The 103,561-nt window shown below is 40.4% G+C and overlaps 2 protein-coding genes across 11 annotated transcripts; one reads left to right on the top strand and one right to left on the bottom strand.

Moving 5' to 3' along the window:
• Positions 1 to 1,072: 1,072 nt before the first annotated feature.
• PRCP (prolylcarboxypeptidase) lies at positions 1,073 to 69,952 on the bottom strand. 3 transcript variants are annotated; one of them, XM_059708322.1, is made up of 10 exons: positions 69,872 to 69,952; positions 68,475 to 68,654; positions 34,040 to 34,180; positions 30,388 to 30,489; positions 26,949 to 27,130; positions 26,322 to 26,479; positions 25,437 to 25,609; positions 11,259 to 11,423; positions 10,340 to 10,527; positions 1,073 to 1,821 (listed from the first exon to the last, which is right to left on the bottom strand). In XM_059708322.1, the coding sequence occupies exons 2-10, from the start codon at positions 68,637 to 68,639 to the stop codon at positions 1,605 to 1,607; spliced, it is 1,491 nt and encodes a 496-aa protein (XP_059564305.1). In that variant the 5' UTR covers positions 68,640 to 68,654; positions 69,872 to 69,952; the 3' UTR covers positions 1,073 to 1,604. The 3 variants fall into 3 exon arrangements, with proteins under 3 accessions (XP_059564305.1, XP_059564304.1, XP_059564306.1); XM_059708321.1 differs by having other exon boundaries at positions 69,838 to 69,932; XM_059708323.1 differs by lacking the exon at positions 69,872 to 69,952 and having other exon boundaries at positions 25,509 to 25,609; positions 68,475 to 68,989.
• A 24-nt stretch (positions 69,953 to 69,976) lies between these two features.
• Positions 69,977 to 102,673, top strand: DDIAS (DNA damage induced apoptosis suppressor). Of its 8 annotated transcripts, none has more exons than XM_059708313.1 (7): positions 69,977 to 70,089; positions 70,199 to 70,433; positions 75,154 to 75,248; positions 88,719 to 88,847; positions 94,198 to 94,359; positions 96,867 to 96,984; positions 98,139 to 102,669. In XM_059708313.1, exons 3-7 carry the CDS (start codon positions 75,229 to 75,231, stop codon positions 100,761 to 100,763), a joined length of 3,054 nt encoding a protein of 1,017 aa, XP_059564296.1. In that variant the 5' UTR covers positions 69,977 to 70,089; positions 70,199 to 70,433; positions 75,154 to 75,228; the 3' UTR covers positions 100,764 to 102,669. The 8 variants fall into 8 exon arrangements, with proteins under 8 accessions (XP_059564296.1, XP_059564301.1, XP_059564299.1 ...); XM_059708314.1 differs by having other exon boundaries at positions 70,004 to 70,089; positions 70,202 to 70,433; XM_059708318.1 differs by lacking the exon at positions 94,198 to 94,359 and having other exon boundaries at positions 98,139 to 102,672.
• Positions 102,674 to 103,561: the final 888 nt, after the last annotated feature.

Genomic DNA, 103,561 nt, shown 5'->3' with positions numbered 1-103,561 from the left:
GCCCATAAACCTTGCATTATATAACTTGTTGACAAAGAATAAAAACTAAAAACTAGTATTGTTTTGACTCTTAAATTCCCACATCAGCAGACTTTTCTCTGATGTTGAAATGAAAGTAGTGACCAAATGCTTTGATGGACAACTCATTACAATGAGAACTGAAGGCTTCTGAAACCAGACAAAGATTTTTCTGTATCTCCCGGATGCCAGGGAAAATAAGGGAAATATTTCAATCCCTCACCCAAGAATTAAACTTTATACATGCATTCTTTTAAAAAATAAGTACTTTAGAAATGATCAAGGCACAGTTTTTAAAAAGCAGAAAACGCTCTCAAGGCAAGGTAAAGAAAAAAATGTTTTGAGGAAAAATAAAAAGAAACAAGGGGGAAGAACTCTTTCAACAGAGTAGAAACTGTTAGTCTCTCTCTGTGTCCCTGAAAGGTTTTGATCCAACACTATTTGTTATCCTAGAAAAGCTCTTCTGAAGAAAGGTTTCAGTGTAAGAACTGCTTGAAAGAAGCCAACCCTTTGGAAGTAGTAACGGCTTGGCCATTTATTAATGTCAAATATGCTGCCCGCATGAATTAGTCAGCTTGTCTTTTGCATGCCATACAGAAAAGATCTCGTGCACCTGCCTCTTAGTGTCCTGACACTTCTGGCTTGAATGGCAGCTGCAACGACTACCAGAAAATACAATTTTAAAAAATGCTGAACATAACTACATTCTACCTTCTGAATAGCTGATTAATCAATTTTTAAAGGCTTCTTACTGAAGTATCATCAGTGACCATAGCATATAAAAGCTTGCTCTGATGTAAAATGAAGCAAAACAGAGTTATTTTCCTAAACTGGCAAAATGGAACCAAATTACCACAAAACTGACCTTAGGAATAAAGAGAAATGGAGCAGAAACAGGCCAGATTTCTTACTGGCAGTACCACAGTGGCAAATATCCCAGAACTAAGAAGAGCTGCCAAATGGAAAAGAGAAAATTAAAGGACTTTCCAAAAACAGCCAAGCCCAGTGCACACAGCATTCCCCACAGCTGGAATGAGCTTAAGGAGCAACACACAGGTCCAGCCTTATTCTTTATTTACAGCACAGTTCAAAGCCTGTAAATCAAGTACAAAAGAAACAGTTCCTATATCCTGGATTGGCATCGGACACCCTTCCTATCAGCTGCAATTACATCATTTTTATCTATTTTCTGCTTTTCCTTTTGGGAGGGCATGGGTGTGGAATAATAAATGAGCCAGAGACTTGTCTCAAAAGCAAAAGAAGTCCCTGCTTGCAGAGAAACAAAGGAACTGACTCTAACTCTTGTGAAAGGCAGTCAGGAACTCTGCTCCAGTTATGAGGGCCACTGATGGTGAGGGACAGCTGTCACAAAAAAATTCTTCCTGGAAGAGGTGAGGTGCAAAGATGGCTAGAACCTGGGGTGTGGGGTGGCTGCTGTCACCACCATCACCCTCTCTTCTATCTCAAATTTTTGCCCCTCCAAATCTAATGATAAAAAAGGGAAAGTAGATACGCGTAGAAAACCAAAGTGAATGGGAATGTGGGTGGAATGAACATAAAAGAAACTGAAAATGATCAAAAGTTGCTCAGTGCTTCTTCCTCGGAGAGGCATAGAAATCTCTAATCCACTGCTTCATGTATTTAACTTCCAAGGAGCGGGCTAATAGCACGGTCATAGGGTCAAAGGCATTGTTGGCTCGGAGATCTAGATGATGGGCCCCCTCTGGGATAATGATGGCAACCAAGGTGTTTGTGATGTTCTTGGTTACTCCACCTCCTGACCAGGGGTCTAGGTCACCATTGCTATGTGAGGGAAAGAAGAAAAAATAAGATTGTTAGTTTTTCATACCTATATCCAGATAAGATAGAAGAAACCTACTTTATGCACAATAACTAAAATTACAAGCTTATATATAAATGGGGGATTTGATCTGATTGAATCTGTCTGTAGAAATGTGATTCATACTGGAGTTCTACAATATTTCTAAAACCAAGTACAAGAAATAGGACCAGCCCAGCAGGCACGGCTTAGTAGTTGAGTGTCAACCTACGAACCAGGAGGTCATGGTTCGATTACTAGTCAAGGCATATGCCCAGGTTTCAGGCTCGATCCCCACTGGAGGATGTACAGGAGGCAGCCATCAAATATTCCAATGATTCTCTCTCATCATTGATGTTTCTATCTCTCTCTCCTCCCTTCCTCTCTGACATCAATTATTATATATATATATATATATATATATATATATATATATATATATATATATATATATATATATATATAATTTTTTAAGGAAAGAAATAGGACCAAAGAATGAAGGTGGTGCCCCATGAGTCAACCCAGATTGTACTGGAAAGTGGAATTTAAAAGCCTAAATTCCAATCCCAGCTTCATCACTCAAAAGCCATATGACCTTCCTCCTCTATAAAAGAGAGATAACAAGGCCGATCTCATAAGGTTGCTGTATGGGTTAAACAAGATAGTACTGTGGGTATATTTAATAAGCACAAGTGTCAGACACATTGCAGTTCCTCAATTAATGCCACTTTCCTAGGAGCCAACTATGAAAGTGATGAATAAAATCTCTCATATTTGAAATGATAATTATCTTTTAGCTCTTAAAAAAAAACAACAACCCTTCATTTTTCATACACTACTTTCTTTGTAATATAGTACTTTGGGAAATAGGGTGAATGAACTGAAAAATTTCCTCCAAATCTGAACCAGAAAATTTGGTCATTATTCAAAGACTCCCATTTTACATTACCTTTAAAGTTACAGAAATGCTACTAAGTTATTCATCTTGGCTGGTTCATACAACACTTTTCACTGTAAACAGGATCAATCCTTGAAGCAGGCTATTTAGTTTAGCTTAGTAAAAATCCAATACAATCACAGACAGCATCCCTAATAATATTTCACAGCTTTGTTGAGATATATTTCACCACAAGTTACCCATTTAAATGTAGAATTCAATGGGTTTTAGTATATTCAGAGTTTTGTAACCATTATCACAATTTTAGAACATTTTCATCCTGAAAAGAAACCCATTATTAGCTATTGGTAACTAATAATTCCCATTCCCCTCCCCCAAACTCCCTCACTCAGCTACAGGCAACCACTAACCTACTCTTTGTATCTATGGATTTGTCTAATATGGACATTTCATATACTAGTAAATGGAATTATATAATAGGTGATCTTTTATGATTGGCTTCTTTCACTGTGGCACAATGTTTTCAGGTTTCATCTATGTTGCAGTATGTATCAATACATTATTCCTTTTTATTGCCAAATAATATTCCATTGTATGAATATGCCACATTTTATTTATCCATTCATCGATGTAAATTTGTGTTGTTCCCACTTTTTTTTTCTATTGTGTATATTGTTCCAATGGACATTCATATACAAGTTTTTGCATGGATACATGTTTTCATTTCTCTTGGGTACAGACTGACCTAAGTATGGAATTTCTGGTATATACGGTGACTTAACCTTGTGAAGAACTGCCTAACTATTTTCCAAAGTGACTGCACCATTTTACATTTCCCATTAGCAACATATGAGGGTTCCAACTTTTTTATACCCTTGCCAACACTTATGTTTTTGTTTTATACTTTTTTAAATTTAAGTATAGTTGGTATACAATATTACATTAGTTATGTAAGTTTCAGGTGTACATATAGCAATTCAACATTCTATACCTTTCAAAGTGATCACCTCACTCATTCTGGTAATCACCTATCACCGTGCAAACTTATCACAATAGTTTTATTGACTATATTTCCCTTCACCTTTTTCACCTAACCCCTCATCCTCTAATTACTGCCATCTTATGTGAGTAGGAAATGAATCTTATTGTGGCTTTGATTTGTATTTCCCAATTTTTAAACTGGGTCATCAATTAAATCATTTGATCCATTTTGAGTTAATATTTTGATGGTACAAAATAGGGATCCAACTTCATTGTTTTGCATGTGAATACTCAGTTTTCCCAGCACCATTTCTTGAAAAGCCTATTCTTTCCCCAATGAACTATATTGGCATTCTCGTCTGAAAATCAAGTGACCATATATATAAAGGTTGACTTCTGGATTATCAATTATCTTCCACTGGTCTATATGTCTATCTTTATGCAAGTGTCACACTGTATTGATTATAGTAGCTTTATAACAACTTTGAAACCAGAAAGTATGAGTTCAAAACCAGAAAGTATGAGTTCAAAACCAGAAAGTATGAGTTCTTCATATTTGTTCTTCCTTTACAAGATTGTTTTGGCTATTCTAGGTCCCTTACATGTTTTATATGCATTTGAATGCAAGCTTGTCAATTTCTGAAAAAAGAAACAGCTGGGATCTTTGTAGGGATTACTGCATCTGTAGATCAGTTTGTGGAGTACTGACATCTTAGCAATATTACTTCTTCCATAAGTATATGAAATGGCTTTCCATTATTTAGACCTTTAATTTCTTCCAACAATGTTTTGTAGTTTTCAGTATATACATGTCACACTTTTTCTGTTAAGTTTATTCCTAAATATTTCATTCTTGACATTATTGTAAACCTAATTGTTCCCTGGTATTATTAACTCCACACATGTATAGACTGGTTTAGAGTTTACAAAGTCTTTCACATTTGACCCTTATAACAATCTTGTGAGGTAGGTTTAATGATAATTCTTTTATAGGTAAGAAAACTAACACCCAGCTCATTCAGCTAGCAATGGCAAATCTTTCATACAAGCATAGTTTTTATAGCCCCAGTCCAGTACTTGGTTTTATACTACATTACATTTCACGGACATGTGACTGCTGTTGGAAATCAGCAGCACATACCTTCTTGACTTGTGTGGTGCACAGTAAAAAGAGCATGAACTTTGGGATCAGACACACCTGGGTTCCAGTCCCAAGTCTGCCTCTCATCTTCCTAATCTCGTGGAAGCTTATTCTCAATATAAAATAGGGACCAAAATACCTGGATTTATGTATCTGGTCCATTGCATTGTAGGTATTAGATCACTTTCCCCTTATATGGCACCTCTTGGAAAATCTTTATCTCCCTATGACTTGAAATAACAGGATATTTTTATGTATGTTCTTTCATCTCTGTCAATGGCACCTTGTCCTAGTTGCTCAGGCCAAAAAAGTTGGTGTCACTCTTTAATCTATTTATTTCTCACCCAATCTGTCAACAAATCTTGTCAGCTATATATTCAAATATATCCAGAATTTCAACACCTCTCACCATATTCACTGCCACCACTCTGATCCAAGTCTCCATTACCTCTAGCCTGACTAGCCTTTTACTGACCTTTCTCACTACTCTTATCTCCCTACTATCAGTAGGGTAGGAAATGAATCTTATTGTGGCTTTGATCCTATTAAATTTGATCCTAATAAAACCTGAATCAAATTATGTCACTCCTTTGCTCAAAACAGTCCAAGTTTTCCCATCTCATTCAAAGTAAAAATCAAAGACCTTACTAGGACCTACAAGTCTCTCATTAACTACTCCAGCCACACTGACCTCCTTCCTGTCCCTGGAGGAGAACGTGCTGAGCACATTTACCTCTCAAGGCCTTTGCCCTTGCTAATTCCTCTTTGTGGAGTGTTCCTACCCCACCACACTCGTAGCTATCTAGGTACTCCTGCCAGATCGTTTTCCAAAAGTCACCCCTGGTGAAGTCTTCCTTGGTCATTCCCATCTAAAATTTCAAACCTGCCTCTCTTATACCCCCATTTCACAGCCCTCTTCCCTGGTTTATTTTTCCTCCTTAGCATATATCTCCTAACATACTTATAGGTGCTATTTTGTTTATTATCTATCTCTCAAACTAGAACTGCCCAAGGGCAGGAATTTTTGTCTGCTTTGTTTATTACAGTAGCTTCAGCATCTGGTACTCATAGGACCCATGCGAATGTTTACTGAATGAATGAAAAAAGAATGTGAATGTCTAGTTGTCTTTGGCCAGATACCAGATGCCCTAATCAAAAGAGATCTATAAATACATGTATACAAGGTCAGGAACATGTAAATCACTTCAGTACTTTTTACATGACAAAGCAGAGTTAATATAAGTGATTAATATAAATATAGAGACTGACTTCACCTGTGTGTAGCAGTGGAAATAATAATTAACTAAGTCAGCAGGTCTAAGTTTTTATACCCTTATTAGCTACATAATTTGGGGTGAGTCATCTGACCCCTATGACCCTCAATTCCAACATGCATTACCCCCCCCAAAAAAATTTTAAAGATAATGTCCCTCCCTCATAGAGATATTGTAGGGTCCAAGTTAAATATTATATATGAAAGTTATAAAATAGCACATAAATGTGCAGCATTATAATTATCATCATATTTTGTAGCCTGAGAAGCGTTACTACTTCTGAGAAGTATATGAATCATGAAAAGGAACGTGAAACTATTTCTCATAGAAATTGGGTCAGAAAACTAATGCAATCAGTTTTTTTCTAGGCAAATGTACAAATTAAATGAAAAATATGCAGTTAGGTACATTAAATATATATGTGTTTGAAATGCAACTTTAAATTCTCACCACAAATTTTCACTTTTCTTAAGAAAAAGAAATTTCAATTTCAACTTAATAACATCATGCTGGGGGGGGGGGGGGGAATTAATCCAAAAATGTAATTTTTTTGGTTTTATTAAAAACAAAAGGCAAAACTCACATGCAAAATAGGATCCTTAGTTTTCAACTACCAAATATATTTTTAAAGTAAACTACACAAGGGGTTAGATTCTCTTGAGTGAACAAATAGCCTTTATCATTATTTCAATTTGACAGGACCAACCCGATTAGGAAACTCTCCATTATTTGCAAAACAAAAAAGCCATCCTAACAGCCACATAATAAGCAAACTGCATTTGATTTAAAAGGTCATCTGAATCAGCCTAGTGACTTAGCAACAGTGTTTGGAGTTGCTGAGCGACCTAAGATGCACATGGACTTGAATTTCTTGGTCCTAGACATGAGAAAGCTAAACCAGTCACTGGGAAATTTACAAAGAAAAAAAAATAATAGCTTTCATGAGAAAATCTAATTGCCTGGATAAAATTTCCAACAGTGAGCCTCACTTAATTGCTAGCAACAATTAATTTGCCTGAAAAATTATGTTAAACTAATCAGCTTCTCAGGAATTCCCTTTCAGATTTATATTTAAATAACTGAGAATGACCATTGGGGTAACATAATTTCTTACCAGTTAAGGATGGGGGGAAAATTAATCCTTCCAACAAAACCACTATGGAAAAAAACTGCTGAAATGAAACCATTAATAGCTACTATTTCTTGAGTCTTCGTTCATTCAGCAAATGTTTATGGAGTGCCTACTCTGTGGCAGGCACTGACTGGGCATAGGGAATTCAGCAGTGAACAGACAAAAATCTCTGCCCTCACCGTGCCCCCTTCCATAACAGTCTACCTACTCCCTGAAATAAACCTGTCAGGAAGTCACTCTCTCTATATATAAAAGCCTAATATGCTAAGTGTCCGAATGATTGGTCAACCGGTCGGCTAACTGCTCGACCAGACACTATGACACATACTGACCACCAGAGGGCAGATGCTCCAACCGGTAGGTTAGCTTGCTGCTGGGGTCTGGCCGATCAGGACTGGGTAAGACGGGCTGGACACGCCCTGGAGCCCTCCTGTGGTCCCTCCCTGGCCTCCAAAATATTTCTTCTAATTAATTTCCTTTCAATGTGCACAAATTCATGCACCAGTTTTCTAATAATATAAATTGGCAATCTGCCTGAGGCTAGACAGCTAACTTGGTGAAAAAGGAAAAATAGCACCCAGGCCTCTCTGACTTCAAAGCCCAAGCTCTTAACCTGCAAATCATCAATCCAACAAATACAGACTGAACTTTCCAATCAGAGAAGTAGTCATGCTTGGATTTGTGTGAGGCAACCTGAGGAGAGAAGCATGAACATAAAGATATTTTCACATGGTTCCTTGGACATTTTCTCACTCATTGACCAGAAATGTTTCCTAGCTGGTAGCCACGAAGTACACAGAACAGAGACACCCAAGGCTGCTCCTTTACTTTGGGAATGTGCTTCCTTCAGAAAAACAGGAGAATTCTGAATTTTTAGATAACCTAAAATTTTTTGCACTGGATTTTTCACCTAGCAACATATGGAAAAATATTTCTTTTAAACGTAGACTTGCCATGGCAGAAAGATATACCAGCATCTTCACAAAGTCCTGCTTTTAAACTTGCACATGCCTCTGAAGCCTTCCTGAGCTCCATATGTCATTCCTCATCCTCATCAATACACTTATTGCACATTCATTATGTGCCAGTCCCTGTAGCGGGTGCTAAAGGCACAGAGATGATCAAGACAGTCTCTGCCATTAAGAAGTTCACAATCTCATGGGGGCAGAAAGTCTGTTTTTATAATGAACTGTTAGAAAGTCCTTTCTTATACTGAACTAAAAGTTTTATAATTTCCACCTATGTGTTTCACTTCTTTCGCCCAAATTTTCCTCACAAAAAATCTATCCCCCTCCCAGTGATGATGATGATGATTGTTATTTTGATGGCCTGAAGAAAATAATATAACAGGACAAATGGATAACTAAAATACATATCTGTAATAGTTGAACCCAATAAAGAAGAAAAATGTATTTGAACAAAACTCATATATTAAAATGTTCATACAGACTCCACTTTATAATTCAACTTGAACTTCAGCTTTGTAAGGTCAAAGCAAGGAAGGGTGACCTTGGAATGTTAGCATGCAAGAGAAATCCATGTAAATACTACATAGAGATTAGCTCCTAAAGAAAAACAAAAAAAATGACAAAGTACTTTCTCCTCTGAGGAACAAAGATAAGCTTGGAGACCCTAGGTTTGTACTTAAACTTTCTTCAGTCCTCTCAGTCCTTTTACATTTCCCTAATTTCAAACACCCAAATTTGGTACCATTTCCTTAAATGCTCTAAATAGTTTATTTGTACAAATGCCACTTTTATAAGGCTGAGCCTTAGACTATAGCTGTGAAGAATCCTATTGAGCACAAGGAACACGACTTAAGGAAATTAAACAAAAAGAATCTTTAAGTTTTCCATTAAAGTGTTTCACCTTTTATTTTGGGTAGGTACTCTGCTGGATCAGAAAATAGCATCAACCCAATAAACTAGATTGCAAAGTGAGCAGTGTTATGGGCCTAAACCCAAGCAGTGATCCTTTGGTCAAAACAGCACTCCTTATTCCTAAAAGCTATTGAGCATGTCCCAAAGATCAAATTTAACTCTGTCTATAAAAGCTTGTAAAAGAATGACATTTGTACTTATACAATAGCTCCAGGTTAAGAGATGTGTATAGGTATCTCTCTACTATTTCCATATAGATTTGGAAGTACATTTTTTTATTAACTAGTTGCTGTTCTTAATAGCTGTCAGCCTGATGTACAAGCCAAAACAAGGAAATTTTGAAGTGGCAATCAGATACACTCAGAGTCTACACAAATAACTCTGATGTGAACCAATACCACATATGTCACCATAAGAGCAGTACAATGTAGATGAACAAACGGGATTTTTGTGGTCAATAAGGCCAAGGTTGAAATCTGGTTTTATTAGTAACTAAAATAAAGCTGGATGAACTTTGGCAAGTGACTGAACACAGTGACCCTCACTTTCCTCCTCAGGAAAAAGGAACTATAACAACTACTTCACAAGATTGTTGTAAGGGTTCAAATTTTGGTAATTTATTTAAAGTTCCTGATATAGTTTCTGAAACAGAACAGATTGGGTGCTTCAAAAGTATTTGTTATATGGATACTAAAAAATTTTTATTACCATTAATAACAATAGTCACAAAAGTAAGGCAAATTGTGAACAAATGATGCTTCATTTTGTGCTGAGGAATTTTTAAGAATATTTTCATTTTCTTGCTGTGCTGTTTTTAAGCCTTTAACCATGGTGGTAATAGAGTGTAAAATCATATCTCTACTCTGTATCCTCTTTCTGTCTTCTTTTTCTTCTCCTTCTCCTTCTTCTCCTTCTTCTCCTCCTCCTCCTCCGCCTCCTCCTCCCCCTCCGCCTCCTCCTCTTCCTTTTTAGGGAAATTTTAGAAGAGTTTATTTGAGCCAAACTGATGACATGCCTGGAAGCAAGATCTCAAATGCTCCCAGCATCCTCTATCTTTCAAGTAATAGGTAAACAGGATACCATTGGTTGTATTCTATATTATTATATTGTCCAACATTTTTCCTGGCTCTATTTTCTCAGCTATTCTACAAATGTCTCTAACAACAAAGTTTTTCTTTGGAACAGCAATAACTCACCTGAAAATGATGTTCGTGTGGGAACTGATGTTTTTGCCTCCATACATAGAAGTGATCCAGGAGGGCCTTGGTTTCACACCCCACTGTTTAAAACATTCATCTGAAAATGTCTTCAAGTCCCACGGGTGAGGTTCAAACATGTCATCAATACCATTGGTACAAAAGGGCATGACGATTTCTGTGCAGGCCTGAGAAAGCAACCCATAAGAGTCTAGTGAAAAAATAAGGCACAAAGAAATTAAATAAATTTGTCCAAAGTCATACACTAGTAAGAAACAAAGCCAGAGTTTGAACTCAGGCAGTCTGGCTTCAGAGTTCCTGCTCTTTACCTCTCTGTGTCATACCACCTCTCATTGCTCCTGGAAAGGTTCAGTTGAGAAATCACAGAAGTTAGAGTTATATATTCCTTCTTTGTAAACTGGTTTGTTTGTTTTTTCACATCTATTATCATATTGAATCTTCAAAACAACTCTGGAAAGTATTCTTATTCTTATTATTCTCATTGTACAGATGAAAGAACAAAATCTCGGAGGAATCAAGCTAGACTCCCCTTCATTTATGTGTCCATAAAATGTTTCCTTTATAGGACTTACCAAGACCTATTTAATATTAGTTGCGCTTCTTTTTCAACAAGCTACATTTGATGGTAAGATCGATCATGTCTTACTTATCTTTGTATCTTTGGAGCCTAGAAGGGTGCCTAACCGATGATAAGTACGCAGAATATATTTGGCGATGATTAAATACATGAGTGAATGAATGAATGAATGAATGAATGAATGAATGAGGAAACTTATCATGGCTTCAGAGTGAGACCACACTGAGATCCAGGTTAGGTGATAAAATCTTGTGAACTCTGTTGCAGCCAGCCATTATCAATGAAAAGTAAGTTCTACTTGGAGAAATTATACACACTTACCTGATAGCTCCAACCCAGGGATCCAAGACTGCTAGTTGATGTCTCTGACATATTCAGGCATCTCGCCTGGCCTGAATAATTGTAATATACATTCAGAGCTTGGAAAATATTCTGCAGCAACTTTTTATCAGATAAATTGGGATTGTTCAAATACTGGCACACCACCTGTCATTTTAGAGAAATAAAAAGAAGAGTGAGAACATAAATATAAATCCTAATATATAAAAAGCCAGGGGCCATCACAACCAAAACAACCAGAGGGACAACCAAACAGCAGGCTGTGTGGGGTGGCAAGGCCGGCAGGGGGTTTAGTGAGGGACAACCAAACAAATGAATAGCAGGCTGTATGGGGCGATCAGGCCGGCAGGGGGTAGGGGAGGGTAGTTGGGGGTGACCAGACAGGCGGAGGGGTGACCAGGCTGCCAGGGGAGGCAGTAAGGAGCGACCAGGCAGGCAAGCGGGTGAGCAGTTAGGAGCCGGTGGTCCTGGATTGTGAGAGGGATGTCCCAGATTAGAGAGGGTATAGGCTGGGCTGAGGGGACCGCCCCCTCCCCCACACAAATTTCATGCACTGGGCCTCTAGTTATAGTATAATAAAACAAAAGACATAGGACTTTAATTTGATCATAAAAGGTAAGCATTTAACTACTAGACAATTTCTATCTTTTGAGTATAATCCCCTTAACAGATTAATAAACCTTTTAACTACTCCCTAAACTATAGAAGTAAACCAAAGTCATTTGCATAGCATGCAAAGTCCTCCCTACCTACCACTCTAGCTTTAACTCCTGCAACCTTTGCTGCAGCCTAGAAAAACCATTTCCAGCCCACTAAGCTCTTTCCTTCCTCTTTGCTTTTGCACATCCCTTCTCCCTCTCTCCAATTCACCTAAGCTGGCAAACACCAACTCATCTTCCACAATACTCAACTCAAGTATCACCTCCCCTATGAGGCCATCATTGCCTATGCCCCTCAAGTCAGGAGAACTAAGTCACTCCCTCCTTCATGCTTCACTATGCCCTGTGCCTTTTCTTATCAGAGCCCCTGTAATGCTGTACAGCACTCATTGATTCCAGAGTGTCTCCCTCACCACTTACTTAAGCAAGATAACTAGTAATGAAATGTTTGCTGAATGAATGACTACAATTTTATAAAAATACAAAATTTATAAAATTTTATATGGAAAAACTATACCATGAAAAACTATTCAATGTCTAGCAGCGGTTCTCAACCTGTGGGTCGTGAAAAATGAAAATACATCCTGCATATCAGATATTTACATTACGATTCATAATAGTAGTAAAATTACAGTTATGAAGTAGCAACAAAAATAATTTTATGGTTGGGGGTCACCACAACATGAGGAACTGTATTAAAGGGTAGCAGCATTAGGAAGGTTGAGAACCACACTTGTGTGATAAGCAGATCAGGAAGCTCCCCAGCTCCCAAATACTCCCATCACTGGACTATACTCAGTACCTGAAATTTAGTACTAAAAATCAAAGACAATTCTCAGGGTTGGAAATGAAGGCAGGGACTACCTAAGACAGGGGCATGGAAAACTTTCGAGGGCATGTAAATATTCCATATCTTCCTAGGGGTCTGGGTTACACAACAAACAGTAGACTTATAACTTGTACATTTTACTGTATGTAAATTTTACCTTAAAAAATCAAACAAATACTGAACTCTAGTTAATTACATTAAAGCTGATTTTAGGAAGTGTGTAAATGTCTTCAACTTAATTTCGAAATGAATTTAATAATAAGATGAAAAGAAGGATGATAGGTGAATCCATTTGATATAATATATCAATTAAAGCAAAATATTATTTATAGAACTTAGGTGGTAGGCTTATGGGTATTGACTGTCCAATTATTTCAACTTTACTGAATTTTTTTTCACAATAAAATGTTGGGGGGAAATCACAGGCAATGGAATCAAAGCTGAATAACAACAACAACAATTGCTACTGATTACTGAGCCCTAGTTTACAACCATTACATCACTTAAGCCTCAAACAATCCTATCAGATGTATTATTGTCCACTATTTTACATGAAGAAACTGATTCTTAGGTTAAATCACTTTATTCAAGGTTATCCAGCAAGTAAATGGTAGGACCTAGATTCAACACCAGATGTCTCTGGTCATAAAATATACATCTTACTATGTCACCCAGCTTAGGTTGTATCCCCTATAAAACTGCAAAGAGCCCCAAAGGCAAGGGAAACACATTACGTTTCCATCTTCTATTAATACCTTCACATGAATTTAGTGATCTGGTCCTTTCTCATTTCAGATGAAATATCTATATAATAGGCAAGTTCTGACAAAAAAAAAAAAAATAGATGAATCCAGAAAAGAAGAAGCCTGGAATAAAGGAACTCAGTTACCCCACTTTAGAGAGAGATTCTGGGCAGGAGGAGCCACCAGACCTGGTCTGGGCATATGCTCCCAGTCAGGAAAGGAGGACACTGAGAAAGGAGTAAGTGGCCACAAGCAAACACAGTCACTCAGCACAGTTCTGCCTACAACCAGATTCCAGTAACACTTGCCTGGAAAAAAGGGAAACTTGAGACAGAGAAAATGAATTACAGAAAAAATTAAATGCCTCTCCGCAAATGTATTCAGCACAACAATATTTCTATGCAATGTTAAATGATACTGTGTGAAATAAAAGGTTTTAGGAAATTTTAGGAAATGTATTAGCAAACATGAAGTTTTCTTGACTGGAGGATTTCTCTGAGTCTATAACATGCTTAATTACAATGTGACTTGCCAAAAGGGAGATAGAGTATGCATTTTCCCAGTAAGTTTTTGATAATATTGAGTGTGAGAAAAGTCATAAATTAAGATGTACAAATAACTGGACATACTGTACCTTAAAAAAGTAACTGTGAGGCCATACACCAAGGTTTAGGGCAGTGGTCGGCAAACTCATTAGTCAATAGAGCCAAATATCAACAGTACTTCTTCAAAACAGACTCGCCCAGGCCGAAAACCGACTTCTGCGCATAGGCCATGAAGTTTCAATCGCACTGTATGTGTGTGCCCGCACGTGGTATTTTGTGGAAGAGCCACACTCAAGGGGCCGAAGAGCCGCATGTGGCTCGCAAGCCGCAGTTTGCCGACCACGGGTTTAGGGCATACATAAAGAAATGAATTATGCTACACTGAGAGCCTCATAAAACTACTGAGCCTAAAGTAATAAGTAAATGCAAGTCAAAGAAAAAAAGGCAAAACAGTGTTTTACTATTCTGACAACTCTCAATTATTCATGGCAAGTAAAAAAAAAAAATACCTAATTGTATAGCATTTTTCTCAGAAAATGTTCCTAAGAAATATACCAATCAGAACTAACCAAGAAAATATGGAAATCAAGAACCAATCACAGAATTCATTAAACTACCTCTTTCCAACAGTTGATCAGCATTCTTTCCTATATGTGGACACCAAAGGTGGATTCAGCTCTTTCAAAATGCAGCACAAAACTACAGAGTAAACACATGGCACGCAGAGAAGAGCATTATGTTCAAGCACAGCATGGTAGATGAGGCAGGGTGACAATGCAAACTGGGCAGGGGAATGCGGTGCTGACGTGCAGCAATAAGTGGCCTCAAACTCTGGAAAAGAACAGTCGCAAGTGAGCGTGACTCACATGTTGACATCAGATCCCCTCTCAGCACTAGAACACTGGGCCTCTGTCAGGCGAAGAAAAGGAGTCCCCATGAATAGCCATCTCTACAAATAGCAGTTACTACCACTCCTTAAAAGACACAAGAAAGGCTGGGGACCGGCACCGCTTGACAATACTTAGGGTTTGGGCAGCTCCAGTTACACAAAGAGAAAGAAGATCATGGTCTTAAACTTGGCCTCTGATAGTAGAAATTCCATGTCCAGCTTGCTGTCCACTGTGAGGTCAGAGCACCATTAAACTATTCAGTCCGCTTCTGAGCACCACACTTTAAGAAGGACACTGACTAACATGAGAGTCCAGAGAGGAACAATCAGGATGGGGAGTTGAGGAAAATTAAAGAAACCCCACAATTGGTCATCTGTATCATTCTCAATCTTTGTTACAAATAAGCCTACAATAAACATACATGAGGATAAATGTTTATATATATCCTTAATTCTTTTCTTGAGAGAAAGTACTAGTTCAAAGGAAATAAACATCTTTAAGGCCTTTGCAACATCCTATCAAATTACTCTATAGAAAGTACCCATTTATAAGTCTACCAATGCCGAAGCCAATTCCAGCATGTCAGCAAGGGCTGAATCTGAAGTGGCTGAAGGGCATTTCCCCAAACCTGAAAAGGGATGATTGCTTGCTGCCAGACAGCTAAGGACATCTCAATCTGCATGTTATTGCCTCCTACTGGCCTAACACCTCAACAGCCGCAGGCAAATTCCCCCATTCTGACAATGCTTGTGTATACGGAAACCTTACCCTTTGATGTGTATATCTCTGCCTGGCTTTTTAGGACAATTTGTGTTAATAAAAAGCAAGGGGTCCTGAGATGAGGAGAACTTAGTTCCTTTAGCTAAGTCTTCTCTGACTCCCCATAATGCCTTTCAAAATTATGTTACGTCTCTGGACTCTTTATTAAGTTACACACAGTGCCTTCTCCAGATTGCTGAACTCTTCTAGATGCTGGAACAAGAACCCCGGCATACTAATATGCTAGTAGAAGCCAAAATAATATCACTTAAAATTTTTTTGGAAAAAATTGGCAAATTCACTAAGGGAATGTTATTATTTTAAGTGGTTCAAAAAAGTTACTTTCTATCTCAAAGAGACTGTAAGTTCAAGCATTATTCTCTAGCATAAAAACAAACAGAATATCTACATATCTCTATGCCTTTCCTTAACAATTTTGGTAGCAAAAAGTAAATAAAACTTTCAAAAAAATACTGAAGTCATACCGGAAAAACCTCAACATTAGTCCCATATTTAGTCAAAGACTGTAGTAATTCAAAAAGAGATATTCATATACTTTTATTTTATTAAAGACTTATAGAGGGGGAAACCAAGATGGCGGCATAGGTTAACGCCGGAGATTGCTGCCCTCGAACAACCACTTCAGAGATATAACTAAAGGACAGAATGGACATCATCCAGAACCACAGAAAGGCTGGCTGAGTGGAAATTCTACAACTAGGAGGAAAGAGAATATCATACCCAGTCTCAGAGGAGGTGCAGTGCTGAAGTGAAATACTCAGGTGTGGAGTGCGCGCGCAGAGCGGGCTGGCGGTGGAGGGCGCGGTTGTTGTTTTCAATGGGGAGGGAGTTTCAGACTCTGAGCTCCAGATCCGGGCGAGTCTCTGGGGACCAAGACTCAAATGGGAGAAGCGGGACTGTCTGGCTTCGGTCAGAACTCGAAGGCAGCTTTCTCTCAGAGGTTTGCAGCCATTGCTGGGACTCTGAGAGGCAGAGCCCCTGGGGAAGGAACTGAGAGCAGCCATAACTGCTTGCTCCGCCTGCCCGGTAGATCCCCGGGGACCCGCCCCGCCCAAGCCCTGCACAGAACCATTTGCCGGATAGCCTCAGGCAAACATTAGATTAGCACTGCCCTAGAAATCCAGCACAGAAGCCCTCCCACTGCAGACACAGTGGACTCTCATAGCCAGTTAGCCTGGAGGTCAAATCACCCCCAGTATTGCCGACATCAATCAAGGCTTAAAGGCAACAAGACTGTGCACAAAGACCACTAGGGGGTGTACCAAGAAAGCATAAAAAATGCGGAGACAAAGAAACAGGACAAAACTGTCAATGGAGGATATTGAGTTCAGAACCACACTTTTAAGATCTCTTAAGAACTGTCTAGAAGCTGCCGATAAACTTAGTAAGGCCTTCGAAAAGACTGGTGAGACCACCGATAAATGTAGTGAGATCCTCAAGAAATCTAATGGGACCCTCGATGTTGTGATAAAGAACCAACTAGAAATTAAGCATACACTGACTGAAATAAAGAATATTATACAGACACCCAACAGCAGACCAGAGGAGTGCAAGAATCAAGTCAAAGATTCGAAATGCGAAGAAGCAAAAAACACCCAACTGGAAAAGCAAAATGAAAAAAGAATCCGAAAATACGAAGATAGTGTAAGGAGCCTCTGGGACAGCTTCAAGCGCACCAACATCAGAATTATAGGGGTGCCAGAAGATGAGAGAGAGCAAGATATTGAAAACCTATTTAAAGAAATAATGACAGAAAACTTCCCCTACCTGGTGAAAGAAATAGACCTACAGGTCCAGGAAGCGCAGAGAACCCCAAACAAAAGGAATCCAAAGAGGACCACACCAAGACACATCATAATTAAAATGCCAAGAGCAAAAGACAAAGAGAGAATCTTAAAAGCAGCAAGAGAAAGAAACTCAGTTACCTACAAGGGAATACCCATACGACTGTCAGCTGATTTCTCAACAGAAACTTTGCAGGCCAGAAGGGAATGGCAAGAAATATTCAAAGTGATGAATACCAAGAACCTACAACCAAGATTACTTTATCCAGCAAAGCTATCATTCAGAACGGAAGGTCAGATAAAGAGCTTCACAGATAAGGAAAAGCTAAAGGAGTTCATCACCACCAAACCAGTATTATATGAAATGCTGAAAGGTATCCTTTAAGAAGAGGAAGAAGAAAAAAAAGGTAAAGATACAAATTATGAACAACAAATATACATCTATCAACAAGTGAATCTAAGAATCAAGTGAATAAACAATCTGGTGATCATAATAGAATCAGGGATATAGAAAAGGAATGGACTGACTATTCTTCGGGGGGAAAGGGGTGTGGGAGATGCGGAAAGAGACTGGACAAAAATCGTGCACCTATGGATGAGTGGGTGGGGAGTGAGGGCGGAGGGTGGGGCGGGAGCTGGGAGGAGGGGAGTTATGGGGGGGAAAAAAGAGGAACAAATGTAATAATCTGAACAATAAAGATTTAATTTTTAAAAAAAGACATAGAATGCACAAAGCATTATGTGAAGGTTGAACCCTATGAAATTACCATGTTAATAAGTCAAACACAGTCAAATATTGGCATATTTGGTTCAATTTCATGTAAGACTTTAACTTAAGCGTGATAATTTGTAGATATTACTCACTTGATAAGGGCAAGCACTTAGTCTGTGGATTGTTGACTTGAAGGCTGTGATCTAATCAGACAATAAGGACAGAGTCGCTGCCAACCACTTCCATCCAAAATACTCAACACCAATATAGCCCCTGTACCATATTTCCTATTTATTTTATGGACACTAACAAATATCATCTTCTGAACAATTTCTACATGAGACACTGCATAAGGCCATAAACTCATTTATATGGGGGCAACTGAGGCTGAGGCTGCTAGTATAACTACTGAATGTTTCTTGAGGTCAGTACTTTCCCTACAATTGCTGGGGTCCAACCCCAGCAGGTCCAGGGGTTCCCAAAGGCGTAGACGGAGTCGGTGAAGAAGGAAGGACACGGAGACAGCGTTCAGTTGATCAGCAGCCTAGCCAGGATCTCTAGCCCGGATCTCCAGCCAAGTTCTGGTCTGGATCTCCAGAGAGGTTCTGCTTCAGATCTCCAGCCAGGTTCAGTCACCAGGTTCTAGTCAGGTTCTCTTGCCAGGTTCTATAGTCAGGTTCAGTCCAGGATCTATTGCCATGTTCTCTCCAGCGAAGTTCTTCTGTCTCCAGGCTCCGTGTAGGTTCTGTCTTCTGAATTGTCTGTTGTTGTCTTGTTGCATCTGTATTTATACCAGTTGATTCCAATCCTATCAATCTCTATTCCAAAGGTTAGGGCGTTTCTTATCTCCATTCCAGGGAGTAAAGATTATGTAGCTTAAGCATGATTGTTCATAGTTAAAGTGATTAATTACCCGCCTGGCACTTAGCTGAGGGGTTTTATTCCCTCCCTAACTTCAGGGGAAAATCCCTACCTGGGGATTCAACCTTTCTCGGAGAGGTGACCTTGGTTAAAACACAGCGCCAAGAAGGTGAGCAAACATATTAAGAACCGTATGCCATATATGCCAGGTCCCTTGAAACAGCAAGGATGGACCGGCTCCCAGCATATAATGACCCAGGAAGAAACATATAATGACAGTCTTCAGGAAGAAACAAGCTCACAATTTAAAAATCAGTTCTGGCTATGGCTGGTTTGGCTCAGTGGATAGAGGGTCAGCCTGCAGACTAAATGGTCCCAGGTTCGATTCCAGTCAAGGGCACATGCCTGGGTTGTGGCTCACTCCCCACTGGGGAGCGCGCAGGAAGCAGCCCATCAATAATTCTCTCTCATCGTTGATGTTCCTATCTCTCTATCCCTCTCCCTTCCTCTCTGAAAACAACTAAAAAATGTATTTTTTAAAAAATCAATTCTGAACCCAGGCTTTGGCCACAACATCCTGGTATAACAATCCGTCTCCCTGATATTATATAGTAATAAAAATAGTTGTTCCTTTGCACTAGCATTGACTTAGTGCTTACTATACCCCTGGTCCTATTCTTCATAATGACGCTAAGAAGCATTACAATGACTATTATCCCCAGTTCACAGATAAAGAAACTAAAACACACATGGTTTACGAGAATTGCTCAGATCAGACAAGAAGAAATAAAAGGCATCCAAATTGGAAAAGAAGAAGTAAAAAGTCATTATTTGCAGATGACATGATTTTATACATAGAAAGCCCTAAAGACTCCATAAAAAACTACTAGATTTAATAAATGAATTTGGCAATGTAGCAGGATACAAAATTAACACCCAGAAGTCTATGGCTTCTTTATACACCAATAATGAACTCACAGAAAGAGAAACAACAAAAACAATCCCATTTACCATTGCACACACACAAAAAATTAAGATACCTAGAAATAAACTTAACTAAGGAGATAAAAGACCTGTACTCAAAAACTATAGGACACTGAAAACAGAGATAGAGGAAGATATAAACAAATGGAAGAATTAGCGTGTTCATGGATTGGTAGAATCAATAGCATTTAAATGTCCATACTACCCAAAGCAATCTATAGATTTAATGCAATCCCCATTAAAATACCAACACCATATTTCACAAACCTAGAACAAACTCTCCAAAAATTCATATGAAATAAAAAAAAGATCTCAAATAGCCTGGGCAAGGGCGGAGCCTGCAACCGCGGGGAGCTGGGGGTCCCCTGCCCAGGCCTGACACCTCTGCCAGAGGCCTCAGGCCTGGTCAAGGGGCCGATCCGGTGATTGGTGATCGGAGGGTGATGAGGGTCAACTCCTCTGGCCGAGGCATCAGGCCTGGGTGGGGGGTGGAGCCAGGGATTGGGGGGATATGATGGTCCCCTTGCCCAGGCCTGAAGCCTGGGTCAGAGGCGTCAGGCTTGGGCGGGGGGTGGAGCAAGCGATCAGAGGGAGATGGGGGTCCCCTGCCCAGGCATGATTCCTGGGCCAGAGGCCTCAGGCCTGGGCGGGGGCCAGAGCCAGTGATCAGGGGGAGATGGGGGTCCCCTGTCCAAGCCTGACACCTCTGGCAGAGGCGTCAGGCCTGGGCAAGGGGCCGATCAGGCGATCGGAGGGTGATGGGGGTCTACGCCTCTGGCCGAGGCATCAGGCCTGGGCAAGGGGCCGATCCTGCGATTGGAGGGTGATGGGGGTCAATGCCTGAGGGCTCCCAGTATGTGAGAGGGGGCAGGCTGGGCTGAGGGACACTCCCCACCCCCCCCCCCCCCACACACACACACACACACACAGTGCACGAATTTCGTGCACCGGGCCCCTAGTACTTATATAATTTAGGAATTGATTTCCCCCAGTAAGTCTTGTACCCCTGGCACCATACATAGTTATTACATTATTGATTCTATTCCCTAGGCTGTACTTTACATCCCCATGACTATTTTCACACTTAATTTTTGAACAAATTTCTTTGATTCTTAGACTATATTTTTCTAAGTTTATTTGTTTTCAGTAAACACTTAGAAGGGATTCTGTGTCACTATAAAATCATAAGACTTTTTTATTATGCTACAGTAAGAAGAAAACTGTAAAACAATGTGAGGCTCAAGAATCACATGAAATGAACAAACTAAATTCATTTTCTGTTTTCTAAAACAAAGGTAAACATTCAGGAAAAACTTTAAAAGTGCATTAGAAATCCATTTTAATACGTGTGGTTTTTAAGAGTGGAGATGATAGAACATTCTACCCTCAGTACCATACTAATCAGCTCTGCACCCAAATATTAGGTTCTGTCCTTTGAGCCTGTGAACACCCAAGAAAGATAACGATTTGCTCAGAAGCTTTAAGTGTCCCCATCTCTGAGGGTAAGCATTTGAATATGAAAAAAAAGGGGGGCAAGGAACATTTTTTAAAAGAGGAAGGAAAGAAGATAGGTTTAAAAAAAAAAAAAGACGAATCTCCTCTCAGAGAGTATGGTCCATCCACATTAGAGAAAGGATTAAGCAGATACATTCAGCTTTTCTAACAGATTTTTATTCTCTAAGGTTTCAATACCCCTCTCACACTCACTCAGTTAATCACATTAGTTTTGTCATTAAAAGCTCCCTTTTCATTGAATGCACCTAAACTGGCTTAAACCACCCAGAGAAGTCGAATACATTACCAAACACTAAGACAAACGGAAGAGATTTTCTATTTTATGTCTTATTATTTCACAATCTCTATCTGCATGCTCAGAAGGCTAAGCTAAAAGATTTGGTAAGTTATCAGCTAAAAAACATTTCCAAAATAAACAAACTCTGCTGCACCCTGTAAAACTGCTCTTTAAACTGAGATGAGAGCTAGTTTGATGCTGACAGAACAGTCAAGTGACAGAGGGGTTTTCTAATTCCCTTTTCTCTTCTTCCTGGTGTCCTATTGGCCAAGTCCATGATTATTTCTGCATAAATGTTGCAGCTTCTGTTAGCAGTAAACAAATGGAATCTATATGTGCAAAGCCCAAAGACAAATTAAAAAGAGCGATTCTTGAGTTGAGACGAAAACTTGAATTCATTCGCTGCCTATGGATCCTTCAGAACTGTACATGGTCCAGACAGAAATGGAAATCACCTGCTTTTTTTCATAACTCAACTGTTATTATCTCACTATCCTAAGCCTGCATGGGATATAAAAATGAAACTCAGACACAGATAACAATATGAGGTGGTTATCAGAGGGAAGGGGGGGGGTGTTAATAAAGGGTAAAGGGGCTAAATATATGATGATGAAAGATTATTTGACTTTGGGTGGTTGGCACATAATGCAATATACAGGTAATGTACCATAGAAATGTACACTAGAAACCACATAATCTTATTAATCAGTGTCACTCCTATAAATTTAATTTAAAAAATGAAACGGACGCTTTAAAGGAAAAAAGAAAAGAAAAGGATGGCTGTTTGTCAGCCCTTTAAAAAGGAGGAAGTGTATCAGAGGGAGGAGGAGTCCTAGTTAAATGGAACTATCCAAGTGAAAGAGCCGTCTCCTACTGGGTAATGTTCCAGGGATTAATGGATGGGAAGAACAGAGAGGGGGGTCAAGAAAGGAGAAATAGAATGAACAGTGAAAGAAAGTGATCTGAAGCTAAAAGTTTGGGAGGAAGACAAGTAGTGGAAAAATTCTGAAATCAGGATGAAACCGAAGACAGATGTAGTCAATCAAAGTTTCTCAAGCAAGAAACAGAGAGAAGTTTATTTTAGGTGCAGTTCAGACAAGAAACAGAATCATAAATGTATCATAAGCAATCAAAAAATTCTTAATATGCCAAAAGAAGGATAAAGTCAGTAAGAAATAATTGAAGAAAATTACAAGAACTAGTCCTGGATAAAAAAAATAAAAATAAAAGATGATTTGGGACAGACACAAAGCTATTTTGCCCTAAAAAATAAATTTTTATACTGTATATATACAAAAGATAAAAGAAGGATTGTGCTAAATCAAAAACAGATGACAAAACATTTGAGATATATTCCATTAAGTTTGAGTGATTATTTAAGAGAGAGAAAAAAAGGAATATTTATTTACATTTAAGACTCAATAGAAAGATATCTCAAAAAGAACATTAAAGAAATGGGGAGAAAACCAAAGTTAGACTATTCACTGTTCCAAATCATAAACAAACAAAAGAAGTGTATCATACCTTTTTTCTAAATCAGATTGTCAAACTACAGCCCCCAGGCCAAATCCAGCCCAATTCCTGTTTTATAAATACTAAGTAATATTGAAACACAATCATCATAATTCATTTACATAGGTGTATGGCTACTTTCTGCTACTTTCTTGCTACACCTGTGACAGAAACCATATGGCCCACAAAACCTAAAATATTTACTAGATATAACAAGATATAACAAGAGAATTCCCCATGTTCTAACCATCTAACAATTCATTTGTTCTTCAGGTGGGTGTAAAGATGCAGATGTAATTCTTACTTTGTATACAGAATACAGAATTAAATCTGATAGCTGTCACACTATGGCCAGCAACCAACCCAACCAAACCTTTAGTCAAGTCTTCTACTCCAGTACAATGTGCTAGAAGATTAGATCCTAGGCTTTGAACAATGAGAGACCTGAGTTCAAATCCCACATCCACCACCCTCTTTGATGAGCTTAAATTTCCTCTCCATAAAACTGGGATTATACCTCTTTTTCTCACAGTATTTTTGTGAGGAATAAATGAGATAGTGTATATGAAAGTGCTTTATAAACAGTAAAATGATAAGGCATTATTACCACATAGACATAGTATATGGAGACTGGTTCAGATTTAGTTTTTCTCATTATTTTGATTCAGGAGAGAGATCTCCTCTTTTAAATAATTTTGTATTATCAAAATTCAATTTAATTCTGTACACATTCACCTCTGGCCTGCTATGTGTAAGACACCCACTAATCACTCCACTTTTTATTATTTATTTACTTATTTATTGATTTATCATTATTCAACTTTGTAGATAAAGATAAATATCTCTAATAGCAAATGACCTTGTTCCATTTAAGTTACAAAGTTTTAAGCAAGGTGTACATTTAATAGCTTAAAGGGACAGTTATATTAAAAGTGCTTTGAAACCTGGTTCTCATATTACCAATTCTATTCACATTTCCAGCACTCATTCTGGCTGTAGAGTCAGCCATATTCTCTATACTTAATAACCATCAAGTTGGCCGCCCTTTGCTTTTGAAACTAAGAGGAATGTTCTTTACAAATGAATGTTTTAAAAAGAACACATACAGCCCTAGCTGGTTTGGCTCAGTGGATAGAGCGTCGGCCTGCGGACTGAAGGGTCCCAGGTTCGATTCCGGCCAAGGGCACATGCCTGGGTTGTGGGCTTGATCCCCAGTAGGGGATGTGCAGGAGGCAACTGATCGATGATTCTCTCTCATCATTGATGTTTCTTTCTCTCTCTCCCTCTCCCTTCCTCTCTGAAATCAATAAAAATAAATTTTTTTAAAAAAAGAACACATACAATGATGAATTTTGGTATACAAGAACCCTAAAATATATTACACTTTCCAGAGTGTTTTCACATCCAGTATTTTATCTGATCCTCAGCACAGTCCCATGGAGAATGTAAGTTCCATTATTCCGTTCTGCAGAGGAAGACATGGAGGCTTGGAAGAAGAGAGCCTTGCCCAAGAGCTGCTATGTGGTAGTTCTGGATCAAAGATCCAGTCAGTGTTTTTTCCACTCTACCTTGCTGCATGTGGATCACCCCTTTATGATGTATGTAGCACTTAGAATACATAAGTAGTCAACTGAATCATAGTTTGTTATGAGAGCAGCTTCCACTCATTAAACACTGACCATATATTATATAGCTCTATGTGTCTCACATACATCACAAAGATTAAATAAATTGACTATGCTAAGTGCATAGCACAGGACTTGACACATGATAATTATCCTATTAACAGCAACTATTGGTCTCATTTCTAATTTGTATAACTCTGTAATCTTTGCATTTTATCTCTATTATCCATATGAAGAAACTGAGGTTCCAAAAAGTTCAGTCACATGTCCAAGGTTGAGTAACCGGAATGTGACAGAAGCCAGGATTCCTGCCCAGATTTGAGTACTCCAGAGTCCCTTTGTCACTGAGATTTCCATTGATACTGGACGTCAGGGAATGCACACACACACAAATGGAAAAGTATGTTATTGAAAGTGATTGAGGAAAGGACATTTTCCTGTTACCTTGATTGGCCAAGCAGGCAAAGGCTGTAAAAAGTTAGATTCGTAAGGGTAGTCCACCATTGCCAGGTTTACCCAGGTGTCAGAGATCCAATCTTTCAAATGCTGAACATCCTGAGCATTTTTTAACGGTGTACATAAGTGAAGGGCTTCAGAAAGCCAATCCATGCCAGTACCTGCGAATGGTGAAACATACGAAGCACTGCTCAACATAAGGTTTTATAGATTCTTCATTTGATATTTTAGAAAACTCAACCTTCTACACCACTTCTCCAAGAATATTTTTTCAACATCCATAAGATGTTTTTAGAGCAACTGCATAATCCCAGATAGACAAGTTGCCAATCCTCTGGAGTTTACCAGAATGCATACTTTTAATTAGTCCCTATTTTAAAGATACTATGGAAATGAATAAAAAATCAAGTGTAACTTTTCTATAGTATAGAGCAATGAAAAGGCACAAACTACAACTAAATAAAAGGATGTGTCTGACAAATAAAGCATTGACAAAAGACAGCACACACACACAAAAAGACATACTATGCAATTCCAATGACTAAAAAATTCAAGAGCAAGCAAAATCAAGTTATGGTTTTAGAAGTCAGGATAGTGATTAGCCTGGGAAATGCCAAGATAGTGACTAGAAAGGGCACAAGAGGACTTCTGAGAGGATTTCTTGATCTAGATGCTAATTATACAACGTATTTGCTTTGTGAAAATTCATTAAGCAATGTATTTTGATTTGTGTGCTTTTCAGAATGTTATATTTAAATATGTATGTTATACTTAAAAGTTTCTAGAAAATGTGTGAAATGTGGAATTTAACAAGTGAAAGGAAAACAAAACAAAAAAACACCACATTATTTTATTCTCTTAATTAAAGCTTACCATTTCTTGTGAGTCGATTAATGGCATCCCAGGAACTTTGGATGCTCTCTGAACAATTTGGGCCACTTCTCTTAAAATCCGTAGTTACAATTTTCATAAATACACCACAAGGTACTATATCTTCAAACTGCCAGATAGGGGCAGAGGCTGCAAGAGCTCTAAATGGTAATAAAATAATGAAAGAGAAAAGACGGGAAAAAGAAACTCATCAAATTCAAGTTTTTGTTGGTTAATTTTGTTTTAATTCTCACCTGAAGACATGTTTAGAGAGAGGAAGGGAGACAGGGAGGAAAAGAGAAATACTGATCTGTGATGTTACCTTCCCTATGGTCCCTGACTGGGAATCAAACCCCAAACTCAGGTATGTGCCCTGATCAGGAACCAAACTGGCAACCTTTCGGTGCATGGGAGGATGCTCGCCCAACTGAGCCACTCCTGCCAGGCCAAATTCAAGTTTTAAATTTGAAACTGATTCTGAACAAAAATAAGAAAAAATAACAGTTGTAAATGAGAAAGAAACTAGGAATCTCAGTACAATAGAATGGTACATGTTTTACCCAAAACAAATCTCTAAGTTTGCCTTGACAACCATTAAGAAGTACTCATGTCCAACATAAATGCATTTACCCAACCACGATATGAGGATATTTCATCCTGAACCAGGCTGCAAGCATGCCACCATAAGAGCCCCCCAGGGCAATGAAAGGTTGATTTTCAGCTCCTGGAATTGTCCTTTTCAAGTGTTTGATTAACTCTGCAAAATCAGCTAGAGCTTGTTCCGATGTCAGAAAATTCAAGTGTCTGGAATCCTAAAGAAAAATAACAAAGAACATGGGTATAAATGTGCACATAATAGCAGCTTAGGCATAGCACAGATCCAGTAAAAAGCCAGAGTCAGATAAGCTTTTCTCCAAATAGAATTTCTAGGCAGTTGAGTTAAAATGCATAGTCAAAGTCATAGCAATGCTGATGTAAAGTAATTTTAAGTTTGTGGCAAGAACATAATGTATTTGCATTCAAATATAATTTCCACTAAATGCTGTTTACCAAAGACCTAGTTGAGGTAGTAGAAACAATAGAAATAAACTGCAAATAATGTTTAACAACAAATATAATAAAATACAATACTAAACTTAAGGCAACTGCCGTATTACAATTTTATTTTGAATCTTCAAACATTTACAACAGGCAAAGGTAAACTAAATCCTGTGGAAAACTAAAGAATCATTAGTAAAAATAAAATCCATCCTTCTTTATCAGAAAAATTATTTGTTTGTTTGTTTACTGTATTTTTATTGATTTCAGAGAAGAAGGGAGAAGGAGAGAGAGATTGAAACATCAATGATGAGAGAGAATCATTGATCAGTTGCCTCCTGCATGCCCCCTACTGGAGATAAAGCTCATAACCTGGGCATGTGCCCTGACCCAGAATTGAACCATGACCATGTGGTTCATAGATCAATGCTCAACCACTGAGCCACATCAGCCGGGCTGTTTGCTGTTTTGTTAATCCTCACTTGAGGATATTTTTCTATTGCTTTTCAGGGAGAGAGAAAGAGAGACACATTGACTGCCTGCTTCCCACACGCACCCTGACCAGGAGTGGGAAGTGAACCTGCAACCCAAGTATGTACCCTTGACTGCAATTGAACCCGAGACCCTTCCATGCATAGGCCAACACTCTAACAACTCAGCAATACTGGCCAGGGAAGAAAAGTTATTATTATTATGTCTATTATACCAACAACTGAAACAAATTAGTTTGCCTGATCTAAATAACATAAAATTAGAGTTAAAAAACAACAATTATGGAGCAACTATTTTCAGGCATTGGAAAACAGAAACACAAGACCTTGATACCTCAGAAAAGGATATTCATAAAGGAAGTGCCATAATCATCTAGCTCTCTGCCTAGAGTCTTATTACACTAGGGCAGTGGTCGGCAAACTCATTAGTCAACAGAGCCAAATATCAACAGTACAACGATTGAAATTTCTTTTGAGAGCCAAATTTTTTAAACTTAAACTATATAGGTAGGTACATTGTTATTAACTTAATAAGGGTACTCCTAAGGCTTAGGAAGAGCCACACTCAAGGGGCCAAAGAGCCGCATGTGGCTCGAGAGCCACAGTTTGCCGACCACGGCACTAGGGAAACTAATGAGATATCTCCCTTTAAAAGCTCAACACTAATTCCTCTCCCTTTGAACTTGGGCTGAACTTAGTGACTTGCTTCAAAGAAACAGATTGTGATAGAAGTGATATGTGACTTCCAATGTTAGGTCAGAAAAAGCACTGTAAGTTTCACCTTGCTCTCTTGGATTGTAAACTTTGAGGGAAGCTAGTCGCCATGTCATGAAGCCACTCAAGTAGGCCTTGAGTGAGCCACTCAAGATAAACTGAGGCCTCTTGCTAACATCCAGTACCAGGGTTGACACTAATGTGATCCTCCATAAGTGGAGAGGGACCTCCAACCCCAGTCAAGCCTTCGGGTGACTAACGTACCAGCTGCCATCTTAACTTCACAAGACCCCCTGAAACAGAACCACCTACCTGAGTCACTCTTAATTCCTTACCCATAGGAACTGTGAGATAATGTTTATTGTTGTTTTAAGCCACTAAGGTTTGAGGTACATTGGTACATAGCAAAAGATAACTGATACAGCTGTATACCTATATTAGGCTATTTGACCCTCATACTCTGACTCCTTCCATCATTTGGTACATTTGGAATCACATAGTTCCCATCTTTCCTATGTATGTCACCTACTCCTTTAGCCTTCTGACTTCTTACCTCCCCTCTCATTGCCTATCACTATTCTTTACGTGTTTTCACAGAATTATATATATTTGTATGACATTTTTTTCCAATCCTTGCATAATATTTGTAATATCCTACAGGCAATTGACAAATTCTGTGAGCACACGAAAAGAAAAAAATTATTAAAGAGAGCTCTTAGCTCCATTTAACTAACAAAGTATAAACCATAGGGTCCTAAGAGAGGAGGTTATGTTTCTATCTGCAACAAGCTGACTACTTCCCAATGATTTCAGGAACTGTCAACTCCCTTAATCAGATAATTATGCAAAATAATAAGCTAAAATATATAGTTTCCCATGCAAACCAACAAATACCAACAAACTGTTCTGCTTTTCATTTATAACATGAAGACGTTTTGTTTATTTATAATACAAGGTAATAAAACCTCTAAGAACAAAATTAAAATACTCCTTTCAAAACAGGCAGCTGAGAAAAATAATTGACCCCAAGTTCTTCTAACTCAGAGTTCCTCAAAAGCATGGTATGTGTATACTGTTGGTATGTATGATGATCTTAGGGATTACACAAACACTTTAAATTTAATACTTGTTTTAATATAATTTAGAAAAAAATAACTGGTACATAAAACCCTTGTTAAGTTAGTGTTAACTTTGAAAAGTGAGTTGTTTAAAGAAAAATATGAAATAAATAATAGTGCACATGGCAAAATAATAAAGCCAGAATCACAGGATATTACAGGAATGACTCAGTTGAGGAAAAGGGGTCCTGGTTTATTAGGTGTAGAGTCTATGGCCAAGGCCAAAGCTCCTTATGAGAACAGGAAAGGTCAAAAGGGAATCCAAGTGGCCAAGTGGCCACATTGAATCATAGAGATTGTTTGTCCTTATTTTACTGAAAAACACCTTATTAAGCAAACATTTCAGTTCCCATTATATTTTTTCCAATGGTAGACCCAATATTTTAAGTGTATAATTTGCTGACATTTTTGAAACAATGAAAAGTTCCCTCCACAGTCACTGGAGCCATAGATTAAGGTTTGCCTGAGGAAGGCTAGCCTCATCACACTGAGTTAAAAGCTGATCAACATTAGAAATGATGATAATATGGTTTTAAAGTCTCAATCTGTTCAAACTGCATATAAAAGTGAAAGATTAAGTATAAATTATTGAAATTTTAGGTAGTTCAAGTTAAAGCTGTCATTTCTTTCTTACAGTGGTATTGTCATTAGAAAAACGTTCTAAAATTTTAAAAACTTTTAAACTTAAAAGTAAAAAAGCATACTTACCCGGAATGAGTCGGCACCAAAGGGTAGAGACTGTCCATAGTACCTATGTTCAGCAAACACCAACATAGCTTTCAGTTCCTCAGCCACATCCCACATGAACCCCTAGAAAGAATTTACAAATTCAGAGGATAATATCAGGATATGAAAAAAGTTATTAAAACCTTTTTGCAACTCATATGAAACCGATGTTAAATAGACCAAAAAGAGCTCTCTGAGAACCACATAATTTACGTTTGTTCTACAAATAAATGATATCATTGCTGTTTCACTGTTGCACAACAATCTCACTGTATTAAAGTAAAACAATTAAAAATAAGCCAAAGTTGCTCAACCACGACTCATTCCAACTCTCTTTATTCTGACACTCTAGTCATAGAATCAACATTATGTCTAAAATAGTCTTCAAGTTGTACTGTGTGCCAAATAGTCTAAGAAAGAGCTGAGGATGTCTCATTCCACGGCCTACTCATCTACACTAATAAAAGAGAAAAATGGTAATTGGCGTGCGACGATACCCTTTTCATCGGCTAATCAGGGCTATATGCAAATTAACTGCCAACTATGATTGGCAGTTAACTGCCAACTAAGATTGGCAGTTAACTGCCAACAAGATGGCGGTTAATTTGCATATGTAGGCACAATGCAGGGAGGCGAAAGGGAAAGCAGGAAGAAGCCCCCTGCCACTGACAGTGATCGGAAACCCAGGGGGGAGCTAAGAGCTGGGGGGCAGGGCCCCCCAGCCATGATCGGAGAATCAGGCGCCTTTGCCGCCCTGGCCAGTGATAGCAGGAAGTAGGGGTGGAGCCAGCAATGGGAGCTGGACATGGTCGAAGCTGGCAGTCCCGGGAGCTAGGGGTCCCTTGCCTGGGCCTAAAGCGGAGCCCACGATCGCGGCGCCCCCCGCTGCCACTGCAGGTCCCCGCTGCCTGGGCCAGATGCCTCAGCCAGAGGCGTTAGGCCTGGGCAGGGGTGGAGCCTGCAACCGCGGGGAGCTGGGGGTCCCCTGCCCAGGCCTGACACCTCTGCCGGAGGCCTCAGGCCTGGTCAAGGGGCCGATCTGGTGATTGGTGATCAGAGGGTGATGAGGGTCAACTCCTCTGGCCGAGGCATCAGGCCTGGGCAAGGGGCTGATCCTGCGATTGGAGGGTGATGGGGGTCAACGCCTGAGGGCTTCCAGTATGTGAGAGGGGGCAGGCTGGGCTGAGGGACACTCCCCCACACACACACACCCAGTGCACGAATTTCGTGCACCGGGCCCCTAGTTTACAACATAAAAGAGAAAAGAGTACAAATAAGCATACTGGACTCATTTGCACTTTATATTAATCTTATTTACTTGAAAATAAATAGTAACTAGTTCAGGAGTAATGGGGGATAAGGACACATATGTAATACCTTAATCAATAAAGAAATTTTAAAAAAATAAATAATAGTAACTAGCAATAGCTAATATTAATTGAGTGCTTACAATGTGTCAGGCACTGTTCTGAACACTTTATATGTATCAATTCACTCAATTTGCACAACAATCTAGAGCAGTGGTTCTCAACTTTCTGGCCCTTTAAATACAGTTCCTCATGTTGGGACCCAACCATAAAATTATTTTCGTTGCTACTTCATAACTGTAATGTTGCTACTGTTATGAATCGTAATGTCAATATCTGATATGCAGGATGGTCTTAGGCGACCCCTATGAAAGGGTCGTTCCAACGCCAAAGGGGTCGCAACCCACAGGTTGAAGAACCGCTGATCTAGAGATATGCATTTTGATTATTGCCATTTTACAGACAAGGTCACTGAGGCACAAGAGTTTAAATAACCTGGGTTGCAATATCTGCTTATATGTGTGTCTTACCCTACCAGCCTATGAGCTGCTTAAGGGTAAGGGCCATCCATCAAAACAGCCGGACCCTCTGTGGAGTTAACCCCAAGCTTTGCAAAGAAACAATTTAATTGGACTGATTCACACTGTAATAAGTGATTAATTCACCTTAACTTCAGGGGTATTTTTATTTTTCAAAAGAGGTCTATGTAATATGGTAACATTTAATAAAATTATGTGGCAGCATTGCTCTAAGTACCTGATTCTTATTTAATTCTCACAATAACTCTACAGACGTTATTACCATACCCATTTAACAGACGAGAAAACGGAGGCACAGAATAAGAAACTGGCCCAACGTCACACAAGATAGTGGCAAAATCAAAATTCAAGCCTTATCAGTCTGGCTGAAGTCTTCATTCTTGGGTACCATGATATACTGTCTCTCAATAAATGAATTACCAGACTATGTGAATATGCAACTGGAACATTTTAGTAAGTAAAGGACCCAGAAACTATCTTTCTAGGATCTGGCTCTAGTCAGTTCTCTGAAACTGTTCCTATACTATCTATTCCTTTCTACCACTTCTGAGGTCAGAGATTCTCCAGCAAGCCTTCAATCATACCACAGTGTCAGTGAGGGCAGTGGTGGCCTTGGCATAAAATGGAAGTCACACAGGAAAAAGAAAGGGCTACAAGGCAGACTCGGTTGTTTCACAGAAAACCAGAGCAGGAATCTGACAGAAAATAAGTTCTGATTTCATTTGTCTCCGATCTAAGAGAAACAGACATCCTAGCATCTCATTTCTCAGAGAATTATTTTATTTTCAAGTAACATATTTAGACTCTTAACATTCCTAAGGAAATTATCATAAATGTGGTGTGCAAATAACACAGTATGATTGGGTTCATACCTTTGCTTTCAATTCAGTTCAGTTCAACATTTACTGAGACCTCCTGAATACCAGGCACCATGCCAGACAACAGCAGTGGAGAAAACATGATTTCATCCCCACTTTAAGGTAATTCACAGATTAGGTTTTGGGTAGAAAGTTGACATATTCTTGTCATAGCTCTGGCACATTATAAAGGAAAATTTCATGTGTCCTAAATTAAGTTTTGTTAATGGACTTAAGTATTATTATAAAAGATAATATAAAACATACAAAGGAAAGCAAGCTAACAACTATACCATTTTGACCCTCATAAACATAAGAAAAATGGTAAAACAGTGAAGCTAAATTAAAATATAGCTATAACTTTACCTTTGTCCATTCCTATTTGACATTAAACTTGTATTTTTATTTGCTTTGATCAGGTTTTATTCATTCACTCATTTAACAAATATTTATTGAGCACCTACCATATACCTAGCAGTCCTGGACTCTGAGAATATAATACTGAATATACAAAAATATGTGCCTTTGTATTTACATTCCAGAGACCATAATAAAAGTAAAATAACTGTATGCCATAACATTCCTGTTCCCATTTTCTTAATATTTTTGTTCATTCAAAAAAGAAGGTAGGGTTTCAAAAACAATTTTTTTTAATTCAACTGTCTAAATATAGTATTTCATTATTTCATGTGAAATTCTTTAAGGCAAAACATGCAGGCTTAGTGGACATCAGTATTTATTCTTTTGTGAACTGCCTATTCATTGTATTTTGGGTTTCTTTTCTATTTTTTTCTATTGAGTTTATCTTCTTGTTATTTTTTTAAAGAGCTTCACAATTAAGGACAATAATACTTGGTCATATATGCTGCAAAATACTTTTCCAGTTTATCATGATAAATAGAGCATAGGAACTTCACAAATCTGCACATACCGTATTGTTGCAAAACCAGATAATGTCCCCTTCGTTACCAGTGTAGAAAAGTATTGATCCACCCTCTTTCCTCCAGTGTTGATCAGCTATTAGGTACCGCTGATTAAAAGTTTTATCATTCTTAAATCCAAAATGATCAATCTATGACAAAAACAAAAACAGACAAGACACATATTTCAAAGAAAAGTAATTAAATGAGATAAACAAAAAAATAATTAAATGTATTTTTCTATTAAAATCAACCTACGGTACAAAAATTATACTTCATTTGATTTTACTATTAGTAGTAATATTGATAGTTATTTTTTATATTGTAAGATGAAACAAATTATTTTCTTTATATTGCAAGATAGCAATGTTGTTGGTGGTCAAGATTTTCAGTATAAGAGAAAAGATACAATTATAAAATCAAATAGCTACTTTAAAACACATTGATGTTAAAATTAAATTGGAAATACTGATGTGAACTCATTTTTTCTAAATTTTTATTGGGGTGGTATTGGTTATAAAATTATATAGGTTTCAAGTATACAATTCTATATTACATCATCTCCCAAAGTTAAGTCTCCGATCTCCATTTATCCCCCTTTACCTTCTCCCCCTTACTTTCCCTCTAGTAATCACCATACTGTTGTTTGTGTATATGAGTTGTTGTTTCCCACCCAGCCCCTTAATCCCTTCACCTTTTTCATCCAAACCCCCAAACCCTACCCCTCTGACTGTTGTCGGTCTGTTTTTGTATTTATGAGTCAGTTTCTATTTTGTGAGCCCATTAATTTTTAAAATCTCATTATCCAAACTTTCAAAATATCAAAATTCAAAAACGAAATAGACCACTGAAAAGTCTATAAACATTGTCACCCCAGTAACACTTGACATTTCAAGGGCCACGATTTTAGTGTCTAATACCATTCCCCACTAAAAGGAACTAGGGCTTGTTATTGATGTGTCTGACTAACATTTGGGTCAAGGAAGCTAGTAGATGAAGCTATGTCTCTTGCTGTTCAAGGAAGCAAGGAAGTGCTCAAAAATTAATGGAGTTATGTCTAACAGGCATAGGAACAAACTACAAAAGATTATCACTGGGTAAAGTTTTAACAAATTGAATATAAAACAAACTGAGCATAAAGAGAATAGTAGTAGTTGATCAAAATATTCAATTCATGAAAATTCATTAGTCCATAAGGGTATCAAAGAAGAGAAAGCAAGAAAAATATGCATTTGTTACCATTTAAGGTGTCTATTAAACCAACTCCTTTGAAATTGGAATACAAAAGAGTAAAGAACTCAACATTTAACCTACCTTTTCCAAAGAATTATATTTCAGTGTACCAAACAGTCCCAGTTGATGAAAAAGAACTCTGTTCAATCAAATGTCAGCCATTGCAGAAGCAATGACAGAAATAGAAAAATCATAGTTTTGCAATCCCTAATGAAGTTACTGACTCAGGTAAAAATTACGAAATGGTGCTAAAAGCATTAGGAGAGTGAATGATAGAGGAATGAAGATTCATATTAGTGCCAAAGTAATATCATAGAGAATACTGCACTTTCACAAAGGGAAAATGTAACTTCACAATGGAAGAATCAGGTTAGCATCACCTTAATCTAGTTATCAAAGTGAGTGAGCATCACTAACAGTGAGATAGGCAGGGGTTCTGTATCTCTTCCCATGGTACAACACAAAGCACGAATCACCTATGATGAATTCTTTTTTGTTTTTTCTGCTAAATTGCCCTTCAAAAGACTTTATCAATTTACATTTCTACTAACAGTCTATGAGTGCCTGCTTCCCTTCATCTTCATCAACGCTAGATAACATTAGTCTTTAAAGGACTTGTATGCATGCATATAAGCATAACCAATGGACATAAGACACTGGGGGATAGGGGAGGCTAGGAGACTGTCTAGGGCGGGGGGATAAAATGGACACATATATAATACCCTTTGTAATACTTTAAGCAATAAAAAAAATATACCAAAAAATAAAAAAGATTTTTGCCAATCTGAAGGGCGTAAAAACATTTTAAAAAGCAAATTCTTGATAAATTACTTAGTCTGAACATTTTTCCAGATGTTTACTTGCAATTAATATTCCCTCTTTTGTGAATTGCTTATTTGTAGCCTTTGTCCACTTCTCAATTGGAATATTGGTGTTTTAATTTATCAGTTTGCAGGTGTTCTTTTTTTTTTTTTTAAATCCTCACCCAAGGATATTTTTCCATTGATCTTTTAGAGACAGAGTAAGAGAGAAGGAAAGACAGAGAGAAACACATTGATTGGTTGCCTCCGCATGAGTCCTGACTGGGGCCCAGGTGGGGTGGAGCCTGCAACACAGGTACCTGCCCTTGACCGGAATTGAAGCTGGGACCCTTGGGTCTGTAGGCCAACCTCTATCCACTGAGCCAAACTGACTAGAGCTGCAGGTGTTCTTTATAGAAACTATGGATATTAAGTCTATGGCTGTTTTTGCTTGCCTCAACTTTATTTAAAGTATTATTTGCTGTGTGAAGTATTGGAGGAGGGCCACCTTTCTATCAAGCATTATGTTCCTGTGTGGAAAGAGGTCTACCTTCCCATGTGGAAGGTTCCTGGCCTCTTACCCCACCTTCTAGGTTTTCCTCAAGGGAAGGAGAACAACTCGACTTGTTGAAAACTTTGGCGAAAACGCTCAGCTCAGATCCATCCTCTGTCCTCTCTGTGAAAACGCACTCATCCTTCTCTGTTCCTCCATAACATGAGTATTACAGGGGCAAGCCCTCACAGGCTGACCTCAGGGGTGAAATATCAGCAAACCTGCTTCCCTAGCAGACCCCAGCCATGTGGTCCAGTATCAGTTGTGGTGGTAATAAGAGTAATATTTATATTTCCATCTGCCACACTCCTGTGTCTATCTCTTAATAAGTTCTTGTGTCAGTTATAGTCCAAACAGAAAACAGAAGGCACATTCAAATTAGAATAATTCAGGAGACTTAATAAAGGGACTATTTACGAAGGTGTGGGCAGAGAATAGGGGAGATAAGCAGGATAGTGCAGCAACCTATGTGTAGTACAGCAGAGCTTTTACCACTCCTAGGCCTAAAAGGAATGGGATGGGGGCATGGCTACTGAAATCCAGAAGAGGATCCTGTAGAGCTAGCTGCCCTCAGATGAGGGACACAGGCAGCTTGAGTCAGCGTGCAGGGAGGAAGCCAGAGAAACAAATACCCTGACGGTTCTCTTCTTCCCCTCTGTCACCAAGAATATAAACTTCAAGCTACGTAAACATAGTTTCTTTCCAAAACCTAATGGCTTAGAATACTAGGGGCATTGTGCCCTCTGCTGTTGAAAATTGGGACCTACATGCCACTTCCAACTCTGCCTCCTAAAGAGTTTTATAAATCACATGAAAGGGGACAAGGGCCTTCGAAACTATTTGATCTGTGTTGTTCAGCTGAAGAAACTAGGCTCAAAGGTCAAGTGACTTTGTCACAAGTCAGAAGCAGAGCTGTAACTTTTAATTATTTGTGTAATTTGGTTTAGGTGGTCTAAGAAATTTTAAAGAGATGCTTCCATCCTTCACCTTGCAGAGGAAAGATCCATGAGATGAGCAAGCAAGGTACAAAAAGAACATTCTTTAAATAAAGTTTATTGTGACAAAAATAATGATATGGACTTGAGAATTCAAAAATGAAGTCTACATACAGAAAAGCCTATGAGAACATTACATCTGGTAGACACAGTTTTAGTGGCAATTTCGGAACAACAGGGGTAAGGGGGACAGAGTATCTATTATGTGCCTGGCACCATGCTGGTGCTTTCCACAGATCACTCTCATCCTCCCAGTCACCCTCTGGGGCACTTTTCATTATGCCAGTATTACAATAAGGATGTTGAAGCTCAAAGAGGTCAGATAACTAGACCAAGATAACATCCTATATAATAAAAGGGTAATATGCAAATCAACCAAACAGCAGAAGGACCAGTCACTATGATGTGCACTGACCAACAGGGGGCAGATGCTCAACGCAGGAGCTGCCGCTCAGCCACAAGCCATGCTGATGGCTGGCGAGCACAGCGGCGGTGGCAGGAGCCTCTCCAGCCTCCTGCAGCACTAAGGGTGTCCCACGAGGGATCCCAGACTGCTAAAGGGCACAGGCCAGGCTGAGGAGACCCCCCCTGCCCGCCCCCGCCCCCCCGCCAAGTGCATGCATGCTGTGCACTAGGCCTCTAGTAACTAATAAATAAAAGTCAAATACAATTATTTTTCATGTGCTTTTATCCCCTAACCAATCCTACCTCCAACAAAAGCCTGCTTTTGTCAGTATTACACTATTGTAGACAGGGGCTGAGTACAAAGTTCAAACTTTGTTAGGGGACACTAGGGTATCTGTCTCCTAAATCTGCAAAATGAAGAACATATCCCCCAGCCATTTACTAATGGCTACACTGAAGAATATGTAGGATATCAGTGTTTTCAGTGACCTCAGTAATTGTTACTATACTGCTACTTTTAACTCATTTAATTAGGCCACTGATAAGAAACAGAATCACACTGACTCTCACTCAGTAGCCTTTAGTTTTAGAAACTCAGTATACAGTTGCCTTTATCTATGGACACAGATATATGATAACAGCTAAGTGAAATTTTACTAAAGATATGAAAAGTATACTCAGAGATATACAGGACAAAAAAAATGAACTCACTCCTCCAATAAATCAAAGCACCTTGAAGGAGGGCACTCTGGTTTCCAATTCTAATCTAGAAATGCGAAAATGAAATAAGGCCCTTTTTTTCCATTTGATATGTGTCCTATATTAATTCTGGAACTGTGGCATTACATTTAGAGTTCCTAAATGTAGAGAATGATACCATTTCTGGGTAAGCTTGATCTCCTCTTCAAGGAGAGGGAAGGGCACAATTTTCAAAGAAGGAACCACAACCTGGAAGGAAGGTGAGATTTAGGTAGGTCCTAACCCAGTGATGGCAAACCTTTTGAGCTCGGCGTGTCAGCATTTTGAAAAACCCTAACTTAACTCTGGTGCTGTGTCACATATGGAAATTTTTTGATATTTGCAACTATAGTAAAACAAAGATTTATATTTTTGATATGTATTTTATATATTTAAATGCCATTTAACAAAGAAAAATCAACCAAAAAAATGAGTTCACGTGTCACCTCTGATACGCATGTCATAGGTTCGCCATCACTGCCCTAGCTTATAGCTCAGTGGTTCTCAACCTTCCTAATGCTGCGACCCTTTAATACAGTTCCTCATGTTGTGGTGACCCCCAATTTCATTGTTACAAATTGAATGTAATTAAAGCAGTGATTAATCACAAAAACAATATGTAATTATATATGTGTTTTCCAATGGTCTTAGGCGACCCACAGGTTGAGAACTACTGCAGCTGGAGAGGGGTAGATATCTACAAGTGGAATCCTACTAAGTTAAGTTGTCCCTTACAGAGTAGTAGCCCCAGAGCTGGGACAAAATGGGAGAGCAAGTCATATCTTAGGAGTCAGGTCATGGATGACTCCCATTAATTTCCACCTCATATGTCAGGGCCATTAAAAAGTCCTGCTTAAGTGTTTACCTTTGTTCATCTGTACTATGAAGATATCAGGAAGAACTGGAAACTTTTAAAGAACTAAAAGGAAGATAGTATTCCTTGAGGACAGTGTAATGGTGACAAGGGAAATGGTCCCAAGTCCCTCTAAGACAACAGTGAGTATAAAAAGAATTGCCCTTCCCCTCCCACGGAGAAGCTCTCTCCATTGCCAATCTTAACAGGTCTAGTTTCCATTTTCACAAAGAAGGTGAGAGTTTCTTCAGATATCACCTTCAAATAAAGCCATTGTTCCATGTAGTAAGACACTGCTCTTCTTTTCACACACCTTATGTTCATATTAACCAGGAGAATGATATTCCCTCCTTCTATACTTTCTTGATAACCTTCCCCTAACTTTAAAAAGAAGGCTCTTATTTAAAGAGAAATGACCAGGGGAAAGGAAGAAAAGGAGAGGCTTGGGGGAGTCCACCATGGAAAATTTTGGCTAAGTGTAGCCTCCTATACTTATAAACGGATAGTTAGAAAGGCAAGAACGCAATAGCTACCACAGTGCTTCTGTACAAGACAGATACTTTATAAGTAATTATTAGATAAGTGCAGTTCAAATCTTCCAAATCAGTAATTCCCCACATTTCTTGTTATATTAAAATTTTCATAGACATGTTCTATCTTAGTACCTGGTGCTTGAGAGAATATATTAGAAGCTATTATAAATTCAATAGTAGTATAAATTAATATCATACAACAAAATCAAATTATATTTTTAAAATGTACTTGGCAGGAAATGGATTCAAACACCTGTTCCAATAGCTGATCAGTACTCACTAACCCCCTTTTCCCTCACCAAGGACTGTGGGTTCCAAACAGGGAGTCACATTCTAATTTACCAAAATTCTATGAAAACAAAATACTGTCCACTCTACTGCTACAGCAGAGGTGGAGATACCCTGCCTTCGAGAACACTGAAATGTTCCAGTAAATCAAGAAACAACATGTTTTGTCAAACAAGAGTTGAGTGTTTCATCAGATAAAGATTCCAGTATCACCTGCTGACTAAACAACTCCAGAAAGCACCACATGATCAAAAATTTCCGACTTTTGTGCCACTATAATTACCTGGTTACAACATAACCTTCCAAATTAGAGATAAAGTGCTGCTGTGATTATGAAACACATAAATATTACATCATAAAAGTGTGGCCATCAGAGGGCGCTGTAGTATAAGAAATAAAGTAGGAGAGACCATGAAGGTTTAGATAGATTCATAATATTTTAGGACAGGAAGGGAACTTAGATATTCAGTCCAAACTCTTAAGTGAAAAAACTGAGATCCAGAAATGCCAATTATTTTAAAACTTTCTTTTTAAAATAAAGATATATTCACATCATTCAAATATGGCTTTCATCATCATTTTTAAAGTCAGGGATTAAAATTTACCCTGTTAGAAGTCAGGTAGTGGTTATCCTTGCAGGGGGAAAGTGACTCTAAGAAAAAAAATGAAGAGATTCTGTAGTAAGATAGTGCATTTTTCAATATGTATAATAAGATAATTAACAAATAGCTTTGTTACTACTTAAGCTTTCCTTTAAGATATATTTTATATTTTAAGATTTCTTTTATAATGTACACATGGTGTTTACATTTGTATTTCACTATAGTCAACTGTAAATTATATTGCAGCAAGTCACATCTATATTAAATGTTTCTTTCATTTAAAAATATGTGTTGAGTACTCTTAAGTGACAGACATTAAGGAAAGAGAACTGAGTAAGATACAATTCCATCTCTCAAGTTTTGAATCTAACAAAAGGAATGAACATACTAATAGACAACTGCATGATGGTGTGATTAGGTTCTATATACAAAGTGCTGTGGAAGCTCAGTAGAGGAGGTTAACATCCTGCCTGAGAAAATCATGGAATGCTATACCAAGGAGGTGACATCTGAGCTGAACCCTGATAAGAAACAAGATTTTTTTGCAGCCCTAACTGGTTTGGCTCAGTGGACAGAATGTCGGCCTGCAGACTAAAGGGTCCCAGGTTCAATTCTGGTTAAGGGCATGCACCTTTGTTGTGGGCACATCCCGAGTAGGGGGTGTGCAGGAGGCAGCTGATGATGTTTCTCTTTTATCGATGTTCCTAACTCTCTATCCCTCTCCCTTCCTCTCTGTAAAAAATCAATAAATTTAAAAAAAATAAGATTTTTTCAGGTACAGAAGAGCACTTTAAGCAAAGGGAGCATGATGAATGGTGAAGAACAAAAATAGTCAGGAGCTGTTGTTGTTTAATGGCAGGAGGTATATACTAGTAGTTTATGAGGGTAAGATTAGATTCATCATGCTGCCACTAGATGTAGATATGAAAATTTTCCAATAAAGAGAACCCTAACTGAAATCTGAAATTGCCTCTCTAAATAAATCAGCAGTGAATAAAATCAGTCCACTAGAAACAGAGCCTAATGAGGCAGAGACTTTAGTCAGTTTTGTTAAGCCCCCAGGAGACTAGAATAATGTCTGGCAAATAGTAGATCAGTGAATATGTAGAGAATGAATGAATGCATGCATACATCTTAGCTCTGCAAAATTGGTATAAAAACAGACCAAACCCAGCTTCAAAGAACAGCATGATTCAAAATAATGAGAACGGAGATCAAAGTTCCGAAGATCAAGCCTGTGGGGTTCTTTTATTACATGGGTCTGTTACTGGCTGTGGAAGAGTTGCAGAATGCTGTAGTTGGATGTGCCTTTTGCCCAGTGACAAGTCACATGCCTAAGGGAGAATCCAAGCATAAAATCTAAAACTAGTTCATCACAGTTTGGCCTTATCCAGGCTGCTGAGGAAGCAGAAACTGCATGCCCTCTGCTGGAGGTAGAAATGAGAAGATAAATAACTACACATTAATATAGACAAAAGGCCAGAATCTGGGTGGAGAGTCAGGAAAGGGCTAATCAGCATTTTACTAAAGTATGTAACCTGAAGTATACCAGATCTTATGACAGAGTTACTCAGTTTTTAGGGTTAATAGGATTTAAGGCTGTGGCTCTCAGCCAGTGCACAGTTATTTAACCTGAATGACAGCTTCTTGTAAAATGTATATCCTAACGACCCATTCAGCAGCATCCTCGAGTTCAGTAAACCTAAATATGCTGCAAAATGTTGATTTGATCAATATGTAAAATACACTTTTTCAACAACTGAGTTTCATGAAAAAGGAAGAAACCTGAGAGGGGTATAATGTCCAAGGGCAATAAAGTACTAGAGGGAATAGCTGAGACTATAAGTGAGAGAGGGGTTCCAAGATGCAAAAAGATTATGAGGTGGCAGAAGGGAATGGGGTCCATAGCACAGATGGAGGGATTTGACTTGGACCGGCTGTTCTGTGGAAAACGACCTGGAGAAAGATGATAAAGAAAGGGAGAAAGTGTAAACAAAAGGCTACTAAAGGTTCAAGTGAGAGATGATGGCAAGACTAATAAATAAGCCAGATTTCAAACCCAAGTCTCTCTTCAATTGCTACATATATAACACATAAACAATGTTCACTTTCCAAAATTATACACTCTGGAAATACCACAATGAAAAAGGGCCCAATGTATGACATCGGCAGTATTCACATAATAGCAATCAACAAAAATAAGTCTTTTGAACAGCTGTAACCACCTCTACCACCCTTTTATAACTGATTCTGCACTGACACTGACTGTGGGCATTTCAAGAGAAAAAGCCCTACTAAACTGGTGAGAGAGTCCCAAGACCATTAGGTTCCCCCTAACATTTAATAGAAATTAACAAAGTAGATTCTATTTCCACTCTTTTCCTCCAGATACTATTTAAAGAAACTTTACAAAATGAGAATCTAATAGTTCTCAAACTTTAGTCCCTGCTTCCCTCTGGTGAGACAAGATATCAGGTTCACAATCTTGACCTAGTTCCCTCTGTTAAATTAATAAACTACTTTTTAAAAAAAAGTACTACAGCCGAAACCGGTTTTGCTCAGTGGATAGAGCATCAGCCTGCGGACTGAAGGGTCCCAGGTTCGATTCCTGTCAAGGGCATGTACCTTGGTTGCGTGCATATCCCCAGTAGGAGATGTGCAGGAGGCAGCTGATCGATGTTTCTCTCTCATCGATGTTTCTAACTCTCTATCTCTCTCCCTTCCTCTCTGTAAAAAAAAAAAAAAAAAAAAAAAAAAATCAATAAAATATATTTTTTAAAAAAAGTACTACATACAAACAAGATATTACAACATAATGCCAAAATGCATCTCCTCCTTTTGCACAGAGGGCCTGCTATGATTCACACTGGAAGAACCACTGGAAGAAACCTATAGCATTCTCTTTTTAGAGATTACTTTAAAAATAATGATTCTTATTACAATGACTAACAACTGATTTTAGGAGCTTTAAGCATCTGAAACATTAAATTTTACAAAACCCCCATATGAAGAGTATCCACAAAAGGAAGCAACTGAAAAAAGTAGCTGCCTAAGCTTTTTCCTCTTGGGGAACTCCAACATCAAATGTTTGGTCATGGTTTCACTATACAATGGCCTCTGGAGAATTTTTATCATCAACTCTATAGACTACTCATTGTTTTCAGCATTTATCCGGTCTGAATTATAGGGCACCTTAAAAAAGATAAAGGAAGGGAAAAGGATATCCTCAGCTAAAACCAAAAAGCTCAGAACAATAGCAGCAAGTTCAAACAGGACCAAGTTGCCTCTTTGATTACTTTCAGGTGCTTTTGCCACCACGTCACCATCCTGTGTAGCAACTTCCCAGAGCTAATAGGATGTAGAGAAATGAAAGTCAGTGATTAAAGTCATTCATTCATTCAAATATTTCTTGAGTGCCTACCTTGGGATAAATGCTAGAAATACAACAGTGAACAAACTGAATATGGTCACTGCCCTCCTAGCACTATCTTCTATATATATAAAAGCGTAAGTGTCTGTCCGACTGTCTGACCAGTAGCTATGATGGGCACTGACCACCAGGGAGCAGACGCTCAACGCAGAAGCTGCCATGACGCGCACTGGACATTTAAAAAGAAACGGCACCACGGACCTGGCACCAACAAACCAACACTCGGCTTCCCCCAAGTGAGACGCAGGCCCCACCACCACCCTGGAGCAACAGCGCACCAAATCGCAGCCAATATTGCAAGGACCCCATGCTGCAAAATACAGCCCACAGCCCAGCCCAGCCCAGCAATGGTTGCTGTGGGCGCCGGGTAATTACGTCACATAGCAACGCCCGGCCTTTTCTCCCTAGTGACTAGCCTCCTTGGAGTATCTTCAGCCCAGGAACACAACTTGCTTTATAGCCAGGTGCAAATATTATACACTTTAACCAAATGTCTGTGAAGCATTTTCCTGTGCCTCATCTCATTTGATCCTCACAGAAGTCCTGGAGTAGATAGATAGGAGACTCGGTGGAATCCTATTTTCTTTTCATTAGCCAGAAAAAGGAGATTTAGAAAGTTTAGAAACTTGACCCGACTTAAAGAAAGTAAGAAATGATGGACGTTGAAAATGACTTCAGGTTTTCTCACTGCACAGAATATAGTCAAACAATGCTGCAGTTAAATATTTCACCCTTTGTTCTCCCTGCGTGATCTACAATCATAATCTGCTTCATATTGATATTTACTGCTGTGTTGCTGACATTACCTGAAAGAGAAGTTGGGGTGCTTCACTGGGCTGGAAAAAGTTTACCTAAATCAGAAAGCAGGTCAAATTAAGCAAGTTTATTTATATACCAAGTGTACCAGTTAATAATGCAGACTTTGTAATCAAAGAAAACATGATAATTTCAAGAGAAACATCAGAAGTGCTTTATTCAAAGTAATGACCATCACCAGCTACACATTTCCCCCATCTTTCAGGTAATTTGTGGATATCGTTCCAATAGAACTTTTCTTGTTTTGAGGCAAACCATTCAGAGACCAAATTTTCCACTTCATCGTATGTTTTGAAGTGCTGTTCAGAAAATGCATGTGCCATCGATCAGACCAAATGGTAATCTGAAGGAGCAAGATCTGGTGAATACGGCGGGTGGGTTAATACTTCCCAGGCAAGATCTTTTAAGGTGTCTTTAACTGGTTTTGAAGTGTGTGACAGTGCATCATCATGAAGCAAAATTACTTTGCCATGTCTTCTGGCACATTCTGGTCATTTCACGATCAAAGCGTGGTTCAAATTGATTATTTGTTGTCTGCAGCAATCAGTATTAATGGTTTCACCTGGTTTTAGAAGCTCATAATACACCACACCTTCCTGATCCCACCGAACACAGAACATTGTCTTCTTTCCGAAGCAATTTGGCCTTGCAGTCGATGTTGATGGTTGAACTGGATCAACCCATGATTTTGTGCATATGGGATTCTCAAAACAAATCCACTTTTCATCGCCAGTCACAATTCAATGCAAAAAAGACTTTCTTTCGTGCCATTGAAACAACATTTTACTGATGACTTTTCGGTTTTCCATTTGTCTTTCGTTCAGTTGATGTGGCACCCATTTTCCTTCCTTTAAAATCTTTCCCATTGCTTGTAAAGGATCGGAAATAGTTTGCTGAACAACGTTTAATCTTTCTGCAAGTTGGTTTTGAGTTTGACACACATTTCATCCAATAATGCTTGTAATTGTTGGTCTTTAGACTTTCTCGGTTAACCTGGACCTTCTTTGTCTTTCACATCGAAATCATCACTTTTAAAGCGTTTAAACCATCATTCACAAGTATCTTGAGATGGAGTATGTTCACCATAAGCTTCCCAAAGTATTCAGCAGCACTTTTTTTCAAAATAAAGTAATGAATTAAAACTTCCCACAAATGCTCTTTTTTTGGCACAAAACTTGACATTGTTAAGCATAAAAATATCTATGATGTTAACACCTTCAGAAAATTTGACATATGAAGTTCTGAAGCTTGTTGTCAATACAACAAAATAGCATACATATCAAATTGCATATATATCAACATATGTGTAACTCCACCTATTGAAAAAAATCTGGCCCTTGCTGGTTTGGCTCAATGGATAGAGTGTCAGCCTGAGAACTGAAGGGTCCCAGGTTCGATTCCCGCCAAGGGCACATGCATGGGTTGCAGGCTCAATCCCCAGTAGGGGGGCATGCAGGAGGCAGCCAATCAATGATTATCTCTCACCATTGATGTTTCTATCTCTCTCTTCCTCTCCCTTCCTCTCTAAAATCAATAAAATATATTAAAAATATATTTTTAAAAATCCACATTATTAACGGTACACCTAGTATATAAAGCTCTCACTGGCACCAACTGCATGCATGTGCTTCCATCTGTCATTGTCGATTGTGAATTTGGTTGACACTTCTATTATAGAGAAAGGGTGAATAGCGATATTAAAATATTTCTTCTAATTAATTTCCTTTCAATGTGCACAAATCCGTGCACTGGGATACTAGTAGTCTAATAAAGAAACAGACAACAAACAAGCAAATCTATATATATAAAAGCCTAAGCAACTGTTATGACTGAACAACCAGAATGATCAGTCGACCAGTCACTCTGATGCACCAGACCACCAGGGGGCAGATGCTCAATGCAGGAGCTGCCCCCTGGTGGTCAGTGCGCTCCCACAGCCAACCTTCCACAGCCCCTCCCCCTGGCCTGCCACCCCGATCAGCCCCAATTGGGGGGACCAGCTGACCAACCTCCCGCGGCCCCTCCCCCTGGCTGGCCCTGATAGGCCTCGATCGCTGGCCAGGCCAAGGGACCCCACTCATGCACAAATTTATGCACTGGGCCTCTAGTACACAAATAAAGAAACACTTAGAAACTGTAATTGTGCAGCTTTGACTCTGACAGAGAATAACAGAGGTAGACTTAATTAGGCCTTTAATCTCCACAGCCTTCTAGTTAGGTACGCCAACTGTGTGAAAAGGTCCAGTGGATATTATTCAATGCCACTTCTTACAGGAAGCATTCCTAGGCCTTTCTGCCTTCTTTGTGCTCCACAGTAATTTTAGTTCTATTATAGTGCTTTTTAACTGGTGGGGCAAAAGTAAGGCTTACAGTTAGGAGTACATGAAACAGTTTATTTTTGTATTATTGTTTAATTATTGTATTATTTTCCATACAAACTACATAAACATACTTTTGCCCACCCAGTATAGCTTTGCACTAGTTATCTATATACATATAGTGTATCTGGTATACTATTATAAACCCCAATACTAATAACCCCATAAAAGATGCTAGAATCTATTTATCAAACTATGTGTATTATTCCCACCTGCCTCCCTGAATAATTCAAGGGCTGCACTAAGGACTGTAAATGTACAGTCCCTCATTTGCTCTTCAGAGAAACCCTATGAAGTGGAGAGGCTGCATTTTTCCCACCATGCCAGCTGCCTCCCCTTTCTTGTTCATATCTGAATCCCACAGCCCAAAGCACAATGGGCACAGGACTTGTTCCATCAGAGTTGAGTTGAGTTGAGTTGAGTTGAAGAGGTGAGAAGTATAGTATGACACCAATGAAACTCTTACTTTTCTACCAGGTGTTTAAACCTCAGAAAATGTAAACATATCCTAAAATTATCAACTTAAATCCAACTCAACATTGAAATGGTAGAAGAGTGGTAAACACATAGATGACTATGATTATTGATTCTCCTTAGCAAGGACAAGGCCCTTTCATACTCACCATTTCTCAAGGCCTAATGCATGTGACTGGATACAAGGATAAAATTCACAGTCTTTGTTCTCAAAGAGACCACAGTCTAGTGGAGACAAGCAAGCAAAGAAACTATTTCCACACAAAGCATGCACATTGTGGATGTGGGTAAGCACAGGGTGTTTGCTATGGCAGCAAAGAAGAGATGTAACCCAATTAATTGCTGGTACAGGAGGCTGCAGTGAAGGCAAACTCGGAGGAGCTAGTAATGCTATACAAGGACCCTGCCCACCTCTTCCAACCTCATCTTCTACCACTTGCCCCTCTCCTACTTCATAATTCAGAAATCCTCTGGACATAATATGCTTGCTCAAGTCCCCAGGCTGGTGCCCTTGAATTTCCCCCTGCCTATAATATCCTCCTCCCATGTCATTACGGAAAACTCCTACTTCACCCTCCATCCAGCCAAGTGTTCACTCAAGCACTGCCCCCTCAGTAAAGCTTTCGAGGACAAGCCCAGGTCCCGAGGGACGTGCTCCTTCTCCAGTGGAAATGCCCAGCTTTGTAGCCTGACAGTTCTAGGTTAAAATTCTGATCATGCTGCTTTCAAGTTAGTTAGGTGAACTCCAGCAATTTTTTCACATCTCTGATCCTCAGTTGAGTAACTGTAAATGGCTACTAATATCTTCCTTGATTCAAGGTAGTATGTGTACAAATCCCTGACCACAATAAAGGCTCAAAATTTATTATACCAAATAACCTCTGATGGTTGATCAATAATTTTATCTTGTGGTATTAAAAGCACACGCACAAAAGTGCATTACAACTATACGGATATTTTCACATTTGGCATCTGACCCTAGAGAACCTAAAACACAGTCTGATGATACATTTTACCCAGATACAATACTCTTTCCATTAAGGCAGTAAAAATAATGTAAGGTAGCCTTTATATAAAGGATCTTCTATAAAGGAAATGAGCCACCACAAAGAATGGAACCAAGAAGAGCTTTGTCTCAAAGGCTCATTTCACTTAAAAATTAAATTATTTTTTAAAAAATCAATGAAAAGTAAACATTCTGAGGAAAATTACTCAGGAGTAATAATAATCTGCCCTAATATTATATTGTATGTTACCGGTAATTGAAAAATAAAAAATAATTTAAAAAATAAGTTTGCCAACATTACTTATTACAGAATATTGCCTGACTTGAAAACTATAATCCAGGCAGCCTACAATGACAGGTATTTATAACTATTCACAAGTGATAATGTTTTCGTCCCATAGCTTAGTACCCCTTAGAGCTCCTCATTTTTAAAATAGTCCTTTTGCTCATCCCCCAAATAAATGAGTATTAAAGAAGAAATAAATTTTCTCCCTTACGGTATCCTGTTAGTGTATAGAAATACAATTGAAGTCAGAAAACCTCAACTACAAGCACTGCTATTACTATGAGCACATAAACACCAAGAAATAAAACAGTGAATAAAGAGAAAATGGATGTATATTATTCCCACCCGCCCTTATCATAAACAAACAAAAAAACTCTTTGAAATGATTTAACTATCAAGGGAAAATCTATGATTGTTAAGTGATACCCAAGTCCTTTCTTCCCCAAACAGAATCATCTTCCTACCCCTGTAGTAAAGATTTTTTTTAAATATATTTTATTGATTTTTTTACAGAGAGGAAGGGAGAGAGATGGAGAGTTAGAAACATCGATGAGAGAGAAACATCGACCAGCTGCCTCCTGTACACCCCCTACTGGGGATGTGCCTGTAACCAAGGTACATGCCCTTGACCGGAATCAAACCTGGGACCCTTCAGCCCACAGGCTGATGCTCTATCCACTGAGCTAAACCGGTTAGGGCTGTAGTAAAGATTTTTGCTTCCAAGCCTTACTTCTCCATTACAGGAGAAACTTTCATCTTTGTAAGGCCCGGATACTCTAGATTAATGTTATATAAATGGAGGTAGTGGGTTATAAACTAAGTTTATGGGTGGGTCATAGTATTTCTCTAACTACAAAGTTTAAAATTATGTCTATCAGGAAATTTAAAAAATCTAAACATCCTGAACCATAATCCCCTGTGGGTGTATTAATTCTGAAACACATATGCTTTCTACTTGAGGATAAGTGCCTGTGAAATCATACTAAGACATAATTACAGTTTGGGGAGCAAGAACCATTTCACAAAGCAGGGCACAGTTAACAGTCAAATGAATGCTACAGACAATAAGTACTAGGGGAGCTCAAAGGATAGCTCATGCTAGGCTGCGTCAGTGGGAAAAGTTTCCTGAGGAGGTGGGGTGTAAGCAGGACCCACTGAAGCCTGGATTGGAAAAAAGGAGAGGAAAAACATTGTGCCAGATGGCCTGGATGGAGGCTGAAAGAACAGAGGCAATGGAAGAGGTTATTGTAATAGTTTAGCTTGGAATTATATGGGCCTGTATTAGGTGGTAACCCAGGAATATAAAGGAAGGAATCCTGAAAAGGTCATGGTGATTAATTGAATTTGGGTGCAGAAGTAAAGGTGAGGAAATCAGATGATTCTAAAGTACCCTATCCTAGGTAACCAGGAGGAGATAGTGTCATTAACAGTTGTCAAGCGATAGTCATCGGTGCCAATCTAATGCCAACAGGAATCTCCAATTTGGGGTGTGGAGAAGGAAACTTTGTTCAGTGCAGACTGCTCAATTTAGATACAGCACAGCTCTGGGGAGGCCCTGAAGCAAGATCCCTCTCTGACAGTTCTGCTCTGCTCTGCTCTGCTCTGCTTGCTCTGCTACGTCCTACACCAGTCTGCTCCAGTGAGACATCTTCAGTGTTTCAGCTCCAGCTGAGGAAACACAGTGGAAAGGGAAAGTTGGCTTATATAGAAAGTCCCCACCCCTGGTCCGATTAGTGAGTCCATCCTCATGTAAATGAGAACTCCAAATCCTCCAAGTTTGATTAGTCCAAAAGGCACTGTCCTGATTGGCCAGAATGGAGCTGCTCTGGTCAGTGAAGATGCTGATGGGAATATAGTTGCATAGTTCTGATTAGATTGAGAAAAATCTCAGTCCTATGGGTTAAAATACAATTTCAGGAACTCCTTTTATGGGATGGCTCAGCTGTCAGGAATACAGTGCAAACAGGCAATTCAGTGAAGGCTTCTGCTTGAGGTTTGTGTGGAAAGCCCCTGATTAGAAACACCTGCTGGGTTTTGCTTTTAAATTTAAACCCAGTCAGTCAGTCACCAGGAGCTCTTCTTAGTAGGTTTCTTCTTTCTCAGGGACCACAGAGTAATGTGAAATAAATGAAGAGTTTTAGAAGGGAGTGTCATATGATAATATTTGTTATTAAAGTTTAACTTGCTTTGAACACTTATCCTCTGGGTTGCATTTAGGTATCCATATTAGGAATCCTAAGCAGTAAAAGCAGCATCCTATTCTTTTTTGTTGTTGTTAATCCTCACTCTAGGATATTTTTCCCATTGATTTTTAGAGAAAGTGAAAAGGCGAGAGGGGAAGAGAGAAGGAGAACTCGATCTGAGAGACACATCAATCTGTTGCCTCCTACATACTGCCCCAACTAGGGCCAGGGATTGAACCTGCAACCCAGGTATGTGCCCTTGACCAAGAATCGAAAACGCAACCTTTTGGTGTGCAGGCTGATGCTCTCACCCAGCCGTGGGCAAACTACGGCCCGCAGGCTGGATCCGGCCCGTTTGAAATGAATAAAACTAAAAAAAAACAAAACAAAACAAATATTTGACTGCAAAAAGCCCTTCTAGAAACCATAACCCATACTTTGTGGCAAATAACTCCCCTGGCATTTCAGCCAATATTCATTTCACCATGTTACACTCACGTTCTTCAGAGATGGACTAAAGCACTGGGAGCATATAAGTAACAGCAATAGGCGTTTGCACTTAACATTTGCGGTAAGACAGGACATGCATGATATGCAGTGCCATCCCCTCATCTCAGCTCCACATGTACAGAGCTTGGTGCTGTGGCCTCCCTCCACACATGAAACCCACGATTGCTGTCCTTGAGGAGATTACAGAGAAGTGCTTGGTAAATATGAATTCCTTCTCTTTTAAGGAGTGGTCATTTTCTGGGAACATCTGAGACCTTGCTCCCTGGCATATGTTGTCAGTTTGGCTTAAATAAACTCTTAAAATTTTTCAAAATATAAATAAAGTGTGGTCATTTTTTAGAAATTAGACTACATAAAAAGGCAAACAAAAGGTCTGTTTTGCTTTGTTGGGGCTGTACTGGTCATTGTCATTAAAGCAAACTGTTCAAGAGAAAGAAAACATCAAACACCAAAGTCATCACCACTGCTTTCCAAAGTTATTGTATGAGCTGCTCCCTTAAAGGAAAAGGCCATTAGTGCTCAGGAAGTGGCAGAGATTTCCGACAGTTTAAACAGACAGTGTCTGCAGTGTGACCCATGGCTCAAACTGCATAAAAATAAAAATTCACTGACAAATAATAACAAGTACTTCCTCACTTTCCTATCTGCTGAATCAGAGCCATTGTTTGGGCTGTAGTTCCTTGTTTAAATCACAAGGATACTGGCCAAACATGCTAGTTATACAGCATCAGGAAAACTGAACAAATGCAAATTGTGTCAAGGCTTAAATACACATATGCACACACACACACTAAAATTTAACCAGTACCAAGGGGGTCTTTCAAAAACTTTGGGGTTTTTTCCTCCTGAAAACGACAAACATTCTGTGATACAGTGAAAAGAGAAGGGTATTTGAAGAGAGATCTGAGTTTGAGTGTCCATTGTGTCATCGATTAGATCTATTTAAACTTGAACAAGTTACTTCATGTCTTTGGCTTGTTTTCTTGTATGTACAATGAAAACAGTAATAACTATCCCAGAGGGGTCTTGTGATGATGAAGTTGGATAATACATTTGTGCAAGTGTCCAGCAAGGGCCTGGAAGAGAAAGCTTGATATATTACTAATATATTTTTGAAGCATATTATAAGCATGCACCACAAGTGTGAAATCACTGCCAAACACACATGCAAGCATATACAATAATATTATATTTTAATATTGAAAAAAAATATGACATAAACTTTAACAATTTGCTCTGAATGTTCACTTAAAAAACCATGACCTTGCAAAGTAAAAAAAAGAAGAAAAAATTGCACCTATCTTGGAGCTGATGACAGGGCAGTGACTTGGTGACAGTGAGGACCTCTCTTACACACCCAATATGATGTGTCCTAGTATGTGATATGCTTTGCTTTTGACTTTCTGTCCAATTACCAATGCTGTGACAGTGCAATGTACTATTAATACAAATTCATCACTGTAGAAATTACGTAGCTCTGAGGAAAGGTACATATGGCAGAAATAAAACATGAGTGCTTTGGATATCCTATTTATAAAGATTTTTAAAACAATTTGTGATAACACTTTGATCACTTCATATGCTGAAGATTATAAATCCACATCTCAGGGACTACTTTTTTTTTCTCTTACATGGCAGAATAATATCATTACAATCATGGTTCAACAACCAGGTATCTCATCAAAGAAGTTAAAGAGATTAGCTGAAAATTTCAGTCTAATGTCCTTTAAAATGATAATACTTTATTAAACAGAAGAATAGTGCTATTATTCTATACATGGTATTAAAAGATGAGACCAGTATCCAGGCTCTTAAATGAAACAGAATATCTACACACAGTCAATTGGATTTGATTTACTAATCCAAGGAATGGTAGTCTTTCAAAAGCAGAGTGCCAAACAGGTGACCTCTGTCCCTTTGAATTACTGAACAGGAGGTGTGGTATGCAAGCACCTCTGTAAGTGGAATGAAAGATGAATATATGGCAGCATAGATTAGGGACATTTACATGAATTCTTATTTAACTTATTCTAGCCAATTGTTGTACACAGACTGTTGTACACAGGGAAAGCTTAAGATGAAGGATGTGCTAATGGAATTAAGGTAAACTACCCTGAGTAAGCTTAAGGGGACAAAGTTATAAAGTAGTGAAATCACTCCTGCCTCACCAATTTAGTCTCCTCCTTTATTCCCTTGGAGAGTGCCTTTTTGATCATCAATGGCGATCTCTTAACAACTTTTGCTCTACAATGTACAGAACCACCCCAAAATATCTCAGTCTGTTTTATCTGAGGTTTCATAGTCCCTTTTGACTGCTAACATAGTTGCCATTCATTAAAAGCTCTACTTTCCATAACACAAAGCTAAAATGAAAACAAAATTCTGTGTTTTTTAAACCTTTTTTTTCTCTCTCCAAAATTACCCAACCTGGTGTTAGAAAGACAATTGAGAATCCTCAACTGTATTATTGTCTAATCTGGATTTCCTTAATAAATGTGACTTCCACAACTATCTTAAAATCAGGACGTGAATTACAAAACTTCTGTCTATCCCAAATATATGGCTAGTACAGAGGCAACATGGAGCAAAAGCTCTAATGTCAACAGAGCTCTGTTTAAATCCTGGTGCTATCACCATCACTTATCAGCTATGTGATCATGGATATATGACTTCATCTCTGAGCCCTTTATCCCTCTATAAAACAACTAGAGGACCGATGCACGAAATTCATGCAAGGGGCTCAGCCCTCACAACCCCGGCTAGCCCTTGCAGCCCCTCACAGCCTCGGCCAGCCCTTGCCGGCCCTCACAGAACCGGCTTCGTCTGGAAGGTCATCCGGATGGTCGTTCTGCTGTTCGGTCTAATTAGCATATTAGCTCTTTATTATATAGGATGTAGTACCTCCCTGAAGAAAAAATTATATTAAGAGCACTTATGCAGTACCTGCCACAAGGTGAATGCATCTACTCTGCTCAACATGTGCAGCATGCTCTGCCCCACTAACCCATATGGGTACTTCAACACCAAGTTATGTTCTTAAAGTCAATGAATGCTTCAGAGAAGAATAGCCATACCACAAGTGTGCAAATGGAAAAAGTGACAATACTGACCTCAGTGTTGAGGGCTTCAGCCTCCTTCCTCATCTCTGGCCTGATGTCTCAGTCTTACTGATCTCCCTTCAGTTCCTCCAACATGACCTACTCTTTACTAACTCATGATCTTCTATATTATATACCCTCTACCTGGACAGAAATTTCAGTTATCTCCCTTCTTCTAGCTAACTCCTGCTCAGCTTTCTGGTTTCTGCTTTAACACCACTGCTGCCTAGCATATTCCCTAATACCCAAAACTGAGGACTCCACTGTAGATCCCACCACAAACTACTTCCTTAAAGCACATCATTCTTATAACTACTTGTCCCCATCCTCTTTCCCACTAAACTGTAACTTTCATGAAATCTGTCTTTGTTTTAACACAGCTATAAACACAATGTACAGCACATAGGAAGAGTTTGATAAATATTTATTAAATAAATATGTAACTATGCTGCTTTACTATATAAATGTATATCACATCTGCTGTAATAGAGTGATACTTCATTTTATTATATAACAAAATTACAGAACAGGTCAGAGAAAACTCCGAAAGAAATCTGACAAACAAATCTGCCTTTTACTAACCCATATGGATAGTTCTCACAATATGAGAAGCAAGAAAAAGACTTCTCCAGTTGCAGGACCACAGGGCAACTTGGAATTGCCGTGTACATAATAGAAAGTAAGGATTTACAAATATATGTAGTGAATTGGCCTCTGTTTGCGAATGAAAAACCAAAATCATAAAAACAACTGCCTTTACTTTTTCTCTCTAAAAAATATGGGCCGTACACAATTACCACAGAAGTAGCCTTTAAGGAGACATTTTTCCCAATGTGTTCATTCTTCACCCATCTCTTAACCCTCACTCATACACAAAACAAAACAAATAAACATAGGAACTGCTGCACTCCCTCCCATGACGCTTTCTCTGTAGATATTTGTGAGAAGAGTCAGCACAGACAAGTAGCCACAGCTTCCAGATCATCAAAATAAGAGAATGAAAACAAGCAGCACTATTTTTATTTACATGACATTCTGCTTTATTCCCCTAAAGGAATAAGATAGTTGGGAATCAAGTTTTTATATTCTTTCTTTACACATGCACCCTCCTTACCTCAATGTGTAGGGAAGCAGGAAAAGAGGGGAAGAGATATAGATTCAATAAACATTCATGAAGATGATACTGTTAAGTAAAACAATGTGCAGTATGCAATGGAGGAGTATGGATACTTACAAGACAGGGTTCCTGCTTTAAAAGGGGATTAAAACAAGGATACAAAAGGTTTTAACATAAAGCTAGAGTAAGAACTATGCCAAAAGGGAAGGACAAAGAAAGATCTTATCAATCACACACTTTCTAGGAGATTAAGAAAAGGCCCTAGGTGGGGAGCATTCGAGATCTTGCTCCCGAGAATATGTCATCAGTTTGGCTCAAATAAACTCATTAATAAAAAAAGAAAAAAGAAGTGGCCCCAGGAAGCAGTGTCTGAGATGGGATTAAGAAGGGAAGGGCATGAGAGAGTCATTCCAGGCAAAGGGAACAATGTGGGCTAAAGCATAGAAAAAACAAAGGAAGGGACATGTGTGCAGAATAGATTAGCAAACTAAAAAGGTGGGTTGGGGCTATAGGGTGGAAGGTCTTGAATGCTATAGGACTTTGTTCTCGTTTTTTTTCTTTCAGGGTTTTGTTCTTAATAAAGCAAACAATAAGGAACCATTGCAAGTTCTGAGCAGAAGAATGGTTTGCCTAGAGGAGAGCTGATTTGTGACCCATGGAGACTGCAGTGGAAGGAGAACTACAGGTACCAAGGAGGACCTGTTAAGACTCAGGAAAGCAGTAATAGAGATCACAATAAAGGTGAGGGTGGTCGAAGTGAAAATACTCTGAGGATGGAATCAACCCAACTTGATAATTACAAGAAATATGGCAGAAGTAAGAGCCAAAAATAACTGACATTTCAAGCTTTTTAGGAACTTTATACTTTCAAATCCTTCTCTGGTCCAGTGTCCCTCCCTGAGAGAAACCTTCCTAAGATAAAGCCTTTCCCATCCACTGGATACCATATTTACATGCACATATCACCTTGCTTATTTCCTTCAAGGCAATCATTCAAATTTAAAATTTGCTTATTTAATGTTTGTTTGCTTATTGTCTATTTATTTCCTAATCAGAAAATAAGCTCCACATGAGCAGTCCATCTATTGTCTCCAGTACCGTGCCTGGCATATATACAGGCCCTCAGTAAATATTTTTTAACTAGAGGCACAATGCACGAAATTCGTGGAAGGTGTTCAGCCCTCACAGCCCCGGCTGCCTTGACCAGCCCTCGCAGCATCGGCTGGCCCTCGCAGTCCCTCGCAGCATCGGCCGGCCCTCACAGCCTCAGCTGGCCCTGGCAGCCCCGGCTTCATCTGGAATGCCATCCGGACCATCATTGGGCTGTTCAGTCTAATTAGTATAGTAGCTCTTTATTATATAGGATAACAGTGTCACCAGGAGAAACTTGGAGCAAGTCATCATAAGTCTGGTTCTGAGTCAGACCTACAAAGCCTCCAAGAAAAAATATTAGGATGCAGACTGATAAAACTTGGTGCCTTGGTTTCCCCATCTATAAACTGGGGATAGCAGTACCAAGAGTTCATAAGGTCACTGTGAGAATTAATGAGCTAATAGGTGTGAAGAGTTTAGAACACTGCCTACTTCATAATAAGAGCTCAATAAATATTATTATTGTTATGATTAGTCTTAGAGAAATGGGTCAAAACACATGATATAGAGAGAAATCTAGAACTATGGTTTTGGGAATGATCTACAAAGTAGCCCTGAGAGGAACCATGAGCTCCTATCTGTGAAAAGCCGACAGGAGGGGTTGAAGACATATGAAAATACCCACCCTGGTCCTATTTAGGTAACCTTAATTCCTCCCCCTCTCTTTTACACAGGTACTGATACCTCTGGAAACTTTTTTTTTTTTTTTATTTCCTCTCCCCCTCTTCTCTCTTATCCAGTAAAACCTCAGGTTGAAATGAAGTAGAAAAAAAACAATGTCCTCTTTTCCTCTCCATCTCCACTCAAATGAGTTCTTCATCCTTGCCCCCAGTTGTGTACGGAAGACAAGGGTGTAAAATAATTAAGAAAAAGATGCAAAGCAGCCATGGCTAGGAAGCAAAAGAGGAACAAGCATAGTCCACATGTTTACCGAGAGTCATGGTGCTAAGTGATGCACAGTCTGGAGTCCAAAGGCCGGCTTCTAAACGCTGCCCATACTGCCTATGTGAGCCAGGAAAGGTCAAATGCTCCTTTAACAACACTTTTTAAAAAATGGATTATAAAATAATGTAGGTTCGTTATAGATAATTTGAAAAATACAGACGAGTATAAAGAATAAAATGAAACATCACCCAGTTAATATTTTAGTATATTTTCTTCCACTCTTTCTCTGTGCAGCTATAAACATATTTTTAAACATATTTGACTCTCAAGTGGTAGCTGATTTTTCTCTCTCAAACCTTTCCCACCACTGGGCCTGAAAGTGAGAATAGATTATTCTCCTTGTTCCTAATTCTTCCCACCTTTCCCTAACTCACTGCCTTTAAATATCCTATCCAATAATAGACAAACATGGCAATTGACCATACCTTCGCTACACCTCCCATTGACTAATCAGTGTGATATGCAAATTAACTGCCAACAAAGATGGCGGCTAATTTGCATACTGCAGGCAGGGCAGGCCAGCGTGAGCCACCATCTGGGCCCCCGTGTGCCACCTAAGCCCCGCCGCCAGCTGGGACCCCCACATGACGCCCTGGGCAGCAGGGCCCCCATGTGCGGCCCTGGGCAGGCGGGGCATGGTGGCAAGATTGGCCTGAAAAAGCCCTATTCTTGCAGGAATATTCCTGCAACGGGCTTCTAGTTATGCAATAAAACGGCACCACCCCACTACCCTTCTTGCTATAATCATCACCCGCCCCCCATTCACTTTCCCTCATTCCTTGAAGATTTTATCTCCTGTTCACTGTCACTCTAACATAAAGCCATTCAAAATTCTTAGTGATTTCAATTTCCTAGCCTCTTGGCTCCTTTTTATCCTCTGCTCCAATGACCTTCTCATGGTTAAATCCTAGATCTTGTCACTCCCAGTAACTGCAATCCCACCGTACACTTAATTGCAGACATTCTAGTACTTCCCCGTATCTTTTCACTTCACTCCCTCTACTACCATGATTCCTCAAATCCTCCCACCTCATATATTAGTACCAGTAACCCACCTTTTCCCTGTCCCTTATCTCATCCTCATACCCACTTTACTCAGCTTAAATTCCATGGTGCATGAGCCTAATCTTTCCCTTGCATATACCCCTAGGTCCCCATGTCTCTTTCTCATTTTTTTTTATATATTTTATTGATTTTTTACAGAGAGGAAGGAAGAGAGATAGAGTTAGAAACATCGATGAGAGAGAAACATCGATCAGCTGCCTCCTGCACATCTCCCACTGGGGATGTGCCCGCAACCCAGGTACATGCCCTTGACCAGAATCGAACCCGGGACCCTTCAGTCCGCAGGCCGACGCTCTATCCACCGAGCCAAACCGGTTTCGGCCTCTTTCTCATTTTGTTTTAGTCATTTTGTGAAACAAAGGGCAACACTGGTTAAAAAGAACTCCCCACCAACTTCATACCCATACCCAAGAAACTGAATATACCTAGAGAAACGTACAGCCATGTCAAGTGGTCTTACTAACTTTCATGAGACTTCAAGGCAGCTCTGCAATCAAATTCTATTTCCCTAGTCCACTTACATCCTTCTCTGATAGAGGAGTATTTACGCTCTCTCTCCTCCTCACTGTCCTCAGTCCCTACTACTCTCTCCTGTGGGTATGTCTCTCCAGTCATACTAACCTCCTTGAAGTTTCACCTGCCTAGCACACACCAACCTCAGGGTTTTTTTTTACTTGCTCTTCCTCATGCCTTAAATGCTCTTCCCCCAGTGCCTAGAATAGTGCATAGCACACAGTGGACACTTAATAAAAACTGAGTAAATGAGTTTGGAAACACATTGTTCAATCAATTTTCTATTTTGCTTTTTTCATTTACCACCAATTCATGACTATTCAACTCCATCCTTTTTATCAGACTAATATATTCCATTTTATAGATAGACCACAAATCATCTACAATCTAGAAATGAGAAATCAGAACATTTGCAAGTGGGAAATTTTGGATATTTCCTCCTTTGATCTTACTGAACCTCAGTAATTTCATCTCTAAAAATAAGGATAATATCAACCACACAGGAGCATTGTAGAGACTGAATATGTAATATAAGTACCGATTGCACCACTGGAGCTCCAGAATGTGTAATATAAATACATAGAGACATCAGTTTGTTACAACTACTTAGATGTCAATTGAATGAAATATCCTAGATTAAAATGGAACTCACAATATTGTCCTTAATGACTTGCTCAAAACACTTAATCTCTATTAACCTCAATTATAACATCTATTTTTAAAACATGATTGTGATAATTGAAAACAAATATGTAAAAGGGCTTAGCATAATATCTGGCCCAGATTAAAAAATCAATAAATGTTCATTTATTCACTGCTCATAAATAAGAACTAGGATTTTTCTTAAATTGTGAACCTTAAGAAGAAAAATTTTTATAAATCCCCCAATAATATATACATTACCAATGCAGAATTTGACTTTTTGATGAACAATTAATGAATACTTACAAAGCATGCTTGAGATTTTTTTATAAAAATCTCTAACAATTTTGTATCTTCTATTATTAAAAAAAGACAGGTAAAACAATTATTTTCAATTACTGAATAACAATATTAATAAATGAATTCATTTATTTGTCATGTGCTTCAATAAATATATATAGATACACACACACACATATATGTGTATATACAATATATATATACATACCATATGTATATCAGGTCAGTGAATTATGATAATGATAAGAGCAAGAAAACATTGAGTAGACCAGCCTCACTTCAGGAATATTCTTTGAAGAAATCTGTAAGTTGTTGCCATATACTAGTATATGCCTATACATTACAAATTTATCAGTGCTTTTCCATATTTTTCAGACACAAGTTTGAGTATATGCTACAGGAATGGTCAACAAATACAATGTAAGGTTCTCAAGATGTAATCAACCTGCCTTGTTATATAAGTCAGGATATGCTAAGACCTCTCTAAGAACTAGCCCAGTATCAGACATGTAAAAGGACTGGCTGAATCCTGTGTAGGTGGATAGGTGGATGAGGAAGTGACTAATTGAGTTGTTCCTTCTTGGCACTCCAAAGTCAATACTTTTTGTCTCCCACCCTGTGATTAGATGCAGTAATATAACCTGTTCTGGCCAATGAATTGTGAAAAGAAGTGACATGTGTCATTTTCACGCTGGAGCATTTATATGCTGGCACAAATTCTTCCAGGTTCTTTTTCTACGGCTACAATGATTATGAGAGCAAATATTGAGAAGAAGTTTCTATCAGTCCCTCAGTCTCCAAATGAATATAATAAGCAGAACCCACTGCTCATCCCAATGAAAAGACAGTATGAATCACATTTTTGTTGGGGTAATTCACGAAAATTTTGGAGTTTTGTTCAGCATTATAACCTACCCTGTTCTGACTTATGCAATAACCGAGGTAATGGTATTTTAGAACGAGAAATTTGTGGGAGTTTATTTTCAAAAAACCAAAACTGTACAGTTTAGCAATTTATCGTGAACATGTAAATTAATCTCTCTGTATGGTAGCTCTCTCACCTACAAAATCCTATATAATAAAGAGGTAATATGCAAATTGACCCTCACTCCATTACACCATCACAAGATGGCTACGCCCACAGCGGGAGGAGGGCCTCTCGTAACGAGCGATCAACAGGGACCTGAGACTGCGTGGAAACAGGCTGGGGGGCCTGAGCCTGTGCCCCCTGCCCCAGCACTGAGCCAGGAGACCTGAGGCTGTGCCCCCCGCCCAGTGGGGCTTGCCGGAGGACCTGAGGCTGGGCCCCCCCACCCAGCAGGCCTTGATGGGGGACCTGAGGCTGTGCCCCCTGCCGGGCGCTGTGCCCCCTGCCAGGTGTTGGGCCGGGGGACCTGAGGCTGCACCCCCTGCCTGATGGGGCTTGATGGGGGTGGGGCCAGCTGGGTCTGGATCTTGCCCAATGGGTGTGGGGCCAGCTGGGTCTGGGTCTTGCACGATTTCAAGGTGCACGCGGGTGGGCAGGGACTTGACTCTCGGTCCCATGGTATGCCCCAGACTCTGACAGGAGGAAGATTTTATATACATTTTACTAATTTTCTTTCATCTCTGATACTTCTATTATAGAAAAAGAGCAAATAGCAATATTAAAATATTTCCTCTAATTCCCTTTTAATGTGCATGAATTTCGTGCACCGGGCCACTAGTAGGACAATAATAGTATCTACCTCATAGAGCAGGTATAGGGATTAAATAAGTTAATGTCTATTAAGTATTTAGCAGAATACGTAGGACATATAAAGCTTTCAATAAATGGTAGCAGATTGTTATTATTAATACATTAGATATTTATGTACTGCATATTTCATTTTACTCTCCCACCTCTTACTCCTTATTCATTTTAATTTATAGCAAATTTTTTCTATTCAATAAACCTTTATTAAGAACTACTATGTAGAGGGCACTATGCAAAACATTAGGAATGAAGACAAGTAAGATAAGACATATCATCAGTAATTCTTCTTACCTATAATTCTTCTTTCTTCTCCAATTCACTCATAATCAAGCAAACTTTAAAATCATAAACATAAATACAATTTTCTGTGTTATAAATGGTGTCAGTGGCAGAGTTAATTTTAAAAAAAAACAACCAAACACTTAACATGATATGAGTCTAGATTTTATTCAATATGGAGATGGAAAAATTTGTTTAGGTCTTATTTACCAAAGGCAATCAATACTAGGGCAAAAAATAGACTTGTGCCCTCATCCCTAATACAGTGCCCTATAGACAAGAGGCCCACAATGAACAGAATTACTGGTATCGGAGATCAGCAAATCCAATCCTCTTTCCTTGTATGTTAGTACAGCGAGATCTAGAGTTAAGCAACTTGCCCAAAGTCATAACCTGAGCTCATACCAGAACCCAAACTTTGAAAATGCTTTAAGTGCCTAAAGCATAAAGTCCTATAATATGCTGAGAGAGAGAGATAAACATAACAATGCAAAACCTAAAATTAATTTTTACTGAAAGTGCATTTTAGCATTAACTGGTAAAATATTCAAAACTCAGATATCAAAAAGATAGTGTAATTAAGAAGAGAAGGTACCTGCAAAAACCTAAAAGAATACATTATCATATATTCTACTCTATAATCCAAATTCAAAATAACATAGAAAAAAAGTTTCGTATGCCTTTCTTTATGTATCAATCTTGTGAGTAAGAAAATTATTTTAAGCAAGGAAACATGTCAATTTCTATACCTTATTTACAAGTGTACTAAATTATATCCCACTGGTATGTACTATATTTTAACAGAAAAGAGTTCACACAGGGAGAACCAAGATGGCGGCATAGGTTAACGCCGGAGTTTGCTGCTTTGAACAACTACTTCAAAAGTGAAACCAAAAAACGGAAGGGACATCACCCAGAACCACAGGAACGCTGGCTGAGTGGAAGTCCTACAACTAGGAGGAAAGAGAAACGCATACGGACACTCAGAGGAGGCGCAGTGCTGAAGTCAAATTCTGAGGTGCGGAGTGCACGGAGCGGGCTGGCGGCGGAGGGCGCGGTTGTTGTTTTCAATCGGGAGGGAGTCGCAGACTCTGAGCACCAGATCCGGGCGAGCCTTTAGGGACCCAGACTCAAACGGGAGAAGCGGGACTGTCTGGCTTCGGTCAGAGCGAGTGCAGCTTTCTCTCCCAGCTTTGCAGCGGGTGCTGGGACTCAGAGAGGCAGAGCCCCTTGGGACAGGACTGAGAGCCGCCATAACTGCTCTCTCCGGCCCACCCTGTTGATCCTGTGCGACCCGCCCCGCCCAAGCCCTGCACAGAGGCATTTGCCGGATAGCCTCAGGCAAAGGCTAGATTAGCTCCTCCCTAGAGGACAGAAGTTCTCTCACTGCTGACACAGCTGATTCTCATAGCCACTTGGCCTGGAGGTCAAACCCTCCCTGGAATTAGCTACAACAATCAAGATTTATCTATAAGACTGCGAACAAAGACCACTAGGGGGTGCACCAAGGAAGCATAACAAAATGCGGAGACAAAGAAACAGGACAAAATTGTCAATGGAAGATATAGAGTTCAGAACCACACTTTTAAGGTCTCTCAAGAACTGTTTAGAAGCTGCCGATAAACTTAATGAGATCTACACGAAAACTAATAAGACCCTCGATCTTATATTGGGGAACCAACTAGAAATTAAGCACACACGGACTGAAATAACGAATATTATACAGACGCCCGACAGCAGACCAGAGGAGCGCAAGAATCAAGTCAATGATTTGAAATGCGAGGAAGCAAAAAACATCCAACCGGAAAAGCAAAATGAAAAAAGAATCCAAAAATGCGAGGATAGTGTAAGGAGCCTCTGGGACAGTTTCAAGCGTACCAACATCAGAATTATAGGGGTGCCAGAAGATGAGAGAGAGCAAGATATTGAAAACCTATTTGAAGAAATAATGACAGAAAACTTCCCCCACCTGGTGAAAGAAATGGACTTACAGGTCCAAGAAGCGCGGAGAACCCCAAACAAAAGGAATCCAAAGAGGACCACACCAAGACACATCATCATTAAAATGCCAAGAGCAAAAGATAAAGAGAGAATCTTAAAAACAGCAAGAGAAAGAAACTCAGTTACCTACAAGGGAATACCCATACGACTGTCAGCTGATTTCTCAACAGAAACTTTGCAGGCCAGAAGGGAGTGGCAAGAAATATTCAAAGTGATGAATACCAAGAACCTACAACCAAGATTACTTTATCCAGCAAAGCTATCATTCAGAATTGAAGGTCAGATAAAGAGCTTCATAGATAAGGAAAAGCTAAAGGAGTTCATCACCACCAAACCAGGATTATATGAAATGCTGAAAGGTATCCTTTAAGAAGAGGAAGAGGAAGAAAAAGGTAAAGATACAAATTATGAACAACAAATATGCATCTATCAACAAGTGAATCTAAGAATCAAGTGAATAAATAATCTGATGAACAGAATGAACTGGTGATTATAATAGAATCAGGGACATAGAAAGGGAATGGACTGACTATTCTTGGGGGGGAAAGGGGTGTGGGAGATGTGGGAAGAGACTGGACAAAAATCGTGCACCTATGGATGAGGACAGTGGGTGGGGAGTGAGGGCAGAGGGTGGGGCGGGAACTGGGAGGAGGGGAGTTATGGGGGGGGGGAAAGGAACAAATGTAATAATCTGAACAATAAAGATTTAATTTAAAAAAAAAAAAAAAAGAAAAGAGTTCACACAGATTTTCATATTTTTCAGAGTAACTATTTTAGATCATGAAAAGGGATGACTTAAATATTTTATTCTGAGTGGAGAGGAAGTAAGTTAAAGCCATGTACATTAAGAAACTACAAGATAGACCCTGGCTGGGTACCTCAGTTGGTTAGAGCATTGTCCCGATATGCCAAGGTTGTGGGTTTGATCCTGGTCAGGGCACATACAAGAATCAACCAATGAATGCATAAATAAGTGGCACAACAAAACTTTCTCTCTCTCTCTGTCTCTCTCAAGAAACAAACAAAAAACTTATGAGATAAAATAATATTTACCATTCATTGAGTGTTTATTAAATGACATAAACTGTGCTAAATAAGTACCTTACACGTACCAACTCATTTCACAACAAATGGGTACAATGGGTAATATAATTATCTCCATTTTGCTGATTATAAAAATGGAAGCTCAGAGTAATTTGTCTAAAGTTACTCAGGTAGTGATAACAGAATTCATTCTCAAACCGATATGGTATTCAAATTCTATCAAATACTGACCTTCAGTAATTTAGATCAAGGTCAATTCATCATTTCTAAGGGGTGGGCTACATGATCTCTATGACCCCTTCTGACAATGATTCTGTGAGCAAAAACAGAAATCAGTTCAGAATTCACATAATAACTGTGCCACTATACTCTAGGTCTAAGGAGAAGGCCATCAATAGATAAACCAATAATAAGACAAGAAGCAGGGAGGGGGGAATAAGAAGACAAGAGCAATAGGCTCTTCCAAGGGGCCTGACATAGACACATTTTACTAGCCACTGTGACAAGAGTAGGAAAGGGGAACTGCAATAGAAATTGAAAGGAGAACTGTATCAAGCCCACTGATACTGCCTCACAGCAGACAAGGAGGAAGCTGTGGAGAGGCCTACAAGAGTCAGTGGCCATGAGCTCAATGCTGGGCTAAGTTGAGCGTTCTAACATAAATACTGGTCAGTAGTTAAATAGGAACAATTGAGCATAGATGACTAACCACTAGGTTTCTAGAATAAGCATTTCCACAACTGGCACGCATTTGGATCGATCTGAAATGTGTAATACTATGCTTTCATGTGTTAAGTCTCACAACAACCTTGGTAGACGTGATGGTTAATTTTACATGTCAACTTGGCTGGGCCACAGTGTCAAACATTATTCTGGATGTTTCTATGAAGGTGTTTTTTTGTTTGGAATTAACATTTCAATCAGTGAAGCAGATTTTTGAGTAAAGCATATCTACCCTTCATGATACAAGTGGGACTCATCCAATCATGTAAAAGCCTAAATATCACAAAAACTGACCTGTTCTGAGCAAGAAGGAAGTCTCCAAGCATACTTCCTTTGGACTCAAACTGCAACTCTTCCTTGGCTCTCCCTGCAAATTTTGGACTTACCAAACCTCCATAATCATATGAGCCAACTGCTTAAAATAATCAATCTCTCTTTGTGGAGACACACAAACACATACACACACACACACACACACACACACACACTATTAGTTCTGTTTCTCTAGAGAACCCTGATTAATACAGTAGATATTGCTCTTTATGTCACCACTCATGAAAATGACAGTTTGAAAGAACCCATTCTCTCTTTTTTTAAAAAAATATATTTTTATTGATTTCAGAGAAGAAGGGTGAGGGAGAGAGAGAAACATCAATGATGAAAGAATCACTGATCAGCTGCCCCTGCACGACCCCTACTTGGGATCCAGCCACAAGCCGGGCACATGCCCTGACCAGGAATCCAACAGTGACCTCCTAGTTCACAGGTCAAAGCTCAACCACTGAGCCATGCCCACAAGGTGGACCGATTCTCTTTCCCCACAATATCACACAGTAAGATGCCCTCAGGACTCACAGTCCAGTCTGAGGGGCAAGCTAGGAGGTAGAAGGTAGTGAAAAGCAGGAAAGCCTTGCAACCACAAGCCACACATCCCAAGGAGTCTTTTACAAAACATATATCCTGGAGCCTTGATGTGCCCAAGTGATGAACTATTCTTTGTCTGGTCTCCTGATTCAGTTATTTTGAATAAAATAAATGAAAGAGCCCTCCTAGATCAACATTTGAAGACTTTGAAAGAAGAGGCTGGAGCTACATATATGTTCATTCCTACAGAGAATGGGGAAGATTAAAAACTCTTAATAAAAGGGCTACAAAATCAACTTTGAGCTGAGCATAGGATGACAAGCTGGTGTTTTAGGTTAAATATTAGATACTAGAGGCCCGATGCATGAAACTGGTGCAAGGGGCTCAGCCCTCGCAGTCCCGGCTTGGACTGGAAGGTCGTTCGGGAGGGTGGTTCTGCTGTTCTAATTAGCATATTAGCTCTTGATTATATAGGATCACCGAATAAGATATTGGAAGTTTATATCACAAGGGCAGCTTTGTGATAAAGGATGACTGCTACAGCGGAGTAGGGAGCAGAGTTGGCATTAAATAAGTTGGATTTGGCGGGAGGTCAAGGGAATTTGAATTAGAGCATCCTGAGAGAGCAGGACTCGAAGTGACTGTCCAGGTCAATTACAGAAGTGTATGGAGCCAGGACTAAGAGTAAATTCTTGGTACCGGGAGGAGAGATTGTAAACTGAACTGGGTTTGGGGCCACCCTCTAGAAAACGTGATCCAGAGATGGGACAAGTCATAGGCATTAGGGGCCTGAAATGCCGGGCGGGCTCCGGTGCCTGGGGTCCCATCGGTGGGGCGGGTGACCGCCAAGCCCCAGTCCTTTCCTAGCCCCTTACCCAGCCTTACCTTCTGCTCAATGTAGTGAATCGAGTACTTCATGACTACAGAGGGGCGGGATGTAAAGCTGGTGGACAAGTGCAGGTTGCTGAGGGCCTTTAGTGCTGGCGGCACGGGGATGGCGAGCCCGGGCATCAGGAAAGCCAGGAGTAGAAGCAGGACGAGGCGCCCCATGGCTCAGGCTGGCGGCTGCAGTGCGGGTGGGAGGTAGACCAGCAGATGCGCCCAGCCCGGGGCTCCGCCCACCACCCATTGGCTCCTCCCCCGGGAAACCCACAGTCGCCCGGCCCCTCCGCAGCCCGGCCCAATCCCCGATCACCGGGTCACCCCCGCCCCGGCCCCAGCCCCGCCCCAAGGGCGCCACCACATTTCATTTTCCCCTCTTGTGCCATCTCCACTTTAGAGTCCACCCTCCTTTCCGTGACTCCAAGTCTGCTTTCATCATCCCGGGCCCCCGGACCGACCGAGGACTCCCATCCTCACCGACATCGCCCCCTTTCCTCCTGCTCACCCTACATTCTCGCCTTTATCGTCACCTCCCATCCCTACCCTGTCCGTCTTCCACTGCCACACCGTTTGCCCTCCATAAATCCAATACAGTGGGGCCTTGACTTACGAGTTCAATTCGTTCCGAGACCGAACTCATTAAGGAGCTCGTTAACGCAAATTACTCTGTCAACTCAAAGCAAAAAATCCGCCGAGAGACAGCTGGTATCTCAAAAAACTCGTTAGTCGGGACACTCGTAAGTCAAGGCCCCACTGTACACTGGTAATAAGAACAGCTCCCGTGGCAACTTATGGATCGTTCACCACATGTCACTATGTCGCTGGGCATAACGCAGCGCACACATCATCTCCTCTCGCTCGCCTTTCACGGGAATCTTTCCGGGTGTGACTGCTGTTCCCATTATAGAAACCGGTCGGGACAGGTGCGGGGCTGCACTGGGTCACTCAGAAGTGGAGCGCTGCTCCGCAGAGCGCTCCGCCCGGCTCCCCGGCTCCACCCCAGTAAGTCCAACCCCCTCCTGCGGGGCCCTGTCCGTGGAGCAGCCCGACCCTCCGGGCAGCCCACACCACCCGTCCCTTCAGAGAGGTCGCGGGAGGCCCCCACGGCCCCCGAATCCCGCTCGGTCCCGGTCCCTTCTCCCGCCTCCCGCTGCCACCCGTTTCTGTCCCCATCCTCGGGCCGCGCCATCCCCTCGGGCAGAGCCCCCGCCGGACTTCGCGGCCCCACCCACCGCTTCTTCACCCAGCGGTCACCCTGCGCCAGTCACCTCGCCGAAGCCCCGTCCGAGGGGCGGCTGAACCCCTCCCCGCGGCACCCCTGGCCCAGCGGGCTCCGCGCCGCCCCACGGCCCCTAACAGGCAGTACCACTGCTCCGCCAGCCGGGAAAACCTCGTCACACCTGCCCCTACTCCCACTTTGACGAAAAGGTCGGTCCCAAACGTTCACAGCATATCCTGGTTAATCTCCACCCTCGGCGGCGCCGTCTGCTGATTGGCTCTCAGGAGCCACGGCCGGAGCGTCACTTCCGGCGGAAGGAGGCGCGGGAGGTTCGATCGGAGTCGGCTCTGCCTGCCGCCGGGAGTGTTGCCCGGGCAGGGTCCGCGTCCTCGGCCTGCGGTGAGTGGCTGCGGGGAGAGGGTCTCGGGGAGGGCGAGGCCCCGAAACTCCTAACGAACCCCTTAACCTCACTGAGTGAGACTCAGAGCATTCCTTGTTGTTTTCCCAGGAGTCCGCCTCTTCTTGAGAAGGGAGGTCATTTTCATTTTAGACCGTGCTCTTGCCGTCGCTGGGCCGGCGTTTATTGAGCATTTACTTACTGTGCTATCGATCTAGACACGGCTGAGCATCTGAAATGGACATACAGGAAGGACAATGGACACTGCGGCTTTGGAGGTGCTCAGGGATACATACGTGCTGCAAAGGGGTCTTGTCCAAACTGCTCTGATGGCCCAGAGGGAAAAGTGAGTAACTGAGCGGTGGGCTCAAACCAGAAACGTGCGAGTTTTCTAGCGTCCTTCCTATCGCTCACATCTAGCCAGTCGCTATGACCGGAGCCTCCCAGCTGGTTCTCCTTTCAATCTTGTTTCCTTCCAAGCCAGGCTCCACACTGCCAGGCGGGTAACGCCCAGATCTGGTCCGGGCCCGGCCCTTTTAAAACCTTTCCGTCGCTCGGATCTTTCCTCGGATGTAAATCTAAGCTCCTTAACAGGGCTTACGGGGCCCTTCTTGTCGGGCCTCTGCCCACCCCTCCAGCTTTGTTTTTCAGCACTCTAGCCTAGGTTCCAGCCATACAGGATGGCTTTTTGCGTTCTTCAGATGCACCATCTCCCTCACCTCCAGTTAGTTATTCATTCTGCGGATAATTTTTAAGTGATTCTCTCCTCTGTGCCAAGAACTGCGAGGTGCTGGGATTCCAGTGGTTAACAAGATAGATTCCTGCCCTCATGGAACTTAACCCTTCTATAGATGGACTTTAGAGGAATAACAGGGGAACCTATCTGAATCAGGTTGGTCTGGGAAGGCCTCTGAGAAGTTGACATTTACGTCGAGGCCTATGAGATGAGAATAATCTAGGCATTGAACAGGAAAGGAAGAACATTCCAGAGTGAATAGATTGTACAGCGGCCCTGAGGCCAAAAAGAGCCTGGCATCTTCATGTTCAAGACCCTAAGAAACGACCAATGTTGCTGGAATATATTCAGAAAGAAAGGTTGTATGAGATGAGTCTGGAGAGATTGGCAAAGATCAGACCACTTAGTTAGGACGTTAATGGAGCAACATAAGCCACAGATAATGGTGGTTTGCATTAAGGTGGTGGCAGCTTAAGGTGGGGTTGGGCAGGGGGGAGGGAGAAGTGAATGATGGTTTTTAGATAAGGAAATAGACTCAAGCATTTACCTGCGGGTTTATTGTGGGACTTGAGGCAAACAGGTTTGAAAGATGACTCCTAGGTATCTGGCCTGAGTTACTGATGGAGAGTAGTGCCGTTTACTGAAATGGAGAAAATTACAAGTAAAGAGGTTTGAGAGGAAACTAAGAATTCAGGTATTTTGCGTATTAAAACTTGAGATGTCTGTGAGACATCCAAATACTGTTGGCTCTCAGATAAGCAGTACAGATATGGAAGTCTGGAGCTTGCAAATATTGTGTGCACCTTTGTGTCACTTCATTGGCAATTATACATTGCCTTAGCCAATGGATTGTAAATTCCTTGAACACAAGCCTGTTTTTTCTGTCTGTCACCCTGTTCCCTTCCCTATCCCTAGAATAGTACTTTACCTGTTGTGGACGAAAAGGGGCCACTAGCTAACCTGACTGCATGGAAGCCTTGCAAACTCAGAGACCTAAAGTAACTACAAAGGATGGTCTGAAATTAAACCTTTTAAAATTAAAAAGCAGTTTATGGTGGGTACTCATAGCCTAGGCTGGTATCTTCCCTGACAAAGGTCAGTCTTTACCTTAACTGAGCCTACTGTCTTTTTGCATCTACAGTAACATATAGTTGGAATGTCAAAGTAATTTTCCTTTTTCCGGACCCCTCAAAGCACAGACACCACTCTGGAGAGACCACAAATCCCCTCGTTATTAATTGTTGACTGTTAACTATCCTGCTCTCACCTAAGTAAAAGGAGGTTGCGTCTTATCATTTTACCTTTTATCCAATTCCAGAGGTTTCCCCGCTTTGCTTTCTCCCGCCTCTCTAATCTATCACCAGTGGATTTCATGTAACCCACTTACATCTGCTCTTTTGATGGTAATGTATAAAACAAGATCCAAAACTGCCATTCTCTGGAGCATTATCTCAATCCATTGAGATTCTGCTTCCCAACAATTGTCAACACTTTGGCTCAAATAAACTCAGAAAAATTCTTCACAGGTTTGAATGCTTATGTTAACACTATCATAACTGCAGTGGACAAACTGTGTGTTGTACTCACTAAGATTTTCCTGAATAATGTTTCAAAATATTATTCACCAATATTTCTCTCTAGGCAAGAGGTTTTGTCCCTTTGTTTTTTATTTATTTAATTTTCCGTCTCCTGCCTGCCTCTCTTCCCTTTCTAGAGTTTTCATCTGAGGTTAGTAAATCATTTCTCAGGGACATCTTATGACTGCCTTTAGAAAAATTAGACCAAGTATGTGCCCTTGAAGGAAACCATTAGATAACACCTTAATTCCTATTTGTATTCCATGGCTAAGTGTTTATTCCATAAAACACTCTTATGTGATTTCTCCCCTCTCATCATTTTTGAAAATAGTTGTAAATATTATTTGTAAAGTTATCAGATCCCCTACTGTCTCAGGTATGGCCCCAGTCCACCACCATAGGACCCAGAGCTGATGTGACATGACTCCCAAGTCTTTCAGAAAAGGACCTAATTTCCACACTCACAGGACCCAGAGCTGATGTAACTGGACCCCCTGCTATCTCAGGGAAAGACCCTTCCCCTCATTCACAAGAACCAGAGGTGATGTGACATGACCCCCAAGTCTCAGGAACAGACCATTCCTCACACTCACAGGATACAGAGCTCATATGACAGGACACACAATTTTTACAGGGTGAGACCCCTTCCAACACTCACAGTACCAAGAGCTATAGTGACTGGACTCCACTCTGATGTGTGACCCTCTCCACACTTACAGAACTCAGGGCTAATGTCACAAGATCCCCTACCTTTTCAGGTTGGGCTCCTCCTCACACTCACAGGATCCAGAGATGATGTCAGAGGACCCCATACTCTCTCAGGTGGCTCCACGTTCCACACTAAATAGACCCAGGGTTGATGTGTAAGGATCCCCCAACTCTTGCATGAGGGAACTCACCCCACACTCACAGGACTCAGAGCTGACATGACAGGACTCCCTACTCTCAGGTGGGACCCCTCCCAACACTCAGAATCCAGAGCTGATGTGGCAGGACCCTCCCTGCTCTCAGTGGAAGAGCTCCATACACTCAGGTGCACGCTGCCAGGAAGTGCTCTTCTCTGCTGTCATCTAGTGTACTTCTTGGGACTAGATGCTTATTCACTAAGCATCTGCTCTTATCATTTTGCAAGGACCCTATGAATTCCTCAAGGCACCTTATATCCCTACCTCAGAACGTCTCATATGCCCTTAATAGTAGGTCCCTAAGCGTATGTGGCAGGACCCACTACTCTCTCAGGTGGGACTCCTTCCCATAGTAACAGGATCCAAAGCTCATGTGACAGGATCCACTATTCTCTCAGGTGGGACTTTTACCAAACTAACAAGACCAAGAGCTGGTTTGACAGGAACCATTATTGTCTCAGACAGGGACCTCTGTCCACAGTCACAGGACCCAGAACTGAGCTCATGTTACAGGACTTTAAATAATTTTCCCAACATGAATATAACCCAGAGCTGATGTGAGTGGACCCTCTACTCTCTGAGTTGAGGCCTCCAGTAAATATTCTTCTTTGCTGCCATCTAGTGTACATCTTGGGAATAGCACCTTTTACTAAGCCTCTGCTTTTACAGTTTTGCAAGGACACTTTGAAGGTACCTTACATCATCCCTAGCTCAGAATGTCTTATATACCCAAGTTTCCTTTCTATCTCTGATCCTCTTACGCATTTGGAGTCTCTGACTCTCTCATGTATGTGAGGTTTTCATACATATATATGTCTTTAATTTGATTATTTTCTGTTGCTAATTTGTCTCATATATATTTGATTAGATCAGGAAATAGAACCTTGAGGTTAGAGGGAAGTTTGTTCTTTTACCACATAAGCAAATCATCAGACATTTAATAGTATGTAAATTTTGGGAGTACATCAACATCACTGTTTCCTGAAATAAGGTTTAACGATTTAACTAAACTAACTTATTCTCAGGACTGAGTGATTATATCAGTGAAATATGGAACAATCTAGTAATTTAGCTTGTGGATGTAAAACTTTTATTTAAAGTTCAAAGGTGGGAATGAAGAGGGCCAAATTTTGTGCCTGGAGTGTTGATTTTAAGCTGGTTGTTAAGAAACAAAAGACTGAGAGAGAACCTATGGTTCATTTTTTTCCTAAGATATTTAGTTAGAAAAATCTGATTTAGGAAGAGAATATTAGCATAATCACCTTAGCTTTAGAAATTCAGACTCCACGCAGGAGTTTTGTTGACCTCCTTACCTCCCCCGCCCCATGTGCTATTGCGTTGGAGGTTACCTTAAAAAAAGTATCCTGCCATGTATGTGCACTTTTTAAAAATTGCCTGCTTATAGCCCATTTCATCTAAAGTCTAAGACCCTGTTCCCCCATTTTCCAAAATGTCCTATATACCCAATATTACCTCATTGTTTTTGCTATTCATTTGCATGCAAACTCCCCTTCACATGTATTAAACTTTGAATTGCTTGTTAATTTGAGTATTAGCCCAGCTGTTAGAACTTACAAAGTGTGAGGAAATTTTTTTTAAATATACTTTTATTGATTTCAGAGAGGGAGAGAGAGAGAGGAAGACAGGGAGAGAGAGATAGAAACATCAATGATGAGAGAGAATCATTGATTGGCTGCCTCCTGCACGCCCCCACACTGGGGATCGAACCCGAAACCTGGGTGTGTGCCCTTCACTGGAATCGAGCCTGGGACCCTTCAGTCCACAGGCCAACGCTCTGTCCACTGAGCCAAACCAGCTAGGGCAGGAAAATATTTTTTTTATCCACAGTACTGATGAACCAGCCATATGAAATTAATGGCAAAGACACTGCTAACTTCTGGAAACTGCTGCACCTGAAGGATCATGAACATCTGCCAGCAAAGGTAGGCATTATTTTATTCACTCTGTCCGCCTTCCTGGTCTATTTCTGCAGTGTTTGGTAGAATTTAGAAGTGCTTTGAGTTATTTTCCTCTTTTCTGCATTTGTGAAGCTAGCTGCATGGACTTAGAGAGTCATGAGTTGTCTTTGTTGAGTCATGAGTCTGTTTACATCATGAGGATCTGGTTCAGCCTCTGCGTCTGGCAGCAACTGGGGGCCATTGTCCGCCTCCAACTCTGGAGTCTGGCTGTAAGGTCTTGGTTATGGATCTGGGTTCCATCCCCAGGGTCTGTCCATCACATACTTGGTGGAGCCAGAAAAAAACCCATCAGCTCCAGGTCTCTCCTCACCTGTTTCCCCAGGCACTCTTCTGCCCATCACATTGAAAAGACTAAAAAGGGCTAATTCAAATGTAACCCCGATATTTTGGGGGCTAGCAACTGGAATCCATGCCATGTGGTCTGGTATCAGATCTTTTTAGCTATGTGTCTGGGGTCTGGAGTCTTTGGGTGTGGCTTTCTGTCCTGGGTTCATAGGTTAAAAGACAAGGAGAAACCTGGAGGCAGATTTTCACTCCTGGCTCTAGCCATGGTGTGAAGGACCAAGGGTGTCTTGAGATTAATGGGCCAGGAGAGTCCTTAAGCTGAATTCTGCATCTTGGCTCTAGCCAGGTTTTCCAGGTGAAAAGGGCAAGACCTGGAGGCAAATAATTCATCCTGACACCAGCCCAGCATGTTGTTGCAGAGGACCCAAGAAAACCAAGCGACACTTTAAAGAAATGGAGGGATACTGTTTAATTACGCCAGCGGACTCAGGGAATAGCTTTCCAAATCTGATTACCGAAACATGCAGGGGGCTTCTTTTTATATCTCCCTGTGGTCTTTTTTCCCGAAAAATAGGGATTATGCTTCTGGTCCTTTTCACGGGCCTTGCAAGAAGGCCCCCAAGTGTTTGGGGTCTCCAGGCCATATCTGATGGTTTGGCCTGGCACCAGCGTTAATAACCCTCCTTCCAGGGCAGTGCACTGTTCACAGTTTTATGGCCTCTGTAACAGGTTCCGCAAGATCAGTTTCTGGGAAGGAGGTAATGACTTAATTATAGGTTATCAAGAATCTTGCTGGCATGGATTCCAATTGCTAGCCCCCAAAATATCAGGGTTACATTTGAATTAGCCCTTTTTAGCCTTCTCAATGTGATGGGCAGAAGAGTGCCTGGGGAAACAGGTGAGGAGACCTGGAGCTGTTGGGTTTTTTTCTGGCTCCCCCAAGTATGTGATGAACAGAGGGTGTCCTGAGGTCAAGGTTGAGGAGGGACCTGGAGTCAAATTCTTCATCTCAGATTTAGCCTAGCCTGTGATGGACAGTAGGCCTGGCTGCTTGGGGAAAGGGATGAGAAGAGACTTATATGCATTGCTCCATCCACTTCCAGCCAACCTGTGAGGGTAGTGGGGGTGCCTGGGTTAAGGAGCAAGGTGAAACTTGGAGACAATTTCTCCATCCATCTGAGGATCAGAGGGGATGCCTGTGGTAAGGGGTGCACTCAGCTGGCTAGAGTTCTGTAAATACTTTCTCCACTCTGTTTTCACATGAGCATTTTTTCTGGACCAGTTTCCCCTAGAACAGCGGTTCTCAACCTGTGGGTTGAGACCCCTTTGGCGGTCGAAAGACCCTTTCACAGGGGTCACCTAAGACATCCTGCATATCAGATATTTATATTACAATTCATAACAGTAGCAACATTACAGTTATGAAGTAGCAACGAAGATAATTTTATGGTTGGGTCACAACATGAGGAACTGTATTTAAAGGGCCAGAAGGTTGAGAACCACTGCCCTAGAACATGTCCTCCAGGCCCAATTTAAGTGAGCACTTCACATGAGACCATCTTTTGTGAGCACATCTTATGGACCAGTTCCCTAAGGACATGTTTTTTGGCCCAAATTTAAGTGAGAACTTCCAGTGCAGCCACATTTTGTGAGCACAGCTTCCAGGCTGGTCTCCTGGGGACACATCCTCCAGGCTCAAATTGAGCACTTCCTGTGGGACCAGATTTGGTCAGCACTTTTTGTGAGTACTGCCTCTGGACCAGATTTGGGAGTGCACTACTTCCCATCCCAGTTTACCTGAGTGCAGAGCAAAAGGAACACATGAATCATCCTGCTGCCACTTGCAGACATTTGGTTGCTTTTGTTCTGAGAGAACTTGCTTTTCCTCAGTATCTATCCCAGGAGGTGCCACCCTAGGAGGAAAAGGTGAGGGGATGTCTCCTATGCAAGGACTGCTCAGGGGCCAGGGGCGGTCTTCAGAGGGCCTAGAAAACTTTGCTGGAAGGGATTGCTGTGGGAAATTGCTGTGTGTGAGGTTTGTTTGTTTGTTTGTTTGTTTGTTTGTTTGTTTTCAGTTAATTTTTGGTGGCTTCACAGCATTGTGTGAGGTCAGGGCTGGTCCTCTGAGGGTCATGGAGAGACCTGAATGTAAATTCGCTATTCTAGGTGTAGCCAGTGTTTGAGGAGCAGAGGGGCCCCTGGGTGAGGGGTGCAATTCAGCCAGCTGGTGTGCACTACTGTGCACACTTTGTCCTGGCTGGTTTCTCCTGAGCATTTCCTCCAGACTGGTTTCGGGGCACAGGTCCTCGTTGCCCAGTTTAAGTGAGCAATTACGAGCACTTCTTCCTGAAGGGTTCCCTGGGGACTTTTTTTCCTTTTTGGCCCAATTTAAATGAGCACTTTCTGTGGGGCCACTTTTCGGGAACGCATGCTATGGACTGGAACCAGGAATCAGGGTATTGGTTCCTGGCTCCCTGTATGTGAGCATTCAAAGCAGAGTGAGAACCATCATGCCATCCCTTCAGGACGTGTGTGCATCTGTTCTTGGAAACTGGGCTCACCTTAATATGTACTGGGCTTTGGGGAGACTGTGAGGCCACATCTGTGCTCTGTGTATGTGGGTACTGCCTCCCTTCCCCCAGGAGACACTGCCAGGGGAAGAAAATGTGAGCAGAAGCGACCTCTGTGTGAGGAAGGCTGAGAGGCAGGACCCGGGGCTGTTGTTCCTCTAAGCACCTAGCTGGAAGGGTTTGTTGATTTAATTATTCAAAACTGTAATGTTGCCCCATATTCCCAATAAAGGGTGAAACCAAAGTCCAAAAATAAATAAATAAAAGCTGCTTGCTGTTTCTGTTGCTGATTGTGGCATGATCAAGCTATCTTTGACCGGGATGTTACTTGTTTGAGAAGTTCATCATAAGGTGCCGAAACCTTTTATAGCTAGGGTTCAGGATCCGAAGGAAGGGCCGACGCACAAATGAAAATAGTATACAAGAAATATGAATTTAGAAGGCATGGGGGGCCAGGTGGAAACCGCTCTCTAGGAGAGACACACCAACTTCTGGTCTGGTCCACTATTTATTTACTTGAATAAACATTTGTCCTTTAGCAATGCATACAGGCAGATCAAAGGTAAAGTTTGGTAAACAGTATAGGATTATCAGGTTAGGAAATTGCCTTGAGCCATTGAGCCCACAGCAGGGCAATATTATGCTGATTTTCAGCCCTGCTGAATATCAAAGTCCATTGGCCTCCCAGTTGGTCTTTTTGCATTAATATGCTAACTACTGTTAGTTTTAGCCTCTGGCAATAAGGACCCTTTGGTTAAAGAAAGCAAAGAAGTACCCACACATTGTCATGGGCATAGGGGGTGAGAAACAAAATTTATTTTTTGGCTATTAAGAATTTAAGGTTTATTTATTTGTTTATTTATTTACTTATTTATTTAATCCTGACCTGGAGATAGGCTTGTTGATTTTAGAGAAAGAGGAAGGGGAGAGAGAGAGAGAGAGAGACAGACAGACAGACAGACAGACAGACATTGATGTGAGAGAGAAACATCAATCAGTTGCCTCCAGTATTGCTCTTATCCAGGATGGAACCCGAAACCTAGATATGTGCCCCTACCAGGAATCAAACCTGCAAACTTTTTGGTGTATGGGAGGATGCTCCAACCAATTGAGCCACCCAGCCAGGGAAAAGGTTTAAATATTGTTTGGAGGTGAAGTTCCAGATATTTACTAGTTACTCATTTATTTGAATCATCAGGTTTTTTCAGGGAGGTTTCTAGATAGAAAAGTGGACAGAGATTATTTCTCTTTGAAGACTAAAGTTATTAAACACTCTGGCCAACAGGCCGAAAAGGACAACAACAACAACAAAAACCCAAATGATTTTCACAGTAAGGAAGGGGTCAGATATCTGGACTCAACATAGAAACCCATATTGTTGCAGGGAGGTGAAGAGTGTGTGGCTGATGCTGATACCCTCTCCTAGGCAGTCACACTGACACCACAGAGGGACCGTGCAATTCAGAGCCCGAACCAAGAGCCATTTGAAGTGGTAGTAGGAGAGAAGGGGACTATTAGTAATTAAATTGGGAAAGAGGCATAAATTGGGATTGTCCTGGCCAGACTGGAGTACAAACCCTAGATATGTGAGGCACATTGGTGTCCCCTGCTGCTATAGCACTTGCTGTGGTGCACACACCTTTGTACCCAGTGTGTGGACTTCCTGATTTCAGAGCAATGCCCTACAGTAGCAAAAGTCTTTTTTTTTTTTAATATATTTTATTGATTTTTTTACAGAGAGGAAGGGAGAGAGATAGTTAGAAACATCGATCAGCTGCCTCCTGCACATCTCCTACTGGGGATATGCCCGCAACCCAGGTACATGCCCTTGACCGGAATCGAACCTGGGACCTTTCAGTCCGCAGGCCAACGCTCTATCCACTGAGCCAAACCAGTTTCGGCTACAGTAGCAAAAGTCTTGAGTATCATGACCCTTTAATTTGTGGGGAATCCAAAGTACTATTTGAACTTGAGTAAGCCCTGTGATAAACTGGAACTAATTCCTGGGCCCAGTGTGAAAAATATGTGTCTTAGCCCTGGCCGGTATGGCTTGGTCGTCCTGTACACCAAAAGGTCACCCGTTGGATTCCTGGATGGGGCACATACCCAGGTTGCAGATTCGGTCCCCAATGGGGGAGGGTAGAGAAGGCAACCCATCGATGTTTCTCTCATATCTCTGTTTCTCTTTCCCTCCCTCTCCCTTACCCTCTCTACAATCAATAAAAATAAATGAATATGTGTCTTATAATGAGTAGTTAAGAGCCATAGGGCCATTTTATTAACATAAAACAGGATCTAACTGTTACAAATATGGATACATCAGTGTTGGAATTAATGACTGACCATGTGAAAAAGGGGTTACATTAATGATATAATTACATATGATAATGCAATTAATTAATAACTCCATTTCTTCCTAAGGCATGCACTGGTTTTCTGATAATTAATTTGTTTCAAAATAATCTGAGGCTTTTTCAGTTTCACATGTGGGCCAGATTAGTTGGTGCCCTGTTAAGTTTTACGTTTTTCCTGAAAGCCCAGAGAGCTAAGAAACTTCAAAGCTATGTGACCATAAATTAATATTTATGTACTGGGCATTCATTAAACTGTGGAAGGAAGACATTCTAAATGCAGTGTTCATTATTTTAAGTCTTTTTGTTAAAGATATTGTAGAAAATTCAGGCATGTGAACATATTTGGCAGTTTAAATGGAAGATAGACAAAATTACAAATTATAATCCTATATAATAAAAGAGAAAAATGGTAATTGGCGTACGACGATACCCTTTTCATTGGCTAATCAGGGCTATATGCAAATTAACTGCCAACTAAGATTGGCAGTTAACTGCCAACAAGATGGCGGTTAATTTGCATATGTAGGCACAATGCAGGGAGGCGAAAGGGAAAGCAGGAAGAAGCCCCCTGCCACTGACAGTGACCGGAAACCCAGGGGGGAGCTAAGAGCTGGGGGGCAGGGCAAAGGCGGCCCTGGGGCCGCCTTTGCCCTGCCCCCCAGCCATGATCAGAGAATCAGGTGCCTTTTCCGCCCTGGCCAGTGATAGCAGGAAGTAGGGGTGGAGCCAGCAATGGGAGCTGGGCACGGTCGAAGCTGGCAGTCCCAGGAGCTAGGGGTCCCTTGCCTGGGCCTAAAGCGAAGCCCATGATCAAGGGGCCGCTGCAGCTGCGGGTCCCCGCTGCCCGGGCCGGACGCCTAGGCCAGAGGCGTTAGGCCTGGGCAGGGGCGGAGCCTGCAACCGCAGGGAGCTGGGGGTCTCCTGCCCAGGCCTGACACCTCTGCCGGAGGCCTCAGGCCTGGTCAAGGGGCCGATCCGGTGATTGGTGATCGGAGGGTGATGAGGATCAACTCCTCTGGCCGAGGCATCAGGCCTGGGCGGGGGGCGGACCCGAGGATTGGGGGGATATGACGGTCCCCTTGCCCAGGCCTGAAGCCTGGGTCAGAGGCGTCAGGCTTGGGCGGGGGGTGGAGCAAGCGATCAGAGGGAGATGGGGGTCCCCTGACCAGGCATGATTCCTGGGCCAGAGGCCTCAGGCCTGGGCAGGGGTCAGAGCCAGTGATCAGGGGGAGATGGGGGTCCCCTGTCCAAGCCTGACACCTCTGGCGGAGGCATCTGGGCTGGGCAAGGGGCCGATCAGGCGATCGGAGGGTGATGGGGGTCTACGCCTCTGGCCGAGGCATCAGGCCTGGGCAAAGGGCAGAGCCAGCAATCGGAGGGGTTTGGGGGTCCCCAGCCCAGGCCTGATGCCTGGGCCAGAGGCATCAGGCCTGGGCTGGGGGCAGAACCAGTTATGGGGGGAAATGAGGGTCCCCTGCCCAGGCCTGACACCTCTGTCAGAGGCGTCAGGCCTGGGCAAGGGGCCGATCCTGCGATTGGAGGGTGATGGGGGTCAATGCCTGAGGGCTCCCAATATGTGAGAGGGGGCAGGCTGGGCTGAGGGACACTCCCCCCCCCCCACACACACACACACACACACACACACCCAGTGCACGAATTTCGTGCACCGGGCCCCTAGTTAAAAATAAAGCCATAGCCCTAGCCGATTTGGCTCAGTGGATAGAGCTTCGGCCTGTGGACTGAAAGGTCCCAGGTTTGATTCCAGTCAAGGGCACATGCCCAGGTTTCGGGCTCGATCCCCAGTAGGGGGCGTGCAGGAGGCAGCAGATCAATGATTCTCACTCATCATTGATGTTTCTATCTCTTTCTCCCTCTCCCTTCCTCTCTGAAATCAATAAAAAATATATATTAAAAAAATAAAATAAAGCCATAAACAATAGAAGAGATTTAAGACAATTAGGCTTACTTAATTAAGTTGAATTGCCATTCCTTTCTTGCTCAAAGTCAGAAAAAAAAATACCAAGTTTCAGCATTTTAGGAAGAGGAACAAGCTTTTTCTTTTATCAAAATTCATCAGACCCGAGACTGTCCAAGTTGCTCAGTTAGTTAGGGCGTCATCCCCATACACCAGGATTGCGGGTTCTATCCAGTCAGAACACAAACAAGAATCAGCCAGTGAATGCATAAATAAGTGGAACAACAAATTGATGTTTCTCTCTCTCCCTTTTTCTCTCTCTGAAATCAATAAGTAAAAGTCATCAGACCTGGGAGTTGGCAGAAAGGGTCAAAAGCTACAGAACAGCATGGAAAGATAGTTTATTCTCCAAAGCAATGAGTGGCTGCCTGTCCTTTGGAACTTTCTCTACATCTGTTTCTGTGAATTTGCTAAGTAAATGGGAATTTATTCCCCCAGATGGTAAAAGGATTTCCTGATGGTAATGGAACAAAGTTACATTAAAAGTACAAGTAGGCATAAGAAATTGAGGATTAATTGATTACTTTTTTTCATAAAGTAACAAAATTAGCGAATGATTATCAACACTAATAAAAGAGAAAAATGGTAATTGGCGTACGAGCTACCCTTTTCATTGGCTAATCAGGGCTATATGCAAATTAACTGCCAACTAAGATTGGCAGTTAACTGCCAACAAGATGGCGGTTAATTTGCATATGTAGGCACAATGCAGGGAGGCGAAAGGGAAAGCAGGAAGAAGCCCCCTGCTACTGACAGTGATCGGAAACCCAGGGGGGAGAATCGGAGAATCAGGTGCCTTTTCCGCCCTGGCCAGTGATAGCAGGAAGTAGGGGTGGAGCCAGCGATGGGAGCTGGGCACGGTCGAAGCTGGCAGTCCCAGGAGCTAGGGGTCCCTTGCCTGGGCCTAAAGCGAAGCCCACGATCGTGGGGCCGCTGCAGCTACGGGTCCCCGCTGCCCGGGCCGGACGCCTAGGCCAGAAGCGTCAGGCTTGGGCAAGGGGCCGATCCTGTGATTGGAGAGTGATGGGGGTCAACGCCTGAGGGCTCCCAGTATGTGAGAGGGGGCAGGCTGGGCTGAGGGACACTCCCCCATACACACACCCAGTGCACGAATTTCGTGCACGGGGCTCCTAGTAATAGAATAAAGCTCTACTAGATTTAATTGTATACCTTGCTCTTTAGAGATTTATTAAATTGGAAATTCTTTTCCTCTGGTTCAGGATCAGCTTCTTTTTCTCTTAGCGCTTTTATTCTGTACCACAGAATGTACCACATTCTGTTCCTTAGAGGAAGTAATGTAAATGTGTTTCCTCAGTACACTGGCATTATTCTCTGATGCTCAGTGAAAGCACTTGTCTTTCATCCTTTGCGCCTCCCTTTCTCCCAATTGATTGGTGGCTGATAATAAGTTTATAGTTGAAACAAGATAAAGGGGTTTTTAAACCAAGAATTCAGGTGCCCCATACATTAGCCTTGTTCTGCTGCAGCCCCCTGTGCACCTGCTCCACTCTCTCACCACATCACCCCTACTTAGCCTCCCACCAGAATATGGTTTGCTGACTATGATGGAGCTGAAATAAATGTAATACTATACCACCAACCTCCCTAATAAAATAAAAAAGAAAGATAAATTGCAAGAAATACCACATATGAAATTGTTAAGTCTATCATTGTGCTTACCTAACTTTAGTATTTACTCATTCCCAATGCTTCATTCAGTTATGCATCAAACATGGATTCACTATACTGCAAGTCAAGCAGGAGAGAGAGAGACAAAGCAAACTAGATGACAAGTATCATAAAGGAAACACTATGGAAACAGCAAAGAATAACTAACAGTAACTATCTAAAAGGATATTATTACATTTTTGGCCACCAGACAATGAATGGGAAGTTTTTTTGCAATTTTCTGGGGTTTACAAGGTAAAACACAAATATTTGATAACCTTTTTCATTTCAATTCTCAAATTTGTTAGTTATAATTTCCTAGACATACTTATTTTATCCACAAGAGTGCAGTAAATCCTTAAAGACAGTTTAACCAATCTTCCTTTTAAAAATATAGCAATTAGTTCTTATACATTTAACTTAGAAATTAATTCCCAAATATTTCTGCTTGTATGTTTTTCATTTATTGGTAAGTTGTCTGCCCAGTTAGTGAACATTTTAGGACAGGAAGTGTCTTATTTTTTTAAATTTCCCCACAACACTTGGCACAGTGTCCTAGTCATCATACAGGTTTAACCCATTTCCTAACATTTGAATTTGATAATGGTTTTGTGAAGAATATGATTTGATGCATGCCAATATAGTTTTGTTCTAATATAAAATTTTATTTTAGAACTCTAAATAAAATCATCTCTGCTCATATGACCACAATTAAAGAAAATAAATCCAAAATGAGTATAAAGTGTAAGCAATGGTTAAAATAAGTCTTAATTAAGGCACCATATATGAAACTATTCTGTGTACTATAATGTATATAGACATATAAAATTATTTTGTGATTTGGTAAAATGGTGTTTTATGTCGAATGGTATTTGTTGGAACTGGCTCAAGAAGAGGAAAAGTGAAAATCAGGAAAAAATTTAATAACTAAAGATCAGATTGACAAATTTTGAGCTAGGCATGAGGATATAAAAAGATGGTCCTTGCTCTGGTTCCTGAAAAACACATATTAAAAATATTTTTGCTGTGGCTCAGTCGGTAGGAGTGTCATCCCATACACTGAAAGGTCTTGGGTTTGATTCCCAGTCAAGGCACATGCCTAGGTTGTGGCTTCAATCCCCAGCCCCAGTTGGAGCTCCTGGGAGAGGAAACTGATTGAAGTTTCTCTCTCTCCCTGTCTCTGTCTCTGTGTGTGTGTCTCTCTCTCCCCTTCTCCCACCTTCCCCATCCCCACTCTAAAAATCAATGAAAATGTCCTTGGGTGAGGATTTAAAAAAAAAAAAAAACGTTTAAAAAGCACACAAACAAATTTACTGTAAGTTGGTAAGTGGTAAATTAAAAAGTAGGATTAACCCTAGCTGGTTTGACTCAGTGGATAGAGTGTTGGCCTGTGTATTGAAGGGTCCGAGGTTCAATTTAAGTCAAGGGCACATGCCCGGGTTGTGGGCTCAATCCCCAGTACGGGGTGTGCAGGAGGCAGCTGATCAATGATTTTCTCTCATTATTGATGTTTCTCTCTCCCTCTCCCTTCTCTGAAATCAATAAAAATATTTTTAAATAAATAAATAAAGTAGGATTACTAAACCTGGGAAAGCTTCCAGGAGAAGAAGAGCCCTGAAAAGAATTTTAAAGAAGAATAAGCCTTAGTAAGGAGAGTGAAAGAACATTTTGGGCAGAGGGAGGAGTCGGGGCGGCGGCGGAGGCGGGGTGGGGGGAAGAACACACACACACAAAGAAATGTGAAACATTGCGGTAGGAGAGTGTTTGAAGGTGGGGAAGGGAATAAGGAACACAACTCATATTACTATTTTGTGTTCTCTAGCATAAATTACTAGCACATAAAGAACAAGGAAGAGAGACTCAAGAGAGAACACATTGGGGAGAATAAACCAAATAGAAGAGAGGAAAAAAACATGTAAGACTATAGAAGTACAGTAGTATAAGATGTGGGAAAAAAGAAAAGTCATTCTTTCTGTTAATAAAGAAAGGCTTTGAAGAGAGCTTTCAATGAAAAGGAGGAAAATCCTATTATGTGACATAAAATGTTCTTAAATTGCGTGGTTCTGCTTATAGTTTTTTATGTATTCACTGAATATAGTGAATTCACTGTGTGCTAAGCACTGGGGGATACAGTAGAGCACAGGATAGACCAGGTCCCTGTCTTTATGAAACTTTCAGACTAGCAGGGGAAGAACAAACCAAAATGAGTAAACAATGCATATGTAGAATGGTTGCTTATGTCACGAGCATGATTAGCACCATGAAGAAATAAGATAGGTGATACATGTCACAGAAACTAAGAGGTGTACTTGAGATAAAGTGGGGCTCTCTAAAGGGGTTAACATTAGAGTTAAAGATTGAAGGATGAGGATGAACCAGCTATTTGAAGAACTAAGGGAAGAAAATTTTAGGCACAGAGAAATGTAAGCACAAAAGCCTGAGAAGAGAAACCATTTGGTGTAATTGAGCAGAAAGAAGGCTAGTGTGGCTTGAAGTGCAGTGATCAAGGTGAAGTCAAGGAGGTGGAGCTAAGTGATCTAGGGCCTCATAGGCCATTGTAAGGAATTGAGGCTTCATTCTAAATAGCAGGATTTTAAACAGGTAAGAGATGACATTTTCAGGAGGGAGCTTTGCTCTATGTTATGTCTCATAGCTTACAGGTAGGTGTGCCATTGTGTTACACCCTATACCCTAAACTGGATTTTAGAGGAGAGGTAGAAGGCAGATGCTTTTTTTCTGACCCTTCTTTTTGCCTTCCCCTTGATCCGATATCACCTTCTCTATCTTGTCCTTAGAGATTGCCATGTGGCCTAAAATGAAAACCAAATCTAGGAATACAAATGTGCTTTTGGTAGGACCTTACTAGTCTTATATTTAAGGACCCCAAAGTAAGGATAACAACAAAGAATTAGGCAATATCAGCCTTTTTTTCTGCTCCCTTTAATAAGGCAGCTCAGTGAGTTATATAAATCTACTAGAAGCTGGATGCACAAAATTCGTGCAAGAATAGGCCTTCCTTCCCGTGGCTGCCAGCACAGGCTTCCCTCGCAGCCCCAGCTTTGTTCAGAAGGACATCCGGGAGGACATCCAGTCTAATTAGCATATTACCCTTTTATTATTATAGATTTATCTTTTTTTTAAATATATTTTACTGATTTTTTACAGAGAGGAAGGGAGAGAGATAGAGTTAGAAACATCGAGAGAGAAATATCGATCAGCTGCCTCCTGCACATCTCCTACTTGGGATGTGTCCGCAACCCAGGTACATGCCCTTGACCGGAATTGAACCTGGGACCTTTCAGTCCGCAGGCCGACGCTCTATCCACTGAGCCAAACCAGTTTCGGCTAGATTTATCTTTCATCTTTTCAAGTTTCTTACTGCCTTAGGTGGCAAGATTTTATTTTCATAGAAATGTCATTTTGATTATGGGCAAGATTAGTATCACTTTAAGATCTCCCTTCATCATCACCACATTTCTAAATTTCTGATTATCCCTTGAAGAGTTATACCTAAAAGTTTCTATTATGATTTTTAACTGTGACTTTTACTTTGTCAAAGTTTGTGGATGCCAGTCTCAGAAACAGTTCTACCCATACTCAGAAATTGAAAGCTTTTGCCATGTGTTTACAAGTGAAAATTTATTGATACAGCTTTATTTTGAACATGTGCAGAGATATCTATTTTATACTATAATTAAGCTAATCAGTTTTAAATGTTGGTAAACAAACCAACATTTGAAATTTTTAAGAGTATAAAAGAGTAGAATGTTGTTATTTTTTTACTACAGGTTTAGTGCATGGATTCATGCACCAGTGGCAGCTCTCGGCCTGGCCTGTGGGGATCGGGCCAAAACCAGCTCTCCGACATCCCTCAAGGGGTCCCAGATTGCCAGAGGGTGCAAGCCAGGCCGAGGGACCCCACCGGTGCACAATCAGGGCCAGGGAAGGACTGTGGGAGGGCTCCAGGGCATGTCCGGCCCATCTTGCCCAGTCCAAATTGGCCTGACCCCAGCAGCAAGCAACCCTACTGGTTGGAGTGTCTGCCCCCTAGTGGTTAGTGTGCATCATAATGACTGGTCGAATGGTCAAACGAATGATCAGACTTAGCATATTAGGCTTTTATGATATAGGATTTCTCAAATATGTTTTATACAAGGATCTTAAAGCACTTTGAACTCTCATTTCACCATATAACATTTTGCTTTTTCTGCTTGCAAAATATGAATTTTCTTTCTCTTTAAGCTGTGTAAAAATGTACACACTGAGATCCAATAAATTTCTATATAGCTTTTCTTATAAAGATGTGAAAAAAGCTAAATGACTTTTCATGAATTATTGAGAATGAAATATTTATTCAGAAACAGAATGTTTGTTTGAACTATTCTGTTTTAAATTTTATTTTCTTTCTATTAATACTTTTAAATAAGCATGAAAAGAAAATTAGTTTTTCAGTACATTGACATCTACTAGAAAAGACATCTCTTGGCTTTTCAGTGGAGGTTAAGAGGTTTTCTTCAGAAATGAATTATGCACCTACAATTAAAGATTTGCCACTCACCCCAGTGACTATTTTGTTTTTCAGGCCACAACATGAATACATGAATAGAAGAAGAAAATTTCTTCTTGCCTCAGTTCTTGCTCTCCAAAATTCAAGTTTTATATATCCTTCATGTCAAAAGTGCTTCTCTCGGATAATCTTAGTGTCCAAAAGGTAAAAGTAAAGTCTGTAAACACAAGAGAGGAAATACAAGTCAATTGCAAGCTGCTGCAGGAAACAGAAATTCCCCACTTTCATTTCTCCACTAAAGATTTCATTTCCACCTAAAGATTTTTTTTGAATTCCAAATCCTTAGTGATAAAAACTATAGTAGGTACTTTGTATTTAATAAGGTTAACTTTCTTCTTTGTTTTAACCTCCAAGATTTAGAGCAGTGGTGGTTTTCAAATTACATTCTGTAGAGCCTTAAGGGTTCATGCGTCTAGACTGGGAGATGGGGACTAGAGAAGGAATAATAGATAGTGCTAACAAGTAGGATGGGCTCTGGCCCCCACTTTCATTTCAGCAAGACCTCCATTCTCATCCTTCTGTTAGGGTTCCAAGATTTCATTTGAAAAGGTTCCATGATGTATATAAAGATGCAGACACATAGATGTACAGATATAAACAATATATGTATGGGAAGTTTTTGATCATTCATATAAAATTATCATACACACACACACATATGTGAATATGATACTCTTTTCATACGAGGGACCACATTAACTTTGTGTATGTGTGTGTGTGCGCTCTTCCAAAGATTATGAGTAAGGGGGGGGGGGGGGGGGTGGTGGTACTTACTTATCCATATAAGATATTCACCTAACCCAAACAGATGTGAATTGCCCTTCTAAGTTACTTAATGGGACCCATAGTTTCTTTAGTCTAGAAATCTTTCTCTGATACTAAGAACTTTCTTTTCCTGTCTTAAAATGTGAATTGTAGCTCAGACACTTATCTATCCTCTCTCCTATCCCTTCCCACCCCACTGCTCAGCCACCCAAAAAGTTTTTATCATTTATTTAAAAGAGTTGAATTGAATTTCACACATATTGATCATAGTTTTCTCCTATTGGGGGGAAGTGGTATGTAAAGCCTTAAAGTACTTTCTTTTTTTCAATTACAGTTCACATTCAGTATTATTTTGTATTAGTTTTAGCGTTTCAGGTGTACAGCATAGTAATTAGATAATCATATACCTTATAAAGTGTTTCCCCTTATATTTCTAGTACCCATCTGGCACCATACTGAGTTATTACAATATTATTGACTATTTGCTGTACTGTACATCCCTGTGACTATTTTGTAACTGCCAATTTGTACTACTTAATCTTTTCATCTTTTTTACCCCAACCCCATTTCCCTCTGGCTACCATCAGTCTGTTTTTTGTATCTATAAGCCTGTTTCTGTTTTCTTTGCTCATTTATATTGTTCTTAAGGTTCCACATGTAAGTGAAATCCTATGGAATTTGTCTTTCTCTGACTGACTTATTTCACTTAGCATAATAGCCTCTAGGTCCATCCATGCTATCACAAATGGTAAGGTTTCATTCTTTTTTATGGCTGAGTAGTATCCTATACAATAAAAGCCTAATATGCTAACTGTCCAGTCATCCAGTTGGCCGTTCAACCAATCAAAGCATAATATGCTAATGATATGCTAAGGCTGCTCAACTGCTCACTATGACATGCACTGACCACAAGGGGGCAGACGCTCTGACCAGTAGGTTAGCTTGCTGCTGGGGTCTGGCCAATCGGGACTGAGTGAGACGGGCCAGACATGCCCTGCAGCCTTCCTATGGTCCCTCCCCAGCTGGCCAACCTCCCACATTCCTCTCTGCTTGGGATCATGCACCCTTGGGGTCCTTCAGCCTGGCCTGTGCCCTCTCGCAATCTGGGACCCCTCTGGGAATGTTGGAGAGCCGGTTTCAGCCCAACGGTGAACTACTGGTCACTATGACATGCGCTGACCATGGGGCAGATGCTCAATGCAGGAGCTGCCCCCTGGTGGTCAGTGTGCTCCCACAGGGGGAGTGCCGCTCAGCCAGAAGCCAGGGCAGCTTGTTAAAAATGCAAGATTTGGGGCCTTGACCCAGACTTAGATTCCAAGTGATTTGTATACATATTAAAGTTCAAGCTCTGATATGTATTACTCCACACTAACATTTATTTGTTTCAATCCAGCCTTATTCCCAAAGGATTAAAGGAAATCATATACATAAATATCTACATATACAGGGCATCCCAAAAAAATGTATACAGGGTGTCTGTAGATTCTATTACATTTTGAAAATGAAATGAAATGTAAACACTGGCTTTATAATTATATTTTTTTGTGTATACATATTTTGGGGGCACCCTGTATAAAAAGCTATATATAATTTAGTGTTTATATGCATTCATATTAGTAATCCTAGTTTTTTGTTTTGTTTTAAATAATTCTTTATTGTTGAAAGTATTGCATGTCCCCCTCTTCCCCCATTGACTCCCTCCAGGACACCACCACCCCCCACCACCACAGGCCTTTAGCACCCTATTGCCTCTGTCCATGGGTTATATATATGCATTCAAGATCTTTGGTTGATTACCTCCCTCCCACCCACTCACCCTCCCCCGCCTTCCCTCTGAGATTCCACACTCTGTTCCAGCTCTGGATCCACACTGTTCATCACTTTATTTTGTTACTTACATTCCACATATAAGTGCGATCATGTGATACTTGTCCTTCTTTGATTGACTTATTTCACTTAGCATGATACTCTCCAGGTCTCTCCATGCTGTCTCAAAGGGTAAGAGATTCTTCTTTTTTGCTGCTGCATAGTATTCCATGGTATAAATGTACTACAGCTTTTTTATCCACTCATCTACGGATGGGCACTTGGGCTGTTTCTAGATCTTAGCTATTGTAAATTATGCTGCTATGAACGTAGGGGTGCATACATTCTTTCTGATTGGTGCTTTGGGTTTCTTAGGATATATTACTAGAAGTGGGATCACTGGGTCAAATGGCAGTTCCATATTTAATGTTTCAAGGAAACTCCCTACTGTTTTCCATAATGGTTGCACCAGTCTGCATTCCCACCAGCAGTGTACTAAGGTTCCCTTTTCTCCACATCCTCACCAGCACTTGTTGTTTGTTGATAGTAGCCAGTCTGATAGGTGTGAGATGGTACCTCATTGTGATTTTGATTTGCATCTCTTGGATGGTCAGTGACTTTGAGCATTTTTCTTATGTCTCTTGGCCATCTGTATGTTCTCTTTGGAGAAGTGTCTAGTTAGGTCCTTTGCCCATTTTTTTCATTGGATTGTTTGTGTTTCTTTTGTTAAGCTGTATGAGTTCCTTATATATTTTGGATATTAACCCTTTATCAGATGTATCATTGCCAAATATGAGTAAACCTAGTTTTTGTTAGGCTATCATTGACACTCTATTTGAAAGATAGTTCATAACTAACCATATTGTTCTTATAGTCATCATAAGGCATCATGCAAGAAAAATCTGTAGGATAGAAATCCAAAGCCTTGGATCTGGGTCATAAAATTCACTAACTTTGTCTGTCACCTTTGGCAAAAATTCACCCCAGTTGTCCCTTACGTAAATGGGAATAAATGGCCTTGTTTACATATCAGAATGAAAGAATGTATGTTGCAAACATTCATGAACTGCAAAATGGTGATGCCTATTAAGATTTGCTAAGAATATTACATTTGTCCTAACTGGTTTGGCTCCGTGGATAGAGCGTTGGCCTGTGGACTCAAGGGTCCCAGGTTCGATTCCGGTCAAGGGCATGTACCTTGGTTGTGGACTCATCCCCAGTAGGGAGCGTGCAGGAGGCAGCTGATCGATGTTTCTCTCATCGATGTTTCTAACTCTCTATCCCTCTCCCTTTCTCTCTGTAAAAAAATCAATAAAATATATTTTTTTAAAAAAAGAATATTTCATTAGACTTGAATGCATTATTAATATATCATTTTTAAAGAAGGTGTATTTATAGCCAAATTACAACACAGCTCCAGCAGATTTGGGTAAGATTACACGAATGGAATGGCACAGATCCATCCTCAGGTTAGCAAAAAAATAATTATCACAAATTTAATAATGAATCAGTAACTTCTTATATAAAAGATTAACCTTTGTTCAAAATAGTCACCTTGGTCCTGTGGAGTTTAGGCTTCCCTGGTGGCTATATGGCAGCAATCAAATATTTACACTTTATCTTTATTTTCTATTTGCATTTTCTATTTGCTTTTTTAAGCTAGATCAGTGATTTTCAACTGGTGTGCCACAAGAATTTTTAAAACATGTAATGCCTGACTATTTAGTCAGGGGCACTCACCTCTTTTTCCTTAGATTATCAAATAAAAAATGGCAACAGCCAATACAACAATAGCCATCTTGTGTGGATGAATCAAAATTATACCTATTTTTTGTCAGATTTGCAAAGTATGTATTTTTTGATGTGCTGCAGAATTTTAGTAATTATTTTATGTGTGCCATGAAATAAAAAAGGTTGATAATCGCTAAGCAACAAAAGAACAAAAACAACAGTTATCCATTACCAAAAGATGTTTTCATTGGTCAGTTTGCTAAATTAAGAATGTAAGTTGTAAGACATTATTACAAACAATTAAAAAGGAGGGAAACATTTCATAGAAGTGACAATATCATTACAATATTTAATATAATTATTAGAAAGAAGCAGACTAACATATTAATTGGCAATAGATGTTTTCTTTACTTTCTTTTCTTTTGTTTTATCTCCTCTTATCCTTCTTCAACCCTAAATTTTACTGATGAGGAAATCACAGTTTAAGGGATTTAGTAAAATATCCCAAGACCAGACATTTAGTACATGACAGTAAAGTTACACTTAATACAGTTATTTTTTCACCAGAAAGACATTGGCCATAATTATACATTGCCTTAGAAACAGGTTAAATAAGATGTTTTGTACCTCTTTGTAATCTGATAAATTCTTAGCATATCACAGAGAATTTTAAAAAGTAAGTTATTTTTATAATGGTGTGAAAAATGTAACTGGGTTCTCTATATATACATTTTTATTAATTGTTTCAAGATGATTAATTATTTTTCAATAGAAGATAGACATTAATTTTCAGGTCTTCTGTTGGTGTGGTGTTTACTTCATTATTTAGTTTGCACATACCCCCAACCCCAGACTATAATGTGTCTCACTTTGTTCATGATGATTTAGCTACCCAATAAGAACATCTCTCTCACCACCCCCATAAACCCTCCAAACACACACACAGATTCCAGATTCCCTTCACTTTTCTGTCAGTTCAGTGCTACTTAATTTAAATCAGTGAAAGCAGCTGTTGTGAATAAAGAAATTTAAAAGAGATTAATCTGAAATAGTTTAAGACGAATGTAAGTTGTATACAAACATTTGTACACAAAACGTTATTTTTTTAATTTTTACTTTTCCAGATTTTTTTTCACCATATGAAAAAAAAAATTAGTGAGCATTTCTATACTTTTTTCTTCCACTTGTCCAGGTCTAATTGTCCAAAATGTGGTTCTACTGGTGAAGCTGAAAATGCCAGTTACAGATACAGACTTTCCATAAAAGTTGCAGAATCAAATAAATTATTTGGCATTACTGTTTTTGGAAGCTGCTTAGATGCATTTTTTGGTCTTACAGCCACTGATTTGCATAGGTAAGATTATTTAAATCATTCCTTTTCCTATTAGTATATTAATAGAATTTTAAAATAATGTGTTTTTAAGTTAATAAACATTTAGTAAAAAAGATGACCTCATTGACTACTCAACCGCAGATCATCAGTTTCTGTAAACGATCATCGAGAAATAGATGTTTATTTCCTGAATATCCTATCTAATAATAGACAAACATGGTAACTGACCATACCTCCGCTATGCTTCTCATTGGCTAATCAGCAGGATATGCAAATTAACTGCCAACAAAGATGGCGGCTGGCAGCCATGCAGCTGAAGCGAACATGAGGCTTGCTTGCTCCAGTGATGGAGGAAGCCAAGGTTCCCCACCTGCCGCGGCCCAGCTCTGAGCTCTGGAAGCAACAATGTTTCAATTATAGAAGCTAAACAAACCTCAAATACCTGCTTTCACCTGGTCAGAGCTTAGAGCGCCATTGATGGCAACAGAGTTTCAAATATAAAAGCTAAACAAACGCAGATACCTGCTTTCGGCCAGCCGCAGCCTAAGAGCTGGAGCCGGGTCTCAGAGCTGGAGCCGGCTCTCAGCTCCAGTGACAGCTATAGAAGGTAAATAAATCCCAGAATAAAAAAACAAGAAAGAAAAAAAGAGGCTGGAGCTTCAGTCGCCCACCAGCCTGAAAACGGCCCTCAGCCCCTCACCCAGGCTGGCTAGGCACCCCAGTGGGGACCCCCACCCTGAAGGGGGTGTGACCAGCTGCAAACAGCCATCAGCCCGTCATCCAGGCTGGCCAGGCACCCCAGTGGGACCCCCACCCTGATCTGGATCACCCTTCAGGGCAAACCAGCCGCCCCCGACCCGTGCACCAGGCCTCTGTCCTATATAGTAAAAGGGTAATATGCAAACTGACCCTAACAGCAGAAAGACTGGGAATGACTGGTCACTATGACACACACTGACCACCAGGGGGCAGATGCTCAATGCAGGAGCTGCCCTCTGGTGGTCAGTGCACTCTCACATGGGAGGAGCTCTGCTCAGCCACAAGCCAGGCTGATGGCTGCCAGGACAGCAGTGGTGGTGGGAGCCTTTCCTGCCTCCTCAGCAGCACTAAGGATGTCTGATTGCAGCTTAGGTCTGCTCCCCGCTGGCAAGTGGGCATCCTCCGAGAGCTCCCGGGCTGCCAGATGGATGTCTGATTGCCATCTTAGGCCCAATCCCCCGGGAGCAGGTCTAAGCCAGCAAGTGGTTACCCCTGAGGGGTCCCAGACTGTCAGAGGGCACAGGCCAGGCTGAGGGACCCCCTCCCCCCAAGTGCACAAATTTTTGTGCACTGGGCCTCTAGTATAGTGATAATGTTGAACCAAGCTCCTTTTATCCAGGCCAACTAAGCTGTGATTAGAATACTAAATTACAAAACTCTAATCCAAGTTAGAGGACATAGAATAAGAAAGTAAAAATGTTTCTTTTTTAAAAAATATATTTTATTGATTTTTTACAGAGAGGAAGGGAGAGGGATAGAGAGTGAGAAATATCTATGAGAGAGAAACATCAATCAACTGCCTCCCTGCACAACCTCCACTGGGGATGTGGCTGAAACCAAAGTACATGCCCTTGACCAGAATCAAACCTGGGACCCTTCAGTCTGCAGGCTGATGTTCTATCCACTGAGCCAGACCGGTTAGGGTAATAAAATTGTTTCAAACTGAGGGGTTATCCAGGTTGATATTTACATTCAAGTGGCCAACATCCCTTGAGGCAGAAGAAGCCATTTGTGGGAATATTTGCATATCAGAAGTTGAAATTTTGTTATTTCTCTCATTACAACTTCACCTGCATAGTTTGACCTTTTATGATGTTATCCTGAAATGCAAGGATATATTTAAGCAGTCTTCTACCCTCCTCCCCTAATCCCTAACAGAAGAAATGTCTGTCTGTCTCCTTATTGTTGAGAACAGACTCATTTGAAGAAAGGGACAGCAAGGGACCATAGGATCACCAGGGAAGAGGAAAGACTCCCCTCTGCTTTGATGAGGACTAGAGATCCCACTACTACTTCCACTGCTGCTTCTAGAATAATTGCTGGGCCTGATTCCTAGACAGGCATCTATTTTATTCACATTTGATCAATTGTTTTTGTCTTCCTAGCTATGGGAAACTAGAGGGAACAAAATGCCTAGCTTTTAAAGTCACTTTAAAAAAAAATTTTTTTCAGAAAAGAAGGGAGAGAGAAACATCAATGATGAGAGAGAATCATTGATCAGCTGCTTCCTACACCCCTCCCCCACTACTGGAGATCAAGCCCACAACCCGGGCATGTGCCCTTGACCGGAATCAAACCCGGGACTCCAGTCCACAGGCCTGCGCTCTATTCACCAAGCCAAACCAGCCAGAGCTAAAGTCACTTTTTTAAATATGTAACTCAAAAGGTTCATGTTGCATTTTCAAACTAATTGTTCACATATTCTAACTTTATGGCAAGTTAGAATTTCAAAGTTTATCTCTTCACACTTTTTTTTTTTTCCAATCAAGATACATTCAGGATTCCAGTGAAATTCCAGGAGCACTGGATAGGGATGCAACTCAGAACCTGTTAACTAAAGCCGTGGAAACTTGCTTTGTTGGACAGAACTTTATATTTGGAGTGACGGTAATTGCTTCTAGCTTTCTTCTGTTCTGTTAACATTTCCACTGTAATGAAATGATTTTAATTCTCTAAACAGTTTCTAGGAGTCATAAATGTGAGATCCTGTAGAAGCACTTTAGACTGTGTAAAAATAGGCTATAGGTTAAACACCATGTGCGACAACTTCCTCTTTCAAAAGTCAGAAGAGTCTAGTTTAAATGTTTTCAGAGCTTTAAAAATCTAACTTTATGTAAATTCGGAAGTGTTAGATATTTGTTTATCTGCATATTCATAACTAATAATAGGTTAGAAAGGATGGTTTTAAATAATTATAAAAGTGACAATAGAAGTTGAAAATAATGTACTAATTCTGAAAGAGTAATCCTTTCCTGTTTCATCTATGCTAAAGGGAACAAATATAAATTTTATCCACATTGGAATTAGGGTTTTAAAAATAAGAACAAAGCACTCCCTAACTGCACAGTGAGAAAGACCAAAGGGAAGGTGAAGCCAGGAGCTACAGAACTTTTCTTTGTTAAAACCTTAGACAGTTCTTTATCTTCTTTTTTTAATAGGTTAGAACAGGGGTGGGCAAACTTTTTGACTCGAGGGCCACAATGGGTTCTTAAACTGGACCGGAGGGCCAGAACAAAAGCATGGATGGAGTGTTTGTGTGAACTAATATAAATTCAAAGTAAACATCATTACATAAAAGGGTACGGTCTTTTTTTTCAATAGTTTTATTCATTTCAAATGGGCCGGATCCAGCCCACAGGCCGTAGTTTGCCACGGCTGGGTTAGAACATTCCCTTAAGCACTCAAAGTTTATGGAAGTTAATGACAAATATAATAGCTATCATTTATTGAGCAACTATTTCCTAAGCAGTGCAGTTTTCCATGTTATTGCAAATACAGTAAACTTGCATTTTTTAAATCTCTAGCTTATAAATGAGAAAACTAAGGCTCAAAAAGGTTAAATAAGTTGTCCAAAGTCACAACACTAGTAAATGTTAGAACTGGGATTTGAATACAAGTCTCTTTACTCCAGGGTTTGCTTCTCTTACTTATACTACTGTGTCTATAACACTAGATGATTGAAATTATTTCAAATCTGTTTCACTTTCTAGTCAAAGGAAGAAAAATTTATTCTCATTTAAATGTATTAACTTCTTTTGCAGAATTTTGAAAAACAACATGGGCAAGGTTCAGATTCCAGTACCTTCTTAGAACAATGCCTTGGCCGCAGGAGAGAAATTAAAGAGCTACTAGCTTGCCAGATTGTCCTACCAGACCCGAGTGTCGCAGGCTTCACTGTCATTGACTATTTCCGGCAGCTTTTGCAGCTTTCCAATTTCAGGAAACTCCATGGTGGCTCCCAGGCACCTACGAGCCACCTGCTTGCTTTAGAACACTCAAGTAGTGATCTCAGCAGCATGTGTAGCCTTGACAGCAGCTCTGATTTTGTGGAATCCCATGGCAGAGATAACTTTTTAATGTCCTGGCAGTCATCACTTGAACTCACTTCCATTGTTTCACAGCTAACAGATGAGGATAATTTTTCAGCTTCAGAACAGAGCAAGGCCTTTGATACTCTTCACCAGAACAGAAAGTGCATTTCCTTGGCAGAGGCCACTGATTCAGGTGGTTGCCATGATGCCATTCAGTGTTCATGGAGCCTTGTTTCATATATGGATAAAAAGAGCACAGCACAAAAGTTAGGTGATGAACTTGGCTTACAAGCTAATCAGCCAAGTGCAGTACACAGCAGTCATCATGAAATTGGAGTTACTGGTTCTAATTTATTCTTGAAAATGCAAGAGTCCCATGAGCCAAGTAATACAAAATTCTTCCACAGTGCAGTAGAAATTAAAAAGAGAAATTCCCAGCATGAGCTAACAGGTCATGATATCAGTACTCCCTTCAGCCTTCAGGAAAGATCTGTGTGTTGTCCACCTATATCACTCAGACTTGAAGAAATAGCTAGTGGTTCCCAGGATTATGACCCCAAGATTTGGGATGATCTGCCACTCTCTGAAAGCTTAAACAAGTTTCTGGCAGTTATCGAAAGTGAGATTGCTATAACTCCAGTGGATGCCAGCAGTAGGAAGCCTCATCTAGATAATGGCATCGATGAATTACATGCAGACCTCAGCAGTTTATCTGTGACTCCCCAGGGAACTGCTGGAGCCTTGCTTACACCACCTATAGCGTTAAGAGCATCACAAGCAGCAGTCAAAGCAAACTCTGGCAAAGGTAACTTCCTTTCCAACTGTGAAGCAAATCCAGCTGCTAGTTTTCAGGAGTCACAACCAGATAACACGGCAGAGGCTGTCTCTGTAGGTAGAAATGGAAGAGATATTTCTGAATGTTTTCCAGCAAATGCTTCTCTGTCAGCTCTGTTTCCAGCTTCAAAAGGTTTAGGAACAACATCTATTCTTAGGAAGTCTACCAGAATTCCACCACGTAGTGCTACAATTTCACATACACACAGTACTTCAGAGAGTGACCATTCTTGTCTCAGTAGCAAGTATTTTAATGGATGTGGAGAAAAATCACCTTTGGAAATGAGTGAGAAGTGGATGACATTGTGTTCCAGGAGGTATAATGATGTTTCTGACCTTTGCAGCTTAGAAAATAAACAATGTAGGAGATGGCCAAAGAACCAAGGTGACAGTCTTACAATTTGCAGGAAACTTACATATTCCTTAGAAGCTCTTTGCAGCAGTCCAAGTAGAAGTACAGATGCATTGAAAGAAATGCCTTATGGACATACCAGAAATAACTTAACACAGACCTATGTTCCTGGTCATGAAAGCAGCTACAATGCTTCTGCTGATCTCTTTGATGATAGTGCTAAAGAAATGGACATGGCAACAGAAACCACCAAAGAGTCACAGGATGTTTTGTTACAATGGGGAAAGTCTTCGGCAGAAAGTCAGCATATAGAATCTGATTTTTCACTGAGGTCACTGTCTGAAAACTTAAGCCAATCTTCACAAAAATTATCCTTGCCAAACATGCCTGCCCCAATGAATCCAAAAACATGCTCTTCACCACATTTTCCATCAGATTCAGAAAGTGATGTTGAAGATAGTCAGGACTTTGTTCCATGTTCACAGTCAACTCCTGTTGCAGGATTCCACCAAACAAGAATTCATGGGGTGAGAGGAGCTTTCAAGAAACTACCTTCCTTTTATGTGGATCTTGATACTAACTATAAAGAAACAAGGATTTCCTCTGAAAATGAGGCACAGCAAGCCACTCCCAGGTCTCAAAAAAATATAAAAACACCCAGCCAGAAATCCAAAAGCCCTGTTATACCTGGTGTTACACAACCAGAGGTTGTCAACAACTGTTCTATTGCTGAGTGCTTTGAATCTGACATTGATGAATGGGTCCCTCCTACCACAAGAAAAGCATTTCTTCCCGATATGCTTGGATTCCAAGCCGTGGGTCTAAGAAAATGCCTTGCTGCTTGTAATTCTCCTGATCAGAACACATTACCGAGAAAGAAACTGAAGTGTGTCAAACAAAGAACCAATAAACGTTTCATTAAGAAAGAGTTAAATTTAAAGAACACGCTTACAGCAGTAGTTGCAAACCAGAAAACTCCTAACTACAGCAGTACACACTCAGGCTGGATTTCCAAAGAGTCAGTGTTGGGACTTGGTTATGGTTCAGAAGTCAGATGTTGCCTTTCGTTTTCAGAAAATTGGCCACCTTCAGTGCCTGAAACTAAAAATGCTTGGTCTCCTGAATTGTTTTCACAGAAAGTCACCTCAACCCAGTGGCTAAACCTTTAAAGGTTTGTTTGGAACATTTGCCTCCACTGGCATGGGAAGCATTCTTCCCATTTTGAATACTTGAAGAGACACAAATGGAAAAGAGGTGCTGTCTTTTAAAAATGTTCATAAAGCAATTGTTTTTCTGTGTTTTATCCAGAATATTCTGATCTGGATAACTTGGCACTTTATATTTTTGATTGTATGTTAGTAATATTATTGGTTTTGCCTGTTAAAATTATTTGTTAAACTCACATGTACATTCAGAAATAAAGCCTTTACAAAGCAAAACTTAAAATCCTCATTAATTGGTCAGCTCAGCTCAGGAAAATGCCTGTTGTGTATTAGGCCAACTACTCTGTCAAGTTTGTGATACCAAGCCTACAAGATCACTGATCTCAAAAGATTTTGTTCCACTAGGTAACAGACATATTACAGTTTCACTATAATGCAGCAGATGCAATGAAAGAGGTTTTTAATGGCTATTATAAACATTCATGTTGCTATGGGATCCTGATAGAGAAGCAGTTAGCCCAGCAGAATCTGGGCTGGGGGTAAGAAAAAAGGTCAATAAAAACTGAGTAGTTAGAGTTAAATGTGAAACTGTGACTATTTTATTTAATAAATATTCATTATATGCTTGCTTCATTCCAGGTACTGGGAACGCAAAAGTGAAAGCCAAGCTCTTTCCCTCAAGAAACTCATGGTTTAGTAAACAAACAGCATCTGATAGTTCTGTGATTGGAGATAAGCTTGTAGTGCTAATAAGAGCAAAAATCAGAAGTTTGTAGACACACAAGTCCCCAGCAGCCCCTCAGCTAAACCTTTAGCTGTGAAACCTGTACTCTGTTCAGCTCCCTGTGCCATTCCCCACAGCCTCTATTCCAAATCTTCATTCTCTTCACGCCACCAACCTACTGCTCCTCATCTTGCTTCCTCCTTCATGGAGAAGCTTGAGATCACCTGTTGTTTCCCCCACTTTCCACACCCATACCTACTCATCTATATCTGTACTCATCACAGCTTCTTCCCTCTAATCTCAGAAAATGATGCACACCTTCTATTTAGTGCTGATCTTTCTCGTGTTTGGCTGTTAATCAATTACCAGTATACCCATCTTTACCTTCTCACTGTCTTGTTTCTCTTCCTCTCCCTAACTTTTCACTTTGAAAATTTACAAACACGTAAGAGTTGAAGGAATAGAACAGTACAATGATACAGCATCTATACATACCAGTTATAACCAGTTTTGTTTAATGTTTTGCATGTATGTGGATTTGCTTTCAATATATCTGTATAGATCTATATAGTTTTTGCTGAGCCATTTGAATTTAAGCTGTGGATAGGACATTTCATCCCTAGGTACGTCAACAAATTTCCTTTAAAAAGACTAACTACATAACTACAATATAATTATCACACCAAAGAAAATAGCAATAGTTCTCCAGTATCTAATATTCAGCTCATATTCAAATTTTTCTACTTGTCCCTAAATTGTCTTATAATTGTAGTTGATATTATTTAACCAGGATTTTGTTAAAGTTTGTCCATGATATATGGTTATGTCTCCTGTCTTTTTCTAGAATTCTTATTCTCTATTACATTAAATTTATGAGAAAATTAGACCATTGTTTTGTAGAATGTCCTACATTTTAGATTTATGTATTTGCCTAATTTTAGTGTACATACCTTGTCTCATTTCCCCCCAATATTTCCTGTAAATAAAACGTTCCCCATCAATATATCCTAAGAATCCCGAAACACCAATCTAAAAGAATATATGCAACAATATGTTCATAGCGCCCTGACCAGTTTGGCTCAGTGGATAGAGCATTGGCCTGCGGACTGAAAGGTCCCAGGTTCGATTCCGGTCAAAGGCATGTTCCTTGGTTGCGGGCACATCTCCAGTAGGGAGTGTGCAGGAGGCAGCTGATCGATGCTTCTCTCTCATCGATGTTTCTAACTCTCTATCCCTCTCCCTTCCTCTCTGTAAAAAATCAATAAAAAATATTTTTTAAAAAATATGTTCATAGCAGTGCTATTTAGTATAGCTAAGATTTGGAAACAGCCCAAGTGCCCATCAGTAGATGAGAGGATAAAAAAAGATGTACATTTATACCATGGAATACTTTGCAGCTGTAAAAAAGAAGGATCTGTTATCCTTTGAGACAGCATGAAGGGACCTGGAAAGTATGCTAAGTGAAATAAGCCAGTCAGAAAGACAAGTATCACATGATCTCACTTTTATGTGGAATCTAATTAACAAAATAAACTGACCAACAAAATAGATCCAGAGACATGGAAGCATGGAACAGATTGATAAATCTCAGGGAAACAGGGTGGGGCAGGGGGAAGAGATTAACCAAGGAATTTATGTGCATGTATGCATAACCCATGGATAAACAATAGTGTAGCCTGGCATAGGGAGTGCAGGGTGAAGGGGGTCATTGGCAGTGGGGGGGGAAGGGGTGCATTTGTAATACTTTCAACAATAAAGATGCATAAATAAAAGTAAAAAAGATGTTGCCCATCAGATCTCACCATTGTAAAAGTACATTTGTGTGGGGGTTTTTTGTTTTTTTTTAAGAGTAAAGAGTATCACACTTTCCTACCAGTAGTGTTGAATGAGTTTTCTTTTCCTTCTCACTAACTCAAGAAATTTTTTCAATGATTAGTTACACTTGTTCTTTTTAATACTCCATGCTACCTCCCTGCTAATACTCTTGTTCATAGCCAGTCTCCTTTAAAAAATAGTTACTGTCAACGTGAGCATCATTCATTATTCAAGCTGCTGCCATGTGTTCTTTCTCCCCCACCTT

Source organism: Myotis daubentonii, chromosome 9, assembly GCF_963259705.1.
Source record: "Myotis daubentonii chromosome 9, mMyoDau2.1, whole genome shotgun sequence".
NCBI classification, from domain to species: Eukaryota; Metazoa; Chordata; class Mammalia; order Chiroptera; family Vespertilionidae; genus Myotis; species Myotis daubentonii.
This window is presented reverse-complemented; position numbering and strand designations above follow the sequence as displayed.

What these genes read in the sequence shown, in the direction of transcription:
- PRCP (XM_059708322.1), bottom strand. Translation starts at nt 68,639, where the DNA reads ATGGGGCGCCTCGTCCTGCTTCTACTCCTGGCTTTCCTGATGCCCGGG. An exon ending in TTGGTGCCGACTCATTCCGG is followed by an intron (nt 27,131 to 30,387) that starts GTAAGTATGCTT and finishes ATTTTTCTTTAG; the next exon opens with GATTCCAGACACTTGAATTT. An exon ending in TAATCGACTCACAAGAAATG is followed by an intron (nt 25,610 to 26,321) that starts GTAAGCTTTAAT and finishes CACCATTCGCAG; the next exon opens with GTACTGGCATGGATTGGCTT.
- DDIAS (XM_059708313.1), top strand. Translation starts at nt 75,229, where the DNA reads ATGAACATCTGCCAGCAAAG. An exon ending in ATAATCTTAGTGTCCAAAAG is followed by an intron (nt 88,848 to 94,197) that starts GTAAAAGTAAAG and finishes CCACTTGTCCAG; the next exon opens with GTCTAATTGTCCAAAATGTG. An exon ending in ACAGCCACTGATTTGCATAG is followed by an intron (nt 94,360 to 96,866) that starts GTAAGATTATTT and finishes TTTCCAATCAAG; the next exon opens with ATACATTCAGGATTCCAGTG.